This window comes from Sciurus carolinensis, chromosome 5 (genome assembly GCF_902686445.1).
Source record: "Sciurus carolinensis chromosome 5, mSciCar1.2, whole genome shotgun sequence".
NCBI lineage: Eukaryota > Metazoa > Chordata > Mammalia > Rodentia > Sciuridae > Sciurus > Sciurus carolinensis.
The window spans coordinates 120,789,468-120,933,646 of record NC_062217.1 but is presented as its reverse complement, the minus strand read 5'-3'; the positions used below and the strand labels follow the sequence as shown (position 1 = coordinate 120,933,646).

Sequence of the window (144,179 nt, the reverse complement as noted above, 5' to 3'; positions counted from 1 at the left end):
AAATCGTTCAGAAATGTGTCTGACTTTGTACAACTCGTCAGTTGATTAAGATTTGAACCAGGCTTGCCTTTTTCTAAAACCTTCCTTCATTTATTTATTTTTGGTTTAAAATTTTCCCCAACTTTTTACTTTGAAAAGTTTTACACTTAGAGAAAAGTGAAAGACTAGTGCGATGGACATCTGTAACCCTCTCCTAAGACTCCACAAGTTAAAATTCCACCCGTCCTTCATTCCTCCCTTTCAATTTTCCATGAAGCATACCATCTTAATCACGGTGGGACTTGGAGCCTCTCCACTGTCTTTTGGGGTATCAAATCCATCTGAATGGGCACGTTCGGAGCCAGAGTCACCAGGCTAGTGTAGGGGCCGAGGTGTGTTTAACAGAGGCCTGGGCACGTAGCCAGAGAATCCTGGGCACCTGACTGGTACAGGTGCTGGTCGTCTCAGAGGGTCAGCCTGCCAAAGCAGGTTCTGAGCCAACTCTAACACCAGCCAGAGGGCGACCTTTGGCAAACCACTGCAGCTCCCTGGGGTCTTATTGGTGGTAAGCCCCGCCCCAGCTGGGACAGAGCAGGAGATGGCCTGGCAGTCACCCCTCCAGCAGGAGGGTTTTTTTTGTTTTGTTTTGTTTTGTTTTTTTGGCGGTGCTGGGGATCAAACCCAGGGCCTTGTGCTTGAGAGGCAAGCACTCTACCAACTGAGCTATCTCCCCAGCCCTCCAACAGGAGGTTTTGCTTTGCTTTTGTTTTTTGTGTTTTTTTCCTTCAGTAATTATACAATTCAGTATTTTTTAGCATAGTCATAAAGCTGTGCAACTATCACCATTATCCTAAAAGAAAACTCCATACCAGATTCCTAAGAAAACTTGGAATGGAACCACCATTTGACCCAGTTATTTATCCCACTCCTCATTTATACCCAAACGATTTAAAATCAGCATACTAGAGTGACAGAGTTACATCAAGGTTATAGCAGCTCAACTCACAATATCTAAACTAGGGAACCAACCTAGATGCCCTTCAACAGATGAATGGATAAAGAAAATGTGGTATATATACACAATAGAATATTACTCAGCCTTAAAGAAGAATGAAATTATGGCCTTTGCAGGTAAATGGATGGAGCTGGAGAATGTCATGCTAAGTGAAATAAGCCAATCCCCCAAAACCAAAGGCCAAATGTTTTCTCTGATAAGCAGATGCCGATTCATAGTGGAAGATGGATAGGGAAGAATGAAGGAAACTTTGGATTATGCAGAGGGGAGTGAGGGAAGGGGTGGGGTGGTAGGGATGGGAAGGATGGTAGAATGAGACAGACATTATTACTCTATATACAGGTATGAAAAAAAAATACAAAAGTAAAAAGTAAAAAAGTCTGATGCAAAGAACAAGGAAAAAGAAAAAAGAAAAATCCATACCTATTAGTAGTCATTTCCGTTCACATTCACAGGATATCCCAGTAACCACCAATTTATGTTCTATCTATATAGATTTGCTCATTCTGTTTTTCTTTTTTTAATTTTTATCGACTGCATTTTGGTTCATTGTACACTAATGGGGTACAACTTTTCATTTCTGTAGTTGTATACGATGTAGATTCACACCATTCGTGTAATCATACACGTACATAGGGTAATGATGTCTGACTCCTTCCACCATCTTTCATACCCCTGCCCCTCCCCCTCTCATTTCCCTCTACATAATCCAAAATTCCTCCATTCTTCACTCACCCCCACCCACCATCCCCATTATGTATCAGCATGCACTTATCAGGGAAAACATTTGGCCTTTGGTTTTTTGGGATTGGTTTATTTCACTTAGCATGATATTCTCCAATTCCATCCATTTACCTGCAAATGCCATGATTTTATTCTTCTTTATGCTGAATAACATTCCATTGTGCATTTATACCATTTCATATAATGAAATGATACAAAATTTCATTAGATGACCTTTACTGTCTGATGTTGGTCATTTAACATGTTGTTTTCAAGGGTCACCAATGTTGTCCATGTGTCCATACTTCATTCTCTTTTTTTATAGCAGGATAATATTCCATTATAGAACTACATGATATTTTATTTACTGACTTATCAGTTGATAGACACTTGGGTTGTTTCTACTTTTTTTTTTCCCCGGTACTAGGGATTGAACCCAGGGCCTTGTGCTTACGAGGCAAGCGCTCTACCAACTGAGCTACATCCCCAGCCCTGTTTCTACTTTTTAACTATTATGAATAACGTTGCTACAGGAAAGTTCTTGGGTGGACATGCTTTCAATTCTTTGGGCACCTCTAGGAATAGAATTGCTGGATCATAGAGTCATTCTGTTTATCTCTTTCAGGAACTGTCAGATTGTTTCCCAAAGTAGACACACCATTCTGCTTCCCCACCTCAGTGTATGAGGGCTCCAACTGTATCACATCCTCTCAACGTTTGCTACTGTGTCTTTCACGTAATAGTCATTCCAGGGGGTGTGATGTTATCTTACGGCGATGTACCTTTTCCTAGGGACTAATGATATTGTGCAGCTTTTCCTGTGCTTACTAACCATTTGTATATCTTCTTTAGAGGTGATTGTACATCCTTCATCCATGGGCTATTTGGACAATTTATCTTTTTAGAGTGAGTTCTAAATGGCCTTGTGTAAATATAAATCTCTTGTCAGATATATGATTTACAAGTATTTTCTCTTATTTCATGGGTAGTCTCCTCTCTTCCTCATGGTGTCCTCTGAAGCACAACTTATTTACTTCCTCACTTATTTTGGTACTGGGGATTGAACCCAGGGGCGCTTAGCCACTGAGCCACATCCCCAGCCCTTTTTTGTATTTAATTTAAAAACAGGGTCTAAGTTGCTTAGGGCCTCGCTAAGTTGCTGAGGCTGGCTTTGAACTCATGATCCTCCTGCCTCCATCTCCTGAGCCCCTGGGATCACAGGCATGTGCCACCGTGCCTGACAACATTTTTAATTTTTAATGAAGTACAATTTGTCTTCTTTGGTTATTGTCATTTCTTTTCTCTTTTTATGTCAGATTTATGAAATCATGACCTCATCCAAGGTCACAAAGAGTTACACCTACGTTTTCCTCTGAGGTTCTTTATAGTCTTAGCTCTTAGGTTCAGGTCTTTGATTCATTTTGAGTTCACTGGTATGCATGGTGGGAGGCAGGTGTCCGACTTCATGGTTTTGTTTGTGGCTATCCAGTGGTCACACCATGGTTGAATGGTGCCATTGAATGGTTTTGGTGTCTTAATCAAAACTCAATTGTCCAAGGGTTTATTTCTGGATTCTCAATGGCATTCCATTGATTTGTAGGTCTATAGTTATGCCAGTACCACATGGTCTTGATCACCGATTTTAAAATCAGGAAATGTGAGTTCTACAACTTTCTTGTTAATATTCACAGTTGTTTTGGCTATTCTGGGTCCCTTACATTGAACACATATGAATTTTAGGAGCAGTTTGATAATTTCTCCAAAGAAACCAGTAAATTTTTTTTCCAGTGCTAGGGATGGAACCCAGGGCCTCACATATGCTAGGCAAGTGCTTTGCCACTGAGCTGCAAACCCAGCCCAAATAGGATTTTGACAGGGATTGTGTGGAATCTGTAGGTCAATTTGGGTGTTATTGCTATCATAGCATATTAAGTCCTTCAGTCCATGAACATGGGATGTCTCTCCATTTACCTACATTAGTTCTTCTTTATTGTCTTTAGATGTTTTGCAATTTTCAGAGTAAAAATCTTATACTTCTTTTGTTATGCATATTCTTTTGTTATGCATATGTTTTCTTCTTTTCATGCTATCATAAGTGAAATTGCTTTCTTAATTTCACTTCTGGACTGTTCATTGCAGGTATATAGAAGTACAATGGACTCTTTTGTTGTTCTTGTTGTTGTACTAGGGAATGAACCGAGAGGTGCTCTCCCACTGAACTACATCCCCAACCCTTTTCATTTTATTTTATGAGGCAGAGTCTCACTAAATTTCCCAGACCGGCCTCAAACTTAGGATCCTCCTTTCTCAGCCTCCTGAGAAGCTGGAATTACAGGCATGCACCACCACACTCAGCTACAATCAACTATTATCTATCAATTTTGTATCTTGAACTTCACTGAACTTGTCTACTAGCTTGAATAATTTTTGAGTATGTGTGTGGATTCCTTAGAATTTTCTCCACATGAAATCATGTCATCTGCAAATAAAGACAGTGTTCCCTTTGCCTTTCCAATAAAATGTTCTTTGAAAACTTGTTTTGCCTAACTGCCATGGCTAGATTTGTTCTCCATTTTCCCTTGAGGGTCACATATTTTTAGTCTGGTTTCTGAAAGCCTCACCCATGAATCAAGACTCCTCCGAGAGATAAAAGTCATGTGATCACCTGGCGGCAGCACTAGAGACAGGACATTGCTGGGGAGCAGGGGTGAGAGTGGACTTCCCTGACTTGTCCCTGAGCTTAAAGGCAAAACATTCACTCTTATACCATTACTTGTTAGCTGTAGGTTTGCATAGATGCTTTCTACCAGGTTAAGGAAATTTTCTTATTTCTTGTTTGTCGAATGCTTGAATCACGAGAGGGTGTTGGATTTTGTCAAGTTCTTTGTCTGCATCTATTGAGATAATCATGTGGTTCCTATCCCTTCTTTAAATTTTGGTTCAAGGGGCCAGACCAAAAACTCTGTGATCCCAAGGGGAAAACCAAGAGAATATACTAGTTAAGTTATCCATACCGGAGAAAGAGCTAAGGACTGAGGCTCATGATAATATCAATGTCTTCATGAAGACAGTTCAACACAGATAGAAATTTTATAAGCTAGCTATTTCATCACATTTTTGCCAAATATATTGTGAAACGTTGAATAAAATAACTCATTACTAAAGCTATTTAAAGTAATCCTGACAACAACGTGTCAGGCAGGTAAGATTTTTGTCTTCCTTCTGCAAAAAGAACTGAACTCAGAGGGTAAGAAACTAGCCTGAGGCCTCCCAGCTTCCCCGTGGCGGAGCTAGGAGTCAAACCCAACAGGGCTCTTAGTCCTTCTGTCCTCTGACCTTTAGTTTAGAAAATTCCCGCCAGCTCATCTTTGACAAGAGCTGAGTGCCAGGCAAGATAATCAGGTCTCTTTACTATCCCATGGGGTCAAGTGGGAATATAATAACATCTTTTTCAAGCACTGTGCAGAGCCCTTGATATGAATTAGCTCATTTAATCCACGTGAATTCTGCCCTAGAGGTAGAGGTTACTGCTGTGGCCTCTCACAGAGGAGCAGACTGGGCTTTGGAGAGGTTGGCTAATATTCCCACATGGTGCCACTGGGAAGCAGAGGCACCGGGGCTCCCCACTTTTTGCAGATTCAACAACGAACCTCCCTACCCATGCAAGCTCCCTGCCAGCGAAGGGTAGCAAAGGACGGGGCGCCTCCTTCCATTCTGTAGCTGGGGACGTTGGGCCAGGCCGAAGACAGACACCAGCACAGCACCTGCCCACCCCATGCCCCGTCTCCCAGGGCCACTCACTGAGGGTGCAGCTTGTACAGGGTGCCGTCCACACCCACGGTGATCCTCAGGTGCTCCAGCCCCTGGTCTTCTCTCCTTTTCTCCACGATGGCAGCCAGGCCTGCGCCACAGAGCTGGGCCGCCCTGCGGGACACGGCTCCACATACCTCCTTCACCACAATGCTGTCCTCACACGTGCTGTCCAGGCCCAGCTGCTGCAGGATCCTCCTGACCTGGAGGAGGGCCAGCCGATCACTGCAGGGAAGCAGAGGAGGGTGTCAGCGCCTGCTCCCTAGGGTGCTGGAACCGTGCAGCAAGACCAAAGCTCCCACCCCTACATGCCCGGCAGGAAGAAAGAGAAAATGATCCAGGCAATGGCTAAATGGGAATAGAATACTTAAGAGCTGAAACTCAAGAGGCTCTGCCAGCCCAAGAAGTTCCATCATCTTTAAAAAAAAAAGGAAAAACGGCAAAGTGTGAGTACCTCTTGTATTGGGCATGCTCACATCGCTCATCTCACTAGGAGCTAATATTAGAATTGGCAACCAACATATCAGGTGCTCATTTTTCAGAAGAGGAGTCTGAGGTTCAGAGTGCTGGCAACTTGCCCTCCCAGACAGCAGAGAACAGAACTTCAAACACAAGCCCCCTCCCACCAGCTCTAGCACTCTCCCACAGGCCAGTTCCATGTACTCTGTTCCCATGCAGTTGGAGCCCAGTATTTTTTCTGCTTAACTTTTTCTGATTATCTGCTTTCTCTTCCCTACTAGAACAAAGCTATATTCTCAGCAGTAGCCAACACAGGGCTGGATACATTCAATGAATAAGTAAATAGATTAAGATACAATATATAGCCAGGCATGGTAGCACATGCCTGTAATCCCAGCAGCTTGGGAGGCTGAGGCAAGAGGATTGCAAGTTCACAGCCAGCCTCAGCAATTTAGCAAGGGCCTAAGCAACTCAGCAAGACCCTGTGTCTACATAAAAAATAAAAAGGGCTGGGAATGTGACTCAGTGGTTAAGTGCACCTGGGTTCATTGTCTGGTACCCCCCTAAAAAGGAACCAAATAGAACTGTAAATACATGTAGAGAAACACCCATCATAGGGACAGACTGGCCTTCAGTCTAGATCCTAATTATTTCCCAGGAATGTAGTGGTAATCAGTGATACTTACATATCTCAAACTAAATAATGTGAAGTTAATCCTTGACTATTCCAGAGATACTTAGGGAAGATGAGTGTTGTCAAGAAAGAATAACTGAGAAATAACCTACATAGCCAGAAAAGGGATTAAGCCTACAATCCCAGCAACTCAGGAGGTTGAGGCAGGAGGATTACAAGTTTGAGGCCAGCCTCAGAAATGCAGCAAGACTACTAAGTTTTTGAGAATATTTAATGCCATGGAAAATATGCATGACACAGTAAAAAATAGATTATGAAATACTATGTTTGATCTTAGTTTTGGGTTTATTTTAATGTTAGTTCATGCACAGGCCAAAAAATAAAATTAAACACACACACACACACACAAAAAAAAAAAAAAAAAATAGAAGGAAAGCTATTCAGATGTTGGTAGAATTACAAGTAATTCTTCTTTCCTTTCTTTTACTTATCCATATACTTAAAACTTTTTTTTTAAATAAGTGAATGACATTTGTATGGTTAAAATAAAAAAGTTAGCTAAGTGTGTGTAGTACATGCCTGTAATCCTGCCTGCTCAGAAGGCTGAAGTAATGAGTATCAGTGACTGGTAATATCATAGAAGGAAGACAGACAGCTCAGTGCCACCTGTCCAAAATTCAAAACTGATCTAGAAGGACCCAGTTGCTTCTCTCTCTCTCTCTCTTTCTCTCTCTCTCTCTTAATTCTTATTGCATTTAAAAAGCAATGCTCATCAAATTTCACCCTAAAAACATTTGATTTTGAATAGTTCTTTTAGTCTGAAACGTGCTAGCGAGGTTCCCTGCTACTTTTCTTGTTTCTCCGCGTCTCTAAGTGGAAATCCTATGATGTGTGTAAAACACTGGACAATTCGCTTATACTGTGTAGGAAATTACTTCCTATCGCCCCATAGAACTGTCGGGTTAGAGCACTGCAGTTTTATATTAATAATTTCCAGGCTCTTATCTCATGTGCACTCGTGTACAGATTTTTAAAAGTTTTAAAATGTAAGTGATTAATCAGTATTTGATCGATCATTGTTTTGATTTTTTTATTAACATGTATGTTTCTAATCATATTTTTTAAAACTGAGAGAGCTGGTTGAATGTTTATTTTCCTGAAGGTATTTTTAAGATACAGTTTCATAATGGCCTATAAACTTTGCATATATACATATATCGTTTGATACACATTGTTGCATTTGAAAATCTGGTGGATTGTAACTGGTTTTATACAAAATATTGACTGGTGGAAATTGTACAATTATAATCATGTATTAAGGTATTAACCAAAAACAAAAAACAAGATTCAACACTGAATTTAACTGATCTGGGTTTAGATGTAAGTTTTCCAGAAAATACAAGAGACAGAAAAATACTAATTGCTGTAATCAGAAAAGTCTAGAAAATAGGAAACATAAGATGATAGCTTCTTCAACAAATATGTTTTAAGAAGAAACAAGAGAGAATGGGGAAAACTGTAGATGAAAAGAGATTTTGAGAACAAATCAAATGCAATGCATGAATCTTGTTTGGATACAGATGCCAACAACTGTATAAATCACTGTCTTTTGGCAATTCAGGAAGTGGAACACTGAGAAGATATTTTGAGATTAAGGCTTATCACTTCCTATTTCAGGCCTAGTAACAGTGCTGTGCTTATGTTTTTTTAATGAACTCATATTTTAGAAATACATTTTGAAATATTTATATATGAGATGACATCAAATGTGGGATTTATTTCAAATTAACCTAACCCAGAGGTGGGGACAGAATTGTAAAGAGGAACCCAGATCAGCCAAGAATTGATCATCGCTGAAGGTGGTGACGGAAAGAGTAAGTTCATTTTACTATTCCCTCTACCTCTTTGTACATTTAAAGCTGTTCAAAACAAAAAGTAAAATAAAAGCCAGAACCGTAAATGAACATTTCCATGAACTGAATAAAGTAACATATGGGCGATACACATAAAATGACTACAACTCTAAAAACATGTTTATATGTATGCAAGAACTTAAAAGAAAATATAAAAAACCAAAATAACTATATTTGGTTTTTTGTTTTTATTTTTTGTTATTGTTGTTGTTGGTACCAGGAATTGACCCCAGAGGTGCTTAACCACTGAGTCACATCCCCAGCCCTTTTTTATATTTTACTTAGAGACAGGGTCTCACTGAGTTGCTTAAGGCCCTGCTAAATTGCTGAGGCTGACTCTGAACTTGCAATCCTCCTGACTCAGTCTCCAGAGCAGATGGGATTATAGGCATGCACCACTGTGCCCAGCAAAATATCTCTATTTGGCAGTGAGCATATGGGTGATTTTGTTTTGCCAGACTCTTCTTTCATATTATGGACAGATCATCATTTCAGGAATAAAGGAAGATTACTTTGGGACCTTAATCTAACTCCTACGAAGGAGTTAGTTGCTTGTGCTAAGAACTCTGAGGCCCCTCAAGCCATCTGCTGCCTCTCAGCAGCACTCAGGGGACATGGGGCTGTGACCTAATGTGGCTGGGGAGAGGGAGCAGCCAGGTGTCAGCCCACGCCCAGACAGGGCCTTCCTGATTTTATTTTCAATCCTAATTCTGCCCAACCCTGGCCTGACAACATCACATTCCATTCAGAACGTTTCACACCCAACAGGTAAACTTGATCACGCGTCACCTTTCAATCTGCGACAGGAACTTGGTTTCAAAGATGCCCCTGGTCCGGAGTCGCTCTGAAATCTGCCCTCGGAAGAGGAGACCCTGTTTGGTCAGGTCAATCAGGATCTGCCGCACAATCTCCCCCAGGTACATCCCACTGGTCATTTTCTCATATCTGTTGGGGGAACAGGGACAAGGTTGGGGAGGACAGGAAAATCAGTGATGGCAAATGGCTTCTGAAGTGGACCCTGGGCCAGGTGTGGAAGGCATGCCATTGACCTCACAGCCGCTGGTTCAGGGCAGGCCTGGGACAGAGGTGGCCTGGCGAGGCTGTCTGCAGAGGCATTGCAGAAAACAGCATGCGGTGAGAAAGCCAGGCTTCAGGGCCACGTGGACCAGGGGCCACCCCAGCTCTCCCACATCCCGCTGCACGATATGAGCAAGCAGTGTGAGCTGTCATCTGCCCATCGGGACCCACAAAACTGGTAGAAGGCAAGCATCTGGTGCACGGGAGGCACTGAGCAAAAAAATTTGATCTGCTAGAGGGTCTCCTTGGCTTTGTATGAAGAAGACATTTATTCCACTAGAATCCTGAGATTCTACCTGCACATACAGTGAAACTACTGCACTCAAAAAACGTCAGTTCCTCTCTCCTCGCCCACCAGGCTGTGAACCCCATGAGGGCAAACAGCAAGGGGAAAGGGGGCTTGGGAAGTAGCAAGGCACCTAGAAGACACTCTGCCCAGGTAGGTGAACCATGGTTCCACGGTATCCATGACAACCGTGCAGAGCTAGACTTCCATTGGCTGCGGAGGTAAATGGAAATTCGAGTGCATCTGAGACTTATGTGTTCTCTAAACCATGGGACTCATTCAGCCTAAGAAACCAACACCAGGACAGAAGAGTAATGTCAACCGCAAGGCCAATTCAAGTGTTCTGCCCTTGAACTCTCAGTTCAGAAACATGGGCCCCAGTGGACACAAAAACAAAATTAAGACGTAAGGAATCTGCCCCTCGAGAAGAGCCTTGACACTCAGATGCCCCCACCTGGGATTCAGAGATAAGGTCCTGCCCGGTGCAATGGCACAGGCCTGTAGGAAGGCTGAGGAGGGAGGATCACAAGTTCAAAGCCAGCCTCAGCAACTTAGCAAAGCCCTAAGCAACTCAGTGAGACCCTGTCTCTAAAGAAAAAATAAAAAGGGCTGGGGATGGAGCTCAGTAGTAAAGCACCCCTGGGTTCATTCTCTGGTACCAAAAAAGAAAACAAAGATAAGGTTCCTTCTTTTTGGAGCAATTCCTATTCAGCTAGCCTTACCAAAGCTCACCTGCCTTCCAGGGACAAAGATAATGCCAAGGGCAGGCGAGGGGCCACGGGGCTGAGCCTAGCCTTGCCTGAGCCTTTTCCTACACAATGTTCTAGGAACGGTCACCAAGGTGCCCTCGGCCCAGGCATCCCATCACATTCTACCTGCTCAGCCTCTCAATGTACACGTTACCCATCTCCGTGCATCTGTATTTTCCCTTAATTTGTATATTAAGATACTGAGCCTTAACTGTAATGAAGACCCTACGGCCTGCAAAAACAGTTACTACCTGGCTCTCTACAGAAAAGGTTTGCCGCTCCCTGTTCCAGTACATGGGCCCAGGTCAAAAATCAAGGCCTCATGTGATAGCCCAGTCTACCCCTTTCTCTCCCACTCAAGAAGGCATATCATAATGCAAGTGAAAAATCTAGGCCTAGTTTTTTAAAGCCATTATTTTCAGTATTTTTAGTGTGGTTAGTAATTGGTATATCCCCTGCTGTGGATAGTGACCCATGACGTGACATGATGTTGCAATTGAAAACAAGCCCTCCCCATATACCACAGGGGGCCGCTTTCCCACCCCCAGAACAGAGGTCACCAACCTGGCAGCCGGATCTTAAAAGGCCGAGAATGTTGACCTCTAAACTGAACCTACTAAGCATCCTTCCCAGAGGGCTCATTAAGTCAGCCACCCCTGCTCTGCACCCGGCCCCAGTGAGTAGGCCTCTGACAGCTCTGCTTTGCTTCCAGAGCCAAGACCTGCCCTTGTGGTACCCTCCAGGAATGAGAAAAAGAGACCTTTTCCTTCTATCTGTGGGAAACATACTTCTCTTTTACTGCATTGACAGCTGATGCAGAGTTCCAGTAAACATACAAAGGTATCATGTCAATGATACAAAAATAGCACCCCTCCCTTAGGTCCTGAAAAGCTTCTCTGTGCACACCCTGTATAAATATACACAGCTGCCCTCTTCACCTCTGTTTGCCAGGATTCAAGGACCCCTCGTCCACCTCCTTGTCGTACTGGGTCCGAATGTCATCTATGCAGCCATTGTCTCCAAATCCTCCCCATTCTGTGTTGATGCACATCTTCCCTTCATCCCCGTCCACCAGCTCGATGTTCCTCATCTCCTCCATGTAGCACATGTTGCTTCCTGTCCCTAGTAGGAATTGTGAAGGGACTTTAGTCCTCTAAGACATCATGAGGTCTTGGGCAGCAGAGTGCAGTGAATAAGAATCAGTATTGGAGTCGGATCCAACCTGCCATGAATCCAGCTCTATACTCAGCTGGCTGACCCTGGACAAGTATTTTCTCTTTCAGAGACTGAGTTTTCATATGTAAAAAGGAAATAATGCCTGCCTTATGGATTTCTTATTTTAAAAAATGAGGTGACATGGGTGAGTTTTCTCCACATGGTAAATGTTCGTAAATGGTCCCTGCCAGCTTCACCATCTTGATCAATATCACAGAGCTTCCAAGGAGTCAGAATTAGCAACCAGAGCCAGAAGGGACCAGGAGGAATCAGCTAGTCTTGAATAAGTGTTATGGTTTGGATGTGAGGTGTCCCCCAAAAGCTCATGTGTGAGACAATGCAAGAAGGTCTGTAGGAGAAATGATTAGGTTATGAGAGCCTTAATCCAATCAGTGGGTTAATCACCTGATGGGATTAATTGAGTGGTAACTGAAGGCAAGTGGGGTGTGACTGGAGGAGGTGGGCATTGGGAACATGGCTTTGCAGTATATATTTTGCATCTGGCAAGTGGAGTCTCTTTGTCTCTGTTCCCTGATCATCACGTGAGCCACTTCCTTCTGCCACACTCCATCATGATGTTCTGATTCACCTCAAGCCCGGAAGAATGGAGCTGGCTATCAATGGATTGAGACCTCTGAAACTGTGAGCCCCCAAATAAACCTTTCCTCCTCTAAAATTGTTCTTGTTGGGTCCTTTAGTCACAGGAGAGAAAAAGCTGACTAGAACAATAAGCAAGCATGTGGCATCCGTGAGCCACCATTTTCTCCCTTGCCTGTGACCTGGCCTCAGAAATACTATCAACACAATAGTACAGGCAGTTATTATATTCAAACAGGCCTCGCCTCATGGCCCCCTAGATCTAGCTCGTCCCTCCTGCGGATGAGAAAATTCAACTCAGACAGAATAAGCAACCTGCCCAAGCTCACAGACGAGGTAAGGGTCTGAGTGGGGTGGAGCCTCCACCTGGCATTGAAGCCATCGCAGCAGATCTGCGTCTCCTGTTCCACCTGCTGCTCGTACTCAGGATGACCAGACGACCACTGGAACAACTTCCCCAGGATCTGTCACTCCTCAGTCTGCCTGTCACCTGGAATGGCCTTCATCCTCATCTTCACCTACTCAAATCCCACCTGTCTCTCAACCTCTTAGAGATAGTCGTCTCTTTTTGGAATCTATGCTTGGCCTTAATCACTGCCAAAATTCTTCCAAAGGTCCCTAAAATGCCTTCAGGCTCCTCCCTTTCCCTCTTCTCAATTTCTTTCCAACTCAACCCCTTCCTATGTACCTTAAGAGCAGGAGGTGCACATTGGGACCAGAATTAGAATCTAGTTCCCTTCACCCCAGGCCTACATATTTCAATTCTGGTCTCCTTCCTCCCAAGAAAGTCTGCCCTAAAGCCATAATTTGAAAATCCCTTCTTTCTACATCATCTCCTTCCTCAACAAAAAAGTTGACCCTGACTTAGAACCCTTAATGGAAAAAGATACTAAGTAGAGATTTACTAATTAGGCAACCTGGAATCCTAATCTTAATTAATTTCTTCTCTGCCTTGGACAGATCCTCTGCATAATGAAGAAATAATGGGTTCCCCCACCACCGCCCACAATTCCTTCCGTGTCTTGCTGTGTTGAGAGGGCATCTCTTAAGGATCAGATGGGATTAGGCCATGGGTTCTGTCTGACCACTCACCTGCAATCAAGCCAATCTCACAATTAGGATCTTCATAGCCACAGGTCATCATGGTCCCCACTGTGTCATTCACAACCGCAACTATGTCCAGGTCGAACTCCTGCAAAGGAGGAAGTTCTACTGGAAGCAGAATGTGGATGAGTCACAGGGACTGGGCATAGGATGGCAGAGCAGAGGGTCTAGGGGAAGGGCAAGGTCAGGTAGGAGACTCAACACCATATCCTACATTTCTCCTCTTGATGGCTTCTCTGAGCATGTCCACCACGTCCTCCCCTTCACAGTCAGTGGCCTTGAAGCCTTTGGTCCACCCTATGAGTGTTCCCTAAAAGGAAGGACAGGAAATTCATCTGAGCAATAGTTCACAAGGACCACCGTGAACTTCATCACTGACAATTTGATTGCTAGTCAAGCAGTGCTTTTGATTGGGCTTCCACCTCTGCAGCCCTGACACAGCACGGAAGTGTCACTGAGCACGATGCCCAGACAAGTCTAGCACTGTGTGGAGTCACCACCCCAATTCACATTCTTCAAGGGTCAGTCGTGCTCCCTGCCATTACTGAACAGAATCAAGAACAGTCCCACTTCTAATTCACCCTAGGACAGAGTGAGATGGGGTCGAGATGCAGTTACAACATGTTTATCAAAGCATTGTTCCACAGTGAAAAACTAGAGTCATCCTATTATTGCGACAATATCCAGGAGACTGATCATCTTTTGCAGCAATATAAAAAATGTCATGCAGCCACTTAAAATGCAGGCTGTAGGAGAACATTGGATGTTAAAGAACAATGTTTATTATGCACTGTTAAGTAAAAGCCCAGTAAACAAACACAGATAGTACATTATTCTGCTTTTATTTTTAAAATTATAAATACATGTGAACCTGGAAAAAGATCTGCAACACTATTTTTTAACCACTGAGGCACATCCCCAGCCATTTTTTATATTTTATTTAGAGGCAGGGTCTCACTTAGTGGCTGAGGCTGGCTTTGAACTTTCGATACTCCTGCCTTAGCCTCATGAGCCACTGGGATTACAGGCGTGCACCACCACACTCAGCAGGAACACTATTTATGCCAAGAAAGTTGATGGTGGTTGTAGCTGGGAGTGAAGCTGTGTATGAGTGCCTTTTAGTCTCTCCTTGTTTATATTTTCAAATTTTTCAAAAATTAACATGTACAATTTTTTACAATATTGAGAAAGAAGTATGTTAAATATTAAGAAAAAGTCCAAGGTTATCCTGTTAGCCTGAAGCAGATGTCAATCTAGCCCTAGTTCTGTAGCCTAGAAAGCCAGGAGAGGGGACAGCTGGCAAGGCTGGGGTGTCTCAGCCAGGGGAGTTCTTGGGAAGGAGAGGTGGCCAGCAAACCTGCCGGCAGTGGCCCACCCCTGTGGCTTCATGCCACCTCACCCTGAAGCCCTCAGTCAGCAAGCCCCAGTCTCCCTCCTTCTCTCCACAGTCCTTGAGAAACCAGGCACCTTGCTCTTTTCCTGGTGAACATATGTAGACAAATCAGAGAGACAACCCCAACTGAAAAACTTCCTTGTAAACTGCAATTACACAAAAATAATATCTATTTTTGAATCTCTCTTTTTTCTCCCCAGCCATGGGTGCCTTTGTTTCCAGCTGCCCCTTTGCTTAACATGTCAGAACCACTAGAAGAAAGAGGCCCTGGGAGCCCAGTGCCTGGGTCAGAAGCACATTTGTGTCCTGGAACCATCAACCCTTCAGGACCGTGGACAGCTGCACACAGCACCCCCCCCCCCACCTCCGCCTCCCTCAGTATATTGATTTTTAAGGGCAACAGTGACATAGGGAGGCAATCATCTTTTAAGAAACTAAAACGTTACTGATAAGAATACATTCCCTTTTAACACCCCCTCCCCGCAACCTGAGAGGTCACCTCTATTATTAGTCCAGTAGGAATCCTTCCAGATCCTTTTCTCTAGGCCTGTGTATTTTTAAATAAATAATTCATACTGTGTATAAGCTACCACTATTTGTTTTCTTGTTCAACAATGTACCTTCTAGACCTTTATAGATCACCTGACAGGGATCTGCTACAATCCTTTGCTGAACAAAATATTCCTCAAATACAATTGCACAGAAATTTTGGAATCCATAAAACACACCTTTAAAATGAGGTCTATTTTTATTCTCATTTTTTAAATGAGGAAATCAAAATACAGAGAGGTTAAATAAATTGCCCAAAGTCACACAGCTAATAAATGGCAAGTCCTAGATTTAAACTAAAAAAAAAAAAAAAATTTTAATGGTTAAAATATGCCTCCATGTGTTTCTAGATGCTCTGAACTTCTCACCCCTAAATAAAGCAAACAGTGACTAGGAGGAAACTTGAGATGCCCCCAGAGAAGGAGAGACGCCCCCCGGGGTGTCTCACCTTGTCGATGCTCATCTGCCTGCAGGGAAAGGAGAAGGTGAAGCCCAAAGGTAGCCGCGCTCCCTTGAGGCCCATGTAGTCCAGGAAGTCGGCGATGCACTGCACAATGTGGTCAAACAGCTGCGGGGAGAGAGCAGCATCCATGCCAGCTGGGCACCCAGCAGGGTGGGAGCCTAGCGCCCACGGGGCACAAAACTCCCTCCTATACTCACCTCCTCGCCAGTGCCCTGCATAATCTCCAGGGGGATGGCAAAGATCTTGTTGTACATTCGCACTGATCTCCGTCCACTTCGGATCTTCACCAGGAGGACCCGGAAGTTAGTCCCCCCCAAATCCAGGGCCAGGAACTTTCCTTTCTCTGTGGTGGAGAAGGTCTCAGTGGAGACTTGTGTCAGGGCACTGGGAGGAGGAGGAGATGCCCAAGCCCAGTGGACCTGGAGACTGCCTTCCTGGGTTCCCAGAGGGGAGCTGGGGCCCCGGGCAGGCCGCTTGCACCTGTCTGAGGCCAGACTGCAAAGGTCCAGGTGCCACCTGCACTATCATGGATGAGGTGCCACAAAAAGTGCCCTGGACTAAGGAAAAGGACCTAGTGGTTCTGAAAAATGGCTTTTCATATTAAGCAAGGGTGGCCAGGCCCTCTCTTCCCACATCTGCAGAGTAAGGAGGTTGGGCCTCTGAGGGTCTTTATAGCTCTAAGCACCACCATACAATGACCTGTTAGGAGGCCCCAAGGCACTGCATTCTAGGTACAGAGCATCCACTCAAGGACATGCTGAAGCTGGCATGCAAGAGGCCTCTCCGGGCCAATCCCGGCCAGGTTACCCAGACTGCAAGGGATTCTGGGAGGTGTTTCCATCCTGCCTGTACAGTCTAGAGGAATCAGCACAGCATGGAATGATCTTTCTCGCTCCCTCTCCTTCCCCTGGTCCCCTCGCCCCAGCCTGACTAATAAACACCATGTCAAGTCCTTCCTCCTTGGTACCCTGGGGACCCACGGGCGGTGCCTCTGGCTGCCCTGTCGCTGCAGCCTCTGCCTCCTTCTGAAGAGCCTCCTTCCTGTGCTCAGCCTCACCCTCTTGGTTTTAACCACTCTGGTCTTTGGCTGTTCCTTGCCTTTGCCAAAGACGTCACTCGCAGCCATCTCTCTGACCCCTTCTCTGGCTCTAGTTTTCTTCCTCACCCCTGTCATCACCCCATATCATGTGACCTGTACTTGTTCACTGCCCAACAGGCTGCAAGTCCCCCTGCGACGGCAGGGACTTTATTTCATGCTCTATCACCGTGCCTGGAACAGAGCCTGGGAGCAGTAGGAGCTTAATAGAGCTTCGAGGAGTGAAGGCAGAGGATGAAAGAGATGAAGAATGCTGTTAAATAATTAAGTGATTTCTTTTATATCCTTGATTTTTTTTTTTAATTTGGGGAGTTTTTGTTTTGTTTTGTTTTGTTTGTTGTTTTGTTTTTTTCTGGAGGGAGATTGTTTTGTTTTGGTACCAGTTTGTTTGAGTGCTGGGGATTGAACCAGGGGCTCTTCCCACTGAGCCACATCCCCAGCCCTTTCTATTTTGGCACAAGTTCTCACTAATTTGTAGAGGCTAGCCTCGAACTTGTGATCCTCCCACCTAAGCCTTCTGAGTCACTGGAATGTCAACTGTGCACCACCACACCCAGGTGGATTTTGGGCTTTGGTGTGTGTTTGTGTGTGTGTGTGTGTTTCTCAAGTAAACGCTAAGGATTTGGGTTTCATAAAAGATCTCTGTTGTTCAGAGATCCAAAACGTGACCTTTGCAGATCGTTAAACCTGAGTCTTGGTTTGGGCACTCATAAAATGGGAACCATTCCCTGTTTGGGTAACATACAAAGTGGTTGTGGAGATGAAATGAAAGTAAAGTTTCAAATGCAAATTGTAAGATGTGAATCATCTCACAAAGGTCATTATTTCCATAAGTGGTCCATGAGATTCAAAGAGGTGAAATACCTTGTCTAAAGAACTGACTGTACTCTTCAGTGGCTTCTCTCCACTGAGCCAGAGAAGCAGGAGCAAAATCCAGAGTTGAAAAAGTTCAGGGTAGAAACCAGTGAGAGGAGGGAGAAAGCACTCCAAGCGCCAGAAGAGAACAGGGCAGGAAGACCGGTCCACGCCTGCCCAGTTATCCAGACGGAAGCTCAGGGACAGGGATCTGGGTCTTCTTCTGCTCCTGTCTTCACACACACACACACTCTCACACTCACACATAACCTTGGGTTAACCAAGGCACACAGTTCAGAAGGAGAACCTCCCTATCTTCTCCTTTCATTATAGACATGAATCCAAGGATCTAAAAACAAATACCTCCCTGGATTCAGGGAGGGTTTTTTTGGCGGGGGATGGACCAAGGATTGAACTCAGGGGCACTTAACCACTGAGCCACATCCCCAGCCCTTTTCTGTACTTTATATTTAGAGACAGGGTCTCACTAGTTGCTTAGCACCTCGCTAAATTGCTGAGGCTGGCTGTGAACTCACGATCCTCCTGCCTCAGCCTCCCGCGCGGCTGGGGTTACAGGTGTGCGCCACCACAGCGGGCTCGGGGAGTTTTGATGGGAGGTCTGGGTGGCCCTTCAGAGCAGAGGGCTTGCAGACCCACCTGTGCCGTCGGGCATTCCATAGACATAGGTGGGCAGCATCTTGACGGTGGCCAGCGCCTGCGTCTTCTTCTTCAGCCCGAACTCCAGCTCAGCCCGCATCCTGCCCTGCACGCCCACGAGCTGCTCTCGGGTCAGCCGGAACAAAGCCAGCACCTCATCGATCTGTTTCCTCTGGGCCTGCACACGGGAAGCCACTGCCGTCACCATGGCAGCCCCCTTGGTGCTGCCACTCTCTGACAGGAGGAAGCGGACGTCACAGTTTGGGACCAGTCTCCTCACCACCTTGTGCAGGCGTTTTGGGTACCTGGAGGTAGGAATGATGCAAAATATTAGCAGTCATAAAGGACCAGGTCTGACCAATGGGAACAGACCCAGGTACAGTGGGGACTGCATCCTGGAGAGCCCTGCTGGGCCAGGGCTCACCCCTTTATTTGCTGAATGTTGTGGTCAGGGGTGACTGGGACAGTGGAAGCGCACTTGGGAGGCTCAAGGAAGCACTTATTTGATCAGCTAATATTTCAGCAGTGGGGCATGTCCATGCATAATGTATTAGCTGGACATCTTCTCTAAAGAAGGATTTTCTTGCTTAGCCCTTTCTAGGGTGTACCCACTTAACTTCCGGTACCACCTCCATTAGTCAAAAGGAGATTCTGCTCTCCATCTTTCAGGGAAATTCTCATTTCCCTGTGTCTTCCTACTAGGATCCTTTGGGTGAACTTGGCAACTTCTGCCATCCCTGTTTTTCCCATCTTTAACTAGGTGTATCTTATTTTCCCTTACCATCTAGTGTGTTTCAATAAATAATGGACAGATGGATGAATAGCTGAATGGATGGATGAATGGATGGATGGATGGATGGATGGATGGATAGATGGATGGATAGATGGATGGATGAATGAATGGATGGATGGATAGATGGATGGATGAATGAATGGATGGATGGATAGATGGATGGATGGATGGAAGGATGAATGGATGTATGGATACATAAATGGATAAATACAAGATGGGTAGATAGCCTTCCTAATTAGGCAATTGATTTTAGCAGACTATTTCTTCAAGAGTGAGTCCCAAAAGCAACCCAGCCATTTAGGTGAAAGTAGGCTTTGGATTCATTCACCCTTTCCCTTTTGACCGTAGAACTATAAAGGGGTGATCAGTTCCAGTTGCCCAGATAAACAGCAGAGTTCGTAAGAACTGGAACCTAGCTCCAGGAGAAACATGCTGAAAGGGTTGTAGGAGGGCAGGCGGTACTCACTGAGGGTGTATCTTGTAGAGTGTGCCATCCATGCCCACTGTGGTCCTGAGTCTTGCCAGCTTCTTGTTCTCCCGGAGGCGCGTAAGGATGGCCGCCAGTGCTGCTGCACAGAGGTTGGCGGAACGGAAGGAGACAATGGTGCAGACATGCTGGACAGCGATGCAGTCAGCCTCAGAGGGCTCCAGGCCCAGATCCACCAGGATCTCTCTGGTGTTACCAAGGCCTTCTTTATACCTGGTCAGGGGACAGGAATGAGAGGACCACACTTGCCCATGCCACAGGCATCCTTGGGAAGCCAGCTTTCCCACCTCTCAGGATTATGAAAATAACAGACTGGTTCATGGCGATAGAGTAATAACAATATCAACATTGATAACAGCAGTTACTTCTTATTCAACACTCACTCCATGCCAGGTTCTTGTCTAAGGATTTTATATGTATTAACACATTTAATCTTCACAAAAATCCTAAGGAAAAATACCGTCATACCAAATTGTACAGATGAAAGAGGTGAGTCACAACAAGGGTAACTTGTCCCTTTTTGCACAGTTAATAAGTGCTAGAGCCAAGATTTGAACTCAGGTAATTAGATCATAGCCCATTCTTTTAACCACCCTGTGCTGTATAGCCATCCCCAGAAACTGTCCCTGCCCAAATCTGCTCAGTCACAGACTCTGGGCACCAGTGCCAGTCTGCTGAATCCAAACTGGTTCCAAAGCCCATGGCAATGCCAGGGATTCTCAGCCTGAGGAATAGGACCCTGAGTTGACTGGGGCCAGCCACCTTCACCAGCAAGCATTCCACTGCAGGAATATGATGTTGAGACTCAAATCACCAAATCCAAAGGCAGCTCTGCTGGGAGCAGATGGGAAGGCTTTTGCCACAGCAAGAGTTCTTAACTTAGGTCCCATGGCTTTCCAGGGCTCAAGGATGCCCTGATACTGTAAGCAAATTGTGCACAAACATGCATTTTGGAATAAAGCATCCAGAATTGAATCAAACTCAAAAAGGTCACAAGTCATCACTTAAGGGAGAAAGAAGACAGCAAAACATGGGGAGAGTCCCTGATTGATGAAACTAACAAAAATGTGGCATCTGAATCACAGCAGAATTTGCAAGACTGCCTGAAGCTACGCCCAAGCCTGAAGCCCCCCTAGTGAAGCAGGAGATCTGGTCCCCACTATTGTCCCACCATCAAACACACCATACCTTGGCCACCCACCTCCCACAGAACCAAGGCAGGAGGGACACAGTTACTTACTTCTCCATGGCAGCCACGTGCTGTGTTTCGATCTTGCCTTTAGTGAGAAGAGCAGAGGATCTCACACCACCAAACAGGAGGCCAGCCTTAGCCATCTTCAGCAAAATAAGCCTGACAAGCTCCCCCAGGTACAAGCCACTGATCATCTTCTCGAACCTGCAATTCAATAAACACATGAGTGGAAGCCACACCTTTGGTTATACAGCATCATTTCCCAAAGCCAGGAGCCGTGGCTCAAGGTCAAGAGCATGTGCAGGATAAGAGCCCTGTGGATCAGGAGGTCTGTCCAGTCCAGATGCAGTGTGCCCTTGGCAGAGGAGCACTATCCTCTCTCGTCATCAATAATAGGAAAGGGCTGAGTAGGAGAAGAAGAAAGATTCCTCGTTCACAAAGGGCTGAACCCTAAGAATCTTATTTCAAATCACCCTGGCTGTGGGGTGCCAGACTTACTTTGGGCATAAGGAAACTCAAAATCACAGGTTTCAGGGACTTTCCTCAGTTCACATAACCATTGAATGACAAATCAAATTTCAAGAGAGAAAGATACTGCTGTAATTTGGATCTGGATTGTCCCCAAAGGCCCATGTGTGATAAGCTTGGGGTGATGCTATTGGGAAGTCGTGGGATGTTTTAAGAGATGGGACCTTGTGGAAGGTCGTCCAGTCACTGGGGGAGTGCCCTTGGAGGGGATGTTGGGATTTCGGTCCCTTCCTCTTCCTCTCTCTTTCTCACACCCAGCCAGGAGGTGAATGGTTCTCCTCTGCCATGATGTGCTGCCCCACCCAGGCCTAAAAGCAGGGGGGCCAACCAATCGGGGACTGGAATCTCCTGAACGGTAAGCCAAAAATAAACTTTCCTCCTTGTAAGTAAATTACCTCAGGTATTTGTTACAGTGATGGAAAGCTACCCCAGTGCTGTCTGTGAGACAGGCTAATGGTCCAGAGAGGATCTACCCTAATGTGAATGCAGTATCGCGATGGCTACCTACACCTCCGAGTCTGCACACTAGACAGTTGCTAATATTTTCCCAGGTGAACTACTAAATATGTTTCGTTTTCAAATAGGATATGACACAAATTCAAGGACAATCTGTTTCATAATCTACCTTATATATTTCACTTTTTAAAAAATCTTAGAACATTGAAGAAACAGAAGACAATCAAATAAAATTCAGGTTAGGTTTAAGAGAATGGAATTTATCTTAAATGAAATGGAAATGAATGAAAATGATAAAAGTCAAAAAAATGAGCATCGCTTCCTTGGGATATGCCTGCTCAGGGTCCCCAGGGAAGCTGGGGTATGCTGGGTGCGGGTGTAGCCAAGACAGGAATGTACTGTGTGGGTTTGCATTTCTGGTGTCTGAATGATTTCTAAGACATGCCTAAACATTCATTCATCAAGGTGTCTCGGCAAAATGGTCGATTCCAGGGTCGGGGCTGGGAAAGTGTGAGATGAACCTGGGACATATTATCTACACCAAAAAATGAGTTACTGAAAGAGCTATGGAAACATGTCAAGAAGACACAGGAGCCAGCTTGAAAGGGCTTCCTTTGGCCAAATCTCAAAACAAAACAAAACAAGAAAACACTTTGAGTATCAAAAATAAACAATGATAGGAGAAAACTGACACTCATTTAAAAAATAAAAGGAATCCACAAATCCATACTAGTATAAATAAATGGAGGAGATAGGAAAGCTCTTCCTCACAGCAGAATAACAACTAATAAGCATAGAAGGAATGATAGGTTTAGAATTTCATCCATGGATATGAAAGCAGGAAGCTAAAGCTTGAGGACGATCTCTCCACCAGACGTGTGCTCATGGCATAGGCATGAGAGTGACCTTTCAGTGGAGAACCCTGCAGGTATCCCTCATCCAAGTAACTGGAGTTAGCATAAGCGTGGGACAGACACCACGTGCCTCTTGACACGGCACACTGGGAAGGACCCACCACGAACAGGATACACCTGCCAAAAAATGCATCTGAATCTAACCATGGGGAAACATCATAAAAATCCAGTGTCTTTTGATTCTGCAAAATCATTAGCCTCTGTTCTTCGAAGTCACAAAAAACAAAGAGATACTAAGGAAGTGCCTAAGATACTAAGGAAGATACTAGGAAGTGCACCAGGCTAAAGGAGGCTAAGGAGACGTCACTGCAAAAGGTAACCTGAAATTCTGGATGAGAGTCTAGGCCATGGCATTTCTTCCTTTCTTATAAAAGACATGGGTGACAAGAATGTGGGGGAAAAGGCACACTCATACTTTGCTGGTGGGACCTGCAAATTAGTGCAACCACTCTGGAAAACAATATGGAGATTCCTTAAAAACTTGGAATGGAACCACCATTTGACCCAGCTATCCCACTCCTTGGTTTATGCCCAGAGGACTTAAAACCAGCATACTACAGTGATGCAGCCACATCAGTGTTCATAGCTGCTCAATTCACAACAGCTAAACTATAGAACTAACCTGGATGCCCTTCAATAAATGAATGGATCAATAAACTGTGGCATATATACACAATGGAATATTGCTCAGCCTTAAAGGAGAATAAAATTATGGCATTTGCAGGTAAATGGATGGAGTTGGAGAATATCATGCAATCCCCAAAAACCAAAGGCCAAATGTTTTCTCTGATATGTGGATGCTGATCTATAATGGGGTTGGGAGATGGGATTGGGTTTGGTTTGGATTTGGGCAGAGGGGAGTGAGGGCAGGGGAGTGAGAAAGATGATGGAATGAGATTGACATCATTAACCTAGGTACTTGTATGATCACACAAATGGTGTGACTCTACATCATATACAACCAGAGAAATGAATAGTTGTGCTCCATTCGTGTATAATGAATTGAAATGCATTCTGCTGTCACGTATAACTAATTAGAACAAATAAAAATTAAAATTAAAAAAGACATTGATGAATAGACAAGTGAAAGGAAGTCTAGTAGAGCAGAAGGAGAATGGGAGAGGGGAGGGAACATGGGAGGGGAAAGGGGGGAGACCATGAACTGAAATCAATTTCTTTGCATGTGAGTTTGTTGGGATGAACCCAACTGCTGTGTATAACTATGAAACTCTAGAAAAAAAAAAAAAAAAGACATTGGTGGGAACCAGGCACAGTGGTGTACACCTGTAATCCCAGCTACTTGGGAGGCAGAGGCCAGGAGGATCACACATTTAAGACCAGCCCAAGCAATTTAGCAAGACATTATGTTAAAATCAAAAGTAAAATGAGTGGGGATAACAAAATCAATTAATTTTTAAAAAAATTTTAAAGTGGGGATGTAGCTCAGTGGCAGAGTGCTAGCTTTCCTAGACCCTGAGTTCAATCACTAGTACAAAAAAATACATATATATATATGTATACACACACACACACACACACACACACACACACACACATATATATATATGTAGCAACAGGCAAATTTTTAATAAAGTCTAAATTCTACATTAGAACTGATTAGATGCTAATTTTTTTAATTTCGTGATTGCAGTGTGGTTATATAAGATAATATACTTGTTTCAAATAATGCACTCTGAAGTATTTAGGGGTAGGGGATATTGTGTGTGCAACTTGTTGTCAAATAGCTCAGGAAAAAAAAAAATATATATATATATATATATGGGTGGGGTCTGCCTCCTCATGCCCAGGTGTGTGTGTGTGTGTGTGTGTGCGTGTGTGTATTACTGAGGATTTAACCTGGGAGCCCTTTACCACTGAGCTACACCCCCAGCCCTTTTTGATTCTTTGAGACAGGATCTTGCTAAGTTGCGGAGGTTGGCCTCATATTTGGAATCCTCTTGCTTCAGTCTCCCAAGTTGCTGCAATTATAGGCATGTGCCACCGCACCAGCTCAGAAAAAATAATCTTATACATACATATGCAAGTATACTTTATGTGTGTGCTTATAAACATAGACATACCTATATGCAGAGAGATAGAATATCAGTATTTGGGGAGTTTGAGTGAAGGGTGTGGGGAAATTTTGTACCATTTTCACAGCATTTCTTCAATTCAAAATTACTTTTTAGTGGGGTGCAGTGGCACACACCTGTCATCCCAGTGACTCGGGAGACAGAATCACAAGTCCAAAGCCGGCCTCAGCAATTTAGTGAGGTCCTAAGCAATTTAGCAAGAATTTGTCTCAGAATAAAATTTTTAAAAAGGGCTGGGGATGTGACGTGATTAAGCACCCTGGGTTCATTCCCCTGGTACCAAACATATATATATATTAGACATTTTTTCATTCAACACTCAATGAAGTTCAATAATGTGTAAATACAGTGTGTAGAAAGGAAAGGAAGATCAGCTGTGTAACCTGCCTTTAGAGAGCTTAGCATGTAGATAAAGAGCTGAGACAGACACCTAAATATAGAGATGAGGCTGGGATGAGGCTGGGAAGGATGTGGACAGCAAACGTGGAAGGAAGGCCTGGCCAGGGTCACCAGGCGCTGTGAGATTAGCCCTCTGAGAAAGCAGGGCAAATGGAGCCACGCAAATGCAAACCCGAGGTGTTTGGGTGGGGCCTGCCTCCTCCTGCGGGTGTTCCTTTTTTTTGAACCCAGGGGCACTAGACCACTGAGCCACATCTCCAACCCTTTTTTGGTTTTTATTTAGAGACAGGGGCTCACTGAGTTGCTTGGGGCCTCAATAAGTTGCTGAGGCTGGCTTTGAACTTGAGATCCTCCTGCGTCAGCCTTCCTATCACCAGGATTGCCAGCGTGTGCCACTGTGCCTGGCATGCCCAGTTCCTTCTGTGGCTGCTTTCCTATGTGCTCCAAGAGGGCCGGATGTGTGGTTTGGTTCACGGCCTCAGCTCCGATGCCTTGATGCACATCATACTCAGAAATGCAGACTGACCTAGATCTAGGGATATGACCTAGGAGACTCCCAGTCCATTTCCTTGGCTTCAATGTGTTCATCTGCCAAATAAAATCGAAATACAAGCCTTGCCTTATAAACTCATTGTGACAGATGACTAATCACACGTGGAGAGCCTCCCAGATACAAGGGCGCCAGAGCGAGCCGAGCAGGCCGTGCCTGGTGCCGACGCTCAGGTAGAGCAAGTGGCCACTCACAGTTGCTTCCCCGGGTTGAGCGAGCCGAGGTCCAGCTCCCTATCAAACTCGGTGCGGATGTCCTCCAAGGCCCCATCGTCCCCGAAGGCCCCCCACTCTGTGTTGATGCACATCCTCCCCTCGTCGCCTTCCACAAGATCGATGTTGCTCATGTCCTCCATGTAACATGCATTGGTACCAGTTCCTGAAAAAGGGATCAGAGGGAATATGCAAGGAGAAAAGGGCATCCAGCTGGGCAGGACACAGAGAACTCAACTGCCTGAAGAATGTACACAAAGTGCTTTTGATCACTCCCCGGGGCTGGTTCTGGCAGAGGAAAGCAGCTTTGGCAAGCCTCAAGTTCATGAGGACTGAAGCCGACAAGCGGAGCCCATACTCCTCAGTGTGTTAATGGATGGCTGTTATGAATGGAGTCAATTATGAAGCAGTCCCTGATGAATATGTATGAAAGCTGACAAAGCGCACTTAGAAGAGAAGCCCGAGTTAAGCTAATCTTGTAAACATTGGGGGGGAAAAACCCACTCACCAACCCAGAGTAAGCTGCTCTGTCAGCCACTTACATTCCTCTTTATTTAATGCTAAAAACACTCTACTCCCCTCCTGCCATAAATGGCTCCTAACATCCACGCCATCTTATCTTTGACAGTGATTAACTATCACCTGAGGAAGTACCATTTGTGTCCAAATACAAAACCACTCCAGGATAATCCCTCAAACCCTTCCGTATTGTGGAACCCTGCAAGTGGAGTCTTTTTGGAGTCCTTTGGGATGATAGAAATGTCCTAAAATTAGAAAGGCTATTTATAAAACTCTGTGAGTTTACTAAACGCCTTAAACTGCCATCTTTTGCATGAGAACTGATATGCCTCAAACTGTCTTCAATGTTTTTAAAATAACTTTTCTCTCTTTCTCTGATAAGTTGGTCTGAGTGTTTGAAATGCCAACATGAAAATAAATGGGAAAGGTAAAAAGGCAGAATGTGATGTAATATTTGAAAAAAAGCTTTTCTTGGAAAGTGTGGACACTGTGCAGGCCTAGCACCCAACCTGTGTGTGGGTCACCAGGCACAGTCACCAAGAAAGACAGGACAGCAACCGAAAGCCCCAGATGGATGCCACCCCATTCCGAGGTGTGGGGCTCCTGGAAACAGAAAGACACAGGAAATTGCTCAGGTTTAAGGACCCTGCCCTTCAAGACAGTCGGGCTGAGGAGGCGCTTAGGGAAATTAAAACAGCAATTCAGAAAACTTTCCCAGTTGTGGGAGAGAAACGGGAAGGACAGAAGGGGCTCTTCAAGAACAACCCGGGAACTGGGTCCATTTGGCTTCCTGTATCACTCCTGCCTTCTCACGGGTCCTCCTGCAGAGCCCCTGCCACCTGCTGGACATCTGAGGGGCCCCTGACCTCCCCTGCACCTCCCCTGACAGCACAATGGCCTCTTGACTGATCACCCTTGTCCCCAGGAATCGATTCTCCATGCAGCAGCCCAAGAGAGCTTTTTAAAATGCTCATCCACTTATCCAGCCCCTACCCAGAGTCCTCCAGGCTTCCCATCTCCCTTGGGTAAAAGCTGGTAGCCTTTGGGTGACTGTGTCCCATGCCCGTGCAGTGTCCCAGCCCCTGGCTCACCCGTCCCCCATCTCTTCTCCCCCCCTCTTTCCCTCTCTCTCCCTCTCTCTTTCTCTCTCTCTCTCTCTCCCTCCCTCCCTCTCTCCCTCTCTCTCTCTCTCTCTCTCTCTCCCCACTCCACCGCTCAGCCTTCGCTTTCTTGATGCAGCACCCTCAGCCTCTGAGGTTCCTCAATCACCCCAGACTCACTCTCATCTCTGAAGTCAGAGGTCTCCTCTCTGCCAGGGTCACCTCCCCTCCGTCTCCACCTTGCACCCTGTCCTCATCTCCTCCTCACCCCTCTCACTCTGTCATGTCAGCCTGTTTAATTTTCTTCATCGTGCTAACCACCAGTCTCCCTGACCTTCCCCGCCTCCCCTCAGCAAGCTCCAGGGGCATACAGGAACCCACGGCTGCCAGCCCATGGCCACACGCCACGGCCTGCGGGAAACACTTGTGAATGAATGAATCCATCGATTGATTTCCCATCTCCCTAAGTTGCCTCTCCTACACAGACAGGGTCCATGCCCGATCACTTACTCAGGTTTTGCTGAAACTAAGCTCCAAACACGCCCCTTTCCCCCACCTCCAAATAATAAGTCCAGTTGAGTTACCAATGATGACGCCGACTTCACAGTAGGGATCATCATAGGCACATGTCATCATGGTCCCCACGGTGTCATTGACCAAGGCCAGGATATCCACGTCCAGGTCCTGTGGAACACAGGGCCCAGAGAGCATCTGTGGGTGGGGAGGAGGTAGGAGCCCTTCCCCGTCCCCAGGAAGGTGATTGGTTAGACATCACTGGACGCTGCCTGCTGGGCCTGCCTGGGAGAAGCGGCCTTTCATGAAGGACAGGGCCTGGGAGAGGGAGAAGGGACCCATGCTCCTCTTCTGAAGACAAAGGCCTCTGTGCAAAGGCAATATGAGGAGGCCACCCTTGTAGGAGGGACCCTGAGAGGACACAGAGGAAAGCATGTCTATCCTGGGAGCCATGACATCTCTAAGGAAGAACACCAAAGTCACGCCCACAGGAACACGCTACCCAGCAAGCCCTGCCCCCGGGGCCGTGCCATGGTTTCCTGCCTGGGTTTCCTGTTCTGCCAAGTCAACTCTGGTCTTTGCACAGGGTTCCCCAAGGCTTTACTTGAAAGTCAACTGAAAACGTTAAGAGAAAAATGAAGTCTATCAAAGAACAGGAGCCTAGCTTTAAAGAGAAAAAAGACCAGAAAGCTGCACAGCAGAACATTCCCCTTGCACTGGGGCTGTAGCTCAGGGGCAGAGCACTCAGCTAGCATTCAAGTGGCCCTGGGTTCAGTCCCTGGCACAGCAAAAAAAAGTGTATCATATATATATATATATATATATATATATATATATATATATACATATATATATATGTATATATATATATATATACACACACACACATATATACACACACATACACATGTGTGTATTCTTTCCATCAGGGCAACGAGCAGTTGGGATTCATTTGTACTGTACTTTCCAGCTCAGCACGGAGCCAGTCATCTGGTAAGCCTCAGAGAGGAGGAGTGGAAGCTTACACACAGCTCAGGTTTAAGCAAGTCCCCCTGAAGGACTATGGCCACTGGGGGACTCAGGGAAGAGCAGGAAGGTACTGGGCTACCTTTCAACAGTGATGGGGACCACCCCACATACAAAGGGTCCCAGTGGGTTCACCCAAAATGGCCACCTCTGTGCTACAGTAGGACCTCCCTGAAGAAGTTCCTTCTCTGAGTCCCCTTCCAGGCAGACACAGTACAAGGCCCCCAAGAGAGGGACTGGGACAGGACCTCACACTGAGGTCAGGACCTCACCTTGTGTTTTTTCATGGCTTTGGTTAGGCGGCTCACTACATCCGTGTCCTGAACACCCCGTGCCTTGAACTTCTTGGTCCATGAAAGCAGGACACCCTGTGGGGAGGATCAGATCCAGTCCAAACACAGCAGCAGAAACGCCAAACTCACAGAACATCTCCCATGGGCTTCTGTTCTCTAGGCTGAAGCACCCCAATTCTTTTTTCTCATTTTTTTTTTTCAATTGACACACAATCGTTCAGACTATGGGGTATAGCGCTGATGTTGGAATGCATGCATGTAATGAATAATGATCAAATCAGGGAAATTAGCAAATCCATCACCTCAAACATTTAGCATTTCTTTGTGGTTTGAATATTCAGTCTTTTAGTTCTTTTGAAATAAATAATACAGTTTCATTAACTATAGTTGCCCTACTATGCAACAGAACACCAGAATTTATTGCTTCTATCTAGCTGTAATTTTGTACCACTGGCCATTCTCTCCTCAGCCTTCCCTCCTTTTACTCTCCCCAGCTTCTGGAAACTACCATTCTACTTTCTATTTCCATGAGATCAGCTTTGCAGATTCCAAAAAATGAGTGAGATCAGGTGGTATTTGTCTTTCTGTGCCTGACTTATTTCACTTAACATAACGTCCTCCAGGTTCATCCATGTTGCCATAAATGACAGGATTTCCTCCTTTTTTGGCCAAACAGTATTCTACTGAGCACATACAACACACTTTATCCATTCATCTGTTGGTGGACATTGCAGTTGATTCCATAGCTTGGCTATTGTGAATAAATTCTTCTAATATCACTTCAGAAACCTTTTAAAATATGTATTCCTCTTATTTGTGTAGATTGAAACTTGATACATAGTAATTGAGCAATTACTGAAAAGTTAGAACAACTGGGCACAGTGGCACACACCTGTAATCCCAGCAACTCGGGAGGCTGAGGCAGGAGGATCTCGAGTTCAAAGCCAGCCTCAACAACTTAGCGAGGCCCTAAGCAACTCAGTGAGACCCTGTCTCTAAACAAAATACAAAATAGGGCTGGAGATGTGGCTCAGTGGTTAAGTGCCCCTGAGTTCAATCCCCAGTACAAAAAAAAAGAGAGAAAAAGAGAAAAGAAAAAAAGAAAGAAACTGCAATTTATTTAGAGCCAGGGAACTGCTCTAGGTCTCACATGAGTGACAACCAGAGCCCAATTCAGTTGCAGCCCAATCCAGGTTTCTATGCTGCACCACAGCGCCACCCTGTGGTAGCTCTCTCTCTCCAACTTCTGTTTTCATAGGTTATTGCAACATGCAGGTCCATCAAAGAGAGTGTACGGTGGCTTCTCCCCCAAAAGGGTGCCAGGGACAATGTGGGATCTGTTAGGGGAAAAGTGTATGGGAAACTGAGGGATAAAAACTTGTGGCATAATTCTAAGTTGAGGAAAAGTAAGTAATAACATACAACTAACTATATATTTTAAAACTGTATTTACAGCATAACATTAGTATTCAATGTAGAAGTGACTGGATGGGAAATTCCACAGTTCTAGAAATAGATATTTCTGAATACTGGGATTGGAGGTGATTGCTACTTTCTTTAAATCTTTTGATTTCTACCCTCATTTTTTTTAACCTTGTAAAAGTATTGCCATTTTACCATGAGAACACATAGAAAAATTTATCTTTGATCTTTGGTTAACCTTTTCTGTTATCTCATTTAAAAATAAAACAGCGATTCCCTAGAATAGTGGCATATGTCTGTAACACCAGATACTCAGGAGGCTGAGGCAGGAGGATGCAAGTTCAAGGTCTAACAACTTAGTAAGACCCTCAGCAACTTAGCAAGACCATATTTAAAAAAATATATATATAATATATATATATATATATATATATATATATATATATATATGGGAGTGTAGTTCAGTGTAGAGCACCCCTGGGTTCAATCCCCAGTACCCGTCACCCCCCCACACACACACAGGCATGCACAAAATCAAGGGCTGAGTCTGTAGCTCAGTGGCAGAGCGAGTGCTTAACTTGAGAGAAACCCTGGGTTCAGTCCCCAGCACCAAATAAATAAATTAAATAAACAAATCCCCAAAACCAAGTAACTAACGCTTTTTTAATCCTCAAGCCCTTATCTTCTTTAATCAATTTTAGTTTCTCAAAGAAGCGCCCTTAGGCACATGTCCCAAGGGCAAACTGACCCCCACAGAGCCTGAGTCTCTCTCTGCTTCCCGAGGCCCCAGTTTCTGAGCTGCAGTGACAGGTGTTTAATCGTTGGCGTGCAGCCTGCACTCTTCCTCCTCCACCTGCACCTCAGACCAACTTTGACACCTGATTCCCAGCTGCTGCCACTGCCGGGCCTCTGCTATTCCATATAGCAACGGCAAGGAAGCTCAGGGCTAAGTTCAACGTGGCCTCACCTAAACATTCTCTGAAACCTTCTTTCTGTTACTTTTCCCCAATCATTTCTTTATGAAAGAGAGAGAGAGAGAGAGAGAGAGAGAAACCTCAGCCTTGCTGTTCCGTAGAGAGGACGACACACCTCTACTCAACAGAATCTAATGGTCGATTGCACCTATGGATTGTAAGATAGTTATCAAGCACCTGTTAAGGCAGGGGTGGGTGGAGAATTATACAAAACAGCACCTGCCCTCCAGAAACACCTGTTGACTTTGGAATGAGACACAAGAGCACAGAAACTAATAAGACACAGTCATCATGACCCAGTAGCTGTGGTTTATGCACCAGGCACAGTGTTAAGCTTTTACAAATAATTTTTCAAGCTTCCCTTCAACCAGCAAGTAAATATTATTACCCCTGTTTTATGAATGAGCAAACAAAAGGCTCAGGTAGTAACTTGTCCCAGAGAACACTGTGATTCAAGGCCAGGTCTGTGGAACGTGGAAGCTGTGCTACTACCACCAAGCAGTGACCCATGCTGACCATATCGAATGCAACCCAAAGTGGTCCAAGATTTGATGATGGACTACCGGGTGTCATAGCCAGAATGTGCAATAGGAGATTAGAGGACACCACTCCCCAAACAGGAGTGGCCTGGAGAGGAAGCGCATTGTCCTTCTGCATGGCCCTTAACATAGTTTTAAAGATTTATGTAAGATTGGGTTAGACATCCTCCTGTTCACAGATTGGAAATCGAGTCACATGAGGATGAATTCCCAGGCCCACCTCCTGGCTAGTGGCACCACTGAGACCAGGCAGCTCAGGCACTGTCTGTTCACTGCCATGTTTGCTCCAGGGACCCACCTCCATCCTCCTCCTGAGCACTCAGGGCAGAGGGAGGTGACCGAAGCTTTCCACTCTAATGCTAGGCAGCTATGTCAGTGGTCCTAACCTGGTCCTCAAACTGCATCTCCCGTTACCTGTTAGAAATGCAAATTTGGGGCCTGGCTGCAGACCCCTGTGATTCTGCGGGGTACAGCAATCTATCAAGCCCTCCAGGGGTTTACCCTGCAGCCCAAGGTATGAGAACCACTGAAAAGCATCCCCCTCCCCACTTAGTGCTTTGCTCGTGATAAGGGTAGAATCAAGGGCTGGGGACATAGCTCGGTTGATAGAGTGCTTGCCTAGCAGGCACAAAGCTCTGGGTTCAATCCCCAGCACCACCCCACAAAAAAAAAGGGGGGCGGGGTAGAACTGAGGTCCCCGTGTTAAGCAGGTCTCTGCCATCTCATCATTAACAAACCCTGGAGAAGGGAAAATGATAAGCCAGAAGCTCCTGCTGCTCCCTCCTGTGCCCGGCCGGCTCCTGCACAAATCCCCTTCTCCATCCCCGCTGGCTTACCTCTTCCAACTTAGTCTGTCTGCAGGGAAAAGAAAAAGTAAAGCCAAGGGGCAATTTCTTATGCTGCAACTCTTTGGTCTTCATGAAATCTGCCAGGCAGTCGGCTACGTATTCAAACAGCTGCAGAAAGAAAAAGCACAGGACCTGAATCTAAGGCACAGCTGGATGCCCCCCTGGGGACAAGGGCTTCCCTGCCTGCCCCATACCTCCGAGCCATTCCCCCGGATGATTTCATTGGGCGTTGGGTAGAACTGACTCTCCATCTGGACATTTCGCTTCCCTTCTTCAGAGACTTGCACCTTCAAGACCCGAAACTTGGATCCTCCAAGATCCAGGGAAAGGAATTCCCCTTTTTCTATTAAGAAACAAAAACAGTCACGGTTCACTGAGGGGCTGCTCTGGGGTGAGCCCAGTGTTGGAAGGTGGACATATTAACACCATTAGTGCTCATGACCACCCCAAGCGTTAGTGTCAGCTTGCTCACCTGGGGGTGCTTGAAGAGCATGGCATGTGTCTGAGCCAGTGCGGCGGGGACAGAGGTAGAGTGTGAGCCCAGGTCTGTCTGACTCTACAGCCTGAGCCCACCCCACTCAGTCAAGCTGTAGGGAATGAGCACGTTCATTTGGGGAAGACACATGTGAACCCTCTTTTTTTTTTTTTTTTTTTGGTGCCAGAGTTTGAACCCAGGGTGCTCAACCACTGAGCCACATCCCCAGCATTTTTAATTTTTATTTTGAGACAGGGTTTCACTATGTTGCTTAGGGCCTTGCTAAATTACCGAGGCTGGCCTTCACTTGTGATCCTCCTGCCTCAGCCTCCCAAGTCCCTGGGATTATAGGCCAGCGCACCACACCCAGCTGGATGCTTAATCTTTAGGCCAGAGCCATTCCAAAAGGAGAAAATGGAACAGTATCCAGACTGGCCCAAGAGAAATGCCTGTTACCAAAACGAAATGACCACACGTTAAGGGGGCAGCCCTCCCTGACCACACTGCCTCAGGATCCCTGCCACTGCCTTCAGCGTCAGCCAGAGATGGAACACGTACTCAGGCATGTACCCCTTCGGTCAACAAGCCTTTGTACATGATTATTCATGCCTGAAGAGTGGCTTCCGGTGGTACCAGGCATGCTTCAGGATACACGCCCACAGCACAGGTCAGTGAAACTTCAAACTCACAAACCCAGCACCCAAAGATCTTGTTTGGTACTACAGGATGGAGCCATGCCTGCCTGGATCTCAGGGGCCGGCCAGCCAGACTCACTCCTTGTAAAGCATGAAATAAAACACAGAAGGAAATTGCTAGTAGATGGTAAACTGAAACATCAGTGTTTCTGACCTTCGAGGTCAGGCAGGAAGCCAAGGGGGTCACCTGCAAAAAGAAATCACGGGAAGAAAAGATTCAAGGTGCAGGTCCCTTGAGGCCTAAGTACACCACAGCTCCTGCCCTTGGCTTCCCACACGATCCTGGGTCCCGCTCCTGGTCCTTGTGTCCTCATGCACAGCTTCCCTTGACTGGGCCTGGCTGGTTTCTCCAATCTAGGCAATCCAAGAGCTGGCGGCAAAGGCTCAGCTGGCCCAGAGCAGCGCGGTCCACACTTGCTCACCCCCACCCAGGATGCAGATCGTGCTTCACTGGGCCGAGAGTCAGCACTTCTAAACAAGCTCCCAGGCAGCCGAGGTGGAGAGCCCTCACTGAGAGACTCAGCCAGCTTCATCTTTTGTCCCCGTGGAGACATCTGGAGATGATCTACCCAGATCAGCTCTGAAATGAGTCAGGGGAAGCCACCAATGACTGGCGAGGGACTTCAGGGAGCAAACCTTCTCCTGCTCATATGAGCACACATTATGCACCAGCTGGAGATGCTCACCCAGATGTCTCCTTGGTGTGGAAGACAGTGGATCACACCATCCATGCACAAACATTTATGGGGCACTGGTCGGTGCCACATCACATGCCAGATGCTAGGAATGCTAGGAGTGAAAGGCTGCAGGTGCCCCAGGGAGATTATCAGCAATACAGGCACAGAAGGAAGCCATTTCCATTAGAAGGACAAGAACTCTAATGATAGCAAGTGCAGGGAGAGGTGCCCAAATCAGAGATGGGAGGCAGGCAGCCAGTGCCCCAGGGGGATGGACATAGCTGAGTGTTGCAATCAGAGCAAGTTAGGTAGCCAGGCAGGGGACAGCAGTGTTCCAGGGAGAGGACACCATGAGCAAAGGAATGGGCACCTGTGGTTCTCAAACAAAAATGGGCCTGGAAGGTAGTCTGGGGTAAATCGGGAAGCCCCAAAGAATGAGGGCTTTATCAGGAAGGTGAGCAGGAACCACAGAAAGTGGTTGGGTTTTTTTTGTTTTTTGTTTTTTTTTTGTTTGTTTGTTTTTGTACTGGAATTGAACCCAGGGTGCTTAACCACTGAGCCACATCCCCAGCTCTTTTTTATATTCTATTTAGAGACAGGGTCTCATTGAGTTGCCTAGGGCCTCGCTAATTACTGAGACTGGTTTTGAACTCGCAAACCTGCTGCCTCAGTCTCCTGAGCCACTGGGATTACAGACAGGCGCCACCACACCCAGCTCACAGAAAGATTTTGAACAAGGGAATGCCAAGGTCTGATTGATATTTTGAGGGGAAAAAACACCCCTGGTACCAATCAGGGCAGCCTGAGGGTTTAGCAAAAGAGGAAGCTGCGGAGCTGCACAATGGCGGACGATACGCTGAGAACTGGCTAGCGCAGGGGACTTTCTTCTCTCCACCCCCCACACCACAACGAGCGCCGTTATCACTGTGCAAACATGTCATTCCTCTGGTGACTCAAGGTGCCCTTTCATGGAAACCACGTGGTGTGTTCCCTTCCGTGATGTGACTCTAACCCCAGAGGAAGAACTCACTGGAGCCTGGGGGAGAGAGGCCCTGCCCGGGCAGAGGAGGAGGGCAAGGGTGGCGAGTCTTCAGGGCCTCCCAGGTGGGCAGATTTTTTCCCACAATCCGCTTCCTGTTGATGATCCCTAGAGACTAAGCCATGCCAGGGTTCACACCTTCCTTCCCTCCACATTCCCCAGTGCAGTGTCTCCTGAAGGCACACAGTGACAGACTGTGTAGATTCTTGGAGATTCAGTCTCCAGAGGGAGAGGCTGGGAAAACCAGGTTTGGGAATCATTCCAGATGAATCTGATTCTTATTCTCAGGCAAGAGATGAACCCTCTGGGACCATCAGCCATGATGGCTGGCTACCTCAGAGCTCCCAGGCTGGTCCAAGGCCTCCATGCAGGCCTAGGAGGCAGCTGGAGGCAGAAGCCAGCTGGGATTCAGCAGAGGCACCCTAACCACCTTCACAACACCTCCCTGGGTGCTTCCGGGGCCCCTCCTTCCATGGCTGCTAGAGAAGGCACAGATGATAACAAAACACCCTGAAGGCTCTTGGTCCTAAGAATGGTCCATGGCAGTTTTCTAAAAGGCTGGGAGGTCAGTCAGCCTCAGACAGTTGATGCCCTCCGACAGGTTCAGGTGAGAGGAGAAGCTACAGAGAGCAAGGAGACGCAGAAGGAGCTCATGGGCGTTGTCATACATTTCTGAACCAGAACCCACCAGGGATTAGGAGAGGTTTATTTGGTTTTGTCAGTAATCACGAAATGACACCACCCGTACACAAGAGCTACAAAACACTGGGGACAATATTTGGGAGATTTTAAAGCGCTTCATTAACACAACCACACTGGGTCCTGCTATGGGGCTCAGAAAACAATACCCCAAAATATGCTACTCTGGAGCACCTGGAGAACAGCACATCAAGGAAGGGCTTTACCTGGAGTCCCCTTATCTGCCTAGGGACCTGATCCACCAAGGACGAACACATTTCCCTTCAATCCTCTACCGAGATGTCATTAACCAAGGAGGGTTACTTCTTATCACCAAGACACTGAAAACCAAACACTACACCTGTAGCGCGGAGGAACTTTGTCCCAGGCCATTGTCTGCTCTTTCCCCCTAAAAATCATTTACTACCTCCCTGAAATTGCCTGCAGCCCCCACTTCCCTCTTCCTAAGGAAGAGGGTATTTAAGCCACAACCCGCCCCGCCCCCCACACCTTCTTTGAGTTTCCCATTGTGTGTGGCTCCTGTGGTCCTTGCACATTAATAAATTTGCATGCTGGCTTCTCCCATTGGTCTGTTGTAGTTTTATTTCAGCAAACATGAAGATTCAAGCCTCTGAGAGGGAGGGAGCCACTCCCGTGGCCCCTCCATTTACAGTCCTACTGTCAGAGGGCCACGCAGACCATCCCTTGTACTGATGAGGACAGGGGCACAGTAGTCCTGGGACCCACAAGGGCACTGCTCACTTGATACTCGGGTCCAGGAACCTCTCTGCAACAGAACCACTGGGTGCCGTGTTGTGGGGGAGAGGTCTGAGTGAACGGTGAAGAAAAGAGGCACACATCTCCTGCCTGAGGAAGATGGGGTTTCTAGCACGTGATCAGTCTCACTTCTAAACATCGGAAGCAGCCAGCCGCACCCCTCCAGATCACCGAAGGCCACTCTCCCTTGCTCCTTGGGGCCACACCTTCTTGGTATCTGGAGGTGGGGCCACAGCTCAGGAAGCAAGGAGGACTTAGCCCCAGTGTTGTCACCACCCACACACACCCAGTGACTCAGATGCCCCTGCAGAATGACTCTGGACAACCTGCCAAGGACCACAGTCCCCTCCCACTCCCATCAAGTACTGTCAGAGGCAGGGCTGAGATTTCAAAGTAGGATTGTCTCTCTCCAAAGCTCGTGTTCCTCAAGGGTGGTTCTCTGCCCATCCCAAGCAGCGGCCCACCAGCGAGGAGGCGGGAACTCTCAGCAGAGCCACAGTACTTTGACCCAAGCACTGCCCCAGAGCGGCCCAGAATTCAACCAATCAAATCAAAGGCCCCCTGAGAATTCCCCAAGCTTCAGCCCCTGCTCCTTCCGGGGCCCCAAGGCTCTGATCACTGGGATCTTGAAAATGGGGGAGGCTGGCTCCTCCATGCTCCCATCCAACCTGGCAGTAGCAGCTTCTCCACGGTGTTCCATACAGAGCACGTGGCACAGCGAGTCCCTAATATTTCAGGACTGCAGTAGATGCTCAGTAAATGCCGGTTCTTTTCTCTCTTCTGACTTTGCCCAGAAGCTAAGAACAGAGGAGTCAGGCAGGAACTCAGATCCCTTTTAGAGAGCCCTGGACTGTGGTAGTCAAAATAATGTCCCCATCCCCTCGTGTCCCAATCCCTGACTGTGTTAGAGCAAATGGCAAAGGGGAACTAAAGTTGCAGGTTGCAAATAGACTAGAAATTGCTTATCTGTTGACCTTGAGCTTGGAAGATGATCATGGGTAACCACAGGGTCTCTCAGTGTGGAAGAGGGAGGCAGAGAGAGGATCAGAGCCAGGGAAAGATTTGATTTTTGTTTTTTTGTTTGTTTGTTTGTACTGGGCAATTGAACCCAGGGGTGCTTAACCACCAAGGCACATCCCCAGCCCATTTTTGTTTTTATTTTGAGACAGGGTCTTGCTAAGTTGCTAAGAGCCTTGCTAAATTGCTGAGGCTGGCTTTGAACTCCATCCTCCTGCCTCAGCCTCCCAAGCCACTGGGATTACAGGCATATGCCATCACGCCTGGCTTCCAGAGAATGATTTGATGATGCAATACTGCTGGCTTTGAAGACAGAAGGGAGTATAAGCTAAGGAACGTGGTGGCTCCTAGAAGCGGAAAGAGACAGGGAGACATTCTCCCTGGAGCCTCCAGAGGGAAGGTCGCCCTGCCAACCCTGTGATTTTAGCCCAAATAGACTCATTTCAGACTCCTGACCGCCAGAACTGTAAGAGCATACATTTGTGTTGTGTGAATCCACTAAATTTGTGGTAGTGTGTTACTAGAGTCTCCAGGGGAGAGACCTGGGAAACCACGTGTTTAGGAATTTTCCCGGGTGAATCTAAACCTTATTTCCAGGCAAGTATGAAACCCTGGTCCTACTGTAGAACCCCAGCCAGCCAGCTCTGGCTCACCCCTAAGAATAGAACACAGCAATGGAAACCCAATACCTAGAACGATACTCTTATTTTATACACGGAGAAACCAAGGCTACTCACTTGCCCAATGTCACCAAGGAGTGACAGAGCTGGGCCTAGTGTTCTTGAATTGTCATTTAATTTTATTCCCATTGCAACATGCTTCCTTGCATTACTTTTCTAACAGAGAATCTAGACACATAGGAATGAACACCATTTACTCTTCTTTCAACTTCCATGTCAGGCCCAGATGCATCGGATGCTCAGAACACTGAGGTGAATAAGTCCCAGGCCTCATGGAGCCTTTAGTCCAGGGGAGACTCATCCACCATGGTGGCCAGGACTCTGACAAGCACCTAACCCAGTATGAGTATGCTTCCCAGCTGAGGTAGTGAGTGATCTTTCTAGACTGTTCTTAGAAAGCTAAGGTGGGATGCTGCAGCAAAAGAGGGGACAGGCCAGGCACAATGGTGCACATCTGTAATCTTGGCGACTAGGGAGGCTGAGGCAGGAGGATCGTGAATTCAAAGCCAGCCTCAGCAACTTAGCGAGGCCCTAAGCAACTCAGGGAGCCCCTGTCTCTAAATAAAATATAAAAATGGGCTGGAGATGTGGTTCAGTGGGTTCAATCCCTGGTACCAAAGAGAGAGAGAGAGAGAGAGAGAGAGAGATGGGATAGAACTTGTGAGGCCGGCATGGGCAGGGAGAAAGCATGCCTGGGTCTGTGGAACCCAGAGGTGTTCAGCAGCACTGAAGCAGAGAGGGCCAGGGAGAAGGGACGTGGAAAGAGAAGATGAGTATAAAAGCAAACATCAGGGACCCTCAGCAGGAGGAGCCCGGCGGATCAGGTCCTGGCGGGCCCAGCCCCCTCACCTGAGCCATCTGGAATGGCCCTGACAAAGGTGGGCAGCATCTTCACCGAGGCCGTGGGGTTGGTGTCCTTCCCCAGGCCTTTCTCCATCTCAGCCTGGAACCGCGCCATGATGTCCAAAAGGGTCTCATCAGAGAGCCGCATGTGATACAGGAATCTGTCCACCTGAAACAGAGATCGGGGTGATCAGGATTGGCAAACGGGGTGCTTGCCCTCCAGCCAAGGCTGTACACTCCCACTCCTACCTCAAGGCTGTGTCCCAACTGAGGGACAGATTTGTGATGTGCACTCCCACAGTCTCCTTAGCTGACCCCTCCACCAGCCAGGGACAGAGTGGAGAGTCGAGGGAGCAGAATGGAATGGAAGACCGACAAGTGTCCACTTACTCCTCTAAAGGGCAAGCTCTGCGGAAGAATGACTTCCCACTATTCTGATGGGACAATAGCCAGGGAGGTGGGGACTGAGGAGCATGCAGGGCTTCCAATTCCCACCTCTACCTTGGTACCAGCTCCTCTCCACTGGAAAAGACTGTCCTCAGCCTGAATCTTCAATTCCTAGACATGGAAACTTCCTTTGATCCAATTATGACTGTATATATCCAGAAACATTCCCCTTTGTTTTTTAGCTTCTAAGAAGCTCAGGACCAAATTCAGTTTCCAGCTGCAATCTTTAAAATCTGGTCCTTTATGGGTTCAGTGGTACATGCCTATAATCCCAGTGACTCGGGAGGCTGAAGCAGGAGGATTGCAAGTTTGAGGCTAGCCTCAGTAACATAGCAAGACCCTGTCTCAAAATTAAAAAATAAAAAGGGCTGGGAATGTGACTCAGTGCCCCTGGGTTCAATCCCTATTACCAAAAAGTTAATTCAATTAAAAAAAAGTAGAAAGGACTAGGGATATAGATCAGTGGTCAAGTGCCCCTGGGTTCAATCCTCAGGACCAAAATAAAGTTTCCTTTAAAAAAAAAAAAAAAAAAAAAAAAAAAAAAAAAAAAAACTACTCCTTTAAATTTCTGCTTTGATTTAACTGAGGTTGTACTAATTAAGATGAAGTTAAATTTTTGGGGGGGAGAGGTATAGGAGATTGAACTCAGAGGCACTCAACCACTAAGCCACATCCCCAGCCTATTTTGTATTTTATTTAGAGACAGGGTCTGGTCTCACTGAGTTGCTTAGGGCCTCACTTTTGCTGAGGCTGACTGAACTCACAATCCTCCTACCTCAGCCTCCCAGGCTGCTGGGATTACAGGCATGAAGCACCACACCCAGCCTACTTTTTAAACTCACCTCAAATTGCTGTTGGAAATGAGTGGTTGTCACTCAAGTAACCAAGAATTGAGGCAAAGGACTAACTGTCCCAGTGGAAAGAAGTTGTAAAAATCACTGGTGTGTTCAGTCCACTTGGCATTAAGATACCACATCAGGAATGGCGGAAAGCTTCCTCCCCACACTGATGCTAGTGAATTGCTGGTGGAAGGCTGGATTCCCTGGGCTTCTTGGGAGGGATTATCGATGGGGCAGGAAGAGAGACAGTAGCAAGTGCACGCTAAAGTTGCAGCTCTGTTGTATTTACTCAGCACCGCCCCCAGGTCGCCAGGAGGCTTGCTGCCTCGCATTCCTGGAGAGAGCAAACTTTTCTCGAAGAACTTGTGTTGCTGTCTGAAAAGCGCTCTTGTGTATGTAGCCTCACCAAATCTCTATGACAGCTGGGCACGGTGGCACACACCTGTCATCCCAGCAACTCGGGAGGCTGAGGCGGGAGGATCACGAGTTTGAAGCCAGCCTCAGCAACTTACTGAGGACTTAAACAACTCAGTGAGACCCTGTCTCTAAATAAAATATTAAAAAGGGGCTGGGGGTGTGGTTCAGTGGTTAAGCACCACTGAGTTTAATTCCCAGGACCAAAAAAAAAAAAAAAAGAAAAGAAAAAAGAAAAAAAAAATCTCTATGACATCCCTTTGAGGCAGCCAGATAAGGCCACAGTTACTGTCCCTAACTGAGAGATGAGGAATGCAGGCTCAGAGCCATGCAGTAGCATTCATAAAGCTGTAGTTAAGGGGCAGGACTGGGACTACCATGCTGTCCCTAAACTCCTCTCTCCACAGCCTGGTTTTGGCTCACAATTCCACGGGGGATCCACGTGCCCAACAGACACATTACACCAAAAGCACAGGGCTCACCTCTTTATCCTAGGAAGGTGCCCAGCCATCAGCCAGGCCTCAGAGGGACACGAGACCGAATCCACTGAAATGACCCCATAGCTCTGGGGACTTGGAGATCAGAAAGGCCAGAAAACCATTAGAGGGTGGTTAACAATAAAGGACAACTGAGCTTTCAGCATGTTGGAGAAGAAAGACTGTAACCAGGTCATGCTTCACTAAGAGCTTCCTACTTACCCTGCGTCTGTTTATGATTAATTGGTTGGCACAGCCACACACACAGAGAAAACCGCATGGATGGGACGTGACCCCAGTAATTGGCGTTGGAGAAGAGAAGGAATGCCCCGGATGGGAACCAAGCTTGATCCTTTATCACCACATCTAAGCCCCTCAGGCTGTGGCCCCTCAAACTGCTGATCGTTTTTTGCTTGCCGGAGAGAGTATAAAGAGCTTCTCCAGGCAACCACCTAACGGCATCCTTTGGGGCCGTTGTGAACTGCAGCCTGCCAGTGTCACTTAGCCCATTGGTGGCTTCTGCTCTTTCAATAAATCAATGTAATGGCGGAAAGAATGTCAACTTAGCAGTTTCTTTTTTTTTTTTTTTTTTTTTTTTTTTGAGAGGAGTCATCAGGGATTGAACTCAGGGACACTTAACCACTGAGCCACATCCCCAGCCCTATTTTGCATTTTATTTAGAGACAGGGTCTCACTGAGTTTCTTAGCGCCTCGCTTTTGCTGAGGCTGGCTTTGAACTCATGATCCTCCTGCCTCAGCCTCCCAAGTCACTGGGATTACAAGTGTGTGCCACCATGCCCAGCAGCAGTTTCTTATTTATCCTTTGTCTTCCACAGTACCTGGTGCAGTAGCTAGACAGGAAGAGTGAAATGTATGTTGGGGGGGAGCTGTCTTTTTAATCCATGTAGGTGTTCTGGGGCATGTATAACCAGGGGCACTTGTCCCAGGCACCAAAGGAGGGAGTTGGGTTTGCAGAACACCAAGCCCACTTTTGGAGGGACTCACAACTTGTAATAGGAAATGTCATCTAAACAGGAGAGCCAACCAGCATCCCATTTAACTTGGAAAAAGCAAATTCACAGACTTGAAGCTCAGACCTGTTGAATTGCAGAATGTAGGAGCTGGACGGGGCCTTAGGGATCACTCGGTCCAGAGGTCTCCTGGGATGAACCAAGAGTCATAAAGGGGTTCTGCTCTTTGACCTACTGATTTCACTTCAGAAATCTATCCTCAGGAAATAACGCTAAACTTGGAGAAAAACAATCACAGGCCAGTATCTGTCATGGCTATATCTTTTTCATTGTAAGGAATTTGATTTTTATTATGAGTCAATTAGGAAAAACTTTTGAGCAGAGAACCTAAATAGTGTGACATATATAACATATTTCAGTTGTTAAAAAGAATGTTTTTGAAGATCCAAATGTCCACAAGAAGCAAAAGGTTGGGCTGGGGAGATAGCTCAGCTGGTAGAGTGCTCGCCTTGCAAGCACAAGGCCCTGAGTTCGATCCCCAGCACCGCAAAAAAAAAAAAAAAGAAGTAAAAGGTTAAATAAATTGTGACATACTCAATATTAGGAAGATGTTAAGTTAATAATTACAAAGATAATGAATGAATGGTCATAAGTGTTTACAACATAACAATAAGTGCTGGAATCAAGATGCAGAACTGAGCTGGGTGTGGTGGTTCACACCTGTAATCCCAGAGGCTCCGGAGGCTGAGGCAGGAGGATTTGCAAACTCAAGGCCAGCCTCAGCAACTTAGCAAGGTCCTAAGCAATTCAGCAAGACCCTGTCTCTAAATAAAATACAAATAAGGGCTGGGGATGTGGCTCAGTGGTTAAGTGCTCCTGGGTTCAATCCCCAGTACCAAAAAAAAGAAAGAAAGATGCAGAACTGTACATATAGCACATTATCAATATAACTGTGGGAGAAAAAAAATCCACAAGGGCGCCTACACAGCAAACATGACAGCATGACAGTGTTTGTGATTAAAGGTAAATTAAAAGTGAGATTAAAGGTAACATTTCATCAGGTGCATTGGCTCACACCTGTAATCCCAGCAGCTCAGGAGGCTGAGGCAGGAGGATTGTGAGTTCAAAGCCAGCCTCAGAAAAAGCGAAGTGCTAAGCAACTCAGTGAGACTCTGTCTCTAAATAAAATATAAAAAAGGACTGGGGATGTAGCTCAGTGGTCAAGACCCCCTGGGTTAAATTCCCAGTTCCAAATAAATAAAATATAATATAAAAGCAACATTTTTACTTTTTCATAATGTTGACTTACTAAACCGTAAAAAATACTGAAAACCTAACTGGTCTTGTTCTTCCGGACAACACTCTGCAGGTCAGTGACCAGGCCTGACCCAGTGCCATCAACAGGTCAAATAGTGTCAATATATTGAATTGGAAAAGAACCTGTCAGAGTGATTCCTCTTTTCCTTTCTTCTTGTTTGTTTTGTTTTATTTTTGTCTTTAATGTTTGAATGAGGAGATTAAAAAAAAAAAAAAAAAAAAAAAAAAACCGTTCCAGGGTCTGAATAGTAACCCTTGCAGGCACATGTGAGTCCAGAATCTTGACAGTTCTAGAGACACAAGGCACACAAACTAAGACGGGACTGGCTACCAGGCCACCGAGAGAGAACACAGTGTGCCTTTTGACCAGCTGTGTTTTCATCACATGGAGGAATGCTCTCAAAATCTGTGACTCAGCCCGAGAGCCATAAAGCAGCCTCCTGCATGGCCCCAGAGATGGCTAGGTCCCTAGGTTAACTGCAAAGCTCCACTTTCTTGCCTTCTGCAGGGAGGGGGAAGGTGAACTTCAGGTATTTACAAAGACTGACCCTTCTTCCATCTGGGAGCCTGCATTTCCACAGGGGCTATTGGAATCTGTACCTGGGCTGGTGGACAAACATGTCCCTCCTTAACCTAGGGTAGAACCAAAGGTCAGCCACCACGGGGGGACCAAGGAAATGAAATAATTTTGCAGAACCAAAGATTTTAGGGTTCCAAGACTCCCTCTTGGAAGCAGGAAAGACACGATGCGGTTGCATCCTGCCCAAGCTGGTGGTAACTGTAAGGGAATTCGAAGCTGGGCTGGGGACAGTTCTATCAGCTCCAGTAGGGGGCTCTGTGAGTCTAACCAACAAGTAGAAATTAAAAGGTTAAATCTAACTGCTTTATATTCTTAAGTTTGCTGTACTTCTAACTTTCTCATAAATAGAACTTAGAGGAAGTTTATCTCACCAAGCACACTAATGCTGTGAGGGTCTCATCCTCTTATTGTGAAAAGCGGGAAGACATCATAGTAAATAGAAAGAAGGCTGGGAGTGGCTTTCTCAGATTTAGGTTTAATTGGATTTCACCTTAAATGCCTGGGTGACCTTGGCTGAGTCCACCTGTTATCTGTAAATTGAGTCATGCTACTCGGTGGCCTGCTGCTGCTGACAGCCAGTCAGGGAGTGCAGCCTGTAAGGCAGGCTTGTTTCAGCTGCCTGGAGAGAATCCTGCTTACCCCCAGTTGACCTTGGCAACCTCTAACTAGCAAATTTGGAATGAATTTTGGAAACTAGTTCCTAGGGCGAAGTGACCAATTAATGCCCATCTTTAACAGCACACTGTTGGCAAATAGCATGTGTCATTAATAAACATTTCAATTAGCACATATTAAAACTCACATCCCACCTGGGCACAGTGGTGTGCACCTGTAGTCCCAGCTATTAGGGAGGCTGAGGCAGGAGGGTGGCTTGAGGCCAAGAGTTAAAGGCCAGCATGAACTATATAGCAAGACCTCATCTTGAAAAACCAAATATTTCATATTTATTTATGAAATATATCCATTCTAATATGAACAAATAAATAGCCAGACACAGTGGCAAATGCTATAATCCCAGCTACTCAGGAGGCCAAGGCAGGAGGATCAAAAGTTTGAGGCCAGCCAGAACAACTTAAAAAGACCCTGTCTCAATAAAATAAAAGAGGATGGGGACATAGCTCAGTGGTAGAGAGCTTGCCTTGCATACACAAGGCCCTAGATTCCATCCTATAATATAGGGTCTATATTTTATATACTTTCAAATATATGAATAATTAGATCTCTTTCAAAAGTTCTTAAAACTGGGCTGGGGTTGTGGCTCAGTGGCAGAGTGCTTAGCTAGCATGTGTGAGGCACTGGATTTGATCCTCAGCACCACATAAAAATAAATAAAATTTTAAAAAGTCCATCAACAACTTAAAAAAAATCAGAAAAAAATAAGTTCTTAAAACTTCTTTACACATGACTCTTCCACTGGGGCCTTTCCCCCAAAGCATCCCTGAATCAAACACAAACCTCTGCAAGCTTTCTATTGACTTTCTCTTCAGCCCCTCCGTTTGTGACATCTGTCAGGAAGTTCTACTGTAATTCAGGGTTCAGGACAGTAATGCAATGCCCAGGAGTCCGCAGACGTACCTCCTCTTCTCCCTCTGAGATTTTACTGGTCAGAGGTTCCCAGTATCTGTTCTTAATAAGCTCTCTGAAACTGGGGATCGAACCCAGGGCCTCCCCCATGCTAGACAAGTGCACTCCCCCTGAGCTCCTGAGTCCCTTTCTGATGCAGGCAGGGGATCAGCTGGTTCTATCTGAAGGACGCCCCGCATCTCTCCGCTCTGTGAGTCCTTACCTTCTTGATCTGATCCTCTTTTAGCTTGGTGAAGTAAAATGCCATCAAATGGACCGCAAACATGTTTTCCCAAGTTTGATTTTTCCTGAACGAGGCAAAGATCTCTGGGCAGTTTTTGCTCCCAAGACTCCGGAGCGCTGTGCACTCCAGTCCAGGCCAGGAGCGAGGTGCTGCCGATTAAATACTTTCAGTCGGCCTGGTTCAATGATTAAACTTCGCCCCCTGTCTCTGGTCCCTCCCTCTGCCGCACACTTAATTGTCTACCAGGAGGCTCTGGGGTAGCTGAGGGCCCATGGAGGGGGAGGCCGGGAATTGATGGGTTGCTTGACTATTTGAGTATGGAGTGCCACAAAATCTCGTTGCCAAGCAACGCTCTCAGGCCAGTGCTCCACCAAGCCCACTCAGCCGAGGAAAATCTTTTGAGAAGTTAGACCCTAAACAAAGCCAACGTTCAGTGGAGCTGCTCTGCAAACGGCCAGCCCCAGGTTTTCCCCTTTAGTCCCTTTCTCCTCTACCTGGTAACAAAACTCCATGACTCCTTGGTCCCCTGAAAAACTGTCTTAAGGAAGACTAAATAAGGCCCTGGTCAAGAAGTTTCCAAAAATGTTGGAGCAAATTCCTCTATTGGTGAAAGATCCAGTCTCTTGGCTAACAGCCCAGGGTTAATGGAAAACGATCAATAAAGGCTTATCTATTCATGATGTAAAGGTAGACAACCTTTATTTCCCAGGTAGTGACCCAGGAAAAAAATATGTGTAAGAATGAAGTCACCGGGACTCTCTGGGAAGCAGCTGCTAGAGAGAAAAATTGAAGTTCCAGATGGGAAAAGTTTTCCTGCTACTGAGATACTGGGTTGACTGACGTAGCTCACTATTTGGTTGACTGACTTTTCTCACTCGTCATACTTGATGTGAGAAGAACCAAGAAAGGTACCAAGGTGTGGGAATGACAAACCTCCCACTCGTGTGATGGCCATTGGCTGGCTAGTGAGATCATGAGCAACAGGGTTAAAAGCAGCTAACAAGAATGGAGCACTTTCTAGCCCCATTTTATAGATGAGAAAAGTGAGGCCCAGAAAGGTTAAATGATTTACTCAAAATCACAAAGCTTGCAAATGCTTCAGCCAGTGATCTATGCCAGGAGTTTGGCTCCAGGCACTGGCTTTTAACTGATACATAATTCTGGTTCTCAAACTCCTCTTCCTTCCTGGGACACTCAATCGATAACTATTAGCAGTTTCTGTTAGGTTATTGTTAAGAATTTCAACTACTTGGAAAACGAAGTACAGAGATCTTACTCCAACAGAGTCTTGCCTGTGGGAAAAAAGCAAATAAAGGTATTCTTGACTCTAATGTCCCAAATATTAATCAAGCGCTTTGTAAAATCAGCGGGTGACCAGATGTTAACACATCTGGGTGCTCTAATATTTCTTGCCCCTATGTGGCACCTGCTCTTCCATTCAAGGGCCTCTGGATAAAACGTGCTGCCCGGGCTGCTTACCAGCCTCAGCTTTGTCTGCTTTACTACTGCACAATCTTATTAACCAAAGCAATGACTGAATGATGACCCGATCAGGGGACCTTCAACAGCTGCCTCTCCTGAAGCCACCGCCGACTCTCCAATCAGCGCTCTCTACCTGACATCACGCAGATGAGCCGCAGGGAGTCTGGCCTGAACCGGCAAAGCAGGGGCTGCTTCATTAAAACGACTCCAGATACTTTTTTCAGATTGGCACGACAGTTTCCGCTGTGTCTTTAAGTCTGTTTACTCCTCAAACTAGGACTTTTAAGCCCTCTATTTATTATACAAGCAAACAAAGGTTAACTTTCAGTTCCCAAAGCCTCTCAGTTCCCCAAACTCAGTAGACATGGTATTCTGAAATAGGCATGGTAATGTAATGCCCTTCTCCGTACTGCCACAGATACCATCTGGGGCAGGTCACCTGCCCATGAATGATGACATTACTTGTCTTTTTTACCCCATTTAAAAAATAACCTCTGCAGTGCCTGCAGCACCTGCTATCATTGATTTATTCAACTCAGGGATAAGAGGTCACAATGTCCAATAGGCAAAAGGAAACAGAACCGTAACCCAAGGTCTTTGGAATCTCCTGGTTGCCTGTGTGAGTCAGGATAGGCAGACTTTGGAATTTTCACCAAGGAAATGACACCAGAGGATTTTTGTCTGTCACATCATTCCATTTTTAAGCACATTAGCATCTACATTCCAGGTCTGGGTTAGATGACTAAACCAGGAAGTTTCATGCTTATTAAAGATCATGTGCCTTTGGAGTCATCTAGCCAGGTTTCCTCATTTTATAGAATCAAGACAAAATGATTAGGTCACTTTACCATTCCTCATCTGATTATTCCAATCCAATCCTTGGAATGTTTCACCCTTTTTAAAAATATATAGTTATTCAATATTATCTGGGCATAAGTCTTATAAAATCTTAGATTTTGCTTAAGAATAGACATGTGTGCCAGGTGCAATGGTACATTCCTGAATCCCAGAGACTTGGGAGGCTGAAGTAAGGAGGATTGCAAGTTCGAGGCCAGCCTCAGCAACTTAGTAAGGCTCTGAGCAACTTAGTGAGACCCTGTCTCAAACTACAAAATTAAAAAAGGGTTGGGGGGCGGGGGCTGGAGTTACAGCTCAGTGGTACAGCACTTGCCTAGCACATGTGAGGAACCGGGTTTGATCCTCAGTGCCACATAAAAATAAATAAAATAAAGGTGCCGTGTCAATCTACAACTAAAAAAATATTTTTTAAAAAGGGCTGGGGATGTAGCTCAGTGATAAAGCACACCTGGGTTAGATCCCTAATACCAAATAATAATAATATATGAAGGTTGTCACTGACAAGTGACATTTTAGTTAAAACATAATACTCGTCTGACCCAAATCTTCCCCATAAGGTGGGAAATTAATCTTGTACAGATCTCTATTTCCAAAGAGCCCTACTTTAATCCACATGGAGTTTACTATTTTGATCAATAAAAGGTGGAGTGAGAAGTAGTATGATTTGGGTCAGGCACGGTGGTCCACGCCTATAATCCCAGCAGCTCTGGAGGCTGAGGCAGGAGATCGAGAGTTCAAAGCCAGCCTCAGCAACTGTGAGGCATTAAGCAACTCAGTGAGACCCTGTCTCTAAATAAAATACAAAATAGGGCTGGGGATGTGGCTCAGTGGTCATGCCCCTGAGTCCCTGTTACCAAAAAAAAAAAAAAGGTAGCATGATTCTCTTTCATATAAAGGCATGCATGTATACAGTGAATGTGAATAATATGCATATATGGGTGTAACACTACCTTCCTCCTCATTTTACTGACCAAAATATATTAATTGAAAGGAAAAAGCAGAACTTTAATTTCTAAGTTTTGTTACCTTTTGGAGAACCTAAAGATGGGCACAAACATGCTCAAACGTTATTTTTCCATTTATTTCCATGGTTAAAAGACAGTGATCTATTAATCTTACAACTTCATATGAATCAATAATAACTAATAAAATTTTCAATTAAAAGTACAGTGGCCAAACCAGGACATCATCACATGCCTGGAGAAACCTTAAGGCTAAGCACTTAAACTCATGTGCATTAATGATGTGGTTTATATATGCTGTGAACGACAGAAGAGGAGTGAAATGACTTACCAGGTTAACTCATAAAAGCTACAACACTAAATTAAGGTGCAATCTTAATTCAAGTTGGAGTTTTCTAATCTACGCCTGACATTAGCTTAATACAACAAGTATATATATTATATACATATGTATTTCTTTTGCACCAGAAAAATTTGACAAATGTTGTTGACCTAGTCAATCCAAGAAGTTTAAGACAGTCCCTGCTTTCAAGGGACTTACAATATTGTTAAAGAGAACAGGAAATTAATGGTGCAATGTACACCATGTAAGTAGGTTTCAAATAAATTCTACAGATCTGGGAACCATTGGTAAAAACATTTTAGTTAAAACATAATAGAGTCTGTCTGTCTCTACACACACACACACACACACACACACACACACACGTATACACACATACATATCATTGGTAAACATTTGTATATAAATATATGTGACATTTATTCATAAATACATTATATTAAAAGCATGTAACATACACACACATAATAAACACTCAAATTCAGCCCAATTTTCTGGCCAGGCCCAAAGATAATAATCTGCTTTTCTTAACTAAGCTTGTAAGAGGACCAGAAGTTCAATAAAATTTACCTATCCAACCGGGCACGGTGGTGCACACCCGTAATCCCAATGGCTCAGGAGGCTGAGGCAGGAGGATCGTGAGTTCAAAGCCAGCCTAAGCAACTTAGCGAGGCCCTAAGCAACTCAGTGAGAATGTATCTCTAAATTAAAAATAAAAAGCAGTGGGGATGTGGCTCAGTGGTTAAGTACCCCTGAATTCATTTCCCAGTACTTCCCCCACCAAAATTTACCTCTTCATTCAGCAAGCACCTCTAAGGTGTTAACCAGGTGCTGTACGATATTAATTCCAGCAGCCACTATCATTCTCCTGGTTTATGAATGGAGAAGCAAAGGCCCAGACACTGGCCCTGGCACCTGGTGGACTAGAGATCTGAATGCAGGCATCCGGCTCTGGAGTCGGCACTTAACTGCTGTGCTACACTGGCTGTCACTAACCTGGAGGCAAAGCGCCGGGGAGACAGGGGACTTAGGCTGGAAAACTGACCCAAAGCCCCAGTAGCACAGTGGAAAGTACCTGGGCCCTGGGTCACCTCAACTCTGCTTTCCCTGAAGGTGAAGAGCAAGTTCATCTCCGTAAAGAGTTCATGGCCACCTCATTGGTCACTGTGTGAATGAAGGTAATTTACTGAGATCATCCAAATGAAGGCAGGTGGCCCACGCTAAACGCATCTCCTGAATCTAAGCCTTCACCAGGCTAGCGACCCTTCTTAAATTCCATATTTCATCTCATCCCACTTGGTCAGTTGGGTTAAGAAAAAGCGTGCAGTCCTTTCAGTCCATCCAGTAAAAGACAACTGTAAACCACTAGAAGGCACCATAAGTTTCCCATAATTCCCACTAGAGTTCCCATAAGTTTCATTTACGGGAATTGTAGGAGCAGTTAGGAATTTTTTTCAAATTATACTCCTGTTACTTAAGAAAATAGATCTTGAGTTGTGCCTTGTGTTCTTCTCAGTGGCAAGCCCAAATTTAAGTTGTTCAAAACATAAATCAGCCTGACCTGCTGGTATTCTACTTGCTACAAAAGAGTAAGAGTGAGTGAGAACAAATGTCCATAAAAAGAAAATCAATGTAAAAACTTGCAAACTCTGCCAGTGGTTACAGTTACTATGGTGTCTCCATGGGAGCAACCACAAATGAAACAGAAATGTTAACCTCAGCAAGTTGCAAAAGAATGCCACTGATCTTTTTCTTAGGTTTGTGGCTAACCTAGGAAGACAGGGAATGCTCATGAAGAAACGATGACAGACCTATTTTTTTAAGTCACAACTGTACATTAATAGCCATATTTTCAAAACACATATTTAGAAAGATAAGCCAGACAAGGAAATGTAATTCACATGGCTTTTGATATTTCTCAGAATAATTTCAATCTCAACTGCATAAAATAACCAACTTCCGAAATTGTACAAAACTTTTGGTTAAACATGGGATCAACTCAAGAGGACACAAAGATGAAAGGAAATAACTGGGTGCAGTAGCGCATGCCTGTAATTCCAGCAGCTCAGGAGGCTGAGGCAGGAGGATTGCAAGTTCAAGATCAGCCTCCAACGTAGCAAGAAGCAAGGACCTGTCTCAAAAGGGCTTGGGGATGTGGCTCAGTGGTTGAGCACTCCTGGGTTCAATCCACAGTACCATTAAAAAAAAAAAAAAAAAAAAGGAAGGAACTAGTGGTCAATAAGAGAATAAGAGATCATTAACATAATTTTGGACATAGAAAAGTAATAGCTTCACAGAGGAGACATTGAACCTAAGTGCTTGCACAGGGTGATTCTACTAAGTGAGCTAATGACATTTGTAAAATTCTAGAAATACTCAGATTGGAGATCCAGCTGCCTCAGAAAAACAGGAGGCAAGACATAGGAGCTGAAAACAATGGTTAGAAATCTACATTAAAAAAAAAAAAAAAAAACAGGCCCCCAGTGTGCCCTTCCATCCCGCCCCACCCCTTCAGGAGTTGGGGCTTTCACTCTCCACAGAGATGGAATCTAACATCCCTTGCACTTGAGACCACCAGGCACCATGCGAAGTGGGGTGAGGCATAAGACCAAAAAACAGGGCAACTAGTGAAACCCTCCAACTGCACACTAGGACCCCAACCCAGCCTTTCCTGTCCTGGACCAGCAGACATCTACCCAAGTAGGCTCCTTTTCTCCCTCCCAGGAGGAGAACACACATTTCCTCCCAGGAGGAGATGGGGAGACTCACATTTAAAAGCCACACATGGTGAAAAGGCCAAACCTGAGACAACAGAGCAGTACTTGCTGGGGATTTGGAGAGAACAATCGAATAAGTGAAACACAGGGGAGAACTTAGGACACTTGTTTTACCATAAGGTGAATACATGACACAACACTCTTGTCAAGACCCATAGAATTTCACAGCTGGGGTTGTGGCTCCGTGGTAGAGGGCTTGCCTAGCATGTGTGAGGCACTGGGTTTGATCCTCAGCACCATGTAAAAATTTAAAACACAAAGTCATAAAAAATAATGTTAAAAAAAGGATGAACTTGAATGTACTAAAGTTATTGTATTTAAAAAAGTAATTCCCACCTGGGTACCGTGGTGCATGCCTGTAATTCCAGCAGCTTGGAGGATGAGGCAGGAGGATTGCAAGTCCAAGGCCAGCCTTAGCAAATTAGCCAGGCCCTAAGCAACTCAGGGATACCCTGTCTCTAAATAAAATATTAAAAAGGGCTGGGGATGTGGCTCAGTGGTTTAGTGCCCCTGGTTTCAACCTCCAGTACCCACCCCCCCACCTCAAAAAAAAAAAAAAAAAATTCTCAGGGCTAGGAATGTAGTTTAGTTGCCAGAGCATCTGCCTAGCATACACCAGGCCTTTGATTCAATTCCCAGCATCTTAAAAAAAAAATGAGGTCAGGGATGCAACACTGTGACAAAAGACTCTAACTGTATTATAAATGTATAAAATAGTCTCACTGAAGGGGAAGACACCTAAGTAACTTTGGAAATAGGGGAAGTCGGCAAGATGAATGCCCTAGAGGTAGGGTGGCACTCTGGCTGATACAGATATTTTCCACAAGAGTGTGGCTTAGCAGTTCTGAAACTACTACCCATGCATACTGGAATTGAACAATTAAATTAAGCAAATGGATGGTGGATGGTAGGAGGAAGGTTTCTCACTATTGGAGAGGTTTCAGTCAAGCAAGGGAGAAGGCTAGACCCATTCATATACTGCAAGTCAGCAAAACTCATGTTTAGCTTACTGCAGCTATAGGTGTTTTTATGTTATATAAACACTTATACACCCACGTCTATACATAGGTTAGCAGGCACACATGCATTGCCTAGCTTTGTCATCTGGGAGGCTTTAGAAGCAATGATATCAGTAGCAAAGAACACACTTAGTGGCCAGATTTTTTTTTTTTTTTTTTTTTTTTTTTTTTGGCAGTCCTTGAGATTGAACCCTGGGGAACTTACCAATGAGCCACATCTCCAACCACTTTTTATTTTTTGTTTTAAGACAGAGTCTTGCCAAGTCGCCCAGGCTGACCTCGAACTTGACATCCTCCTGCCTCAGCCTCCCAAGCCACTGGGATGATTGGCATGCGTCACCATGCCCAGTCAAAAATACCTTCTTAAATTCAGTCTTCAAAGAAAGTCCCATTCTACTTCAATTCTTTTTTTTTTTTTTTAATCCTGGAACTTTTTTTTTTTTTTTTTACCCAAAAAGACAATTACTGTTTTTTGTCTGTGAAACTGCCCCATTAACTTAAATGACAAACATTTATAGATAGCAGTGGTCATGCAGAAACATGATTATAATGTCTCTTAGAACACTACAACTTTTCATTATAGCCTAATAGGCTTGTTTGAAGTTGAACACACAGAGAATGAATCACTGCATTATATTACAGACTCCTGGTTCCAAGTGTAAGAGACTTTGATGGTTTGTGATAATGGTATTGTACATCTATGATTCACAGGAAGCCATTTTTCAAAGATCCAGTGTCACTGTGTAAACTTTCACTCTTTCACAGACATAATGGACAAAGTACAGCCACTGGTTATTAATCCTAGCCAGTGATGTACTAACCACATTTCACTAAATTCCTTGGGTCCGTAGGGACAGAACAGGGGAACGTCTAAGCCTCAATCCACACCTCCCATTGACTGATGTTCAGCCAAACCCACAATAATCCAAGAAGGGCTTTCAAAACCTACTAGAAAACTGCATAGGATTTAAAAAAAAAAAAAAAAAAAAAAAACTGTTTTGGAAAAGGCAGGAATGACTACAGTGAAATGTACACCTTGAACTTATCCAAAAAGCCCAACATAAAGATAAGGGACAAGTCAAATTTTTGCACAGACGAAATAGAAGATCAGGATTTTTTTTATGGTGACAATTTTAGGCATACTTCATAAAATTACCCAGGGCTACTCTAATTATCTACTCTTACATCCTTCATTTTCTTCCTGTGATGTCATGTTTTTTGTTTGGTCTCCTCTGCTTATCCACAGTGCCCTTCTGCCCCAGAAAAGAAGGGCGAGGTGAAAGGGCAGATCATCTCTGTTCATAAACATTCTTTAGCTAGACGTTCAAGCAGCCCTTCCCTGACAGCATTTTTTAAATGCAAACATTTAACTTGCCCAAGTCTGCAAGAGCCTTGCCTAAGCATCTTCTCCCATTTGCCAACTCTGGCCGTCATCTGCAGAAAAGTGGAGAATTAACAACACTCCAAGTGATTGACGTACCTCATCACCTAAATTTCTTGAGACCACCTGCGTGATCACTGGCCATGGTGTAAGTCACAGGGGAAAGCAAACTTCCAGAAGCGAGAGTTGTGCAAATGCAAAATATCGAAAGGAATGTGTCTTTCCAGACATTTCATTACTCTACCCACAGGCGAGGGAGAAATGGTCAGCACCACCTGTTCAGCCTTTATTCCCATGAAGGTGAAGGTCAGAATGAAGACTGTCATCTCAGTTAAATGAAATATTATGTCGATTCTTAACTACTGAGGTCAAAGCCAAGAGCAGTGACTACCCTGACAAATCTGCCTCTGCTTCCTGGCCCAATTTGAGCCAAATCAGGTTTAATCCCTTCTCTGAAGTCAGCCTCAATCCAGCAGTTGCTCAAATTAGTTCAGTTCTCAAAATGACCTCAGGTTTACTTCACTTCACAGCCAGAATGGACCCGAACCTTCAGCTTTATATATAAAACACTTCCTGTGCGCCAGGCCCTATACTAAACAGCACATCAGCACATTTTCAGGCACCAAGGATGAACCCAGGGATGCTTAACCACTGAGCCACATCCCCAGTTCTTTGTTTGTTTTTTAGAGACAGTCTCCATAAACTGGTTAGGGCTTCACTAAGTTGCTGAGGCTGGCTTTGAACTTGACATCATCACATTTAACCTCCCAACTCTAAGAAGCTCTAGGGTCCACTTTCTTCAGATGTAGAGACGAAGTTCCATGAGGCAAGGTCACAAAGCTGGAAGCAGTGGGAAGTGCAGAATCACATCTGTCCTACTCAAAGCTGATGACCTTTAACTTCTTTCAGCTGTGTGTTAAACCAGGGTTGAAAACTTTGATGAACATCCTTATGTTTTTGTTTTATAAATCCCATTTTAATACCTACTGTGTACTGTTGTGTGTTCAGGTGTCTTTACAGTGTAAGCATTAAATAATTCCTCCTTTCATCCTTAAAACTCCCAAACTGTAAACACCTACACAGAATTATGACGTAGCTGAACCTACATCAACATTTCTACAACCAAATCACTGCATGTTACTGCCATATAAAGTGTACCCTGTTTTATCACATACCGTGTATAGTGACTGTGCAGTATTCAGAACTCCGTGGTGATCTTTGATCATAGTTTTTTTCTTCATGATGACATAGTAGCAATTATTTACAACATTTAGTAAATGAATGAGTCATTTGTATATGAAGAAAGGGAATCCTTCATAAAACAACTGCAGATTTTCATTTTGAATTTTAACACTCAGCTGTGGGCCAGGGCTGTGGCTCAGTGGTAGAGTACTTGCCTAGCATATGTGAGGCACTGGGTTGGATCTTTAGCACCCCATAAAAATGAATAACTAAAATAAAGGTATTGTGTCCATCTACAACTAAATATATATATATATATATATATAGATATATATATAATATATATGAATATATATATATAATATATATGAATATATATGTATGTATATGTGTGTGTGTATATAAAAACTCACCTACTAGTGTCAACCCATGGTCTCAAATATGTAATTCTTAAAAAAAGATGTTAAATTATACTTTTAATTATAATTGAATAGCGGTTAAATTGATTTTCTAGCTTGGTGTCAGCTTCTAAGGATAACACTTGGACACCATGATTAAATGTGTTTATTGCTGATGGTAAGTTTGTTACTCTGGGAGTACTGTCCTAGAGATATTCTTTTTTGTTCTTATAATTCCAGGTACCCAAACTGCCAAGGATATTTTAACGTAAGAATGAGGGTGGTAAGGGGAAACACATGCAACCAAGAGATTAACCTCTGATGCAGTGGTTCTCAGCTTTTTCCCAAAAGAAATCTATTTTTTCCTAATAGCATTGCTAATAAATTTTAATAGAAAAAACAAAAAACAAGAAAAAAAAAAGGAAATAAAACCCTTGATGGACAAATCGAGGCCACTAGGCATCAGCCTGGCCTTTGACAGGGGTCACCACCCTGTCTAAAACACCACCACCAATACTCATCACTCTTCCTTGTCATACTGCTTCATAACATTTTATCTCTACAATTGTATCCATTCGTTTCACAAAGGCTGCTTCCACTATAGTCCACACTATGATTCCACAGTCAATCAGACAGACAGAAGTCCCTGCCCTCAGGGGGCTGACAGTATTTGTTAACTTCTTTCTGTCTTCCCTCCACATTCCCGGCTCCTACAGCACCCTCCGTACATATGACAGACAATAATGTCTACCAAAGAATCCCATCCATGACATCCCCAGCAACAGCTCATAAAGGGGTCAAACAATTCACTTGATTTGGTCCCACACAGAGTTCTTTATGGTGCAGTGACTCAATGCTATCCTGCAAATGGCCATTATATAAAGAGTTAAATAAAATCTCTAAGACATTTCAGTATTTTTGAAACACTGAAAGGAAAAGCAGTCATCTTTAAGAGTTCATTTTTCTGTGCCAAAGAAAACAGAACAAGATAGCCATAATGCTACAGCAAGCAGTAAATGCTCATTCAAGCAAACTGAACTTAAAATAGATTTTTATTTGCAAAATAAAAAAAAAAAAAAAAAAAAAACCTAATCAGAATTGTGTTCCTTCTTCTTTCTTCTTGTCCCTTTTGAGTAAGTCCCAGACTCCGTTCTCTCTCTGTGGTGTTCAGTCTGTTGCGTCAACCACTCTTTTTCTAGCTGCTTCAACATGTCTGGAGTGAGGAGTCCTTGCTGCACCAATCTGGAAGCGAGGGAAATCTCCCCAGTGCTGGCGCCGGGCAGCTCAGCAGCTTTACTCCCTGTAGTTTTGGTGCCACGCACCCTTCTGGCTTGGCTCTTTAAGGTTCCTGACAAACGTGACTGGCTCCCTGTTAATGAGCTCTCCAAATTCAACAGCTTATGTGTCTCGGAAATTTTGATCAGTTTGGTGATGTTGTGAACACCATCTTGGATAATGCCATCCAGTTCTTTCTGTAGGTCTCGAATAAGGCTGGCATCTGGAAACATATCCATGAATCGGTAGCTAGAAAAAAGGACATGATATATTATAGCAACAGCTCTGGACTAATCTCTCAATGGCATACCTATGTTAATTCCAAATGTTTTCTTTTTGCAAACTGTCCAGTGTCTTTGTTCAACTTTCACTTCTTCCCCAACACACCTGAGGAACATGTGATGCTGAGGGAGGGTTGGCAAGCTATCTCAACTGATCTTGACATGCTCCCCTACAGAGTCATGCCCCTCCTTTGAGAAGCCCTGTCCTCTCGAGCAGGGATTATCAGTTCTCAAAAGTCAGTGTACAAGCAAACCACCTGGCGATCTTGTTAAAATGCAGAATCTGATTAAGTCTGGGATGGCCTTAGAGTCTTTACTTCTAACAGCTCCCACGTGATACCTTCACTTATGATCCAAGGACCACTCTTTGAGTAGCAGGGGTTTAGTGAGAAGTCACTTGGCTGTCTTCATGATAAACATGAAAACTTTTTTTGGAAGAAGTACAGGCCAGGGTCAAATGCTTTTATTGAAAGTAAACATAATAGAGAGCTCCTTGCAAGTATGTGCCTAGTTTGAAAGAGCAAAACAAACAAACAACCCATCACTCATAAAACCTTTGATTTGCCCTATTACTTAGAAAACAAGAGCACAAAAAGGAAAAAGTCTGGTACCTTAGCCACAGGTAAAGATCCAAGACATCATGGACAGCCTCAAGATCCATAAGGTCTTTAATATTCTTAGGTGGATGTAGAGGCCATTTGATGTATCGGCGTAACCATGCAAAAGTTAGAGGCTCATTCCTGCTATACTGCCTGGCAAACTGAGAGAAAAAGAAAAGAGTTTGGTAAAAGAATTAGAATTCCCTGAAGTCTATGATTAGGAAAAAAAAAAAAAAAGGTAAAAAGCACACCAAAATTGACCTATGGTTGTGTTTTAATAGACAGTCTGGTTTCTTTCCTCCTTGATACCTTTTAAAAATTTTTAAAAACACCTAATATACACACACACACACACGTACACAAAAGAAAACTGAAGTTCTTTAGGAAAAAATCATTTACTTTTGTACAAAGACATTTTTGTTTAAAAAAAAAAAAAAGGATGACTTTCTTATTTTTCCAAAGCTAGGGCAATAATATTTGCATCACAAGTTATACAAAGGGGCCAGGTGCAGTGGTGCACACCGTAATCCCAGAAGCCTGGGAGGTCAAGGGAAGAGGATCACAGGTTCAAAGCCAGCCTCAGCAACTTAGAGCTGCAAGTAAGACTCTGTCTCAAAATAAAAAATAAGCGAGCACGGTGGTGCACACCTGTAATCCCAGCAGTTTAGGAGACTGAGGCAGGAGGATCTCAAGTTCACAACCAGACTCAGCAACTTAGTGAGGCCCTAAGAAACTTAGTGAGACCTTGTCTCAAAATCAAATACAAAAAATAGGCTGGAGATGTGGCTCAGTAGTTAAGTATCTTTGGGTTTAATCCTCAGTACCAAAAAGAGAAAAAAAGCTTATTCAAATGGGTTGAGGATGTAGTAGTAAAGCACTTGCCTAGCATGCATGAGACTGGATTCAGTCCCCAGCACCACCACCAAAAAAAAAAAAAAAAAAAGAGTAGTACAAGACTAACTTCCCAGGACTTAAGTCTCTTAATTCTTATTTATGAATATTTGATGTTCTGAGCTACTGGTAGGTAGTTCATGAAGACTCCTCTATTTCGACCTCATCATGTAATAGTCCCATAAACTCAAATAGGAGCTTAATTTTCTCTACCTTATCAGTGTCCTCCCTTAACATAAAGAAACTCTTTGAGATGGTTTGATGCAAAGCTGCTCACAACTCCACCTTGACACTGCCTCAAAGTACCTGTGTGGCCTTGGCCAGGTCACTAGTCAACGCTTCAGCAACCTCATTAGTAACATGAGACCACCATACCCCTGGCCTGGGACCACAACATAGTTGAGGAATGAGTTTGGAAAATGCGACTGTCCTCCAGAAAACACCAGGAATTATTCACGTCACCTATACCACACAAGAGAGGAGCACAACTGCATAATAAGATCCCACATGCAAGAGTTTAAACTCACTGGCATGATGGAACATGCCTGTTAACCCAGCAGCTGGGGAGGCTGAGGCAGGCAGGATCACAAATTCAAGGCCAGTCCCAGCAACTTAGTGAAGCCCTAAGCAACTTATCAGAAACCCTGTCTCAAAATAAAAAATAAAAAAGGCTGGGGATGTGGCTCAGTGGTTAAGCACCTCTGGGTCCAATCCCTGGTACCAAAAAACAAAAAAGAAGATTTTAAACTCTTTGGCTTCATGTCAAAACTGATTTCAAATACTTAATTTCCTAATTATGTCAAATAATCTCTCAATGCTTAACCTAAGCAAGGTCAATACTTTAGAGAGGCAAACCCTTTTGGCTAAAAATACTTTAATTTTGTTAAATTTAATCTGGTGCATTCTGCCAATTTTAATAAATGCCAAGTCAGACAGCCATGAAGATGGAAATGTGACCATGTTAACCTGTTGGGACACAACAAGCAGGGCTTCTCAAGTTCTCTTATAAAGGCAGTGACTTTAATATAAAGGCAATGACCTTAGTAACTTTGGCCACAAACAACTAGTCAAAGTTCAAGTTAAGGGGTTCCTGGAGAGGCCAGGAGAGCAATCCATCCATCCAGATACTCCCACCTGCAGCCAGCCCTGAAGAGCTGGGGGAGAACAGTTTCAAACACATCCTGAGGGCCTGAGAGGTCATCCTTGGGACTGAGCTCTGTACAGTTCAGTGACGGTGGAGATCAAGAACAAAGGGAAAACCTCTAGATTTCACAGTGTATCTTTAAACAGAAAACATAAACAACTGTTGACCTGCACTGCTCCAGAGATTCCTTACTCCTTAGCAAAGAGCTCCTGTTCTGTTAGAGCAGCAGCTTAAAGGGCAGTGCAAACAAGCCTGATGCCACGGCACCCAGCTCCATTCAGGTCAGCTTCCACGGTTTCAGACTGTTCTCTAACCCCTGACCTTGTGCTAACTATCCCCCAAATGCCAGCTCCAAGAAAAACATTTTCTAGGTAAACTCCCAGACATGGAAGATCTCTAAGACATATTATTAAGGAAAAAAGAAAACATGCAATTTGCAGAATAACTCACTATGTCAACATTTATGGGAAAACACACCCACAGGACAAAACCAGAATTCCTATGTGTACATGCATGCAGGCAAATGCCATGAAAAAGGTCTGCAGAGACACACAAATTCATCACAGCAGGTACTTCAGAGGACCGAGAGTGGGGAGGCAGCCAAATTTACCCATCTGCAATGTTTTCATGTACCAAGAGAAAATTAATTATGCATTATATATATAATTTAAAATATAAATTTACACCTGGGCATAGTGGCACACACCCGTAATCCCAGTGGCCTGGAAGACTGAGGCAGGAGGACCTTGAGTTTAAAGCCAGCCTCAGCAACTTAGTGAGGATCTAAGCAACCCAGTGAGACCCTGCTCTAAATAAAATACAAAAATGGGCTATGGAGTTCTGTCAAGGCCGGTCATTCATTCCATCACTGCTCTGCTGTGTGCTGCAGCCGACAATGCAGATCTTTGTGAAAACCTCAACTGGCAAGACCATCACCCTGGAGGTGGAGCCCAGTGACACCACTGAGAAGTCAAGGCAAAGATCCAAGAAAGGAAGGCACTCTCCCCAACTTTACCAGCAGAGGTTGATCTTTGTCAGCAAACAGCTGGAAGACAGGCGCACCCTGTCAGACTACAACATCTAGAAGGAGTCCACTCTGCACTTGCTGCGTTTGAGAGGAGGTGTCTAAGTCCCCCTTTCTTTTAAGTTTTTGACAAGTTTTACTGCACTTTTCTTTTAATAAAGTTCTTGCATCCCCCCCCCAAAAAAAAGGGCTGGGATGTGGCTCAGTGGTTAAGCGCCCCTGGGTTTAATCCCTGGTACCAAAAAGAAAAAGAATGAAATAACATATATATATATATTTGTGTAAATATACATGTATAAATATAGATAATATATATATACATATGTATATATGTATATGTGTGTGTGTATATATATATATATATACATTATATATATATAAACTTAGATATAGATTTGGTTAAAATAAGAGCTAGTGTGCATAAAATAAGAGCTAGAATACGAGGCCTAGAGATGGATGGCAATGATGAGTCTTCAGAGGAGGAGGCCTCTGTAGGGCTGGCGTGGGAGAGCTCACTACACAGAGGCAACAGGGCATGCCAGGGCCCAGAGGGGAGAGAACAGCTCAGTTCATCCCGTTCTCCTGCCTGCCCTGCCCCCTAGAGTCCTGTGCTCCTCAGAAGCCAGAGATTCACATCCCTATGCAAATGGATTAAAAGAAAGGGGCTGGCCTAGGCCCCATACTCACGCAAGACAGCAGCCCCGGCAGTGCCTCGCAGTTGAGAAAACTGAACACTATTACCACTGCTGCAATCCTTCTCCCTTTCAAACAGTATTACCCGACAACAACAAGGAAAAGGTTCACCATCAGGCACAGGGCAATCCCTCAAAATGTTTAAATTATTTGTTTTAGCTTCTTCACAGTGGCTACCGGATAAACCCAAATATAAGACAAGGGCTCCCTCCTCCCTTAAAAATTATCTGTAAAAGCCAGGCATAGTGGTGCCCACCTGTAATCCTGGCATTTGGGGAGGCTAAGGCAGGAGGATGACAAGTTTGAGACCACCCTGGGCAACTTAGTGAGAATGGTCTTAAAAAGCAAATAAATAACAAGGGCTGAGGATATAGCTCAGTGGTAGAACACCCCTGGGTTCAAAAAGTCAAGGATATTTAAGTTTTTAGGAAGTTTCTCATATTACATGGTACTCTCCCAAGTGTTTAATTTTGAATAACAAAGAACTATTTGGAGAGAAAGGTGTCCAAATGAAACAAGTCAAAGGAGCAGAGATGAAGGCTCACCTGTAACAGTGAGGAGCACACAAAGGGTTGCTTCTTGCTGATAGGGGCAGTGCAGAACACATATCTCACTCGGAGACTTAATGGGATGTGCTGGATCAACTCTGCAGAAAACTTAAAATCATCCATATTGCAGACAAAATACTGCCCATCAACTTGTGAGAAGTCCACAAAAATATCCTGGGGGAGAAAAGATAAATGAAGTTACTGGACTGCATCAGTGGGCAGGAATAAAGTTTACAAAAGACAATATCTTTAATCCATAAAAGACTTCCAGAAAGGCCTGCTTTATTCACTGCTTCCTGAATCTAAGAGATCTCCCCCACAGCCTTCCCAACCTGAAACACTCAGAAAATTCCTCAAGGCAAACTCCCAGAGGAGTTTGAAAGAAAGTTTTCATCTACAAGATAAGTTACAAGGAGAGCAACTTTACAAAGGCAAACTATCCATCCAGGTCCATGAGGTGGACAGGAATTGTCTGGCATACCACCATTTTAAGACAAGACTTAAAAGTGAGTTTCTACTTACGATGAGATTAGAAAGTGTTGTATCAGGGAGGTGGTACGCAAACATTTCAATCTGTTCAGCAGTGGGATGAAGACCTGCTGCCTTTAGGAAAAGTAAAAGGAAAAAAAAAAAAAAAACCGACTGTAAGCTGATTCTTTTTTTTATTTCAAAATAAAGTCCTACATTCAGGAGTTGCAAAAGGAGTTAAATGCCAAGAATTTGAGTAAAATAGAAAAACAAAACAAAAAACCATCATCATTTTACCACTTATTAACAATTAGAAAAATTGATGAGATGATCTAGTAAAAATAACAGATAATGCTCATTAAGTAAACAGTCTTGTGCTCATATTTTAGTCATATTTCTAAAACCTGTTAGAAGTACCCAAAATACTTTCCAGGAAGAAAATTTTCCAGGTCTCAATTCTCTCCACTGAATAAAAGCAAACAAGAAAAACCCAGCTGACTTAACCAGGGCAATAAAAGTGATATACACACATACAAGAGAAAACTTCTAAACAGGAGGCCAGTTATCTCTTTAATTATATATATTACAGTATTAAGAAATGCCCAAGATAAGCATAAGGAATGAAGAAAGCGAGACAGAAAGAAAATGGAAAGGAGAAGAAAGGAAACAAGACAGACAGGCCCTAAGGGAGAGAGGAAGAGTTGGAATATAAGAAATAAGGTACCCCAGAGGGAAATCAGGGTGTGTCAAACTTTAACTGCACTGGAAGCCCGCATAAACACAACCACACTCCTTGCAAAAACTACAGAAGTGGTTTCAACCACAACTTTCCTCCAGGAGTTTTGTCTTGCATTAATTCCCCTTTATCTAGTGTTACTAACAAATGAAATTAGCCACATGTAAGTGAATTTTCCAGGCAACTTTAATTTTTAAGTTAATTTGTTTAAAATGAGTACACTTCTGATTTAATACCTACATTCACCAAAATTTAACACTGTCCTTACTGGCTTGAAATTGTGTTGCTCAAGGCTGTTACTGATCTGCACTTAGAGTTTCTTCTGTAACCAAACTTCTGGTGCTTTTCAGTCCACTGACAGAGACAACTCTACGTGGCCACCTGAAGCAACTTTGCCCCTTCTTCCCCACCTGCTGCTATCTTGCTAGGAAGAACTAAAGGAAAATCAGGCCAACTAAACTTGCTCAATCTGGATTTTCCACTTGCACACCATTCTCTAACCAAGGGGTCTCTACGCCTCTTCATAATAGAGGAGGACCTGCTTCATGTGGTTTTCAAGGCACAAAATTGTCTTTAGCTTATTTCTGCTTCCAGGCAAGAGTATGGATGTGGGTGAGGGAAGGTACGACTGAACTCCCCACAGAAGGACTAATTCATGTGTTATACCTTACCCTTATGGGATCCACCGGCTTACTCAAAATCTCCTTTAATAAACCAAGGTCTTCCCGATGCATCGTTGTAACCTCTCCTTCTTTGTACTGTGAGCTGAATCTACCCGCTCTGCCTGCAATCTGCAAGGCTTGAGAGGTGGTGATTGGTTCTATTTCTTTCTCTCCCTTCTCATTGATACTGGGCTTTAAAAGGGAGTAAAAAATGATTCTCCTTATGCTCCTGAAACAGAAATAAAAGTGTTCCCACAGAATGCATAAACACGTCCCTGATATTTGGGTCATCCCAGAAATGCTCGCTCTGATTCTAATTTAGGCATATTTGTTATTTTGCTGCCATTTAAAAAAACAAAGAAGATAGGTGTGGTGGTGCACACCAGAAATCCTAGTTACTCAGTAGGCTGAGGCAGGAGGGTCACAAGTTTGAGGCCAGTGGGGGCAACTTAGTGAGACTCTGTCTCCAAATGAAAAATAAAAAGGACTGGGTTTGGAGTTTAGTGGTAGAGCAGCCCTGGGTTCAATCCCCAGTACCACACACACACACAAATGAAGTAGAATTTTTATTAATAAAAATAAATAAACAAAGAAAAAAAAAGTTTGTTGGTAGGGCTGGGGTTGCAGCTCAGTGGTAGAGCACTTGCTTAGCATGTGAGGCACTGGGTTGGATCCTCAGCACCACATAAAAATAAATAAACAAAATAAAGGTATTGTGTCCATCTACAACTACAAATTATTTTTTTTTAAGTTTCTTGGTAATTCTTTTTCTTCCTTTAATTTCTTCAATAGTAACTGATGAAAAGAATGGTAATTCTTTTCTTCAAATAGTATGTTCTAACTCAAAATCATCAAACTGTACATTTACAACGGGTGAATTTTATGGTCTGTAAATTATACCTTAATAAAACATAGAAAATGACTTTCTTACAAATAACCCAAAGTGTTCTCATATTGCTTTAAAAAGTGAGCTATACCAGGTGTAGTGGTGTGTGCCTGTAGTTCCAGCTACTCAGGAGGCTGAGGCAGGAGGATCCCTAAAGCCCAAGAAGAGTTTAAGGTCAGTCTGAGCAACACAGCAAGATTTCATCTCAAAAAAAGAAAAAGAAAAAAGAGCCACTAGTAAGAGCTATTAATACTTCTTTGATTCTTAAAGGTATATAGGTGCCTTCATTATCTACGGCAGAATATTGTGGCTTAACATTGTTATCACGAGAGAGAATGGCCAGCCCCATAGGCATAATAGGCACTTGGATGTCTGCTGGTCAAGAAACTGAAAATAAAGTGAGGTAATGACAGGTTAGCAGAGTAGGGGGCAGCACTCCAAAGTCCTAGTGCTATATGATATTTTCTTCTTATTCCTTCAATAGATAAAAGCAAGATAAAGCTCAAATCCACACTGTAATGCCCATTCTCCTAAAGCAAAGTATTTGGTCATTCACACCAACTAAAACATTGAAAACAAACCCCAAAACTGTCATCTAACCCACTGAATATCCATGCTTATTAAAAACAAATTACTTACAAATTAAGTCCCATGCCAATTGCATCTGTAGCAACCAGGATTTTGCATGGATCATTGGGATCATTAAACTTTTTTGCTTGAGCAAGTTTGGTCCCTACAACAGGAACAGTTTATGTTAAATCAGCACTCTCAATCTTTACTACCTCATGCTATGCATATCTTAGAAACCCTTGCCCCTGTTCTTTCCATTTTAATGGATAAACTTATTGTTTCAAAATTTCCTTCTTTATATCCTCAAAGAGTCACTTATCCTTTACCTCCACTCCTTTAAGAGGCCCCTCAGCAGCAACGCAGTTCCCCAGCTCACTAATCTTATCATTCTGAGGACGCTTACTAGATTTCAGGACAATTCGAAGGGAATTACCAAGTCCATATTTTAAGACATTTTGTAAGGAAATCATAAACCCAAAGTTTAAAATATAGGCTGTAATAACAGCAGCAAATTACTACAAGAGTTACAAATAATTCAAGTATTCCTATTCCCCACCTGGTTAACTAGAAAAAATATTTATTCTATATTAAATTATAATCTATAAATTATGATCTATAATAAATTACCAATAAACCAAATGGCTTACTTTCAATATTTTTACTGTTTTCTATACATATTTTAACATATTTGGCAAAAATAAGAGATTTTATATTCCATCATAATGAAAGTCAATAATTACCAGGTGGAAGACTGCCATATATAACAGCCGATTCCAAGCCCCGAATTTCAATCTGTCGACTCACAGAATAAATATCATTCTTGCTAAAACAAACAACACAGTCCCCAGGCCGAAGGTTATCTAAAGATTCCAGTGCATGATCCAGCACAGAAATGGGGGTAAGCCTCTTATAGTTTCGAACCTACAACAAAGACATGTAGTGGTAAAGTAACACACCCAACACAATTTCCTCTAATAACTAAAAAGCTTGCAAAGCAATCACAGTAGCTAAAAACTGATAAGTACCAACATTTTTCAAGGGAAACATAGGAAAAGATTCACTCTGACATTTAAGTGTTACCCTTAGTTCTCACTGGCCTTTCTTTTTTTTTTTTTTTTTAATGTTTCAGTTGTAGGTGGACACAATCCCTTTATTTATTTATTTTTATGTGGTGCTGAGGATGGAACCCAGTGCCTCACACGTGCTAGGCAAGAGCTCTACCACTGAGCCACAACCCCAGTCCCCTCTCATTGGCATTTCTAAATTAATAAAATATCATACAGTATTCCATACACTTTCAAAGCACTTTCACATATATTGATTTTCATGGTAATACAGCAACTTCAGAAGGGTTAACTGTTATTTCCATTTCATGAATGAGTAAAATAGAGCCCAATAAAAGACTGGGTCAGAGCTTTTTCCAATTCTAACCTATGATTTGCCTCCAAATGCAAAGCTAAAAACAGCAAGGCTCAGAATAGAATCCAGAATTTCTTCCACCACATTCCAGAATCTCTCCTTGAAAACTGAGCATAAAACTAAAACAATGGTCAACTAAAAATATTTCCTCATCTTATTATCTTATTATAGAACCCTGGTAAGGAAAAAGGACAGTAGGAGTTAGAGGAAACCAGTTACCTCCTACTCTAGGAATCTGCAAAAGGGACACAACTGGCGTCTGACAGTCAGATGAATATTAAGACCCCAATATGTGACATACATGATTTTATATGAGTTTTAGGGGGTCTCACACTCAAAACCCTGATTTACTTAATTCTAAGCTGACCTGCTCAAATCCCAAAGAATTTTGTGAAGATAAAGAATCAGCCAGGCTGGGGATGAAGCTCAGTAGTAGAGTGTGTGCCTAGCATACACAAGGCCTTGAGTTTGATCTCCAACACTGGAAAAAAAAAAAAAAAAAAAGAATGCTCCTTAGACTTAGGATGTAACGGCTACTCTGTCAGGACTTCATACTTCACACCATGAGGTTCAACCCAATATATATGAGCTGGTCAACTATAAAAAAATGAAGCTTTCTTTTTGGTTACATTGCCTAGGGTCTAAAGCCACAGCATAGCTGTAAGTGTACACTTGAGCTATCTGCTGTGCCACTTGAGAACGAAGCATAGTACCTCCACTTCCTCCCCAGTTGTGTACATAAGCTCAGTGACCAGATCGATAGCAGCAGATTCTCCACATAAATGGATTTCTTCAGCACATAGTCCTGTAAATGCACAAGTGGGATTTTTTTTTAAAAAAAGATATAATTAAATATGTAACATTTGCAAAACAAATATCATCTGTTTTTCTAAATCTCAAAGTTCTTGGCTCTGGCCAAGATTTTAAGTCTATCAGGGTGAAGTCAGTCGGGACTAGAACCTGGCATCCTGATGCTTAGGGCTCAGTGTTAGTTCTGTGCTTGTGTTTTTCAAATTAGGCTCCAAGGTATCACTGAGGTACTTCAGAGGTTAGGAACTGGAGGGCAAAAGAAAGTCCAAGCTCCTTACCCTTGGCCAGATCCACTTCCATCTGTTTTATTATAGGCTTAACACATCAGTATTATTTGAAAAAGAGTTCAGTTATTTGTTTTTAAATCTGAATACACAACTTAGTGATCAAAAATTTACTTGGGGGGAAGGGGCTAGGGAAAAACAGAGGTATTTTGGATTAGGTAGAGGTGAGTGAAGAGAAAGTATGGGGGTAGGAAGGATAGTAGAATGAACTGACATTATTACCCTATGTGCATGATTGATTACACAACCAGTGTGATTCTACGTCATTTACAACCAGAAGAATGAGAAGTTATGCTCCATTTACATATGATGTATCAAAATGCATTCTACTGTCATGTATAACTATTATAGAATAAAAAAAAGCAAAAAAAAAATTTACTGCAATATCAAGCAATAGAATATCATTCATGTCCATGGACCTTAAGAACGCCATACTTAAAGGACCATATTTATCTTAAATAAATAAATAAATAAATAAATAAAAAGTCATAGCCACAAGATTTTTACTGCAGAATTATTACTAATAGGGGGAAATGTTTAACTTTGCCAGGCATGGTGGTGAACACCTATAATCCCAGCAACTTGGGAAGTTGAGGCAGGAGGATCACAAGTTCAAAGCTAGCCTTAGCAACTTACCAAGGCCACAAACAACTTAGAGAAACCTTGTCTCAAAAAAAAATAATAATAATACAATAAAATGGTCTGGGGATGTGGCTCAGTGGTTAAAGTACCTCTGGATTCAATATCTGGTAGCCGCCCCACCCCTGCAAAAGTTCAACTTTAAATTATAAATTCTGGTACTGCTCTTCAATGGAGGAGAGGCAGTTACATTAACAATATGAAAAAATGTCTATGAAATAACAACTGAAAAAAAGCAAGATACAAAATTAAATGTTCTTAAAACACCACATACAGAAGAAAAAAGACTGGCACAACACACACCAAAACCAAAATGTTTGATCATCATTGTGTAAATGCGGCAAGACTTGAACTCTCTTTTTTTTTTTCTTCTTGCCCTGGGGCGCTACAGATTGAACCCAGGACGCTGTGTATGCTAGGCAAACACTCCTCCACTGAGCTACATCCGCAATCAAAAGACTTAAACATTTTGACTTTAATTACATGGTTATACCTATTTTGTAACAGTAAAAGTAGATTTCCCATTATTGAAATAGTATTTCAAAAATCAAAAACCCACACTGCACTGACTTTTATAGCTGACTTTTGTCAAAAAAAAAAAAAAAAAAGGAAATCTAGCCGACTACTGGGCAACGTCAAGCAGCTACACAAATAGTGCAGATGTCCTACGACCCGGTTTGATAGCACCAAGACCACCAACCTAGAAGTGCTCTGGTCCAGGCCCATCCTCTGGCTGGATCTCGAATCATCTGAATTTCATCAATTATGGCCACTTCATCTTAAAACAAAAAAGTTATATGTGCAATACAATCTACTTAAATAGTATTATAAACAAATTCCAACACCAAAATTCAATCTTTCATCACTACCACCACCACCATTATCCTTCACTACGGTTCTCTTGGGCAGGCTTGTTCTAAGGGTTTTGTAATTGTATCTCATTTAATTCTCACAACAACTCTAGGAGGTTAAGTATTATCATTATCTCCACTTGACAGGAGAGTTGACTGAGGACCAAAGAAGTTAAGTTACTTGCCCAAGGTGAGACAGTAAGTGAAATTCAAACTCAGGTTATCTCACTCTGAAGAGGATACTCTTAACCACTTGAATGCACACCCCCTATATTAAGCAATTCCATTTATCCTATTTTCAGCAACCTCAGAGACTGCCTGGAGAATTTGCCTAAAAAGAATCACCATGGGCTGGGGTTGTGTCTCAGTGGTAGAGCACTTGCCTAGCACATGTAAGGCACTGGGTTTGATCCTCAGCACCACATAAAAAATTAAATAAATAAAATAGATTTACTGTGTCCATCTACAACTAAAAAAAAAGCCCAGCACATTGCTGGACACAGCAGTGCACACCTATAATCCCAGAGGTTCAGGAGGCTAAGGCAGGAGGATCTCATGTTCAGCCAGCCTCAGCAATTTAGCAAGGCCCTAAGCAATTCAGCGAGACCCTGTCTCAAAACAAAATATAAAAAAGGGCCATGGATGCCACTTAGTAGTTAAACACCCGAGTTAAAAAAAAATAAAAAAAAATACAATTGCTCATACAAGAAAAATTTTAATTTTCAATTAAAATGTTAAAATGTTTTCCAACCCATTTAAAAAATTCACTGTAGCACTGCAATAGGTAAAAATCTTAAATAACCTAAATATCCTTTAATAGAGGAATGCACAGTTTCTGTCATAAGAATACTATGTAACAGTTTAAACTGAAAAACTTCAGCTATACAAATATAGATATCTTCATCAGGCTAGGTCTACAAACATGTGAAGTTAAAAATAAAAAAATCGCACAACAGTAATAAAATACAATAATTTAATATTTTAAATACTATCATCTCTAGTCTTGACAGATAATATATATCAGTGATATGAGACAGAAAAGATAATACAACAAATACTTAATAGCAGTTAAATTAAAAGAGGGAGTGGAAAATTGGGAAGTGATGAAAAGGAACTTTCAACCATCCTTATTAACATTTCAGGTCTTTTAAGAAAAACAGAAGCCAGGTGCAGTGGCGCACACCTGTAATCCTAGTGACTCAGGAGGCTGAGGCAAGAAGATTGAGAGTTCAAAGCTAGCGTCAGCAATTTAGTGGGACCCTAAGCAACTCAGGGAGATCCTAACTCTAAATGCAAAATAAAAAGGGCTGGGGATGTGGCTCTGTGGTTAAGAGCCCCTGGGTTCCCCAGTAACAAAAAAAAAAAAAGAGGGACTAGGTGTGCTGGCACACACCTATAATCCCAGCTACCAGGAGGCTGAGGCAGGAGGATTCTAAATTCAAGGCCAGCTTTAGCAGCTTAGTGAGATCCTGTCTCAAAATGGGCTGGAGATGTAGCTCAGTAGTAAAGTGTCCCTGAGTTCAATATCTAGTACCAAAAAAACAGAATGTAAAAAAAGACCAAACAAACAGAAAAGAAAAAGGGAACTTACATATAGAAGTAAGCATGACAATGTTTGGTATTTATTATAGGTGCAGGGAGCATTTGTCATACTATTCTTTTTCTAGGTATATAATGTTTTTTCACAATAAGAATCATGTTTCACAAGTTCAACCAGATTTTAAAATAAAAACCAGTTTTTAAATGGTATATACATACAAGTCAGTTTTTAAATGGTGTATACATACAAGGTGTCATTACACTGCACATTTCAACAGTACAAGAAACGTGGGCAGCCTGTTTCCCATCTGTCTCAACTGTCACACGCTCTTCACCTGTCACCAAGTCACATGGCACACCCTGGAATGACAAAAAGAAAGCTAGACGTATTTCTACCTTGAAAACAACAGCAAAAAGTAGTTTTGGATGTCTATTTTCTTCATTACTATTGAATTTACTTAACAGCTGAAATCAAAATATTCCCAGTGCTTTTTCTTTTCTTTTTTTATAAAAAATGAAATAAGAGCTACTTTCTTATATGATGTGGGTAAAACTGGAAATATCTCTAATCAACTAAATTCTCAAGTAATAAGAATTTAAAAACTGAAGCAGTTTCACTTTTTTACTATTGGAGTTATTAAACATGATTGTTTCCATACTCAAGAATACTAAAAATAAAAAAATTATAAAGAATACTAAAAATGAAATTTAAGAATATAAAGAGCTCCTAATCTAATTCCCTGAGAAGGACACTGCCAATGCCATGGTGGAAGAGGGTGATCAACATCTGGCTTGCCCAGGACTGAGGCGCTACCCAGACAAAGGACGTTTGGTGAAATCCAAACTTGGAGGCTCTGGTCACCACCTAAGTGATCTGAGTCGAATATAAGGGAATATCAGACAGATCCAAACTGAGCAATAGTTTACAACAGAACTGACCTGTAGTCTTTCTAAAAGTACAAATGTTATAAAGACAAAGGAATTATCCCAGATTAATGGAAACCAGAAAAATGACAATGAAGCAGTACAGTGGGAAACCTTGAATGGGGTCCTAGAGGAGAGCGAGAGACAACTGACAGATTCTGAATACGGACTACATTAAATAATAGTTCTCTATCATATTAAATGATTTATCCTGCTTCAGGTAGATATCCTGTGGTTATGTTTAAAAAAAAAAGTTTTTGTTCTGAGTAAATATGTTCTCAAATATTTATGGATAGAAGCATTATATACCCAAATTATTTAAAAAAAAAAAAAAAGAATACAAATTACCTAACCAAAACTGGTTAATTTCACATCATAAAGTTCTAATAAAATAATGAGCCAAAATGGGGCCCGTTTAGTGAAATGATGCTTCAGATTACAGAGCTTTAGTCCTTTCCATTTTGAACAAGTAGTTTCAGCCAGGTGTGGTGGCACACACATGTAATCCCAATGACTGGGGAGGCCGAGGCAGGAGAATTACAAGTTTAAGGCCAACCTCAGCAACTTAGCGAGGCCCCAAGCTCTTTAGTGATACCCTGTCTCAAAAGAAAAAAAATAAAAAAGGCCTGGGGATGTGGCTCGACAGTCAAATGTCCCTGGGTTCAATTCCCAGTACCAAAAAAATAAAAGTAAATGAAGTGAGCTAGGATTTGTACAGGTGGGTAGTGAATTCAAGGTTATTTATATGTCACTCTCTGCATTTCTATGTATAAAATATTCATTCATTCTGTATTTCAATATTTCACTCATTCTATTGTGTTCATTTTCACATTTTTAGTATCTCTAATATCAGGATGCATGTTATGTACTGACACCAGGTCATAGCTAAATTAGCAGCATCTTCTTTTTTTTTTTTTGGTACAGGAATTGAACTCAGGAGCACTTAACCACTGAGCCACATCCCCGGCCTTGTTTTATTCTGAGACAGGGGCCTCACTAAATTGCTGAGGCTGGCCTCGAATGTGAGATGCTCCTGCCTCAGCCTCCCGAGCTGCTAGGATTACAGGTGTCTGCCACCAGGCCCAGTACCTTTTTCTTTCTTAATTACACATATAATAATGACACCTCTTACAATCAATAGTTTCCTAGGTGCAAAGAAACAAGGTAACATTTGTTAACAGTAAATTACTACATCTTTCTTTTACCCATGTCCAACTTTATCCCCCCAAAATAAAATGGAACAAGAAAAAAGGAGCAAATATTTAGTGACTGACAGCAGCATTACTCTTTTCGAAGATCTCATGTGCCAATAATTTCAAAGGGCCACAATATACTCCAGATTTTGCTGACAAGTATTTCTGGATTGCATGGTAAGTTTTTCCGCTGTTTGTGGGACCCGAATGAAATATTATCTTTCGCTGTATGGTTCTGGCTTCTGGGTACCTAAAACATGAGTAGGTAAACAGTTTAATTTCATTAACCTCAATATCACCCTGGCAAAGATACCAACTGAAAAAAAAAAAAACATACCCCACCCCACAAAAACATCCTCTTAACAATCACGAATTAGAGTCTTTGAAAAACTAAGTAACTGGTTTCATATGCACATTAAAGTAATTACGGTTTTCCAAGAATGATATTAACTAAACAGAGGACAGAAAACCCCAAATACAAATTAATGTCTTGGGCATTTTCCCACTGCATAAATCTGCTTTCCTTCAGAGTTAGTACTAAAAATAAGTTTAAATTGCTCTCTGTTCCACAAATATGTTCACATCATTCCCACAGCTGTAAACACATGAACCTAAAAGCACATATTCCCAGGTCTCTAATTCAATACAAACTATTATCATCACTGAGTCTTCTGCTTCTGGTCATGATGGACGGCCTAGCAGTGAGTGCACCTGCACTGCCCTCATAAGCAAATTCAAAACCGGGCCAAATATATGCAGCAGCTGTTCGCAGAAACGTGGAACTGGCAGTGCAAGACCACAACCCCTGAAAGGAGGGGACAATGAAGATGAGCCCTACTGCACCCCAGTAGGGCACAGGGAATAGACCCCGAGAAGAGCCACAGAGGTCAAGTTCAGAGCTGCTGAGGCAGCTAGAATTTAAAGGGCAGAGTGTGGAAGAGCAGAAAGGGTACAAAGAGTGGGGAGCACTGAAGTCTCTGGAGTGATCTCCTGTGGGTCCTTGGCCATAGCCTGATTGACGTGGGCAAGGTGAGAAATGGCAGGGCATCCAAGAGAGCACCCTAGCACGGGTCTGAGCAGAAAGTTTCCAAGAGGTCTTGACGTGCTAGAAGATGCTGCTGTTCTAGCCACAGGGGAGAGAACTGAGTATTTATGAACACCCAGGAGTTCAGCTGACTGCAGGAAGGCCACAGCTCAGACACAAGGCCAGCACCCTACTCAGGCTGCTTCAGATCTGTCGTAGGTTCAGATCTGTCGTAGGAAAAAATAAGTCCATGCTTGATCAGGATCAAGAGAAAACATCATCCTAACAGAAAAGACAATACTGTGCAGACTCCTTATAATTTGCCTTCTAGCACAAGATACAAAAATACATAGTAATAGTCTCCCCAAATTAGAAACGGAAAATTTCAAATGCACAAATGAATGGACTAACCAGTTTGGTGGTAATCTTAAGTCACTGATTTTACGTAGATCATCCTTACATTCCAACATGGGAAATATTTGTTTGGCATGTCTCAAGAAAAATGGAAATAAATCATCCACATGAGCTAGAAAATAAAACGGCATTAACATGAGCAATCCACAGTCAAAATAAGCAAAACCTTTTTTCTTAGGAAAAAAGAAAACTAGCTATCAACCACTACATTCTACTATTCCAATACAACTGGCAAAGATTAGCACTGTGAAAGTTAAATTAAGAACAATTTGGGACTGGGGATATAGCTCAGTTCGTAGAGTGCTCGCCTCGCAAGTTCAAGGCCCTGGGTTCAATTCCCAGCACCGCACAAAAAAAATAAAAAAGAACAACTTGAACCCTTTGGTTCTTTTCTTTTTTTAATTTAACAAGAATAAAGAATGGTTTAGCTGGGCACACTGGCACATGCCTGATCCTAGTAGCTCAGGGGGCTGAGACAGGAGGATTTCCAGTTCAAAGCCAGCCTCAGCAAAAGTGAGGTGCTGAGCAACTCAGTGAGATCCTGTCTCTAAATAAAATACAAAAAAGGGTTGGGGATGTGGTTCAGGAGGAGTTAAGTGCTACTGGGTACCAAAAAAAAAAAAGGTATTATTATATATAGATCAACAGTAGAACACTTTCCTAGCATGCATAAGCCCTGAGTTTGATTCCCCAACACCACAAAAAATAATAATGAATAAAGAACCTACACATACACATTAGACAGAAGGCTTGCAGATACATGAAGAGAGATAAAATGCAAACTTTTTTGACAGTAGGTGGAGGACTGGGGAATTGCATATACTAAGCACACACTCTTCTACTGAGCTATATCTCCAGATCAATGTAAACTTTTTTTTTTTTTTTTAATCTTCAAAATCCACACAGAGGAGCTGGGGATGTAACTCAGGAGTACGATGCTTTTCCTAAAATGCATGAGGCCCTGAGTTGGATCCCCCAAAACCAAAAACAACAACAACAACAAAAGACCACACAGAAGGGGCTGAGGATATAGCTCAGTTTGTACAGTGCTTGCCTCACAAGTTCAAGGCCCTGGATTCAATTCCCAGCACCACAAAATAAATAAATAAATAAATAAAAATAAAAAAGACCACACAGACAAAAGATGAAAGTAAATTGAGTACTCAGCAAGAATTCTCCACAACTTAGCAGCTCTGAGAGGACAGTAGGACGTGTTCAGGTTCTAACTTTGTATACAGGTTTCCCTCAGTGTCTAGCACAAGGTAAATGTCTAAGAGTAAAACACATTCAAAAATTATCTGGGCATGGTGGCACATGCCTGTAATACTAGCAACTCAGAAGGCTGAGGCAGAAGGATTACAAGTCCAAACCTCAGCAACTTAGTGAGGCCCTGCCTCAAAATAAAAAAGGGTTGGGGAACGTAGCTCAGTGGTTGAGCACCCCTGGGTAGTTCAATTCCTGGTACAAAAAAATATATATATAAATTAGATAGATAGATAGATAGATAGATAGATAGATAGAGGAGCCCCAATGGAATATTACCCATTTTTATCTTATATATATATATATATATATATATATGTATGTATATATATATATATATATTTATATAAAAAGCCAGCCAGATATAGTGGCACATGCCTAGACAATTGGAAGGTTGAGGCAAGAGGACTGCAAATTCAAGGTTAGCCAGGGCAACTTGATAAAACTCTGTCTCACAATAACATTAAAAGGGCTGGGGATGCATCTCAGGGGTAGAGTCTTTGCTTAGCATGCACAAAGCACTGAGTTTAATCCCCAGTACCACCAAATAATAATAATATGTGAATATTTACATAATTACATATATGGAACAAAATGATGTTCTTACTTTTTGTTTTTTCTTTTATAGCAAGAACTTTATCCTGACATGAGGGAGAAATAAGCCAGTGGCAGAAACCGATAGAATCTTCTATGCACTAATTCTATCTAGTGAGAACTCATTCCATTGTGGCCTATGCTAAGACATAGTAGAAAGCAGATGACAGATCAAAGTCCCAATCTAAGACATCTTCATGACTTAATAACTAGCTGAGAGACCCAATATAAAAGAAAAGTGACTAAAAGGCTTCCTATCTGAGCACTGAATTATTTACAGAGGATGTTACCAAGACATATTATAAAACAAATAAGCCCTACTAGAGAATAAACATGAAGTATGGGAAGAAACAGGATTTTCAAAATTCTGTAAAGACTTGCCTGCACTGAAGCAAATGTCATTCAAAACAATGTGAATGTCCACATCCAAGGAATGAGATTGCATAATATAATTTCTAAAGCTTATGAAAGCTTGGTGGAAGAGACGAGCTACAGAAAACAAAATCAAAATATGTAAGGCTTAGTTTTCATTTCAGTTCTCATTTTAAAAGCACACATATGCGTCACACCAAATTCATCAAAGTATTTCTGTATTGTTAACTATTTTCATAATTCAGCTGGTTTAATTATGATCTGGGCTAAAGCTGAAAAATTAGCACAACAGGAAGAAAAGTTGACCAGGCAGCTCCTAGGCCGTGTAGTCTGGCTCACCAGGTGGGTCTTGCCAGTTCCTGCATAACACTGAAAAAGCTATACGAAGCTACACAAAGTAATACAACATCTCTATAAAGATATAGGGGGAGTTGGAGTTGTGGCTCAGTGGTAATGCACCCACCTAGTATGTGTGAGCCACTGGGTTTAATCGTCAGCACCACATAAAAATAAATAAATAAAAAAGAGGCAGTGGGTTTATCTATAAATAAATAAATAAATAAATAAAAAGATTATTGGTCTTACCATCAAGTCCATAATCAGCACCCAGTTTCTGAATTTCTTTCCTCTTATAAAACTTATCTAAAATCTTCTTTACTTCATCTGGAAGACATAAAAATTCAACATTAATTTCCTATTTTAGTGAAACGACCAAATGGAAAAGAAACTTGGAAGTCATAATACATAAGAAGTTGAAGATTTTAGCTGATCCTCTTTAAGGGTTAATGTGCAACAGAATATCCAGAAAAATGACAGTCAAATAATGCAATACTCCTGTTATACTGCAGAGGAAATGGGCAAGGTGCAATGGGTTCAGAGCTGGGCTCTGGCTTTCACCAAGCCACTTTTAGATAATCATGTTGTTTCATTTACTTATAACCATTCTGCACAGTAAATAGTAAACAGCTAAAATGCATCCAGAAAGACAACCAGTCTGGCAAGGATCAGATCATCATGCCTTCATGCAAATGACTAAAGGAGCTGGGATGATCTTTCATTTGAAGATGATTTTTTTTTTTGAGAAGATGATTTTAAGAACATGTTCCTCTCATTTGTGTTCTACGTGGCATAAGTCAAGTTAGTGGGAGGTAAGGGAAGCTGATTCCAGTGAAATTTACATAAGAACTTCCTAATAATTAGAGTAATTTTTTAGACCCCAAATCACACACACTGATACTTTATTAGTTTCCTCTACAAAAAACAATAACATCAATCTTTTAACTGAAATGTCAGGTCACTGGAGAAGCCAAACAGATTCCAGGAATGAAAATGAAAATTAAATACTTAAAAGGTACTATGCCGCCACCTAAAACCTATGACCACAGTGGAAGTAGGCTAGGGAAGATTAAACAAATTATCTAATGTGAATGTTAACAATTACATAGCAGGAAGCAGGTTTGTGTTCCAGAAGACTATGGTACAGCAATTGTTTGGATATTTGGCCAGGAAAAGATGGATGAAGGTAAAGTCAGGGAAAGGAACAGATACAAAGGGGAATCCAAGCTATGTGGTTTAGCAGATGATGATGGAACAGGCTTCTTCCTCCCAAGAAACACTGGCTGCACTGTGCTACCCTCTCCCACCCTCATGGTCCCACCCACCAGTTTTTCAGGCTGAGCTGCCTGCTCCTGCCTTACAGGGTGCTTACTCAGCTACAAAGAACAGGCTTGGGGTTGCCAGGGTCCTTGCTGTTAATTTAGCATAGACCTTAGATAACTTGTCACACATGAGCCACTTCATTTCTAGCTATTCTGACAAAGAAAATCCCCATGATTCACATATAGAGTCTGAGCATCCCCAAACATTCAAACTGCCTCACTCAACACCCTCAGAAGTCTGAACTCTTACAGCAGCTGAACTCTAGTTAAAGCTGCAAGGTTCACAAAATCATTAAGGAAGCTAAAATGAGACAATACAGGTGAGACATCCCAGCAGTTGATCTCAATCTGTCTTTCTCCAATTTACAGTAAACACTCATTTACATACTGGAGCAAGCTGGGTCTTCTGCTGAATTGTCATCAAATGCCAAGGGGAAAGGAGGAGTGGGGTTGATTTTACTTTTTAAAATGTCTCTTTATGTTTATAAAGGAACATATCTGAACAAGTAGAAAAGAGATTCCCCATCTTGAGTTCTCCTGATGGCTTCTGCAATGATCACAGAGATGTCAATCACCTGTATTTTGGAGTAATGCTTCACGTTGGCCTCCTGGGGTATGGTATTCATAACCATTACTGCTTTAAAACGTGCATTGTTGACGCAAGAAATGGCTGGGTCAGAAAAGATTCATGAGTCAAGACAACATTAACTCTGGTGGTTTCAGCGGAAAGAAGTTTGTCAGCCACATGGCAAACTGTGCCACAAGCGTCAGCCGTGTCATCCACAGGGATAGCCACCAGATTCTTCACGCCCCCCCATGCAGTTCACTTTACTGGCCTTCCATTGCTTGTGAATCTAGACAAAGTCCACATTCAACCAGTCTGCAAAGAAAAGCACACTCTTGGCTCCATCAGCATCAGGTGACACAACAGGGCAGTTCCTCCACCCAGAGATATTCTCCCTAATCCACTTCAGGACAGCTGGCTCTGCACACAAACTGTCCACTAGGATATCAAAAAAGCCCTGAATTTGAGAAGCATGTAAATTTTGGTCATAGCATGACCTGCACCGGCTACAGACACCATATTTGTGACAAGCTTGGCTGAGACTGGCACCCAGCTCTTGTACTCCTTATTCAGCTGGGCACCAGGGAAACATGGGATGACTGCAGTAACCCAGCTGGCTGAAGCAATATTGCAGGCATTCACTAACCAGGATCAGAAGCTTCATCAGATTGTCGTTGATTTCACCACAACCACTCTGAACACAGAGTCTTCTCTACTTACACTTTCACCAATTTCCACACAGGTCTCCTGGTTGCTGAATTTCTTAGTCACCACCCTGGCCAGCTCCAGGCCCAAGGGATCAGCAATTTTCTGGGATAAGTCCCAATGGGGAGGTGCTACTGAAGATTTCAATATTCAGCATCTTGGGTAACTACCCTAGGTGCTCTTTGCTCAGCGATCACCGTTGCTGCAAAGACCAGAACTGAAGTGGACGCCAGAGACTTAATACTAACCACTTTGTGTTGCTTCTCTGCCATCTGACATTTCACTTGGCTCTAAATTACCCAGGTCTGGGGAAGCAGATCAGTGGGGAAGCCCACATCCCATCCACCTGGATTAGCTGAGCCCAGGGCCCAGAACAATTCTGAAAAGGGGTTACCTCACAAAAGTGAAAGTTACTTGAAGCTCTGGGTTCCATCCCTAGTACTGCAAAAAAATAAAGAGTAACAGAAATTTCTAGGCTACAGGGGAGGTTGAATTAGACAAATCTGTCAAGGTGACATGCCACTATGAATAAACAATTTACCCTGAACCCAAAGGCACTCTATGACTGAGACACATTCACAGCCCTTTCAAAATTAATTTACAGTACTCGGGATTTAACCCAGGGACAATTTACTACTCAGTCACATCCCTAGCCCTTTTTATTTTGAGACAGGGTCGCACTAAGTTGCTAAGGTCCTCACTAAATTGCAGAGGCCGGCGTTAATTCTCCTGTCTCAGTCTCCTAAGTCACTGGGATTACAAGTGTGCCATGCACCAATTTATTTTTAAATTTTGAGACAGAGGCTCACTAAGTTGCCTAGACTGGCCTCCAACTTGTGATCTTCCTGCCTTGGCTTCCAGAGTAGCTGGGACTACAGGCATACAACATGAAGCCTGGTTGAATCAATAATTTTATAGGTGAAAACATTTTAAATTAATTACACTGAGATTGTATTTCGATCATACATGTTAAAATACTACTGTATCATTCTGTAGAGATAAACACTTTACTGACCTAGTCACGCACTACACATTTCTGCAAGGAGCCAAAATTGAGGATGCTTTCCTCACAGGGTAAGTGGCCTGTATTTTTACCTCCCAGAAAAGTACCAACCACATGTTCATGCAGTCACGACACACTCAGCACTCACTGAAATTAAGCCTGAACAAAACGTCCTACTAACAAAACTGTTTTACATAATAGAATCACAAAATTGCTGGTCTAGCCACTAGATTTGCCCACATCTGAATATAAGACCCACAGACGGGCTGGGGAGATAGCTCAGTTGGTAGAGTGCTTGCAAGGCCCTGGGTTCAATCCCCAGCACCGCAAAAAAAAAAAAAAAAAAGACCCACAGACATATGCACACACATTCACACACTCACTCCTTGGGCCGGACCACAGGCAACTATCAGGATATTTCTGGGCTTCTGTTACTTTGCATCTAGTGAGAGAAACAGTTTCTTTTCTTTCTTTCTTTCTTTTTTTTTTTTTTTGAAACAGTTTCTTTGTATCAAAGATGGGAAAAAAAAAATCAGTGACAAAAAACCACAAAGATTAGGAAAAAGCATATTTAATTGCTGACCTATAAACTCCATACAAACTGCAGATGGAGCAAAACTATTTTCTGTGACTAATATGCAGTGTTATGTTATGATTCAGATATACTGTCAAAGGAATTTAAATCAGTATGCAAAGACATATTTGTGCTTCTATGCTCACTGCAGTATTATTTGCAACAGTTTAGCTATGGAAGCAATCTAGGTGTCCATATCTATTTTATATATGAACATATTTATATATACAAGCATATCCAAACATCACATTGTACATAACTATATACAACTATTTATATATATGTATATACATGTACATTTATATCTGTGTATATAGTTTGTATGTATATCTATGTGTATATAGTTTGTATATAGTATGTATATATAGAGAGAGGTATATATATAGTACATATGTGTGTGTGTGTATATACATATATATGGACATTATACTATATATATATATATATATATATATATATATATGGACATTATACTAAATATAATCACTTATACATAAGGACATTATACTAGATGTAATCACTTATACATGAAATCCAAAAAAGTCAAGCCAGAGAAGTAGAGAGTGGAGTGACAGTTACCAGGACTGGCAGGAGTAGGTTGAAGGTGGAAGTGAAGATATTCACCAAAGGGTACAAAGTTATTATATGTTTCAAAATTGCTAAGAGAAGATTTTAAATGTTATCACCACTCACGCAAATAAGTGTCAGCCATTTCCTCTCCTGGAAGAGGTATGCTCCATGCACCTTGGAGTATAACTTCCATTTCACTAAATAAACCTCTTATGCTTTTTTTTTTTTTTTTTAAAGTGTGTAGGGAGAAGAATTTGTTAATTAACTTAATTATTCCACAATATAAACACATATCAAAGTATCACATCGTACACTACAACTATAAACAACTATTTGTCAAGTTGAATTCTGAAATGAAGGCACTACAGGGGGACTCAGACAGAGGAAGCAGTATATTTCAAAGGCCTGGAGCAGACGCACATGTGTGTCATACATATGGCTTAAGCATGGAAAGTGGTGGCCAGCATTGAAGCTGGGAGAGAAGCCACATCAGGTCAGGCAGGGTCTCACCAGCCATATTAAGACTTGGGAACGATTTTAAACTAGAGCTAATGAAAAAATATAATACAATTTTTTAGCAGAAGAGCAACAGGAGTCAATCATTTTTAAAAGAACATTCTGGGGGGTTGGGGATATAGCTTAGTTCGTAGAGTGCTTGCCTGTCAAGTACAAAGCCCTGGGTTCAATCCCCAGCATCCCCACCACCCCCCAAAAAATGCAGAACACTGATTACAAGTAGAAAATAGACTAGAAGTCAGGCATGGTGGCACACTCCTAAAATCCCAGCAACTTGGGAGGCTGAGGCAGGAGGATCTCGAGTTCAAAGCCAGCCTCAGCTACTTAGTGAGGTCCTAGGAAACTCAGTGAGACCCTGTCTCTAAATAAAATACAAAAAAAGGTTGGGGATGTGGCTCAGAGGTTAAGCACCCCTGGCTTCAATCTCCAGTACCAAAAAGAAAATAGACTAGAGAGATCAAAGGTATTGGAGGAGACATGTAAGGGGTTATTTCAATGGTCCAGCCCAAGATAGAAGCTACAACTTTAAGCTAAGTTGGCTGCAGTGGAAAAGAAGTGAATGGATTCAATATTTATGAGACAGAATCAACAACATTTGTCAACGGGACTTTCCGTTAAATGTGGGAGGTGAGGCATGGGAAGAATCAAAACTACCAGGTTTTAACCGCAGCACCTGGACAAGGAGCAGGTTAAAGGGAAGATACACTGCCTTGAACATGCTACTATAAGGTGTAAGAAATCCGAGTGGAGCCACCTGGTAGGAAGTTACATAGGTCAAGGTTAAATGAGAGGTCCATGGTAGAGACAAGGGTCTGAGAGAAGTATTGATTTTAGGGGAGAGTTAGAAAATGAGACACTGTAAAAGTATAAGTAAAAGTATAAAGTATAGAGTACAGCAAAATGATGCAGGACAGAACCTTGAAACAGTACATCAACTTATCAGGCAAGAAGCAGGCAAGAGACAGAAAAGTGACAGCTATGACAGCAGGTGGTACAAATCACTATGTGGAAATGTTACCTTAACCATGTAAGCTTACAACAGCATAGTATCTCATCATCCTCCATAGTACCTCTTGCAATGCCAAAAACAACTCATCTGGATAAATCCCAGCTAAAGAAGATGAAACCCAGCTGACCCCATGAGATATCTAAGGATTCTCCACCAGAAGAAAATCTGGTGCTGACAAGCTAGGTCTTCATTCTATCTTCTCACCAGGGGCATCAAAGATGTTTATATTTTCAGGTAAATTGGAAGAGCTATACAAAAGAAGAATGTATCAATATTTGAGTATAAAAAAGTTAGCCAAATTAATTCCATAAATTATGTATACCTCCAAATAAAATAAATGGGAAATTGTTGTTTAATGGGTTAACTGTTGTCTGCGTTTCAATTTTGCAAGATGAAAAGGTCCTAGGAGTCAGAATCACATGTGAATGTACTTAACATGACTCAACTATACACGTAAATATTAAGATGTTAAATGTTATGTTTTTACAAGTTAAAAATAAGCAGAAACAATACAATTATGTTACTAAAATTGTTGTTAAAATAATAAAGGACCCAACTGCAAGTAAAGTGAAAGGTCCTGCTGAGAACTGGTGTGTGGTGTAAGCTTGAAGTCCCAGTTACAGAGGACTACTGGGTGAGGCAGGAGAATAACTTGAAACCAGAAGTTTGAGGTTCCCTGGGCAACATAATGAGATTCTGTCTCCAAAAAAAGAAGAAAAGAAAGAATAATATATACATGAGTGGTATCACATTTTTAGGAAAAAATACTGTACTGCTCTGAAAAACAAGATTTGGCCCAAAGCATGCTGTAATCCATATTTTACTTTTAGTTTTTTCTTTCTTTAGGTACTGAGGATTGAACCCAGGGTGCTTTACCACTGATCTACATCCCCACCCTTTTTATTTTTTATTTTGAGATGGTCTCACTAAGTTGCTTAGGCCCTGGCTAAGTTGCTGAGGCTGGTCTCAAACTTGAGATTGTCCTGCCTCAGCCTCCCAAGTCCCTGGAATTACAGGTGTGCATGGCAGCCAGCTGTAATGTGTATTTTAAATTACAGTGGGGACATAATGTTGCTTGTCCTAGTGAACCCCCTGAAGACAGTCTGGAAAGCTAGAGCCCAGTAAAGCTGTGGCATCCCCTAGATGTCCTTGAGTTTCATTTGTTCAGAGGAAACCTCTGACCTTCCTCATCAGTCAGAAGCCAAAGTGCAGCCCTATAACCCAAAACTCCCCTTGAAAACTTGTACAGGCCTCGCTGTCAAATTCATCCAAAATTAGTTTTGGTGACAAAACCCACTGCCCGTCACTGATGCTAGACTTTTCCTTTCTGGAACCTGGGGTGATTATGGTCCACATCTTTGGCGAGGACCCCTTTATCAGGTTCCGTCTGGTATTGCAGTCGATTATCAGGATCTACCTCGTTCCCCGCCCCCCGCCCCGCCCCGCCCCCACCATGCACCCCAACACTTAAATTTGCGACCACGCCCAACGATAAAGAATCCTGAAAGAAGTCCTCCTCTGGCTTTTCACTGCTCATCCCTTTGCCCCATCTCCAAGGCAACAGTTCTGGGACAGGGGGGGATCAGAGGCGGGGCGGGGTGGGGGGGGTGGATAAAGTTGAGTCGTCCCCAATACAAGAGGCTTTAAACCAGTCGGGGAGAAGGGAGGTCAAAGGGGAAAGGTCGCTCTAGGGCGGGACGTTAAGGAGGAATTAGACACAGTCGCAATCGTCAAGGGACTCGCACAGCTGCGAGGGAAGCAGAAACTGCCAGGCACGACGACAACGCTCGAGGGGACCTCGGGTCACCAGGGGGAAGGGGGCCAGCTGCCCCCGGGCCCGGGCCCGGCAGACGCCGCCCGCCGCCCTCGCTGGCTGCCGCACTCACTCTTGTCCAGAGGCCGCGTGAGCTCGGCGCCGACGTCGCCATCGGCGCTGGGGCCCTGAGGCTTCACAGTCAGCGGCACGAACAAAGATGTGTTCGGGGTTTTGGAGCCACCCGAGGCAGAGGAGGCGGCAAGGGCAGGAACGCGCCCCAGAGCCCCGGGCAGGGGCCCGCAGTGGGCGCGAAGGGCAGAGAAGACGGCCGCGCGGTGGCCTGCCTGGCGCCCCGCCGGGAGCCGAGCCCACAGCAGGGCACACCGCGAGAAGGACATCGAGGCCGCGGGCTCTGAGGAGCCTGAAGCAGCCCTGGGACTCGGCGGCGGGCAGTGACGCGAGCGGCCACCGCCTGCGGTTCGGAAAGACCCGGGCCGAGCGAGGAGCTGCCCGAGGTGACGCCCGACCCGTAAAGAAAAGGGATTCCGTCAGCTCGCTCTCCGGGGAGGCAGCAGCACCACGGGGAAACCATCGGGATGCTTGTACTTTCTCTCTTTCCTTGGCGGTGGGAAGCTGCTTTCCCCAAGAAGGGGGAAATAATCAGGCATCTTCGCGGATGTCCCAGATGGGAGGAAGGGGCCTGCCAGCTGGTCACGTGACGCAAACAGGTCGCGTCGGTCGGCGAGCATCCAGAAGCACGTGGGCAAGAGGATCCCGAGCGCACGTACGTGTCATGCGGACTCGTACGCTAAGGAGCGTTGCCCCAAAGTTACTGCATTGTTAACCTTCGTTTCCTAATAGGGTAACTGACGTTGACAAACGTAACTTGATCCGCTGTTCAGAACTGCGGAGAAATTTGGTTGTACTGGACTGGGTAAAGCCCTTGTATGACACGTGTTTAAGAACAGCCCCTGGGGCCTTCATGTGAGCAGTTGATGTACGTCATTCTAGCATCTCCTATGTCCCAACTACATGCCAAAGGTATATGCTGTGTACGGGGCCGAAGTTTAGTTCTCATTTGTCTTAGTTGGATACTGTATCCTCATGAGACTGCTACAGAAGCTCAAAACAAGTTGTTAAATGTTTCACATCCTCTTTATACCTACAACATTGAGATATTGCAACTTGAAGAACCAGTGTGTGTCAGCTAGGAGTCCAGCAAAAATTTACTATGAGCCTTTGATTTACAAAATACTATTTAAACAGCAGGGATGCAAAGAGAACCAATTTCTGGTCTGGTTTTGGCTATTATTTAATGTGTTCTTATAGATTAAATAATGCAAATACTTGTCACTTGAAAAGGCGGATGACCGTTCAAAGTAAGTTTCCAAGCTGTAAGGAGCTTTCTACCAGATAAAAGCAAATTATAAAGTAGTGATACAGTAAATTCCAATTAAAGGAAACAATGTAAGCAGAGGCATACATTGAACTGTGGAATTGGCATATTGAAGAATTTTAAATACCAGTATGGCAGGCCTCATTCTATGGTTTACAAATAATTAAGATTTTGAAGAAATTATCAATTTAGAAAGCATCTAGGATAAACTGGACCAAACAAAAACATAAAATGAAAGGAAATCCATTGTAACTTCAGCAATATTAACAGCTGAAGGTGGTGGGTCAATGTAATTATGCTAGAGATTGTATGTGTGATATGGAAAGAATTTACAAGGGAATTCTTACACAATTTAGTGACCAAATACGAAAGGAAATGGCATTAAACAGGAAAAAGGCACAGGGTGCAGTGGGCACATGTAATCCCAGCAGCTCCAGAAGCAGGAGGATCACAAGTTCAAAGCCAGCCTCAGCAATTTATCAAGGCCCTAACCCACTTGGTGAGACCCTGTCTCAAAATTTAAAAAGAAGAAAAAAAAAAAAAAAAAAAAAAAAAGCCAGAGATGTGGCTCAGTGGTTAAACACCCCTGGGTTCAATCCCCAGTAGGAAAGTGAAAGGGGAAAAGGCAATTAAAAGTTGCATGATCAGATATGGAAACCAAAACCGAGGTTTACATAACATTTAAACCTAAACGCTAACATTTCAAACAACTGAAGCCAGAGTGATGTTGTTCCTTTTAGTCTTCATATTCCTGACAAGCATTTAGAAATATTATTGTCACCAGTTTTCCAGATAGAGCTCAGTTGGGTAAGTAATCTGCCCCAGTTTACTAAATGGTTGAGTCAGATGCTAATCTAAATCTTTCTGATTTGGGAGTAAATATCCTTCCTACCACAGCATATTAACATTGGTGGCAATACTCCAGAGGGAGAGTAGTATACAGTTATACTTACGGATGATTACTGCATAGCTTTTGGCATGGTTTTGTGGGGTGTTTCGGTGGAGGGGGTTGTTGTTCCAATCATTCCAAACCATTGTTCTTTTTGGACAGGAACAGGATACTAATTATTGGACCAGAATTTGTTCAAATTCTCAAAATTATTTTAACTGTAACTTTGTACCTCTTTGCAGGTATAAAATGTAGGCAGAGTTTTATGATAATATATACATGTTTTTCTCATCATTCATGCATGGAATTCTGCTGTAAACATTAAATGAAGAGCATAAAATTTTGCCTTTACAAATAGAAAGGTGTCATTCTCTTTGGGGAGATATTCCTAGCATTAAGTATGCATAACCAACACTTAGCACATATTAGAACCTCCAGATGTTTTGCTTGTTGAATGAATGACCGTTATGACTGATGTCCTTATCAAGCTTCCTTCCATATTTGGCAGAGCCTTCATACGCTCTTTTGAAAATACTAATCTGGTTTTTAAAATCCTTCAGTGATTCTCAATTTAAGCGTTCATATAAAGCCCACACTGTGTTCATTTGTATAGCACCCAAGCTGACCTGAATTGGTTCTCTCCATATGCCTCTTCTAGCTTCATCTCTCTTCTAGCACACAGCTACCACTCTATTCATGCCAGAAGTGTCACCTCTGCAGGTCTAAACACGTTGGCTACTTCTCTAATACATCATAGGGATCTAGTATGGCCTCTACCATAACACTAAAATTATGAATGTATCTCTAGACTAGTGGTTCTCAAACGTTAGGGTGCATCAGTCTAGGAAAGCTTGTTTTAAAGATTGTTGAGCCCACCTCTGAAGTTTCTGATCCAGCAGGTCTAGATTGGGGTTCAAGAGTTTGCATTTCTAACATTTCCAGGTGATGCAACTCTGCTGGTCTAGCGGCCTCTGCTTTGAGACGCACTACTCTGTGAATTTTAATTCCTTCAGGGTAAGGCAAATGAGAATGCACTAACATCCTTTGTAAACGTGCTGAATACATGCATGAACACAAATAAATGGGAGAGGAAGAAGATAACCCAGCTAGTAGGAAATAAGTTTTTCTTTTTGCCTTTCCTATTAACAAAACCTGGTATTGAAGACCTCAAAAAGTACATCCTGTAGATTCCCGCTCTTCACATATTGCTTATAAAATTCTGGAATTTGAAGTTTCTTGTATTTTCTAGCATAAAGGCTATACATAACTGTTTATCCTAAGTGAATTTTTAAGATTTATTGATTGAATCCTGGTGTAGAGCAGGAAGGGAGTCTTACAGGCTATTTGGTTCACTTCCCCCACACCTGGGGGGCTACCCACCAGAGGTTTGTAGAAATTTCTACAAACACCCACAAGGTCCTGCTCTGCTGTCTTTCTCTTTAGGACCTGATAACACTGCTAGAGAACCTAGTTCATTCCTTTATTCTAACAGAGAAAAATAGCTCTTATTCATAATTTTATTATATATTGAACCCATATTTTTCCTGAAGGTGAGCACTTTTAATTTTATAATCTGTAAGAAAATAAGGCTCATCCTTTATTCAGACATTTTTATTAGCAGAGTACACCAAGACAAAACAGCATGAGCCCTCAAGAGTTAAAATCCACAGAATTAAACCATTAAAATGTTTTAAGTGTTGTTAGTCTTAGAGGGATGCAGAGTATGTCTTGGCAGAACAAAGGGACAACTCTTTGACTTGGAGATGGAGATGGGGTCAGGCAATATTTGCCAGGACAGCCTTACTAAAACTTAGCTGGCATTCAGGGAGGAGGGTGGGCAGTCTCCAAGAAGTCTGACATATCTGCAGCTGAAGGTGTGTTCTGCAATGTGGAATTTGAACTTTATCCTGGATGTAACTCAGGCTCTAAAAGATTATGGGTAAGGGAGTGACATAGAATCAGGCCCCCAAGCCTTAAAAATAGGGTTGTATTTAGGGATGCACATTTTCAATATGCTCTTATATGTGGTTTGAAACTTAAAACGTCAAGTTCTTATACTGACTGGTATAAATCACTGGAGAGTGTCATTATGCATACTCAAGACATTCAATTGAATATAAATGGAACAGCAAAGAACTTCTCAAACTGTAATTAGAATTGAGTATTCCAACTACTAGATCCATATTGAAGGGGTCCAAAATATGCATCTGAGGCATAAAAATTTACTTTGATAAGGCATTCCTACCCCCTTCTTTGAATCACATTTTGGTGAACTCTCATTAAATGGGTTCTTTCTTTTGTACATTTTGTCAATTTAATGCACGTCTCCAAGCATTTAGAGTAAGAGTGCAAAGGAAAAGTGTCCCCGACTATATCAAAACAAGAAAATTTTTCAGTACTAAAAAAATAACCACTTGAACACTTGAAGGGTTTAGATCAGTGTTTCTCAACACTCGGTATCTTTTTTTTTTTTTAAATGTCCTAGACCCTGAGGTTCTGATTTTAATAGTCTGAGTGAGTTCTGGCCATGGTTTATTTTTTTAAAATATATTTATTTATTTAAGTACCAGAGATTGAACCCAGGGGTGCCTAACCGCTGACCCACACCCCCCAGCTCTTTTTTATATTTTAGTTAGAGACAGGGTCTCACTAAGTTGCTTAGGACTTAGATAAGTTGGTGAGGCTGGCTCTGAATGCACGAGCCTCCTGCCTCAGCCTCCAGAGCTGCTGCACCATTGTGCCTAGCAACCATGGTTATTTTTAAAAATTACTAAGATGATTCTAACATACAGCCATAATTGAGAATCACTGAACTAGTAATTAGGCATTATATTCCGTATTAAAAACATTTCTTTTTCAGTTTATTATTTCTAGCTGATGACTTTTTTCTGGGGGGGAGGATTAACTGGGGATTGAACCCAGGAATACTCTACCAGAATTACATTGCCAGCCCTTTTTTTATTCTGAGACATGGTCTAAGTTGCTTAGGGCCTCACTAAGTTGCTGAGGCTGGCCTTGAACTTGTGATCCTCCTACCTCAGCCTCCTGAACTACTGGGATTATAAGTGTGCTCTACCAAGCCCAGGTACTGGCCACTTTTGACTACAATCATCAAATATTGAATTTAGATTATTTTTCAAGTTGGTTATTACAACAAAAAGTCTCCAGCAAAGTGAATAAGCATCTTGTATATGACAGTATTTTAAGTCAATTTAATTTAAAGCCTTTTATAACTATGTAAAACCGAAACTGGTATTACTTATGAAAACCTGTCACAACTGTAGCTTCCTAAACTACTGAGCAATCCTATCTTCAGCATTAAATGTAACAATAAGACTGAGAATAGAGGTTTATTTAATTAAATTTTTTTCTTAGTTGTAGATGGACACAATACCTTTATTTTATTTATTTTTATGTGGTGCTGAGGAACCCAGTGCCTCATACATGCTAGGCAAGAGCTCTACCACTGACTACAACCCCAGCCCCTAGAGCTGTTTTAATCAAATTGCAAGCTCAGTTTCTGTTTCAAATTCTTTATTATACATCATGGTTGCACAATTTGAAGTTGGTTAAATACAATTGGTTTTCAAAATCTCTTTGAATATTTTCTAGATTACTACATGCAAGTGACCATGAAAATATTTGGCATTTTTAAATTTTGAAACTCTGAACAGGCACTTACATGAAGGAAAATATTACCATTCATAGATATCCACATTTAAAATAGATGCTCCAGCACATGGTACATGGAACCTTTGGTCAGTAAATAAGTTGGTTACTGACCATTTTATCAAAGTGCCATAGTAGTAAAACAGGTTTAAAGAAATGTAATTTGGGTTATTTAGCTTACTCATAAAGTAAGGTTAACTGACAAAACTTGCACTGAAGTAGTTTTAAATATTGGTACAAAAACCAATGAAAATAGTTTTCAGGTAGCAGGCTTTGTTTTGGTTCCCACACTCCACGTTTAGTGTATTTGAGATCAGACCCCATGCAAATGATCAGATGACTGCAACCTTCTATTAAGAGATGTTGAACAAATGACTTTAGTGTTTAAAAAATATTAAAACAGACTGGAGAAATTTAATGGAGTCTGAACTAGCCAAAGCTCCAGTTTAACAAACATGAAGTTGTGCATATCTGGGTTAGCTACATGCTTCACAAGTTCCTCCTTAGTCCCCCAAATTTTCCACTGAAAAGTGAGAAGAATAAATTTGTAAAGTCAAGAAAATGATTTGCATAAATGTGGCAAAAAGACTCCTTAAATTTAAAAAAAATATATACACATATGTTTCAAAGTATTTATGGAAAAATCATATAGTTTTAGCAAGTTCTAAAATGCCAACATATGTCAGCTCCACACTGCAGAACACATATGGTAGTACTGCTAGAAAGTTGTAGCAAAATGGTTACTTAATATGAGGCGGTGGGGCAAAAGGGCCAAAATGAAAAGCCACATCATCCCTTAGGAAAAAATTTTACATTCATACCATGAAAGACTTCAAAGAGGATAAAACACAGGAAGCCATGAAATTGTAGACCCAGAAACACCTAAAATGAAACACTCCATACATTTCTCAAATACATATGTAAAAACAAATGGAATTCTCGAAAATAGCAAGATGCTCTATTTTAAGATTTTAAGTCTCTGCAGGATGTAAGGGCTACTCGGGTTTTCTAATTTTATGTGAACACAAAATATTTCATTTTTTGCATGGAGAGAATAAGAGGTAATCACTAGCACAAAAGAAAGAAGGAGAAAATGATTTATAATCAACATTATGCATAAAGAAAGCAAAATTACAAATCCCAGCCTACCTGCATGAAAATCTTTAATGTTTATGCTGATGCATGTCTGAGTGCTTATCATCAAAGTTTGCAGTTTAAAAAAAAAAGGGCAGCGTAAGAAATCTCCAGTGTTTCAAAGAAGCACTTTTTAAAATGTAGGTACATTTAGTTATACTGTAAAATAAATGCAGCACTGTAAGATAAAGGAAGACTATTATGTATGGAGTTTTGGCTCCCCCCCACCCCTGTCCCTACACGCCGCAACCATCTTTAACCTGCTGAACTTAATCTCAACAGTTACAGTTTTTTGTTTTTCTTTTTTTCTCCTATTCAGTTCACATTTCAGGCTGTTCAGCAGATGCTTGCGATTCTGGAGACTCAAATCGCTGGTGAAAGTTCGTTCTTTGTTTCCTCAGTTTTTCAGGGGCTTTTCTCCACAAGATGATTTCCTAGAAAAATAAGTGCAAGATAACAACAAATTAATTATGCCTTAAATTTTCACCGTGGAAATACTGACTAAAACTTCAATTTTAACACAATTAAATTCTCCCCTACAAAAGCCATCATCTTTCCTGACTGAGCCACTTTCTTCTGATTCTAATCTTGGACTGCCCCTTATGCCTCCCTGCTCCCAGCACCAGCACCCAGACCCAACACCTCCAATCCAATCTGGAACAAAGTCCTGGCTATTACTGCTTTGTTTAGAAGTCCAAAAATTGAGCTGGGGTTGTCAATCAGTGGAGAGCACTTGCCTAGCACACATGAGGCACTGGGTTCAATCCCCAGCATCACATTAAAATAAATAAATAAACAAACAAAATAAAGGTATTGTGTCCATCTACAACAAAAAATATTTTTAAAAAATAAAGTCCTAAAATCTAGTCTTCTTCTTGTTCCACTGCCTTCATCTAAGTTCAAGCTCTTGTCATTTCCACCTTAGACACTAAACCAAATTCCTTATTGATGGCTCTTGCCTAAGAACCCTTTCTAATTCATCCTTCATATATCACTACCAGATTAATCCTGTAAAATGTTGCTTGAATTACTCTTCAACTGTTCTCAGTACCTCCAGGATAAATCTCTAAACACATATATTCAGGACCCTCCATAACCTGAATCTAACTTACTAACACTACCAGCTTCCCTCCATACATACTTCTTCCCTACCAGTAAAATTAATCATTCTCTACCTATAATGCACTCCAAATACTCTAGAGTTTCCCCTACATAATCAAATCCCTGTTACTCTGCCTACCTAAATCCTAACTCTAACCAATTCCTAACATAATTTGCTTCATCAAGTGATGACTAGCCTGTGTGTGTGTGTGTGTGTGTGTGTGTAAACCAACACAGAGAACAACCTTCCTAAGTGACCAAGCTGGGCATGGTGGTGCACGGTTGTAATCCCAACAACTCTGGAGGCTGAGGGAGGAGGATCACCAGTTCAAAGCCAGTCTCAGCAACTTAGCAAGGCCCTAAGCAACTCAGGGAGTCCCTCCCTCAAAATAAAAAATAAAATGGTGGGAGCTCAGTAGTTAAGGGCCTCTGGGTTCAATCCCCAATACAAAAAAAAAAAAAAAAAGAAAATTTTAAAAAATGACCTAGGCGCAGGAGGCTGAGATAGGAGGATCACAAATTCAAGATTAGCTTGGGAAACTTAGCAAAACCCTATCTTAAAATAAAGGGCTAGGGATGTAACTGAGTAGTAGAGCACTTGCCTAGTATGGGTAAAGTCCTGGGTTCAGTCCCCAGTACCACCACCAAAAAAAAAGACCATGGAGATTTATAATTATTGATAAAAGAAAGATATTTGAGAATCTATTGATTTTAAAAAAGTATGTAATATGATCTAAAAACACAAAAATTTAACTAGAAAATTAATCACAATGGTGGTGGAAGTTTTGTTGGCCTTTACTTCATTCTTTGTTCTTAATTGCCTGTTTTTTTTTTAAAACAAGTACTGCTATATTGCTTCTATTTTTAAAAAAGAGAAGTTTCGAAAAATTACAGCTCATTTCAGAGTCCTGCAGAATGACTGAGAGATCTATCACAATACCTACTATTTATTAAACCCTCAGTGTTTTCACTTATTTAGAAACACCATCCCCCACTTGCTTTTTCGAAAAGAGAGTGCTTTCTAGGTGATTTTACATCTAAAAAGACTAGTCTGGGTGGCACCATACCTGCTGTTTGAAGTACCTTCTGTCTTCCTCATCAACAAGCACTAGATTCAAGAAGTACCTTACTGAAAATTTTTTGTTCACATCTCTCATTGTTGGTGTTGGATCATAGCCTGCTAAAAATAGTCTTATTGGAATGGATTCACCTGAAATAAAAGCAATTTCCATTTAATTCTAAAAGATGATTAGTCACATAAAACCTAGGACTAAGCATTACAGGGTAGACACTAATGCTTCAGTTCCTCATGAGATGCAGCTTTAGGCACTACTGACATTGTAGGCTGGATAAGTCTTTGTTATGCACTTGACAGGATCCCTGGCCTCTACCCTCCAAAAGCCAGGAGCACTCCCTGTGACAGCTAAAAATGTCTCCAGACAATACCAAATGTCACTTAGAGGACAAAGTTGCCCCTTGATCAGAATCAGTGCTCTAGAGTCAAAATGCCTATGTCAAATCTCAATTCCACCACTTACTGGCTGTATGACCTTGGCTTCTGGGATTTAATTCTCCTGTTTCACATTCCTCATTGTGAAATGGAGAATAACAATTCTCCTCTAATAGGGAATTTATACGAGCTAAGTGGGTTAAAATATACAAAGAGTTTAGAACAGTGCCAACCAGTAGTGTAGTTATTTTTCTGCTTTCACAAAGTTTACCCTAATTTCTAACCATGCGTAAAATGTTAAAAATTTTCTACTAATCCGTCCAAAACAAACATGTACAGAGGGGCTGGGGAGATGGCTCAGTTGGTAGAGTGCTTGCCTTGCAAGCACAAGGCCCTGGGTTCAATCCCAGGCACCACACACACACACACACAAAAAAAAAAAAAAAAAAAAAAAGTACAGAACAACAACATGCCTTCATTACCAAAAAGCTTACATTGTTTCTATTTTCCTAAGGATAGTAATTATTTGCTTGTTCTCTTTTTAATATTTTATGTAATGTTTTTCTCATGCACATTTATTTGTTGAAAGATACAAAACCCATCACTTCATAAAAATGTATGGCTATATAACATGAATACAAACACATGGGCTTTAGAGTCAAGGTCTGGGTTCAAAAACCTCTCTTCTGCAATGATTAGCTCTATCACCTTTAGTAAGTTTTTGAACCTCTGCACCTTAGTTTCATCTGTAAAATACAGTATACAAGTACCTAACTTGAACAGTGGTAGGGAGCTTTAAAGCACCTCACTTACAATGCCTCATCCACAACCTGCACTCCATAAATGGTAGCTATCTTTTGAGTAATTCCAAGGTGAGAAAAATTCAGACATAAATTTAAAATAATAAATACTGGCTTCATTGTCTCAGACACTGGAGGTTATCTAGTAAGGGAAATGCTTTTCTTCTTAGAGGATATAATGACTCCAAAATCTGACAGAAATTATTGCTCAGTTATACTGCGTCTACTATGGTCAATATGAGAATAAAATAGTTCAAAGATGAACTATTATATCAGAAAACAATAAAAAATTACAAATTCAGAACCAGAAAAGAGATACACAAAACTGTCTCTCCTGAATTCTAAATTTGAACTGAGTGAAATATTTAACCAAATTTATTTCAAACTAGGAAGTACTATTAGTCTTCTCAGCAGCTATACAGAGAGATCTTTAAAAAAAAAAAAGTAAGAACCACTTTAAGAATTCATACTATAACAAGAAATCCCATCAGTATGTACAATTATAATGCACCAATAAAAATGTGGGAAAAAGAATTCATAAAATACTTTTATAATGAATGCTCACAAACTAAACTGACAAGAGCACGCCTGCTGCCCTACACAGAAGTAAATGTAAAGAGTGTTGTTACCTTTTACTGGTGCACCATCCATTATTTCATATTTGGCGATTGTTTCTGTTTCTGTTGTAGTACTGGGTCCTGGTGCAATAATGTAAATGGCGTTAATTTAAATACTTTAAAATGTAATTTCCAGTCTTATACCTTCTTCCTATTTCCAACCATATTATTTTACTATTATTTTTCCTTCCCATTTTGTGAAAATGTTCATCATTCTTTTCTAGTTCTTGATCTACTCTTAACATACTCATCACTCAACTGTTTCACTCCTTTCCCAAAAATAACATGCAGTTCAGAAAGATTTTCTCATGGTTCCTCCTATCATTTCTAATATCTGCTAAAGCAGGAATTAGCAGTATGCACCAGAATAAACCATTACAGGTTAGTTTTCTCTGCAACTCCTAAATTGTCTTCTCAGGGAAACAGAATACCTAACTAACACATATGCTATGTGCAATGGCCCATACCTGTAATCCCAGCAACTCCCAGAGGCTAAGGCAGGAGGATCACAAGTTTGAGGTCAGCCTTGGCAACTTAGCAAGACACTGTCTCAAAATAATAAATAAGCGCCCAGATGGTGCACGCCTGTAATCCCTGCAGCTCATGAAGCTGAGATAGAAGGATCGTGAGTTTAAAGTCAGCCTCAGCAACTTAGTAAGGCCCTAAGCAATTCAGCAAGAACCTGTCTCTAAATAAAATGTAAATAAGAAGAAAATAAAAAATAAATAAAAAGGCCTAGGGATATAACTCAGGATAGAGTGCCTCTGGAATCAATCACCAATACTTGGGGAGAGGGAGGGAAGAATATTTGACTGACCTACACACATAAATTTTGAGAGTCTTGTTCTAAGAAATTATGTGAACTCAGAATTTTTTTTTTTTAAGTCAATGGTATGTTAAGCAAGAAAATTATGCCAAGAACTGTGAGGGTATAGCTCAGTGGTAGAGCACTTGTCCAGCATGTGTGAGATACTGGGTTCATTCCCTAGTACTACAAAAAAACCTACACCAAACATACAATAATGATTCTTTTTTTAAAACTCTGATTTATTGTTGGACAACACTGTTTAACACACACATCAGACAGGCCAAAAAATAAACAGCAACTTCATATACAAAAAAAAGTGGGAAAAAAAGAAACCTTTTTTATCTTTGGCCTTTTTAACTATCTCATACAAACCAACTACTTATAGTACAAAGTACATATACAAAAAAAGTTACTGGAATGCTCGGGGTGGCACAAGTCTGCAATCCCAGTGGCTTGGAAGGCTGAGGCAGGAGGATCACAAGTTTAAAGTCAGCCTCAGCAACTTAGCAAAGCACAAAGCAACTTAGCAAGACCCTATCTCTAGATAAAATATAAAAAAAGGGCCAGGGATGTGGCTCAGTGGTTAAGCACCCCTTGGTCAACCCTGGTACAAAAAAATAGTTTTTTCTATTGTTGTTTTCTCCGTTGAGATTATAATGGTCACACCACAAGAAGTAAAATCAGAAGTAGGACAGAAAACGCTCCAAATGCTCGTTTGTTCAAGATCATTAAAAATGGCTGACCCCTAACAATATGTACAAAAATTAAAATGTAAATAAAAAATACAAACAAATTTCCTTTTAAGAAAAAAATACAGGGCCTTGATGTTTTTCCCTCCTCCCCTCTTGTAAATTCACATTGTGGTTTTGGTTGGGTGGTAGAGAGTTCGTCATCTGCAGGTGGTGCGCAAGGTGGGCAGACAGGAGCGCCTCTCTACTCAAAGGTGACCATGTTTAGATTCTGAGATGGGAAGTGGAAGGTGAATAAGTCATGGTGATTTTTTTTAGTTTAACTTTTCATTTTTTGCTGTCTAGTCATTCTCATCAATCTTCTGCTTCTTAGTATCAACATCATTATCCTTGTCATCTTCAGCTATCCGTTTGCTGGTAGCTGCCATAGTCTCCTCATCTTCATCTCTCCATCCTCTTCCTCTACCTCATTGTCAGCCTCCTGCTCCCTCTTTTCCTCATTAGCAATCCCATTAGCAGGGCATCTCTTCCATTAGTTGCCTTCTCCACAACTTCCTCCTTTTAAGCCCTTGGTGGTGGTCTCAGAGCTAGTGTCCATGGCAACATCTGACTTGGTGGGGCACATTGGTGATCTGATGCAGTGGGTTAAAAAGAAACTAGAATTCAGAGACTCCGGCAAAAAAATTGCCATAGTCCACAGCAGCGGAGGTGGTTGCAGAGAGTGAAGAGCTGGACCAGGGAACAATGCCTCATTTAAGATTTTTCTGTAATTGCTGGGAGTGGTGGCTCACATCTGTAATCCCAGTGACTCAGTAGGCTGAGGCAGGAGGATTCCAAGTTCAAGATCAGTCTCAGCAATTTAGCAAGGCCCTGACTCAAAACAATAAAGGAATAGGGATGCTACTCAGTGGTAAAGCTCCCCCTGGGTTCAATCCCTCAGTATCAAAAAATACAATTTTTTTATATTAGAACATAATTAAAAAAAAAAAAAGTTTAAACAACTTCTTTTTAATCAATAAATGAGAACCTCAAGTTGTGCTTTTTGTTGTTGCTGGGTTTTTGTTTGGTTCTTTTTTTTTCCATATCCCTAGCCTATTTTGTTTTTTATACTGAGACAGGGTCTCACTAATGTGCTTAGGGCCTTGCTAAGTTGCTGAGGCTGGCTCTGAACTTGCAGTCCTCCTGAGGCACTGGGATTACAGGTGAGCACCACCACTCCTGGCTCAAGTTGTGTTTTAATATCTTAAAATCACTTTACCTTTTTACTAGCATGTGGAAAAATGGAGATTAAGAAATCACAGATATGGGCTGCGGTTATGGCTAAGTGGTACAGTGTTTGCCTAGCATGTGTGAGGTACTGGGTTCAATCCTCACCACCACATAAAGATAAAAAAAATTTTTTAAAAAAGGTATTGTGCCCATCTACAACCTAAAAAAAAAAAAAAAAAAAAAAAAAATCAAAGATATTTATAATTTTGACCATCAAACTTTTTTTTTTTTTTTTAAGAGACAGGGTCTCACACTCTGCTTTCTCTTTAGGTTGTATAAATCTTCCACCTTTTACCAAAAAAGACACGGTCTCACCGTTTCCCAGGTTGGCCCTGAACTCCTGGGCTCACATAATCCTCCTTCCTCAGCTTTGCAAGTAGCTGGCACTACAGGAGCATGCTGTTATGCCCAGCTCCTAGAATTTTAAAACTTGACCTCATACAAGACAGGCAACCACTGAGGTACATCTCCAGTCCTCTTTCTTTTTTTCTTTTTTTGGTACTGGGGATTGAACCCAGGAGGTGCTTTACCACTGAACCACACCCCCAGTCCTTTTTTATTTTTTGAAACAGGTTCTTGCTAAATTGCTGATGCTGGTCTTGAACTTTTGATCTTTCTGCAACAAATCCCTCAGTCATTAGGATTATAGTCATGTGCCACTATGCCTGGCTATCTATAGTCTTTTATGCTTTTTAAGCATTGTGAAATTGTCACCTATTCAAATTTTTATTTATTTATTTTTAAGAGATGTGGTCTTGCTACATGATTCTGGCTAGCCTTGAACTCCTAGGCTCAAAGATTCTCCTGCCTCAGTCTTCAGAATAGGTGGGCCTACTAAAGATGCACATCACTGCACCCAGTTCAAAAATCAGTTTTTAAAAAAGCATTAAATGGGTTACTTTTGGGCATCAATATTAAGCAGCAAAGTCAGTTTCCAATGTGGATATCAAGTTAATTTTATGTTGAAATAAAATGTCAAGATTTCTAAATTTTCAACTAAAAGAAGGAATTTTTATTCAAATACTTTCTTCAACTTACCAATTCCCGTGATCTCTTTTTTAATCAGCTGTAACTCCATGTGTTGTATTTTTATTCTTACCAATAAGAAGTAAATTTTCCCAACAATCACATCCTTTAAATGATACCTATTGGGAAAGAAGACATATCACTTACTAAGTATGTTTTAAAAATAAGAAAGAGTGAAGTAAGTCATGGAAGGCTTTAATAGGTATCTTTAGGAATAATAACTTTGAGAATATCATTTTGACTATTCATACTGTTTCATGTTCCTTTTCATTTCATTATGTAAATATGTTATCAAACTTCTACTTGACCTTCCATACCTCGGAGGGAACAATTAGCCTGATGAACTATTGGTTCTATTTAGGACTTATTGCTTAGAGAACCTAAGCAGTTAACTAAATGGAAAATTAAATTCTTTATGCTTGAAATACCTGTTTCAAATGAATGAAGATATTTTCATTTTATTGATTAAGGCACTCTACCACTGACCTATACCCCCCAGCCCTTTCTGTTTTTTTATTTTAGAGAGGGTCTTGCTTAAGTTGCACAGACTGGCCTCAAGCTTGCGATCCTCCTGCCTCAGTTTCCCCAGTCACTGGGATTACAGATATATGCCACTCCACCCAGCTGAAGACATTTTCAACATTAAAAGCTCTATAAAACAGTGTCATTATAAATGCTAGAATAATGCAGCTAACAAATCTGGCCTCAAAGAGGGATTGACTGGGGCTAGGTCCACAGATTTAAGTTTGTTACATATTACTAAATAACCAAAGACCCTTGCCAATTTCTTTGAAATGATGTGCTAACAAATCTGGGAATCCCTACAACAGCCAGAGGACTTTTTAGCCTCCTCCCAGGTTTGGATTTCAAAATAATGTCCTAGGAATTGATTAATGCAACTGTAAGTCTGAAGATAAACTCAAGTGACAAGTGTTTAGGTTTCCAACTATCTGATAATTTTATCAACAATTTAAGAGTCTGTAGACACATATGTAAAAGTAATATAAACCTGGAAGTGACAACTAATAAGAAATTATGTAAGAGAATAGTATCTAGGAGAGAGGTAAAACAAGTCATCCATTTCTTCAACAAATTAAAACTTTAATAAAGAAACAGGAAAAATATAAAATTATGAGATTTAAGAATCAAAAATCAAATACAATGTGTAGATCTTGTTTGGACACTGATTTGAATAAACTGTGAAAAAAGATATTTATAAGTCAACTAGGGTTATGTGAATGCTGACTAGATTTATTAAAATATTAAGGAGTTGGTATTTTTAAATAGTATTATAGTTATACTAAAATAATACATAATTTTTGTAGACTAAATTATATGTCTAGAATTTGTTTCAATATAATCTATGGGAAGTGTGGGAGCTAAATACAGACAAAACAAAGCAGTTGGTAACTGCTGGAGTTGGGCAATGGGTATGTGAAGATTCATTATATTATTCAGTATAATGCTCATGCACTTTAGCATTGTTTAAAATCTTCCATAACAGAATTTAAAAAGGTATTAAACAATAAATATGAACCCATTTTGGAAATATATAGATATATACACCAACCCACAAAAAGACACACAAAAAGAATATTAGTGGTTAAATAGTAAAGTTGAAAATATATGACATTTTTATTTCCTTTCACTTTTTATATTCTCCAAATTTTCATTAATGAAAATGTACTATGTATGTAGTCAGAAAAAAAGGGATTTTTATTTTAAACAGTTAAACAGATGGCCAGGATGAGGAGATATCAAGTCAGTAAGTTTTACAGACAAATGAGACTGACTACCCTCTGAGATGGTGAGATCGTCTACATAAAGTGATCAAGCAATCTTATCAGGAAAAGAATGTGAAAGATATTTTCCCTGGGGTGGAAACCATACCAAACTCCTCAAGTTTCTTGTAGCTCAGAGATTATTAGTCTACTAACATCGGATTAATGTCAATTCTATCCTTACGGTGATCAATTTACAAAGACCAGAAAAACTTATTTTTAAATTTTCCCTGAATATTTAACTGTGAAAGGTACTTACTTTGACTTATTGTATTCAAACTCTATATGCAGACAATCTTCAATGCCCACTTCCATCTTAATAGAGTTGTTAACATCAGGATAGGTGGCAAGCTGGTGAACAATGAGATCATACTCTTTCACCAAGTCTGTCAGTCTTCTCACTATCGTCACCTTAAGAAAATACCTATAAAGTTAATGAAAGAAACAGGTAAACTACCTATGATAAATTCAAATATTCTAAATATGCAAACATTAACTCAATTTTTTCTTTGCTGGAACTCCTTTGGGGTCAACTTACCACATTTTGTATATGGCTTTTGAATGCATCCAATTTTTTTTCTTTCTTTCTTTTTTCTTTTTTTTTTTTTTTTTTTTGCAGTGCTAGGGATCGAACCCAGGACCCTGTGCTTACAAGGCAAGCACTCTACCAACTGAGCTATCTCCCCAGCCTGCCCAATTGTTTTTTTCTTGGCACAGGGCTGCACACATGCTAGGTATGCATTCTATCACTAAGCTACACCCCTATCCCTCAATAAAAACAAAAGCAAAAAACTGTCCCAAGTATGAAAAAAAAAATACCCACTTCAATTTTAAGAATAAATACTTTTCAGATGAGTTTGGAGGGCTATCATCAAACCTATATAAAGAAATCTCTCCATATCACTGTTTTTTTACTTTAATCTCTCTCAATTTAAGGTACTGCTGTTTGACATTTGGGCTGTCAAACCCAGTACTGGATGGACAATGCCAAGTTAAACTAAAAAAGCAGGTTCTTAGACTTTCAGATTAGTATCTTTAATTGCCCTGGTCCCTGAGGCACTCAACCTCCTTGCGAGACCTACTGAAAGGAAAGGATACCCAATTGGGAATTTAGAAAACTCGGTTCCTACTTCAGTTCTGCCATTTGCTTCTTTTGTACTTTCTCTTTAGGATTCCAGATCACTACTTAACCACATACTGAATAAAGTTCATTAGAAAATGAATGTATTTGAAGAGTAATTCAGTTTATACAACAAATGAAGTACCTAAAAGATAATTCACACAAAGGAAGTATGTAACGAAAACTTTTCATATGGTTTCTCTGAATCTATGTTTAAAAGCTCTTCAGATCAGGACTAGCCAGACAAACTAAAATGTGCAGAATGTTTGAAAATCTTAAATCTTCAGTATAGAATTATAACTAGGGGTTCAAGTAAGACATTAACAAGAGCCATTACTTTTTGATTTTTGACTCTGCTTATAGTTTTATAGTTTCTAATGCACATTCATACCTTAAGCGGACATTGGCACCGATGTAAGATTCATATGGCTTTTCAACTTGCATAAATTCAAAATCATAACTTCTGCTCTGAGTCAGTTCTCCAGGTAAGGCTAGTTCTTTCACTAGGTTTACAAATTCATGAGTATTACTCTTGTCATTGAAGAGTTCTAAGAAATTTAGAAAAGCAAAATATTATGTTTGATATCCATTTCAATAAAACACAAACTTCTACCTCCAAAGCAAATAATTTTTACCAAAAGAATTTGTTGGATTTGTCTCTAATAAACCAGAACTATGATCTGAATTTTATCATCCCCATTATTATGCTCCACTTAGGCATAACTAAATTCAAGAAGCATAGTACAATGAAAATTCCTATCAGAAATGAGTTCATTCCTTTGATGTAGATAGGGCTTTTCCCCCAATATAAAGCTGTTTGACACATTACCAGCAATTATTTGAACTTCTTCCCTTTAAGGCAAAAATTCTGTTTTGTTGTTTTGTTTTGGACAAATATATTACCTTGATAAAACTGTAATACACAAAAGAATAAAACCAACTATCAGTTATTATTAATGACTTGCCCCTCAAGTACAATCTCATTCAGTATATGTAAATATCTACCCATTCCAATTTTGATACTTTAAAAATGCACAGTAAAACTTAGAAAACTAGGATTTAAAACCTAGCTTTGTACACAGTATTGAAAAGACATACTGTCCTTTATTCCTGTGGTACTGGGGATTTAACCCAGGGTCTCGCACATGCTTAGGCCAGCACTGTACCACTGAGCCATACCCCTAGCCCTCTTTTTTCTGAATCCACAGTATCAAAGATTTATGTACAGTTGAACTCCTGACTAAATCAAGAATGTCTCTAAAATACATATATGGAAATGTACATAACTTGATCTATGTCAAGAAGAAATCACTCCTTTCCTTTTCACATGGGATTTTCTGTTAACAGGTAAGTCTGGCTACAGATACACACTCGGTCAGGAAGACAAATGGCATGGGTAGTTAGAAAATGAAAAAGATGAAGGCGAAGCTGGTAGTTGTAAGGTTGGTGAAAATGTAGACAGATGGAAATTTTGATGAGTCAACCAATTGATTTTTCAAGGCTAGTGGTTTATATAATTCCATTAATTTTTAGTAATGAAAGCCAATAATACAGGCAGAATGAGTCAAATATAATTTAATACAATAAAAAGAAACATACTGATTTAATATATTAAGTCCTCTCTTTTATTATACAAAATCAATTCCTTCCTTCCACAAAGTTCAACTCTATTTAAGTGCCAAATCCAACCCTCTTCAAACTCAGTTATCAAAAGAAAAAAAGTAATACTATTTTAAAACTCACCAATTTGACCTACAAATTCAATTCTAATTCCTTGGTGCTCTAGCCTCTTTCCAGGTTGCTTAAAGGCTAGGTTTACCTGCCAAAACATGAAATTATAAGAGATGTTAACAGTCCTTTGAGTGGGCCTAGATTCCTTCCAGATGAATGCAATATATATTTCAGGTATTCATTTATGAACTATGAGACACCACCACATACCTAGATTAGGATGACCTTAAGCACCAGAGGAGGTGTAATTTATTCATACATAATCACTAATAAACCTATTACTTACACATACACTTAAAAGTGTCTGCTTTATTAGGAAGGAATCCCTCATTATTGCTGAAGAAATGCAAAAAGACTCAAAGAAAGGGAAAATTCAACTATTCACGTATATTTTCTGGTCAAATAACTGAACAATTCTAAAACTAATAATAGCATTTTAATGTGAAATAATGACTATTCCAAGAATTAACCTAAAAGATTCCTTTCGGTGTTTTATAACCAAGAATATACTATGCTTCCTGACATTAAAGGTAGAGCTTACTGCCCTCAGTCTGCAACTCATCCTAAAATCAGAACATATTAAAATCTAAATTATGAATGATTTCTTACATAATTTTGAGGTAAATATATAAGTCTCAAAGTTCTTTAATTCATATATATGCCAAGTAGAAACCTTAAAATTATAATTTAATTTGAAAAACATCTGTACAATACATACATTAGAAATAAATTTTCAAATGTTCAACAATTAACTAACAGCTGGGCACAGTGACACACACCTGTAATCCCAGCAGCTTGGGATGCTGAGGCAGAAAGATCACAAGTTCAAAGTCAGTCTGAGCAAAAGCAACTCAGTGAGACCCTGACTCTAAATAGAATACAAAATAGGGCTGGGGATGTGGTTCAGTGGTTGAGTGCCCCTGAATTCAATCCCCAGTACCCACCCCCGAAAAAAGGATTAACTAACAAAAGATCCTTTTTTATTTAAAAGAAAAAAATTCCTCCAGGTTCCTTTTGGGGGGGGGGGGTCGATGTTGGGGATTGAACCCAGGGTCTTGAACATGCTAAGCATGTTTTTTCCCACTGAGCTGTATCTTCAGCTCCCAGGTTTCAAATATTGGCAATAGGACTCTTAAAAGCTTTTCTTCAATGCTTCTCAAAAGATAAAAAAAAATCATGGACAAAGAAAAACAGAGGTCTCATTATTTCTGCTTATAAACTATGTGAATTAAAATATTCTTTAATATGCATATCTCATAATCAAATTAAGTTATTTGCTTTCAAAATTAATATCTCAGAACAAAGAAATAAATCGTGGTGCATCATATAATGGATTATTAAAAATTTAAAAATAATAGTGTCAAAGAATTTTTAATGATGTGGGACGATGTGCATGATATGTTACATGAAGGAAGCATGGTCAAATTGGTACACAAGTATAATGTCAATTATATTTTTTGAAACTACAAAAAGAAAATATTCTTAATGGCAGTTACTTCTAGAAAGACTGATTATGGATCATTTTCTTTCTTCTTTGTAGTTTTCAAGTTTTGTTTTTACAATGGGTCAACAATACTGTCAAAGTCACAAATCTAAGAGAGAATAAAAAGTTACTTAAACAAGCTTCTCACACACTAAAAATATTAGGTTCAAACCACAAATAATAAAAACATGTGCAACTCCTAGTTGTTTCATAAGCCAGGCAGTAATTGAACTATTCACTAATTTGTACCAAAAAGCACAGAGAAAATGTATATACAGGGCAGACACAGGGGTACACACCTGGAATCCCAGCTATTCAGGAGCTAAGCTAAGAGGATTTCAACTTTAAGACCAGTCTCAGGTTGGGGATGTAGTTCAGTTGGTAGAGTGCTTGCCTCTCAAACACTAAAGCTCTGGGTTCAATCCCCAGCACCACAAAAAAAAGAGAAAGAAAACAAAGACCAGTCTGGGCAACTGAGAGAGACCATGTCTCAAAATAAAAAGCTGAAAGGGATGGGGATGTAGCTCAGTGGTAGAGTACCCTGGATTAAATTCCCAGCATAGATATCTAGATAGATAGGTAGGTAGGTAGATAGACAAACAGACAAGATAACCCTAATCTGAAAATCCAAAATACTCCAAAATCTGAAATCTGAAACTTCTGAGTGTACGTTCAAATGGTAAAATGTACATCAATATTCCAAAACCCAAAAAATTCCAATATCTGAAACACTTTCAGATCTCAAGCTAAGAAATAACTTTAAAAAATGTCCATTTGGCAGTTTTTGATAATGTCTTTGCTTAAATATGGCTATGTCTGATATTTTAAAAATTTAAATTTTTTTCAAAGAATATTATGAAACCATACTATTAAAGTAGAAATGTATATCTATTCAGTTTTCCCACCAACTGCCTGAACTCTGAAATTTTCCTTGATCTCCCACTGATGTTCATATACGGTTGCTTTAAGCCTAATGCGTGCTATTCTGCAACGTGAAGAATCCCAGAATTGAAAGGCATAATTAAGCATTTCCATTTTTTTTCTGTTGTTTTGCAGTACCAGAGACTGAAAAGTGCTCTACCACTGAGCTATATCTCCAGCCAAAGCATTTTCACTTAAAGGCTATTCTGCAAAGGAGCACAGAAAAAGAATTGAAACCACAATGATGAACTGGATCAAAGAATTTTAACACCACTCAGTTACAGTTTTGTAACTTTTTATTATAATTTCAAACTTGGAGAAAAGTTGCAAGAATAGCACTAGGAAACTCCACATAACCTTTATCCAGATTCATCCTATGTTTACATTTTTCCTCATCATTCATTGCCTTCTCTCAACATATACATGTACAGACATGCATCCATCACTTTTTTTTCATAACCAAAAATTAGTTGGGAGACATCATGCTCCATTACACCCCTAAATACTTCATGTGTATTTCCTAAGAGAAAGGACATTCTTTTACATAAGCATAGTGTAATTATCAAAATCAAGAAAGTTAAAATTCCATGATTTATATTCTATCTCTGTCAACTGTCCCCGTGATGTACTTTACAGGCTTTCCTGTTCAGGAACCAATCCAGGTCCACACATTACATATAGTTGTGATGTGTCTTCAGTCTCCTTTAACCTAGAACATTCCTCAATCATTGCCCTTCTTGACCTTTTCTTTTTCTTTTTTTTAAACAGTACCCAGGGGTGCCCTATCACTGAGCTACATCCCGTGCCCATTCCTCAATCATTGCCCTTCTTGACCTTTTCTTTTTCTTTTTTTTAAACAGTACCCAGGGGTGCCCTATCACTGAGCTACATCCCGTGCCCTTTTTAAAATGTTATTTTGGGATAGGGTCTCACTAAATTGCCCAGGCTGGTCTCAAACCTGTCATCCTCCTGCCTCAGTCTCTGGAGTCACTGGGATTACAGACAACTACACCTTGGGTTTTTTAAAGAATATGAGTCAGTTTGACCTTGGGTTTTTTAAAGAATATGAGTCAGTTAATTTGTAGAATGTCTCTTAATTTGGGTTTGTCTGTTGTTTTATCACAAGTAGATTCAACTCATGCATTTTTGACAAGAAAACCTGTGTTCTCAGAATATCATATTAGGAAGCGCATGTCCCAATATTAGTGATTCAACTCTGATCACTTGATTAAAGCAATCCCCCAGGTTTTTCCAATTAAAAATTACTATTTTTGTTATTATTAAGTAATTTCTGTGGATATACTTGAGAACATGTATACATGTTTACAAGGACATGTAGGAAATCCTAATCTATATGTAAAACATACTGCTCAAATAAACCAGGCTGAAAGCTCAGATATCATTATTTGAGGTATTCTGTAGATGCCTCAAATAATACCACTTTCGGAATATATTTAAGGAGTGAAATTCTATGTTGTACTTAAGACAAACATCATATCGATGTTTTTCACCCATTTATAAGGTTATTTACAGTGAAATATCAAAGTATCTGTATATTATTGTTAGACACGATGGTTATTCAAGATTAGTTTCCAACTGCTGCCAGAAGAACATGGTCCATATATATGTTGATGAAAAGATACTATGAAATTCTTCTTTGCTTTAAAAATTAAACTATAAATGTCTATTATCTCAGACTAAACATATACTTTTGATCACTTTTGCAATAGGGAACCAATACAGTTCAGTGCAGGTGGCCTGACACTTGTACCACCACTTCTAGACATATTTATAGAATGAGTAACTTCTTAGCAATACCCAAACAGTTTGACAAGGATTGTTTTCATATGCAAAAACAATGGAGGAGAAAAAAACAATTCTTTGTTTTTCTTTCTTCTCTAGTGCCCAGTACCCAGGGATTTAACTAAGGGGCTTGTGAATGCTAGACAAGGGCTCTACCACTGAGCTACAGCCCCAACCCTTTTTATTTTGAGACAAGTTCTTACCAAGTTGCCCATGCAGGACTCAAACTTGCCATTCTCCTGCCTTGGTCTCCTGAGCAGCTGGGATTACAAGTCTGTGCCACAACACTCAGCAAAACAATTCTCTCTTAAAGCTGCCATCTAGAAACTGCAAAAACTGAAAGAGAGGGGTCTCGGTTCAAAGTGAATTTTTGCTTTCTGCACTTCAAAAATTCACAGCAAAGATCTGAATACAAAAGGAATTAAACTGTAAACAAGTCAAGAATTTGAATATTAAAATTTTGTAGGTTTTTTTTGTTTTGTTTTTTTTGCCTTTTCAAAGAACATCCTGGTTGAGGAACTGTAGTTTATGAACATCATCTCCCCCTCAAACAAAACAAAACAAAACCCAGATAAATCACTAATCAAAATTTTTACAAATTTAAAAAATAATAATTGGGGCTGGGGATATAGCTCAGTTGGTACAGTGCTTGCCTTGCAAGCACAAGGCTCCGGGTTCAAATCCCCAACACCGCAAAAAAAAAAAAAAAAAAAAAAAAAGAATAAAAAAGAATAATTGTACATCAATAATCAATTAAACAGTAAATCTCTCAAAATTAGTCAGATGAATACAAACTGTATTATTAAAAGGTGAAACCTCAGTCAAATATATTTCTTTTCTTTTTTTTTTTTTTTTTTTCTTTAAATAACTTCTGACTGGGTGTGGTGGCACATACCTATAATCCCAGCAACTGGGGAGGTAGAGACAGGAGGAGCTCAAGTTCAAGGCCAGTCTCAGCAACTTAGGGGAGGCCCTAAGCAACTTAGCAAGACCCTGTCTCAAGAGATAAAATAAAAAGGGCTGGGGATGTGGCTCAGTGGTTAAGTTTCCCTGGGTTCAATTCCTGACACCAAAGATAAATAAATAAGTAAATAACTTATTCAAAATTTTTTTTCTTTATTCATAGTTTCAAATTTAAAATGAGAAAAGGGAAAGAAGAAAATACCTGTTCTTGGTCAGTTGTCATATAAAGTCAAGGAAAAGTGAATCCCTTCAGAGTATGCATTCAATATAGAGAACAGTGCAACAGCTATAGACTTTAAAAAATCCTGCAAAGAAACTTAGAACAGGGACACTTTTGTGTACTTTAGAGGGAAATATTGTAGATTTACAGGAAGTTTCTTTAACCCATTTGAACCATAAAATCATTTGGATAAAAGTTCTCCTGGTCAAAGTAACATTTTATCCAAAATAATCACATCTTAATCCCATGTAGCTAAACATATTTCAAAAATAATTAAGAGTGTAACTGCATCTCAGGAAGCATGTTAACACTGAGGTACCATGTACATCTCAAATAAAAGTTGGAACTTTCAGTTCAATTCTAGCTTTAGCACTTCAAAATAAAGAAGCCTAAGAACTCTACCATTATTTGCCTGTTCAACAGTATTTCTTTTTGGAATTTTTGTTTTGTTTTGTTTTTTGGGTGGTGCTGGGAATTGAACCCAGGGACTTTTGAATGCTAGGTAAGCACTCTACCAACTACGCTATATTCCCAGTCCTCGAATGTATTTCTTAAAGCATAAAAAAAATTAGGGTACAGTCCAATTGTTATTTGACATGAACCAAAGCAGTAACTATTCAAGGTAAGGATAAAAAGAATCTGATTAAGTAGTTTTGTTTTTGTTTTTGTTTTTTGTGGTGCTGGGGATTGAACCCAGGGCCTTGTGCATGTGAGGCAAGCACTCTACCAACTGAGCTATTTCCCTAGCCCCTGAATAAGCAGTTTTTAAGAATTTTCCACGCTGGGATTGCAGCTCAGTGGTAGAGTTCTTGCCTTGCACATGTGAGGCACTGGGTTTGATCCCTAGCATCACATAAAAATAAATAAAATAAACGTATTGTAAAAAATATTTTTTAAAAAGAATGTTCCTACTTTATAATAATCTAAATAATTCCTAGTTATCGTAAGGAATGCTTCAAAAACACTCCAAAAGACTTTTGACAAAAAACATTATCAGTTTTTAACTTTTAAAAGTATTTGCCACAAGAGTGTCAAAACAATTCAATGGAATACGAATATTCTTTCCAGTAAATGCTGCCACACAAATGGATATCAACATTCAAAAGAATGAAGATGAAACCTCAAACAAACATTAACTCAAAATGGATAAAAGAGTCAGGTGTGGTGACTCAGGAGGCTAAGGCAGGAGGATCTTAAGTTCCAGGCCAGACTGAGTAACTTAGCAAGATAATCTGTCACAAAATAAAAAATAAAAAGGGTCAGGGATGTAGTTCAGTGGTAGCAGGTTGAATCCTCACTATCACCAAAAGAAAAAAATAAATAAAGGTCAAAGAATACACTTTTCTAAGACGATAGTCGATATTATTAGTTAACTGAGAAATACAAGTCAAAACCACAAGATAGGGGCTGAAGATATAGCTCGGCTGAGTATATAGCTCATTTGGTAGAGTACTTGCCTCTCATGCACAAGGCCCTGGGTTCAATCTCCAGCACTATAAAAAAAAAAAACACTCACGAGATACCACTTTACAACCACTTTAGATGACCCTAATTTAAAAAAAGTATTGCCAAGATTGTGGAGAAACAGAATCTTCATACATTGCTGAAGGGAATGTAAAATGGTGCAGCTACTTGGGAAAGTTTAGCAGCTCCTCGAGGCTATAGTGAAACACAGAGTTAACATAAAACCTTGCAAATCCACTCTTAAGTTAAACCCAAGAAAAGTGAATATATATGTTTACACAAAACTTGTACATGAATGTCCATAGCAGTTTATTCCTAATATCCAAAAACTAAAAGTCCAAATATCCTCAACTGGTAAATGAATACACAAAATGTGGTATATTCTTTTACCACATGGATACAGTATACTGGAATATTAGTTAGTCAAAAAAATGGCATTCTCACATCAATGTTCACAGCAGCTCAATTCACAACAGCTAGATTATGGAACCAACCTAGATGCCCTTCGACAGATGATTGGATAAAGAAACTGAGGTATATATACACAATGGAATATTACTCAGCCATAAAGAAGAATGAAATTATGGCATTTGCTGGTAAATGGATGAAGTTGGAAAATATCATGCTAAGTAAAATAGGCCAAGCCCAAAAAAACCAAAGGCCGAATGTTTTCTCTAATAAGTGCAGAGGGAGGGTAGTAGGGGGTTGGGGGGAGAGAAGAATGAAGGAACTTTGGATGGTGTAGAGGAAAATGGGGTGGAAGGGGATGGAGGATAGAAAGATAGTAGAATGAAACAGACAGCATTACCCCATGTATATGTATGATTACATGAATGATGTGAATCTACATTGTGTACAACCAAAGAAATGAAAAGTCGTACCCCATTTGTGTACAATGAACCAAAATGCAGTCTATAAAAATAGAAGATTTTAATAAAAAAATGGCATTCTGATACATGGTGTAATATGGATGATCTCTGGAAATATGCTACATGAAATAATCCAGACACAAAAGGACAAATATAATATGACCACTTTCACAAAATATCTAGAATAGGCAAAGTGACAAAATGGATTAAAGGTTACCAAAAGTTGGCAGAAGGAGGAAATGGGGGACTATTGCTTAAATGGATACAAAGTTTCTGTTTGGGAGAATGAAAAATCTTTGGAAATATAGCAACTATGGATGCCAAACAGTAAATGTAATTAATGCTACTGAATTTGTATACTTTAAGATGGTTAAAATGGTACATTTTATGTATTTTTCACTAAGTTAGAAAAAAAGAATGAAGTACTATATTTACTACAACCTAATGAACCTTGAAAAGATTATGCTAAGTGAAAGGAACCAGACACTGAAGGCCATGGAGTACATGATTCCATTCATATCAAAAATCCAGAATAGGCAAAAACTGAGAAAGCAGATTTGTAGAGTTCACAGAAAGTGGCTGCTAATAGTATAAAGTTTCTTTTTGAAATCAGATAGTAGTAATGTCACACAACTCTGCCAAAATAGTAAATACTACTAAACTTCACAAAATGAATTTTATGGTATATGATTTATCACTCAATAAGGCTACATTTTTGTTTTTACAGAAAAGCAAACTGGACATGGTGGTACATACCTGTAATCCCACACCTCAGAAGGCTAAGGCAAGAGGATCTCAAGTTCAAGACCAATTTCAGCAACTTAGCAACATTCCATCTCAAAAAGAAAAAAGATGGGGGAACTCTGTACACAGCTCAGTAGTAGTGCAACTTTGTGTTCAATCCCTAGTGTCCCCCCAACACAAAGTTACAAAACAAAAGTGAAAAGTATGTGCCACAAATGGGCCTATGGAACAGAGGCCAGAACAGACCCCACATAACCCCTGATCTATGTATGACAAAAATGGCACTATAGTGCAGTGATAAAAGGTAGTTTTTTCAATAAATGCCTGGGTCACTTGGATATGCAACTGAAAAACAACTAGTCTGAACTTCTATGACAAAATTAAGTATTTTTTTAAATGACTTTTTTTTTTCCTCTCTGAAGGACATATTGATTGTTTCTAAGTTTTGGCAATTAAAAATAAAGCTGCTGTTATCACACATGTGCAGAAGTGTTTTCAATCTGCGTGAATACCAAACAGCATGATCCCCAACCCTTTTTAGCTTTTAATTTGAGACAGGGTACAGGCTGGCCTCCGCCTCAGCCTCCTGAGTAGTTGGGATTATAGTTGAACGCCAACACACCCAGCTGGCTATGCCATTCTGCATTCATTCACTGGCTGTGAATGAGTTCCTGTTGTTTCACATCATCACCAGAATTTGGTCTTCTCAATACATTGGATTTCTGCCATATCAATGGGTATCTCATTGTTTGAATTTGCAATTCCCCAATGATATAATGTTAAACACCATTCCATATATATTTGTAATTTGTATTATCTTTTTGGTGAGATGTCTGTTCAGATCTTTTGCCCATTTTTCAACTGGGTTGTTTCCTATTGTTGAGCTTCAAGAGTTATTTGTGTATTTTGGATAAAAGTTCTTTCTTTTTCTTTCTTTTTTCTTTCTTTCTTTCTCCTTTCTCCCCCCTCCTCCCTCCCCGCTCTTCTTTCTCTTTTTGAGGTACTGAGGATTGAACTCGGGGTCTTGCATATGCTAGGCAGGTACTTTATCACTAAGTTACACCCCCAGTCATTTTTCTGTTGAGACAGGGTATTCCTAAATTTCTGAGGATGGCCTTGAATTTGCCATTTTTCTGCCACTGCTTTCCAAATAGCTGGGATTAACAGTGTGCACCACAGTGCCTAGCTGGTTACAAGTTCTTTATTGGGTAACGTGTTCTGTAAAGATTTTCTTCCAGTCTGTGATTTATCTTTTCATTCCCCTAATGCTGTGTTTCTCAAAGCAGTTTTAAAATTTTCACAAAATCCAATTGGTATTATATCTAAAAACTCACTGAAAACTAAATATCATCTAGATCTATTCCTGTTACCATCTATAAATTTTATAATTTTGCATTTTACTTTCAGGCATATGATTCATTGGGTCAGTGTTTAGATTCATATTTATGCATGTGGATAGTCAACTGTTCCGACATCATTTGTTAAAAAGAATATTTGTTTTCCATTGACTTGTCTTTGCTGCTTTGTCTTTGCAGTTAGGGTTAGGGTTAGGGTTAGGGTGGGTCTTTCTGGACTCTATTTCATCCCACTGATTTATTTCTCTCTTTTCTCACCAATACCATACTGTCTTGATATTGTGGTAAGTCTTGAAATTGGGTAATGTCAGTTCTCCAACTTTGTTCTTCTTCATATTATGTACTATTTATATATACTTTTGTCTTTATATACAAATCTTAGAATCTGTTGATACTCATGAAGTAATGTCTCTGATTTTTTATTGGGATAAAGTTGATTCTATAGATCAGGTTGGGAAACACAATCATCTTAGTATTTATTGTGTCTTCCTATCTACTAACATGCACTATCTTTCCCTTTATTTATCCTCGATCTCTTTCATCAAAGTGTTGTAGTTTTCCTCACACAAACACTGTACATATTTTGTTAGATTGATACCTAAGTATTACATTTTGGGGATACTAATGCGAATGGTAGCCCAGTCATTTTATGAGTAGAACTATGGAATGCTTCCAGGACTCTAGAACTGACTTAAGAGTTTTAAAAAGTCAACCGTCCCATTCTCTGTTTTGTTGTTTTTTTGCGGTGCTGGGGATCGAACCCAGGGCCCTGTGCTTGTAAGGCAAGCACTTTACCAACTGAGCTATCTCCCCAGCCCTTCCATTTCTCTGAATTAAATATGGTTCCAGGCTCTGGAAACACGGGAATGCCAGATAACTCAATCCTCTAAAAGAAAGCAATCAGGATGATTAAGACTCAAAATCCATGTTTCTTCAGGAATAAAGGAAATGGGAAATAGCATATTTAATTTAGAGAAGACTTATGATAAACAAGACAGTGGACTGGAAAATGTTTTAAAAGAACTCTTCCATAGAAAGGGATTAAATTTATTATGTATATTTCTAAAGAGCAGGGTAGATACTGTTGTCAGGATAATTGAATTCCCACCCTGAAAAGTATGCATACAGAAATTAACATATCAGGAATATTGTAAAAGGAAATTATTCTTTCTTTCGGTGGATATCAAACCTCTAAGATCCAAGATAATAATGAATATATGAAGAATTTTCAGGCAGAGATACTAAAATGCAAAGCCAAGTTTGGAAACCAATGATCCAATTTAACTTCCTCAATTTATAGGTGAAATCCAGGTGAAGATAAATGACTGACTAGAGTTCCCTAACAAAAGAGTGAACAAGTAGAGGCTAAATATTTTAACTGAAGTCCAGTCATCTTTTTATTACACTACCACACTTATGAGGCAAGATCTGTTCTTACACATACTGGATCACACATAACCAATGCTTGTTTTCTTCTCAAGTTTTCATTTCAAACTACTCATAAATCACCTATTCTACAGTTACACCAGGAATCAATATTAAGTTTAATACAAATGGTTTGCCTCATTTTAAATATATAAAGTAGTCTTTCCTATATTCTAAAACTTTTCTAATTTTCCACAATTAAGGGATTTGTAGCAGAGATTCTGCAGTCAGTCCTACGAAGTTCTCTCAGTACTATATGGCATTGCACTCATCAGATCTGGCCACCAAAATGGTTCAAAACTAGATTATTTTTAATTTTCCTAACCGTAATTTAATTTCACTCTCACTTAATGATTCTACATTTTCCAATTAAAAAACAATTTGGATGTTTAAGAAAAAAGCAAAATATGAACTCTTCTTTCTTTTGCATTTGTTATATTACAATAAATGACATGCCAAGTAAGTATATTATTTCTTATCTATCTTCTTATTCTAAATGTGATGTTTAAAATGTTTTCCTGCCAGGTGCAGTGGTGCACACCTGAAATTCCAGGTACTTCAGAGGTTAAGGCAGGAGAATTACAAGTTAAAGGCCAGCCTCAGCAACTTAGCAACACCCTGTATCAAATAAATAAAAAAATAAAAAGGACTGGTGATATAACTCAGTGGTAAAGGACCCCTGTATTTAATTCCCATTACTGCAAAAAAAAAAAAAAGTATAGTATATTGTCCTGTAACCTGTTTTACTCTATATCAATAAGTGTACACTCTCAAACATGCTACTTAACCTATGAGCCACCATTTCCTCATCTATAAACAAAAATATTAGCAAGACACAGTGGCACATGCCTGTAGTCCCAACTACTTGGGAAGTTGAGCAGGAGGATCCCAAGTTCAAGGACAGCCTCACCAACTAAGTGAGACCCTATCTCAAAATAAAAAATAAAAAGGGCTGGGGATGTGGCTCAGTGGTTAAACAACTCTGGGTTCAATCCCCAGTACTAAAAAGGAAAGAAAGAAAGAGAAAAGTTGGCTTGAACTGTAGCTCAATGGTAGAGTACTTATCAACCATTTATGAGGCCTAGCACCACAAAAAAAATAAAACAAAAGAGGAAAGGAAATCCTTTGGGTATCAAAGCAAAAAGGGTATTGTAAGTTTTAAGTGAAACAAAATTAGGCTTTGTCAACAAGACTTTATGCCAGAAGATAAAAAAATCTTAAGTACTGAAAATCAAAGAATGTAGACCAACGTTATTATATTCCATATATATATATATATATATATATATATTTTTTTTTTTTTGGTGGGAGGGGTGATGCCAGGGATTGAACATTGAACTCAGAGGCATTTAACCACTGAGTCACATTTATTACAAAGTGATCATATTCAATGTTGCCTAAGGTGAAACAAGACAATATATGTAGATCATGCAATTTAACGCACATAAATTTTCCAGATTAATATGTATTAAAACCCTTCAAGGGTGGGGTTGTGGCTCAGTGGTAGAGTGCTTGCCTAGGATGCGTGAGGCCATGGGTTCCATCCTCAGGACTACATGAAAATAAAATAAAGGTACTGTGTCCACCTACAACTAAAACACAAAATTAAAAAAAAAAAAAAAAAAAAAAAAAAACTTCAAATACTCATGTCTTTTGTTCCAGCAACTTATTTCCAGGAATCTATTCTAAGCAAATAATCTTATCCTACAGAATCTGGAGAAAAATGTATGCATACAGATGTCCATATTACCAAAGATGATATGATATCATCTTAAAAAATAGAAACTACTTTCATGCACCACATAATGATGCTTTGTTCAATGACAAACTGCATATATGATGGTGGTCCCATAAGATTACAATGAAGCCAACAAATTTCTATCACCCAGTGACTTTGTAGCCATCATCACACTGCAAGTTATTACATATTATGTATTTAGTGATACTGGTGTAAACAAACCTACTGCACTGTCAGTCACATAAAAGTATAGCACATATAATTATATACAGTACATAAAAACTGATAATGATAACAAATGACCATTCACTGATTCATATATTTACTGTATTTATTAGAGAGTACTACTACTTATTTAAAAAAATATTAATAACTGTAAAACAGTTCAGGCACGTCCTTGAGGAGGGATTCCAGAAGGCAACTGTTATAGGAGATGACAGTTCCAAATATGTTTTTGCCCCTAAAGACCTTCCAGTGGAACAAGATAGGGAAATGGAAGACAATGATATTGACAATCCTGATTCTGTGTAGGCCTAGGCTAATATCTTAGTTTTCAACAACAACAAAAAAAGAGTTTAAAAAATGGGAAAAAAAATGTAAGCAGCTTACACCATGTAGCCTGGGTGTATAGAAGTTCACACCACTAGGTTTGTGTATATACACTCTATTATGTTCACACAATGACGAAATCATCTAAAGAAATATCTGTCAAAAAATGTATCTCTGTCATTAAGTGACACAAGACTGTACTACAAATACATAAACAATAAATGCTGAGAAAGAGGAGACACACCCAAATTTTAACTGTGAATTACTTCCATGATAGGATTATATCTTATTTTCCAAACTGCGTACCACATATATATATATTATTTGAAGAAGCAAAAGAGAAAAATCCTAACATTTTATATTTTAAAAATTATTTAAAATGTTTCGTGGCTTCCCTAGTGTTACAAGTTAATGAGTATTGATCCTATTCCCTAAGGTTTAAGTATAATCTTCTACATCACTGGATAAGAAAAAGGGGAAGAATGTGATATCTTACAGAATCTGACATACAGACATGTTCCAAAAGTACTTGGGTCCTCAATGGAGTACCAAGAAATAAGATCAACAGACACAAGAATAGCACAGGGAGATAAGCTACAAAGAATGAGAAACCTTTAGAATGGCACACCACAAAGTTACCACAATCTCTAGAACTCAACTATATGTTGAAGGGGAAGCAAACATTGAAAGGATCACAACTCCATTCTGGCGAAACTCTTCAAAGCCAGACAAATTCACAAAAAAAAAAGAGAGAGAAAAATTTGTTGTGTAATTTAGAAATTCTACCTCTGAAATTCTTCCAGGGTTAAGAGTCTTTCCTGTAAATGTTCTAATCAATCAAAGGTTTTAGCTGACCTTCGGGGGAAAAAAATTCCATCTCTAATAAAATCACTGTAATCATTCATCTGGAACCCAAATTTAGACACAGTACAGATCATTTTGATGACTAATTCTTTTTTTTTTTTAGTTGTCAATGGACATTTATTTATTTATTTATATACGGTGCTGAGAATCGAACCCAGTTCCTTACACATGTTAGGCAAAGCACTCTACCACTGAGCCAAGATCCGGTCATTTGATGACTAATTCTAATATCCTACAACTAGGTAATTCTACCAAACAAAAGATTTACCTTTCCTGAAACTGATTCTCCATCATAGAAGAGATAGTGTTTTTCCACTTTGCCATCTTCAGTTTTCATTTCTGCCATTTTCCTGGTTTCCCCATCATTAAGGACGACATCAATCTCACAAATGGGACCAAAAAAGCCTCCAAGGAAACTCTGAAATTAAATGAAAATGCTCTTAATTATCATGTATAGCCAGTCATAACATTTTTTATTCAAATTTTATTACCTTTGACCTTCAGTTAAACAGACTACAAATCCATGAGTTCACAAATAAGAACTAAATCAAATGCTACATTGAAACTGAATAGGCGGGCTGGGAAGATAGCTCAGCACGGTACAATGCTTGCCTTGCAAGCACAGGGCCCTGGGTTCGATCCACAGCACCACAAAAAAAAAAAAAAAAAAAAAAAAAACCTGAATAAGCTGAATATGTTATAATGCGTAAATAATACTGTACTGTACACTTTAAAAAGCTAGATTAAAAGGGCAGATATCATGTTATAGGATTTTTATGATCAAAAAAGAAAAAAAACTAAACAAATTTAAATATGCTTTAATTTCAATCATTTTCATAGGTAACCACTATAAATAATCAAATACTAAGATACTAGAACTGTAAGAATTCTTAACACCTAAGTTTTAAAAGTTACCTTTCATCATACCTGTTTCATTAGAGAATGTGCATAATCCAAATTACTTCTAAAAAGTCCAAATAATTATTACAATGTACTACTTACTATAGAATCTACTGCTATATTGTCTGAAAAGGATGTGTTACATTATACCAATCCTTTGAGTAACATTGGCTCTGAGGAAACTAATAAAATTTCTGTGAATTTTTCCAAAAAAAATATACCAGCCTTATTCTGTAATTTCTCCATATGGCAGAATTATAAGGAGCAAAGATCAATTGCTTATCAATGCCAAAACATATTAGTTGGTAATAAGCAATATGAACAGAATCTATTAGCAACTCTAATATAGGATATAACTGAAGGTTTGTTTTTTTTTTTTTTGGTCATGTGGCATGGTGATGGGGGCCTGTACTTTCAGTGACTTGATGAGCACAGGGTTCACAAGCTCAAGGCCAGCATCAGAAACATAGAAAGACCCTTAGCAATTTAGAAAGAAAAAAGAAAAAAGAAAAAGGCTGGGGATGTAGTTCAGTGATAAAGCACCCCTGGGGTCAATCCCCAGTACCAAAATAAACAAATCAAAAATTATTTAGAAAATAGTCTTCTAATCTGTTTTTTGTTGTTGTTGTTTTACTTTTTTTTTTTTTTTTTTTTTGCGGTGCTGGGGATCGAACCCAGGGCCTTGTGCTTGCAAGACAAGCACTCTACCAACTGAGCTATCTCCCCAGCCCTTACTATTTATTTTTTGGTACTGGGGATTGAACTCAGGGGCACTCAACCACTGAGCTACATTCCCAGCCCTATTTTGTATTTTATTCTGAGACAGTATCTCACTAAGTTGCTTAGTGCCTCACTATTGCTGAGGCTGGCTTTGAACTCTCAATCCTCCTGCCTCAGCTTCCCGAGCCGCTGGAATTATAGGTGAACCGCACTGTGACAGGCTTTTTTGATTTTGTTTCTGTTTAATTACACAGATAATAGTCTTCTATCATGTACTATTTCCCTTTTTAACTTACCCTATAGAATAAGCAAGAGTGGTCTTTAAAAAACATAAATTTCATCACATCATTCCCTGCTTAAAATCTTTCAATGGGCTGATGAACTTATAAATTGGAACTACTTAGGAAATAGTCTGGCATTATCTGGTAAAGCTTAAAATGTATATATCCCATAACCCAACAATTCCATCCCTGGATATAGTCCTATATAGAAACTCTTACAGGAGACAAATACAAGAATGTTTATAACAGCCTCCAATGGAAACAATCCAAATATCTATCAACAAGAAAATGGACATACAAATTTTAGTATATTTTCATACAATAGGAACAATGAATAGCAATAGAACTAAAGAGGTAACAACCACACACACCAAGATGAATCTCATATACATAATGTTAAATGAAAAGAGTCCAAGAGGCTACACAAGAGAATACACATTGTTTATGATCCCATTTGTAGAGTAAGTAAAAAACATGTCATATACATTGTAATACTAGAAGTTAGGAAGTGGCTAGAAGAACAAAGGAAGTGGGGTGCTAGTACTCTTCTCTGTTCTGAGCACTTGACACACAGGTATGGTCACTTTGTGAAATTCACCAAGCTATATCCATATTTGAAAATTTCTGTAGGTAACATTAACTTCAATTTTAAACACAAACACACAATGCATTCTGTAATGTACCCTACATATATCTAGCTCTACCTACCTCTCCAGGCACATCAGCCTCAAACGATCAGAGTTTTTTCCTGCAACAATCCATCAAATTTGCCAAATTCTTTGTCCTAGAGCCAAGCAAAGTACCTTAACCTAACACTCACCCTTTGAATTTCAGTTTGACTCATTTCCCTAAGACTCTCCTTGACTCCCTAATCCAAACTGGATTCTCCAAAGTTAGGTGTCACAGGCTTATTTTAATTTTAATCAAATTTTCATCATAAAACTACGCTGAACTAATTTAGAGAGAATGGAAAACTTCAATGATAGGTTACATGCATTATCTATTCCTAGTCAGTGTTCATACTGTTAAGTCTTAAAACTCAAAACCTACTCAAAATAGCAAATTTTGAAATAGTACATGTTCCCCTAGGAGAAAACTACAGATAAGATGTACAGCAGTTCCAAATCAATCTACTTATATTTACTAATTATTAACTATGTGCAAATCATTGAGCCAACATGGGAGGGGACTGCTGTGCACAGATCACTTATGAAAGGATGGAAGACATCTCCAAGTAGCTATTTTAAGTGGGGAAACAAAGTCAGGTGCAGTGAAGAGAACACCAATTGGCAGTGAGGGTGAGAAGAGAATGAGTACTCCTTCCTTGTGACACCCACAGCATCAATTCATTTGAATTACAAAATTAAGGCAGAAATATTAATTTTCTCACTCAACTGACACTTTCCAAAGCTACTTCAAGAAAAACTAAGTTTTGAAAACTTATCAAAAACTGTTGTATAGGGGCTGGGGAGATAGCTTAGTCGGTAGAGTGCTTGCCTTGCAAGCACAAGGCCCTGGGTTCAATCCCCAGCACCGCAAAAAAAAAAAAAAAAAAAAAAAAAAAAAAAAAAAATCATACACAAAAAGTCTTGTTCTCATACCATACTTAAAAATTAAAAATTCCTAGGCATTAAAAATACTGCAGGGCTGGGGATATAGCTCAGTTGGTAGAGTGCTTGCCTTTCAAGCACAAGGCCCTGGTTTCAGACCCCAGCACCAAAAAAAAAAAAAAAAAAAAAAAGGATGCAGCTGGGTTGGGGTTGTGACTCAAAGGTAAAGCCCTTGCCTGGCATGTGTGAGGCACTGAGTTCAATTCTCAGCACCACATATAAATAAATAAATAAAATAAAGGTCCATCAATAACCCAATAACCAAAAAAAAAAAAATACATGCAGCGAGGCATGGTGTCAAACACCTGTAATCCCAACAACTTGGGGGGCTGAGGCAGGAGGACTGCAAGTTCAAGACCACCCTCAGCAAATTATTGAGGCTCTAAGGATTTACTGAGACCCTGTCTCAAAATTAAAAAAAAAAAAAAAATAAGAAAAATATCTGGGAATGTGGCTTACTGGTTAAGCAACCAGAGTTCACTCCCAGTACCAAAAAAAAAAAAAAAAAAAAAGGCAAAAGAAAAAAAACCTGTGTTATATACATTATTTTCTGTATGCATGAAATATTTCAGAACTAAAAATGAAAAACTACCTTTATTTCTTAATACAATCAAAAAATTTAAAATGGTGAGGAACCAGAAGGTATAAGAAAATAGCACATGCCGAAGAGTTAGATTGAGTAATAAACTCTAGCACTTTAACAAGTTAACTATGCCATTAAGATTTTAGCACTGGGTTAATTATACAGGTTTTTTATATTAGGACATATCAAAAATGAACCTATAGGTTTACTAAAAAGAAGACTCAAAAAAATTGTGGATGTCTTATACTTAAACAAGTCAACAACAGAAAGAAAAAATATCTGAGAAAAGAACTTGCCTTTTTTGTTTTCCTTCTAAAAACAGTTGAAAGTAAAAGATTCTTTACCCAAGGTCTTGGTTTTAAGTATTTTATTTCAAGATTATATATTCTGGCATTTCAAATAAAAAGTCATGATATTTAGAGTTGGGGTTGTGGCTCAGTGATACAGCACTTGCCTGGCATGTGTGAGGCACTAGGTTCAATTCTCAGCACCACATATAAACAAATACATAAAATAAAGGTAAAAAAAATCTAAAAAAAAAATATTTAATTCTAATTATTCACAATCATATTATAATACTTCTAATATGTTAAAGAGGAAGTAAAATACCTGAAAGGAAGGGATAAAAATTTAAAAAGAGCCCGGTGCACTGGTGCAACCATGTAATCCCAGCGACTTTTGGGAGGCTGAGGCAAGAGGATCAAAAGTTCAAAGCTAACCTCAGCAACTCTGGGAAGCCCTAGGTAACTTAGCGAGACCCTGTCTCAAAATTAAAAAATCAAAAAAGGGCAGGGGATGTGGCTCAGTGCTTAAGCACCCTTGGGTTCAGTCCCCAGTACAAAAATAGAAAAAAAATTATAAAAAGTTAAGATACTTTGACTTACTGAAACCACAGAAGGCAGTTTTGAAAGAATACTGAGATCTTCTATCAAAGGTAACTTCAAGTGAGCAATAAGAGTATGAGATTTTTAGGTTGGAGATGTAGTTCAGTGGCAAAGCACTTGTCTTGCATGCACAAGGGCCTGTGTTCCAGCATCCCCCAAAAAAGGATTTTCAGGAGCAATACTATACAATTAACAATACAAGTTAAAACTCTTAGGACTAGGGATGTAGCTCAATGGTACAGGGCTTGTCCAGTACATGTGAGGCCCTGAGCTCAATCCCCAGTATCAGCAAAATGAAGAAAATAAATAAATCTCCTAGGTCACTTTAAAATAACTAACTAGACTGCAGTATATATTACTAGTAAAACATTACAGCAATTGTTTCAGTTTTCTAATCTTGGCCTAAACCTCATATTAATCACTGACCTCAGGTTAATTTAAGATTTTTCATACAATGTGTAAACACCATATTAAGCATTATCATACGGCAAAGTTACATGTGAATACATAAAAAGACAACTAACTTTTTAGTACTCATTGAACAAATTGCACCAAGTCCAGTGGATGAAAAGAAATGTAGATCAAGGTGAGGTGGAAGGGAGACTCTCAAAATTTATTCGCTTAGCCTAAACACAATGAAACAGCATATTTTCACACATACATTTGTGCCCATTTCAATGTTTAAAAGCTTTACAATTTCATTTTTTTGACAAGTAACTTGAAAACAAAACTGTTCTTGTACATAATGCAGATAGCTTAGTAAAAGCACTAATTACACATATAAGCAAAAAAATTGGAGGGCTTTTTAAAAGTTTTCTTTTCAAATCATAATCAAGAAGGCTTCTCCAACTCCCTGACTAGGTGAGATCCTCCAGTAATTCCTCCTTAGTATTTATCACAATTTTAACTTCCACGTTAAACAACCAGTTTACACAAATTAATGTGTCTCTCCCCTTAGACTGTATGCTACAAAAAAGCAAGCAGTTTTGTTTATGGCCCCTGGACAAACTACTAATATGTTGAATAAAATGAAAAAAGCTCCAAAAATGAATACGTCCTTTTTTTTTTTTTTTTTCTTTAAATGAAAGCAACGCGATTTCTGATTTTAGAAGTTATTGGTTCAAAGTAACTTAAAAAAATGGATTGACCGTTAGCCAAAAGTTTCAGTTTATTTAAAAGGCAAGCTTTGGGAAAGTAGGAAGGATACGGAGAGCACACAGTAGGCGCTCAAAGTATGCAGACCAAATGAAACCAAATGAAACGAATGCTACCATAAAATGAGCCAAATGAGCTCCAATCTAGAAGAGGCTGCCAACACACAGAAAGTTAACCAGCACCATGCCCACGCTTGTGCTTCCCACTAACTGTGGTTAGAATACTCTGATTTCCCTCCCTCTCTGCTTCCTAGGCCATTTCAACATCCCGAAGCGTTAAGTTAAAGAAATGGCTTAGGGCAGGAAATGAAAGTCAAGGCTTAAATCCGCGGGCACGAAACTCGGTCTTTGGAGTTTAAAACGCCCCCCGGGTTCAGACACCCTCTTCTATTTTTTCTCTCTCATTCTACAAGTGTCAACACTCCGTCCCAACGAGGGTCATGAAATCACAGAGTCACCGTATCCAGGTTAAAAAAAAAATTACGGGAATTCAATCAAGTTCATGACATAGGGAGAGTGACCAAGTCCCCCAGAATCCGGAACTGGGGGCTCCGGGTCACCCAACCTGCACGGAAGCGAGGTTGCCCCGGAGGAGCGCAGAGACCTGCTACCTTGGGCGGGGAGGCGGCGGCGGGCCCCCGCAGGGGCGGGGTCCGGGTGCCCAACCAGGGACTCCACAGCCGGTCGAGGAACGCCGGCAGAGGCTCCGACATGGCCAGGAGAGCGCGCGGCCGCCTGCAGGTGCTCGGGCCTCGCCGAGACCGGGAAGAGGCGGCGCCGCTCGCACTCCCCCGAGCCCCGGGCAGCCCGACAGGCCTAACCTGCTCCCTGCTCCCTGCTCCCAGTCCTGCCCGCCCGCCCCTTCCTTCCGCGACGCCGCGCCCGCCGTTGGCCGTCCGCCGCGCGCTCCGGGGTGAGAGCGGGAGATTGGAGCACCGGCCGCCGCGCACTCACCATTGTCAGCGCTGCCGCCGCCGCGTCCCCGCCACTTCACTCCTCTTCTCTCAGGAGAACTCCCAGCCCAGGCTCCCTCCGCCCGGCGCCCCGTCACGTGACCTCCAGCCGCCCGCCGCACGTGACCACCCCCTTCCTCGCTTCCCCTCTCCGGGCCTCTCTCCGCCCTGCTGGCCGGCCTGGCCCTGCAGGAGAGGCCGTTTGAAGGCGGGGCCTCGTGCTCCTCCTTCCAGGAGCGAGGAGGGGCTCCGCGGGTGACGTCGGGTGGGCGGGGCCCTGGCGGAAGTAAGTTCCCGGTTTCTCCGCGCCCGCTGTTCTTTCACGTGACTGGTAGTGAGCCGTCTGACTCTACGGGCACACCCAGTTCCTTTCCCCAGTGGAAGTTTGAGAGAGTCGGAAGGGTTTGTGCGGCAGGCGTTTTCCTTCGCTGGGTACTGGGTTGCCGAGGCCAATGAGAGACGTTACTCGAGGCCCCGCTTCCTTAGGCCTCGCAAGGGATGTGCTGTGTTAATGCGGACTTGGCGGGGTCTTCCACTTCGCTGGAGTTCAGCCCAGCTCCCCATCCCACCCCCACGGCTTCAGGGTTTTGGGAACTTATCAGCTTCTCGCCTCTGAAGAGATCAATAGGGAAAACGTCTTGAGTACCACATCCGTTGCTTCCTAAAGTCCACGGGTAGTTCGTGACCCAGCCATAGAGGAAAATGTCAGATCGACTGTTACAGCTCTTCTTTGGGGGTGAGGCGGACCTTCCAAAGAAGTCCAGCGAGGCTGCGGATGACTTCTCTGACTTTAACTGTGTACTAGTCATTATAATGTAAGCTTGGAAGATCTCCAGATGAATGAAATGATGTTTGGAGTCTCAAAAATTGTTGAACCGGCCTGGGGATATAGCTCAGTTGGTAGAGTGCTTGGGGCAAGCACAAGGCCCTGGGTTCAATCCCCAGCACCGCAAAAAAATAAAATTAAATTAAATAATTTGTTGAACCACTACAGTGCACTCTATACATAATCAAAAAAGAAAATAAGAGATTATTCCATATAACAAAACAAAAATCAAGATGGGGAAGCAGGACTGTAAAGCAAGTCTCAAATTTAATAAAAGGATTAAAATCAGAGTAGGGGCTCCAGTAGTTAACAAAAAATAGCTAGAAAGTCCCACAAATAATTAGAAACCAAGCAATTCGAAATCTCTAGGTCAAAGAAGAGATCAATAGAAGTTTAAAATTAGTTCGATCTAAAAGATACTAGGTAATACAACGTATAAAACTTTGTAGGATAGAACTGAATTAGGACTTTTGGGGAATCTAGTTTAAATGCTTGTTATCTGAAAAAAGGTTAAAAACCAGTAATCTAGGACTGGGGAGATAGCTCAGATGGTAGAGTGCCTACCTCACAAGCACAAAGCCCTGGGTTCAATCCCCAGCACTGAAGAAAAAAAAAAAAATCAGAACTCTTTTTCACTAAATCGGGAGTATTTTTTTTTTTAAAGCAAATTAGCATGTGAATGGAGAAAGTATTAGCTCAATTTTGTTGTGCTAAAACTGTGCTAAAAAAAAGGTTTTTTCCCCCTTTTCTTCCTTAAGAAAAGCCCTTTTCTGGGCTGGGTATATAACTCAGTTGGTAGAGTGCTTCCCTTGAAATCTCAAGGCCCTGGGCTCAATCCTCTTTTCTAAAAAGGAAACCCTTTTCATCCAAGGACTTTGAGGAGAGTACCAAAATACTCAGTGAGGAAATGATCGTCTCCTCAAAAATGATGTTGGGAAAACTGAATACCCATATGAATTTAGACTCTTATCTTACACTGGTACAAAGATGAACTCAGAATAGATTGAAGACAGACATAGTTTCCAAACCAAAAAGTGCCTAGAACAACACATAGGAGGAAAGCCTCGACTTGGCCTCATGACTTTGGACTTAATGGTTCCTTGGATATGACATCATATGCACAACCAACAAAAGCAAAATCAACCAAATGGGACAACATCAAAGTTTAAAACTTTTGTGTGTCAAAGGACACAATCAACAGAAACAACCTATGGAATAGGAAAGAAAAATTGCACATCATATATTTTATAAAGGGTTGATATCCATATATGGAAGGAACTCCTCTGTATCTCATTTTATTCATTAATCATAATGATTTTGTGTGTGTGTGTGTGTGTGTGTGTGTGTGTATAGGGGGTTACTTGGGAACAAACCCAGGGCCTCACACATGCTGGGCAAGCACTCTACCACTGAGCTATACCCCCAGCCCAGTCATGAATTTGAAATCTGTTTATGTTGTTCTGTGTATCACTAGTTTGGTCCTTTTCATTGCTTAGTAGTTTCCCACTGTGTAAACCAACCACAGAACAGTTACCTATTTTCTTGTTAATAGACATCGGTTTTTACCAGTTTTTTTCCCTACTGTGAACAAAGGTCTATTAACATTTGTGTACAAATGTTTTCGGAATATAACAAAATGGAATTTCTGGGTAGGTAGAAATGTATTTAATTTTATAAGGAACTTTTCAGGGGAGTTAGCTCAGTGATAGAGTACTTGCCTAGCATGTGCAAGCATCCGGGTATGGGGGGGAGGAAGATTACTTTCTAAGTAGTTCTGTCATTTTACCCATCAGCAGTGTATAAAAATTAAGTATCTCTACATCTATATTTTCAATATCAGTCATTCTTCAATATGATTACCTTGCTGTGATTTTAATTTGCTTTTTTTTTTGGTGGGGGGGGTTCTGGGGATTGAACCCAGGGCCTTCTACCAACTGAGCTATATCCCCAGCCCTAATTTGCCTTTTTTTAATAATCAATAATACTGAACTCTTTTTCGTGTGCTTATGAACCTCCGTTGTGAAGTATCTACAAAGATTTGCCAATTTTTAGTTGGAATATTTGTTTTCTTTTTATTGAGTTACAGTTTATTAAGTATTTTGAATGCAAGTCCTGTATCATATATTAGTTGCAAATATTTTCTCCTAGTCTGTTGCTCACCTATTTGTTTTCCTAATGATGTTCATTGATGACTCAAGAATTTCGACTTTTACATTTAGGCGTGTGATCCATCTCAAATTAAATTTTTCAAATAGTGTAAGATAAGATTTGAAAACTTTTTGAGTCCAAGTGGTTCCAGCACCATTTTTTGTTTGTTTGTTTGTTTTTGTTTTGGATGGTTTGTTGTTGTTTTAATGAAGCATCTATGTTTTTTTCACAAACATATTTATTTATTTCTATGTGGTGCTGAGGATTGAACCCAGTGCCTCACACATGCTAGGCAAGCACTCTACCCCTGAGCTATGACCACAGGCTGTGTTTCTTGTTTTTGTTTGTGGTACTGAAGATAAAACCCAGGAGTGCTTTACCACTGAGCTATACCCCCAGCCCTTTTTACTTTTTATTTGGAGACAGGGTCTCACTAAGTTGCCCAGGCCATCCTCAAACTTGTGATTCTCCTGCCTCAGCCTCTCAAGTGGCTAGGATTACAACCATGTGCCACTGTGCTCAGCTTAACACCATTTGTTTAAAATCCTTTCCCATTAAATTGCTTGGTGTCTACCAAAGATCTATTGAATATATAATGGTGGGTCTATTTCTGGACTTTTATTCTGTTATATTGATCTATTTGTCTCTTTATGCAATGTCATACTGTCTTGATAAGTAAAGCTTTGTAGTAAGCTTTGTACTTAGGAAATGTAACTACCCCAACTTATTCTTTTTCAAGAATGATTTGGTTATTCTAAGTTCTTTGTATGTCACTATACATCTTTGAATTGTCAATACACTTCTACCAAAAAAAAAAAAGTCTGCTCTGAGTTTGGGATTGAGTGGAGCCTACTGGGTGAAAACTAGTATCTTAACCATGTTAGATGTTCTAATCCATGAACATTGTGTATATCTGTATTTATTTAGGTCTTATTTAATTTCTCTCAGCAACATTTTGTAGTTTTCAGTGTCTTGTTCATTTTTTGCTAGATTTATATTATCTAAGCATTTTTTTTTTTTTTTTTTTTTTTTTTTTTTTTGGCGGTGCTGGGGATCGAACCCAGGGCCTTGTGCTTGCAAGGCAAGCACTCTACCGACTGAGCTATCTCCCCAGCCCCAGCATTTATATTTTTGACACTCATAAATGGAATTTAAATTTTTTATTTTTCTATCGGTCATTGTTTGAGCTTATGTTATACGTGTGCATGTGTGTGACTTTTCTCTCCCCTCATTTCTTGGATCTTATTTATTTATTTATTTATTTTATTTTATTTTATTTTTTTTTTACTGGGGATTGAACCCAAGGCCCCATAATCACTGAGCCATATCCCCAGCCCTTGTTATTTTTTATTTTGAGGCAAGGTCTCACTAAGTTGCTTAGCATCTCACTAAGTTTCTGAGGCTGCTCTTAAACTTGCCATCCTTCTGCCTCAGCCTCCAGAGTCCCTGAGATTACAGGTGGGTGCCACCATGCCTGTTCTTTTTTTTCAATCTTCTGTCAGTCATATATTGGGTTTTCTGAATTCATTGTTATTTTCTTATTTTTCTTTTCTGTTTTCTCTGTCTTTTTGTTCTCCCATCTACATGATTTTTCTAATTTCATGGTCCAAACCTTGTAATGACTTTTATTCTGTTTTATGATAGCCATCTTCTAATATGGTCCTCAAAGACTTTGCCTTCCAGTATTTATACCATCACATAATCTCAAATTCTGTCAAGGTTGCTTTATGTAATCAACAGACTAAAGTGGCAGCTTCTGACTTTCTTTCTCTTGGATCATTCATTCCTAAAGAAGTCAGGTAGCCCAGGTCATATGGCCCAATGGAGAGGTCCAAGTAAGAAATGAGACCTCCTGTGAATGGCAAGACCAACTTGCCAGCAATATGAGTGCACCGTTTTGCAAAGTGAACGTCCCTTCGTAGTCAAGTCTTCAGATGATCACAGTCCCAGCTGGCATCCTGACTGCAATTTCACGAGAGACTGCCTTTACAGAACCACCCAAGTAATCTCCCAAATTTCTGATCCACAGAAACTACGAAATTAAAAAAAAAAAAAAAAGCTTACAGTTTTTTTTTTCTAATTTTTTAAGTTGTAGTTGTACACATATTTTACTTATTTTTATGTGGTGTTGAGGATCAAACCCAGTGCCTTGAATGTGCTAGATGAGCACTCTACTGGCTGAGCCACAAACCCAGTCCAAGTTTATTGTTTTAAGCCACTAAGTTTTTTGGTAATTTATTGCACAGCAATATGTAACTAATGCATACTTTTACATTTTTAATTTCCAAGAGCTCTTTCTTATTCTCTGAAAGTCCTATTTAATTAACATTTTGTACATTTGAATGTAGAGAAACAAAATATCCAATAATCAACATGCAGATGTCTAAAAATGTGGATTTGTGTATAAGTCATTGATGTAATTTCCTCTGTAACAAATCATGTATAAGTAGCTGAGATATTCTGATAGTAAAGTTCCTAACTGGGTATGATGGAGCACACCTGTAATTCCAGTGGCTTGGGAGAAAGGCAGAAGGATCTCGGGTTCAAAACCAGCCTCAGCAACTTAGCAAGACCCTGTTTCTGAATAACAAGTAAAAAGGGCTGGGGATGTGGTTAAGCACAGTGGTTAAGCACCTCTGGGTTCAATCCCCTATGCCAATAAATAAATAAATAAAATAAATAAAGTAAGTTCCTACTTCCCTTAGATTAATGATAGATTACGCTATATCATTTTATGGTAAAACATAATTGATAGGACTTCAATCCAGAAATAATCATAAGTTTGGTGCAGTGGTTCTCTAGAAAAGTCTTCTCCCTAGTGAACATCTGACAATGGCTGGAGATGTCCTGATTGTCAGATTTAAGGGAAGGATGCTACTTGAGCGTAGAGATCAGGAATGCTACTAGACATTCCACAGAACAACAGGTCAGTCCTCTACAACAAAGGAATATCCTGTCCAAAATGCCAATAATGACTGGCTAAGAAACCCTGGTTCAGTAAAAACTTAAGAAGATGAGAGTTCTGAAAGATCAATTGTATTAATATTTTAAACAGTGACTTAAACAGTGAAATGAACAACATGCTGAGGAAATAAAGACAAAATACTTTTGCACAATCAATCATTCCCTTCTCTTTGCTGCCTTAGCATTTTTGTTCATAATTGTTATAGATCTGAAAAAATATCTATTGAAATAAACCAATCCCAAAAAACCAAAGGCTGAATGTTTTCTCTGATAAGCAGATGCTGATCCATAGTGGGGGGCAAGTAGGGGAAAATGAAGATTATGCAGAGGGCAGTGGGAGAAGGACTGGGATGGTGGGAATGGGAAGGACGGTAGAATGAGGCAGACTAATTACCCTATACACATATGAAAAAAAGTTTTTTAAATAAAATAATGAATTTCAATAAAAAATAAATAAAATGGTTAAAATGGCAAATTTTGCTATATATATATTTAACCATAATTTTAAAACATTAATAATATAATGTAATATGTTTAAACCATTGAATTGTATACTATGTGAATTTTATATTATGTGAATTATATGTCATTAAATCTGGTTTTGGAAACTGAAAAAAATATATAATATAAAATGTATTGCAGTTTTTTTTTTTTCTATTGTGAGTAGTCTGAACAGTTCATTCCTTTGTCTTCAGAGGGTTTTGTTGATTATAAAATATCAGACAAGAAGAGTGACTATGAATTAGTTACTCAATAGTAAAAATTGGAAGAAGCCTCCAAACCTACACCCCCCACCCCGAAAATATAATTTCTTTTTCATCCTTTTTGGAACTGGGGATCGAACCCAGGGTTTTACGAATGCAAGACAAGTGCTTTGCTGCTGAGCTACATCCCAGCCCTCCAAAAATTTAATTTTTAAAATTAGGGTAAACTGGGCACAATGGTGCACACCTATAATCCCAGGAGCTTGGGAGGCTGAGGGGAGGATCCCAAGTTCAAAACCAGTCTCAGCAATTTAGCAAGACCCTAAGCAACTCAGTGAGACCCTGACTCTCAATAAAATATAAAAAGAGGCTGGGGATGTGATTCCAGTAAAGTGCCCCTGGGTTCAATCCCCAGGACAAAAAAAAAAAAAAAAATTAGGATAAATGATTTATTTGCAAATAGAACCCAAGGTAAAAAGCAAGAATTAGAACCCAGATGGATTATATACTATTTCCCCTCTGCCTGATAATATTTACTTCCCTCTCTCTACCTTTCTATTTACTGGCAAGACCAACTGACATTTTACATTCAATTCCTTTGTTTCCCTCTGTATTCTCAGCGCCTCACATATGGGTAGAACCTTTAAACTGATCTTTAGAAGTAGCTGTAACATATTTTCATAATTATATATATATATATATACACATGGATATATATATATATATATATATATATATTTTTTTTTTTTTTTTGTGGTGCTGGAGATTGAACCCAGGGCCTTGTGCTTGCAAAGCAAGTACTTTACCAACTGAGCTATATCCTCAGTCCCCTAATTATAATTTGTTAGGGGTTGACTATGTGTCAGACACCTAACCATGTCACATACACTGCTTTCTTTCTTTCTTATCCACAAACCTAAGGGCAAGTATAGCTAGCCTGCTATACAAACAATGATAATGACTCAAAATAATGATTAACTTATAACCACCAACAACAAAAAGATAGAAATATTCTGCATTTCCTTGTGCGCTTAAGATCTTAATAAAAACAACTTTTTTTTTTTTTTTTGGTGCTGGGGATTGAACCCAGGACCTTGCACATGCGAGGCAGGCACTCTACCAACTGAGCTATATCCCCAGTCCCTAAGAACAACTTTTTTATTTTATTTTGGTGCTGGGGTGCCAGAGGTACTCTACTATTGAGCCATATTTCCAGTCCTTTTTATTTTTAATTTTGAGACAGGATCTCTCTTAAGTTACTGAGGGTCCCACTAAATTGCTGATGCTGGCCTTGAACTTGCAATCCTGTCTCAGTTTCCTGAGACACTGGGATTACGTGTATGAGTCTCTGCATCTGGCAAAAATGTAATTTTTTTATATAATTAATCTAGACTATCTACCTCCCCTTTCAATGTATAAAATCTAGCCTTAAGTTGGGAACATAAAGCACTATGCATATTTTCTAAAACATGCCTTCTTTTCTCTGCTGCACTATACTTGTTATAAGAGTCAAAAATTGATCTCGTAATCATAACATCCTACTGGGCAAAAAATTTCACTAAGTTCTTGTTAAAAAATAACAGATTTACTAATGGAAAGATTAGAGTAGAATTTAACAGCTGTCATAAAGATGCTTTCTTTGAGTTAGATTTTGTGACAGGTGGACTCAGATGAAGAATAACATGGGGATATTTATTAGGGAGTGGTCTTAGGATCAACGCCTATGCAGACTAGAAGGAAGAAGGATCAGGCAGGAGTAAATTGAGCTATCGTGAAATGGCAAAAAGGCTTCTGCTGATGTCATAGAGCGTCTGGAAGCTGAGACATCCCTTCAGAGTTGTTTCAATTGGGGCATGAGGCCTGAGCGGTTAGTACCCCCACACTGATGAGTCTTTGGCTGCAAGCTGTCCAGAGAAAGTACCCTGACTTCGAATGAGATGGTTCTCTTCACCTAAGAGCTTGCAACCATCAGCCAACCTTTCCAGAAGCTGGAGGAATAAGTCTTCCAGTCCTGAAGAGGGAATCTGAGCAACACAGTCCAGCATCCATACAAGTTCATCCCTGCCACTCACCTCCTTCAAGATACTGAAAGACTCTTTTCATGGGAAAAATTTATGAGCGGGAGCTTAAGTGGAATGTAGGGCAGGCTGCTGCCTATGCAGCGCCTATCAAGACTAGAGTTGATAGTTGTGCGCCTTGTGACACACTCCTGTGATCCCAGTGGTGCAGGAAGCTGAGGCAGGAGGATCGCAAGTTTGAGGACAGCCTTGGCAATTTAGCGAGGTCCTCAGTAACCTAGCGAGATTCTATCTGAAAATAGAAAAAGGCTGGGACTGTGACTCAGTGGTAAAACACCCCTGGGTTCAATCTTTAATGTCCCTACCCCCCCCCAAAAAAAAATACTATAGCTTATCAAATTTCTTCTCTATTCTATTGTTAATTACCTGTTTTTGTTTCTCATCTGGCTAACACTGGTGTTTGATTGGAGGACTGACCCAGATCTTCAAATATGAGGATCTGAGCTAATGGTCCTTCCCAGACCTGACTGCTGAATTTATCCATTTATCATCTGAACTGGGTAAGGAAGTACTAAAAGAAGCCTCAGTATATCACCTGAGTGTGAAACACAGTCTCTTCTGTCCCCACCGTGAAGCAGTAGCCTTACTTCCCAGTCATGATCAGGTCTGTAACCCCACCAAGACAGTGACTTTTCTTGACTCATTCCTTGGCACAAAGAGCTTAAAGAACCATACTTAATGTTCTTTAGGACTCTTTTTATTTTTTACAGTTTAACCACTGAACCCTTTTTTATATTTTATTTAGAGACAGGGTCTTGCTGAGTTGCTTAGAGCCTTGGCTAAGTTACTGAGGTTGACTCTGAACTTGTGATCCTCCTACCTTAGCCTCCCAAGCCACTGGAATTCAATAGGACTCTTAAGGTATCCCCCAGTGGAAATATATCCCCAAAGAACCATAATATCTAAATCTGCAAAACAACATTGCAGTGATGGGAAGCTAGGTTTGATGCAAAATGAGTCCTCTCCTACTTTCACTCCTTAGTTCTTGGACCCACATATTCTACCTATTAAGGACACAGCATCATGCAATTTTTTAAAAGTTGATTGAGCATGTATTCTGCATTCTGGAGGCTGGTGTTCCAAGTCAGGTGATGCAGTACATAATAAACTCAGTGGGTTCCACAGTCATGTGCCCACTGCTGCATCTCCTTTTGTAACATTATGATGCAATGTTCTATGCAAATCCTGTTGGTGAATCAAACATTCTGTAAGCACTTAGGTATTAATGTGCTGGAGACCCCATGGGACAGGAAAGGCAAACCTGTACCTGAAATACATGTCTGTTCCTGTATACAAAGCCCTTGAGCCTCCAGGATAGGAGCCTGCTATAGTCAATTTGCCACCCGGGGCTCTTTCAGAGATGGTACCCTATCAGTGGCTCAGGGGTGACCTCTGTTGCTAGCATATTGGACATTTGGCAGCATCAATAGCTAGCTGGCCAATGGGAGTTTCCATTCCTGCCACTTCATGAGCTCATTGTGATCCGTGACAGAGACTGACATCTGCCCAAGTCATTTTATCGGATAGTTTACTGCCTCTTCTGCAATGGTTACTTTCTGATAGGCATTAACATCCAATACAAAGATCTTCACACTTCTTGACATCTCTCAGTGATCTATACACATGCCTTTAACCCAGACTTCTTAACTCCCAGTCTTCTTTCTGTTTAGGCTCCTGACCAACTGACACCAACATTCACCACTGTCCATGAAACTGCTTATGTCCCAACCTCAGGTTGCTCTTCTTTCCACTTGTAAGAGGTGACCCACAACAACCCCTGAAGCTCCGCCACTGGGAGCTTCCCACTTCCTCCCTTGACTGTTTTTCAAAGCCACTCCTAATAGGCACAGGAGCGCAGCTGCTGTCCCTTTTTGGCTTGTTTCTATACACTAGGCCAATCCATGTGTGAACCAAGCCTGAACTCAATTCTATTCTGTCGGTTGGTCATAAGGAACCTTGTGTGTGACCATGGATGTGGGCTGAGAGGTGTTGGTACATCACTGGTGATGACACAGGGGTCTGGTCAGGGACACATGATCCACTGATACAATGGACCACTGTGATATGACATTCTAGGAGATGTCCTGCCAGTCCGGGTCTCTTCGATCCATGTTATGACAGGGTGGAAATGTTAGCAAAGCTTTTGGAAGAGACTGTAAATATACACTGTTGTTGGTTCGAAGGGTATGTCATCTCTTTTTGATCCTCTTTTTTGGAGAGTTATGGGATAGAAAAGCATTTGCCAGATCAGTGACCACCTACCACATTCCTGCAGCTGTGCAAGAATTCCAGCAAAAGTACAAGAGCTGGCATAGCTGCTGCCATGGAACTCAGACTTCTCTGGACTTGTGATGGTCCACTGTCACCCTCCAGGGGCACCTGGTTTTTTCATGGCCCAGACTGGTGAATTAAATGGAAACACATTGGGGACAAGCATTCCTTTTTTCTTTAGGTTTTTAAAGATGTTATTAACCTCTGACATTCCCCTAGGATTGTTTTTGATTTATTGGCATACAGGGAGAGAGACAGCATTTCTAGAAGTTTCTAGTTCATCATCCCCATTGCCATGGCTCCTATTACACAGGTCAAGAAACCAGTGTGGGGTTGTGCTAACTACCAAGCATATGCCCTTAATGATATATTTAAGGACTGGAAAAATGACCACTGTGAACCAGACATGGATCAAGATTCCACTTAATTGAGCACCTGACCACCATTCACCCCCACGAAGAGGGAAGCCATGATTTAAAGTTTAAATTTAAGACTTCTAGAGAAACATCTGACCAACAATAACTATTTCCCCAGTTTAGAACAAGAGATCCCAGACAGCTTAACCCTTTGGTTATACTTCTGCTTTAATAGAATAACATTTGAAAAATGGGAGATATCCAGGGAAAAAAGGTAAAGCAGTATGCAATACTGAGAAGCTCAACTGTGCTTTAGTTGGGGTCTTAAGTTTTTAATCATAACAACAATCGCACTTCCCAATGAACAATGTCCTCCAGCTTTGCGACGCATCCAGCGGTCACAGTATAACACCACTCTTCACACTGTACACCATGTCAAATTCCCACTCTATAAATGCACTGTTTCATCTTTTATTTTCCCATAGGAACAGGGATAGATCTACAATTCATAAGTCAGGTGCCTGAAGATTGAGGTATAAAATGTTGCCTATCAATTTGCTTCTCAATCTGAACTTTTTAAAAACAGCTTAATTTTTCTTTAAAGTAACTTTATGCACATGGGAGTTTAGTTAATTTCATAATGTTGTTGGTTGAACAAGAGAACCCAAAAAAATGCAGGTATTTGGGTTGGGATGTAGCTCAGTGGTAAAGTAGTTGCCTCGCATGTGTGAAGCCCTGGGTTTGATACCCAGTGCCAAAAAAGAGAAAAAGAAGGTATAGGATAGAAAACAGCATTAAAGCATAATCCTTTAAGAATTTATGAGAAAAAAGGTGATAAAGCTTAAGGTTCTTTTTCAGATATTTAAAAATTTCTATAAAACTCTTTGTCCCAAGGCTGATCATTGAACCACAGTACACAAAACACTGGATACATCGCCAGGTGTCAAGGTGGGGAAACCCTCATTTTTATATAATGAAATCCTCTTCTAATCCGTCTTGACCCAAGTTGTGGTTGTCTGAGGGCTGATTCCTCTCGAAAGACCTGAAGTTGTAATAGAAAGCATCGTTTTCAGCGACTGGTTGGTATTCCTGTTCCATTTCATTTAGGAAACCATTTCCAGAGCCGCTTCCAGATCCCGATCCAGAGCCAGAACCAGACCCAGAGCCTGATCCAGAATAGTCCTCAGAAAGAGGGAAGACATCATTCAAGTTCTGGAATCTTCTCATTCTGAAATATGAAAAAAAAAAAAAAAAAGTAAAGTTTGATGTATAGGGAATATGATTATATTTTTTAAGATAAAGAAATGAATGTAGCTACCCAGTTGCTCAAATTCAAAATGAGTGTACCTCTTTCAAAGGTTCTGAACTATTTGATGCTATAAAACAAAAAACCAAGTCAAACCCTCCTATATGTTTGCCTTTGCTTATCACACCAAACTCACTGAACATATTCATTCCATGTTTACCCATTGCAGACTCAGATAAACAGTATTAACTTTCCTCATCACTAACATAGCAATCCTACATTTGTAATTTACTCTTTAAAAAAAAAAAGACCCCTTTTTTCATTTTCTCCCTAAAGAAATGACAAACAAGAAAGTTAGCTAAACAGATGACATTTTTTCCTAATTTAAAATTTCCACAAAATTTCCGTTTATAGTGATTAAACAAAACTCACTCTTGAGAAGTTCTTTGTAGCAAGTTAAGCAATACATTTACCAGCATATTCATATTCAATTTTTTTTTTTTTTTTTTTTTTTTTGGTACGGGGGATTAAACCCAGGGGTGCTTACCCACTGAGCCACAACCTCAGTCCTTTTTAATATTTTATTAGAGACAGGGTTTCATTGAGTTGCTTAGGGTCTTGCTAAGTTATTAAGGCTGACCTCGAACTTGTGATCCTCCTGCCTCAGCCTCAAGCCTCTGGGATTATAGGCATGCACCTGGAGGATCAGATTTGGTAGTTATTGACACATAGAGATGGTGTTAAAAGCCAGGTAACAGGAGGAGGTCACCTGCAGAAAGCATGTAGATTGAGAAGGGGGCCCACAATAGAGCCAGTATATTAAAAATTGAGCATAAGAGAAAACAGCCAGGGGAGACAGGAGTAAACCCATGATAAGGTGGGCATGGAAGCACAGAGAAGGAAGAATTTCAAAAGAAGATGCTGGGCACGGTGGCGCACACCTATCATCCCAGTGGCTTAGGAGGTCGAGGCAGGAAGATCGTAGGTTCAAAGCCAGCCTCAGCAACCTATCAAGGCCCTAAGCAACTCAACAAGACCATCTTCAAATAAAAAATATAAAAAATATAAAATATACTAAAGGACCGGGGTTTAGGGTTATGTGGTTCAGGGGTTATGTGCCCCCAAGTTCAATCTTTGGTAGAGAGAGAGAGAGAGAGAGAAATACCTAAACAGGACACACTAAAATATGCCTGTTTCCTGCTGGGAAGAAGATGCTAGATTCAGAGAGGTAACTGCCAAATTGGAGTTGTAGAGAAGGTGGGTGTGAGTGGGGGAGGGTTGGGCAGCAACCAACCAGGAAACTTCTCTAAATACTTAACACAGAGGGGACTGCTGATACATGTGTTCAAGGAGAAGTGAAGCCAAATAGGAGGTGATGTGGTAACTCGGGGGTTAGCAACAGCAGGAAAATACTTGCGTACTGGGTTGGAGGGATAGCAAAAGACTATATTATCTGAGCCCCAGGGAGCAGGGGCATCCAGCGGGAGCTGAAGCCACTATATGACAAACCCATGTCAGCGGTGCCACCTGAGTTCTCTTCCTGCCAATCTCCTCCATCTACCTTTTGTGACTCCTCTTGGCCAAAGTCAGCCACAAACCTGAATGCTTGGGGAAGGCAGACCACAGGGATCAGCCCTCCCTGATCCACATACAGAGCAGGACCAGGAAGGACACGGGATAGATCAGAGGGCAAGGGGCCTAGGTTAAGCACAGAAGCAGAAACCATTTTGAGGGGGGTGGGGGTGGGGGCGTGTACCAGGGATTGAACTCAGGGGCACTCAACCACTGAGCCACATCCCCAGCCCTACTTTGTATTTTATTTAAAGACAGGGTCTCGCAAGTCACTTAGTGCCTTGCTAAGTTGCTAAGGCTGCTTTGAACTCTCTCCCTGTCTCAGCCTCCTGAGCTTCTGGGATTATAGGTGTGCGTCAGGGACCTTCCTCCATGGTGACAGGAGGAAAAGCATTGTGTTGGAAGGAGAAGCAAAGTTACTGGCTTCATGAAGGGAAGATCACAGAGGTTATAGGAGAGGAAAAAATAATGTGAAGAGTGGTTTTGGAGCCAAGTGTTGTGACACGTGCCTATAGTCCCAGCTACTGGGGAGGCTGAGGCAGGAGGATTGCAAGTACAAGGCCAGCCTCAGCAACTTAGGGAAATCCTGTCTCAAAATTAAAAACAAAAACCAGGAGGCTGGAAGTAGCTCAGTTGCAGAGCGGTTGTCTGGCACATATGAGGCCCTGGGTTCCTTTCCTAGTACAAAAAAAAGAAAGAAGAGTTGTTGTAGAGAATTTGGGTTATTCTTCTAATATTTTAGTTTTAAATGAATTATTAGTGAACCCTATGACTTAAAGGGAATGGAGGATGCTATAATATGAAGTTCAGACTTCATGCTATAAACTTAAAGTGAGAACACGGGGGCAGGACGACAGAGTTGCATTTTGAGAATTGCAACCATATCATCTCTAATATGGTGAAAGCTGTTGGTGAAGATCACAAGCCTCCTGATGACAATGGCCTGAGGCATGATGGTTGACCTGGCTTTGAAAAGAGTGATTTTCTAGGTTTGAGCTTGAAGATTTCAACTTTGCTGATAACCATTTTCTTCACACATTGTTGCTCTATGCTGTATAAATTTGATGTTCATTAAAGTAAATGACTTATATAATTCAATATTTGGTTACTTTTGAGTTCCTAGTGGGGCAATTTCCAAGTTTAAGCAGGCTTTATTGACCAAGAACGGGTTTGATTTTTATGCTACATGACATGCCATTTATTTTTTTCTTCCCTAATTTTTTAATCACCAATTCCAGAATATTTCTAATCACCCTCCCCCACAAAAACCATATCCAGTAGCAATCATCCTTATTCATCACTTTCTCTAGCCCCTGGCAACCAATAATCTCTTTCTGTCCCTAGAGTTATGTTATGGTGGACATTTCAGATAAATGGTATCATATAATATATGGCTTTCTGTGCTTGGTTCTTTCTTCTGTTTAATGTTTTCAAGGTTCATCTATGTTGTAGAATATATCAGTATTTCCTTTTTTTGGGGGGGTACTGGGGATTGAACCCAGAGGCACTCAACCACTGAGACACATCCCCAGCCCTTTTTTATATTTTGCTGAGTTGCTTAGGACTTCACTAAGTTCCTGAGGCTGGTTTTGAACTCTTGATCCTCCTGCCTCAGCCTCCCAAGCTACTGGGATTACAGGCGTGCACCACCACACCCGGCCATATATCAGTATTTCATTCTCATGGCTAAATAATATCCTATTGTCCCAACATACCACATTTTGTTAGAATACCTGATGGACTCAATTGAATTCTAATATATAATATACTCTACTTACATAAATAAAACAACCTTCAGTCATTTTTAGTTTCTGTTGGTGAAAGCACTCAATGCTTGTCTGTAACCCACAACAAATTCTGCAAAAACATAGACAAAATGCCTATACTTGTTCATCTTATACGCCAGCATATGTGGTACAGTTCTACCAAGGAATGCACAGTAAAATCTAAACTGCACAGTAAAATCCAAATGACCAAAGCAGAAGCTTGAAGCTTGGTGGGGAGGTCCTTCCATCCCACGTCAAGA

General features: G+C 41.0%; 4 protein-coding genes and 2 pseudogenes across 7 annotated transcripts in view; all 6 read right to left on the bottom strand.

The window, feature by feature from the left end:
* Nucleotides 1-47,381, bottom strand: part of Hkdc1 (hexokinase domain containing 1) — a 48,540-nt gene extending 1,159 nt beyond the window's left edge. Inside the window, exons 1-17 of one of the 2 annotated variants that reach the window (XM_047553120.1) lie at nt 47,144-47,381; nt 40,320-40,482; nt 33,627-33,775; nt 33,421-33,540; nt 29,629-29,724; nt 28,402-28,501; nt 26,181-26,364; nt 21,095-21,250; nt 19,834-20,067; nt 18,575-18,879; nt 16,164-16,309; nt 15,952-16,071; nt 13,776-13,871; nt 13,550-13,649; nt 11,584-11,767; nt 9,323-9,478; nt 5,519-5,752 (exon numbers count right to left, since the gene is read on the bottom strand). In XM_047553120.1, coding sequence (XP_047409076.1) covers nt 5,519-5,752; nt 9,323-9,478; nt 11,584-11,767; nt 13,550-13,649; nt 13,776-13,871; nt 15,952-16,071; nt 16,164-16,309; nt 18,575-18,879; nt 19,834-20,067; nt 21,095-21,250; nt 26,181-26,364; nt 28,402-28,501; nt 29,629-29,724; nt 33,421-33,540; nt 33,627-33,775; nt 40,320-40,482; nt 47,144-47,206 — 2,606 coding nt within the window. In that variant the 5' untranslated portion in view covers nt 47,207-47,381. Of the gene's footprint in view, nt 1-5,518; nt 5,753-9,322; nt 9,479-11,583; nt 11,768-13,549; nt 13,650-13,775; nt 13,872-15,951; nt 16,072-16,163; nt 16,310-18,574; nt 18,880-19,833; nt 20,068-21,094; nt 21,251-26,180; nt 26,365-28,401; nt 28,502-29,628; nt 29,725-33,420; nt 33,541-33,626; nt 33,776-40,319; nt 40,483-42,495; nt 42,610-47,143 lie in introns of those variants that run through there. The other variant, XM_047553121.1, reaches the window with a different exon arrangement.
* An 11,228-nt stretch (nt 47,382-58,609) lies between these two features.
* Supv3l1 (Suv3 like RNA helicase) lies at nt 58,610-87,491 on the bottom strand. The gene is made up of 15 exons (XM_047553988.1): nt 87,156-87,491; nt 79,255-79,332; nt 78,679-78,786; nt 76,438-76,552; nt 75,084-75,252; nt 73,134-73,245; nt 71,196-71,273; nt 69,476-69,567; nt 68,084-68,264; nt 67,413-67,506; nt 65,897-66,116; nt 64,544-64,624; nt 64,019-64,195; nt 59,734-59,882; nt 58,610-59,090 (listed from the first exon to the last, which is right to left on the bottom strand). Exons 1-15 carry the CDS (start codon nt 87,421-87,423, stop codon nt 58,655-58,657), a joined length of 2,358 nt encoding a protein of 785 aa, XP_047409944.1. The 5' UTR covers nt 87,424-87,491; the 3' UTR covers nt 58,610-58,654.
* LOC124985343 (ribose-phosphate pyrophosphokinase 1-like) lies at nt 80,810-81,754 on the bottom strand (annotated as a pseudogene).
* Nucleotides 87,492-92,827: 5,336 nt separating the features above from the next.
* Vps26a (VPS26 retromer complex component A) lies at nt 92,828-128,144 on the bottom strand. Of its 3 annotated transcripts, none has more exons than XM_047553277.1 (9): nt 127,990-128,144; nt 121,172-121,321; nt 106,518-106,593; nt 105,166-105,322; nt 103,914-104,078; nt 101,886-101,992; nt 98,094-98,162; nt 96,282-96,424; nt 92,828-94,547 (listed from the first exon to the last, which is right to left on the bottom strand). In XM_047553277.1, the coding sequence occupies exons 1-9, from the start codon at nt 127,990-127,992 to the stop codon at nt 94,434-94,436; spliced, it is 984 nt and encodes a 327-aa protein (XP_047409233.1). In that variant the 5' UTR covers nt 127,993-128,144; the 3' UTR covers nt 92,828-94,433. The 3 variants fall into 3 exon arrangements, with proteins under 3 accessions (XP_047409233.1, XP_047409231.1, XP_047409234.1); XM_047553275.1 differs by lacking the exon at nt 127,990-128,144 and adding an exon at nt 127,647-127,790; XM_047553278.1 differs by lacking the exons at nt 106,518-106,593; nt 127,990-128,144 and having other exon boundaries at nt 121,172-121,308.
* On the bottom strand, nt 98,751-100,203 carry LOC124984792 (prothymosin alpha-like; annotated as a pseudogene).
* An 11,401-nt stretch (nt 128,145-139,545) lies between the features above and the next one.
* Srgn (serglycin) overlaps nt 139,546-144,179 on the bottom strand; it is a 13,266-nt gene continuing 8,632 nt past the window's right edge. Inside the window, exon 3 of the mRNA XM_047554075.1 lies at nt 139,546-140,563. Coding sequence (XP_047410031.1) covers nt 140,302-140,563 — 262 coding nt within the window. The 3' untranslated portion in view covers nt 139,546-140,301. The remainder of the gene's footprint in view (nt 140,564-144,179) is intronic.

Bases quoted from the DNA above. Each gene is read 5' to 3' on its own strand.
- Supv3l1 (XM_047553988.1), bottom strand. From the start codon at position 87,423: ATGTCCTTCTCGCGGTGTGCCCTGCTGTGGGCTCGGCTCCCGGCGGGG. The intron at 75,253-76,437 runs GTTAGTCCATTC...CTCATGTTTTAG, and splicing joins TTAAGATTACCACCAAACTG to GTACCCAGAAGCCAGAACCA. The intron at 59,091-59,733 runs GTACCAGACTTT...CCTTTTTTCTAG, and splicing joins GATCTTTACCTGTGGCTAAG to CTACCGATTCATGGATATGT.
- Vps26a (XM_047553275.1), bottom strand. From the start codon at position 127,748: ATGTCGGAGCCTCTGCCGGCGTTCCTCGACCGGCTGTGGAGTCCCTGG. The intron at 105,323-106,517 runs GTGAGTTTTAAA...TAAATTTCTTAG, and splicing joins TGAATTTGTAGGTCAAATTG to AACTCTTCAATGACAAGAGT. The intron at 104,079-105,165 runs GTATGAATGTGC...TTAACTTTATAG, and splicing joins GGTGCCAATGTCCGCTTAAG to GTATTTTCTTAAGGTGACGA.